The following is a 144179-nucleotide window of genomic DNA, read 5'->3' on the forward strand; positions in this document are numbered from 1 at the left end:
ATAAAAGCTACTAAAATACTTCCATAATTACAACAAATATCTGCGAGAAGAGAGCTCGGCGAGCTTCATGTCCAAATTCAGGAGGGTTGTTCATATTGCTGACTGGCCAAGGTACAAAATCAGTGCGAATCTCTGAACGGTGGGGCCTTGCTTCGGTAAGGAAGCAGTCTCTGGTCCTGAGATAAACGTGTTCACTGCTCTGACGCTGTTGTCGGTATGACACGAAGAAATGAACATCTCAAACGTGGACGCAATATACATTCATTCATCTTTAAACAAACGCTGAAGTTGAAGTGAGTGAGTGAGTTTGGTTTTACACCGCTTTTAGCAATACATTAGCAATATCACGGCGGGGAACACCAGAAATGAGCTTCACACATTTTACCCATGTGGGGAATCGAACCCGGGTCCTCGGCGTGACGAGCAAAAGCTTCAGCCTCTACGCTACCTCACCGCCCCCTATAAGGTGCAATACTCTTTACAAAAGTTGTGAGCATAAGGATTCTGGTCATGCTTTGATTCGAACCCACCATAGCAGGCTTCTGGTACGCCTAAGGGACACAACTCAACAACACAACAAAATGCGGCGCCTGATTCGTCTACCTCTTCCTCGGGTTTACGGGGCGGTCGGTTAGCCTAGTGGTTAAAGCGTTCGCTCGTCACGCCGAAGACCCGGGTTCGATTCCCGACATGGGTAAAATGTGTGAAGCCCATTTCTGGTGTCCCCCGCCGTGATGTTGCTGGAATATTTCTAAAAGCGGCGTTAAACCATACTCACTCACTCACTCCTCGGGTTTACCTTGAACTTCCCGAAAACGTTAACAAAACACAACATCGCCAATTACAGATCTGATGCTAATCGTGATATAGTGGATAGAGCGTCTGCCCTGAGAGCGGAAGGTTGTGGGTTCGATCCCCGGTCGCGTCACACCGAAATACGTTAAACGATGGCACTTGTTGCTACCCTGCCTGGCGCTCGGCATTATAGGGTTAAAACAAGGATTGGTCGGCTCGGAGTCAGTATACTGTGTCTGAGAAGGATGTCCATGTTAAATTGCGACATGCTACAACAGTTGGATAGCACTATAAAATTACAGTATTATTTTAAACCCCGTTTCACATCACTAAACCCGCTGACGTGTAATATGATCTAAGCCTGGTTGTACCCATGTTATAAATACCCATCTACAGGTATGTCACATATCACACCCATCTACTTTCGATTAATATATAGCTTATCTTTGAACGGATCTATTACTATTATATCTTACCGCCTGCTTTATATTAACCACGAACATCAGATGAAATTTCATACAGTGTATACACTGGGATCAGTATTGGAAGACGTATTCGCCTTGTGTCGCATCTTGGAGACATCCTCTTGGCGGTGCATATGTTCACTAATTCGTGGGCTTTCGGGTAGCCTAGTGGTTAAAGCGTTCGCTCGTCATGCCGAAGACCCGGGTTCGATTCCCGCCGTGATATTGCGGGAATATTGCTAAAAGCGGCGTAAAACCATACTCACTCACACTAATCCGTGGTGTTGTGTACTCCATGAACATTTTACATGCCAGAGTGATAAAGACTGGGAGTGTACTTATTTCCTATCGCTTATTTAAGTGGTATGGTGATGTCGAGTGACATAAATCACGATGAGGAAAACCATTTATCTCCTATTTTAACAGTATTAATTCACGAGGTAGGATAAGGGTCCAGTTACATAATTTAAGACTGGAACTTTTAGTAATTGTTCTGAAAGTCATAATGTTTTTATATGAATAAGAATATATAGGCCATGTTCATTTGTGATTTTTGATCACATAGGTAAGGAAAACCTATGTCAAAATGACAGATTTGAGAGCACTGTATTCGGGTTTTCTTATATTTAAACTTTGGCAACTTTGTCTTCAAGCTGATTTGAATAGAAGATAAAAAAACATACTGGGTTACAGACTTGTTTATTCTTAGATTTTCATTTAAAGTTCGAAATAGTTGCCTTTTTTAGTCAATTTATTGACATGCATGTACATGCGCATTTCACAATGTCGGAGGTCTAAAATTTGCAACTGTAAAACGGAAAAAGGCTTGTTTTTTAGAAATGTGAACATGTCTGGTACCTTTCAAACAAATATATCAAACTTGTCTGCAACTTAAAATTTGACATTTGGAGATTTATAAATCATTGTATAGTGTGACGCGGTGCTAATTAGCGTCATTTCTCTTCCAATTTTCTAAGTCGCTATTATATGTGATTGTACAGTTTGAAAGAGAATTGTATTCTCTACCTTTATATGTATTTGCTTTTAATGTCACTTTTCAACTTTTTGTGTAATTCATGATTTTGGGTCACTGAACACATATTTTGCCCATGTGTATTCGCTGTTTATTGTCCCTTCCAATTTCATTTGAATATTTATTGTTGTATATTTTATATCAGTGTATATAACTTTTTTATGGCCTATACGCTCATAGTTCATATGTGTATATACTCATAATATAATTTTAGTTATATTACAAATAAAACCGTGTTCTAGGAAACACACTCTCATTAAAAAGACAGGGTTGTTTAGCTTTAGCCAACGTAAATAGGCTTACCTCCCATTGGTTAATTAATTAATTAAGTGGCCAATTAGTGATGGTCAATTAGGGGCTCTTTCTCGGGTCACGTGCACGCTGCTGGCTGCTCAATGCTGTCTTGCTGTCTTACTGCTGGACCGACCTAGGACTCTTTGACGGGATTTGGTGAGATCTTGAACTTTCACTGTAAATGTTTGGATGACTTTGTCATACTCACATTTGCTTATCTTACCCCTTATTATACCCTTTTTGTAAGTCCGTAGACTATTCTGCTTTCTCTTACATTTTATTATAATGTTATTTGTACTTGTTCATAGAACTATCTATTTGTATCTTACAGTACTTTGGGAAGATATTTTGAGTAAAATCCTTATTTACGCTTAAAGCGTTGTAGTTCTTTTAAATCCACCTACTATCCCTTAGATGTCATTATCCCGTCCTTTTGAGTCCCAGCTAATTGGTCCAATTAAGAGCTTCTGTGAATTGGTCACTGCTCCTTGTCTCAAGGTGTGAAGTACTGTCAGACGTAGACGTTAGCATATTCATTGTCTTGTCTAGCGTCCGGTGAGATTGATTAGCACAGCCTATTTAGTTGTGCGTTTGTCAATTAGCTCCATACTCAGGTGTTTATCTATCAGGTCCTACATACCTGTTGTTGTAACCCCTACTTGAGTTAGATTGCCTATATAAATAAACTGTGAGTTTTTGATTACAAGCCACTTGTTTGTATTATTTTTTTTCTATCCTGACCATTGCTATTCACTGCCTGACATGCGGGTCTAAGTCGATCCCCATGGCAGACTAGTGAGGCGATTTTGGTCACCGTGATAATAGTTACACCACCAAGGATTCTCGAAACGGACGAGCATGCCCTGGTCTATCAGCAACACGCGTGGTGAAATCCTAATGAAATCCCCCGTATTATCGAACACTTGTATATCCCTTTTTATATATGTTTCAGTCGGAATCGTTGAGAAAGCGGGGTTTCCGCGGTATGGTGGAGGACGTACTGTAACCATGGGTTTATTCGTTGATATGTATAGGACAAAACACACCTCGGTTGAAAATGTAAAACAGCAAGCGAAGGAAAAGCCCGAGCTTATGGTTTTATATTTTCAACCAAAACCGATTGTTTTATCCAAATTATAAACCGTCTCAATCCAGGCAATACCAGAAAAAATACGAAAACATCGACATATCTTATAGTGAAACAATGCAGCGAATCGCACTATAAAAGGAATTCGCTCAAAGTGTGCGAGAGAAAAACGAAGTGCAGTATGGACTAGCTGCAGTCATGAGATGATAAATTTAACAACTGCTTATCACTACGTGCCGAGATCCGAAGATGGTTAGTTTGAATCCCAGGTTAACTCTGAACCTGAGCCGCCAGTGAAAAGATGTTTTTGTCGTTTCATTAAAAGTAAAAAGATCAGCGCTAAATCCCATTGATAAAATAACATTCCTATTTCTTATCTTTTATGAAAATATTTTTCCCTTTTTCACATTTTCATATATGAAGATTCTAAAACATCTTCTATGGCATCTTCTTCTACAAATATGAACGGAATATTAATAAGGTTAAACCAAATAATTCAATATTCTAATTAAATAGGTCAACCCGTAATGAAGCAAGAGAAACAGCCCTTTAAACGCAACAAACATATTTCTTTAGGTGCTCTAAATATTCGGTTAATAGCACGAACACTTATTTTTCAACCAACCCTGCAAAACAATATTCCAAATGTTTAATATTATATTTCACAAGGATATGCATGAGAAGTTAGAAGACAAAACAACTCCTTTGTTAAGACATATTTTCAACAGCCTCTGCGCACCGACACCTTTAGCTTATAACGTATCAATTAATTGATAGGCGAAAGCTGTGTGAAAGCAAGTGAACGTTCCTAGAAGGATACAATAATTTTCAAATTAATAATACCAGTATTTTCACCTTAATAAGAGAAGACCTGCTCTAGAGCTGGAGTATTTATGTATATTTTAGTTACGTGCACGCTACATCACGACAGCCGGGATTGCTATAAACTTCTAAACCTATGATGTACTCACAACTATAAACAAAGCAAATCGGCACAATCAAGAAAATGCCGGATACGATTCCGTTTCCATTCCTGTCCATTTCTGGTGTTCCCCTTCGTGATATTACTCGAATATTGCTGTGAAACTCCACCCATCATGATCACTCGATCATTGCATATTTCGTTTCGTTTCAAACTCTTTGTTTCGACGCGAATTCCTATTTTGGTAATTCGGTGATTCAGGGGGAACTACTCTACTTTGTTTACGTTTTGTTTACCCAGAATGTGCTCTGTATATGTTTTTACGTGGGATTAATAAAATACAACTCGTTTCCCCGTGTACACGTGGACAGGCCATGCGGGGACCTACAATGTAGGTAGGTTATAATTTGTGATAGCAAAATCGGTAGTGAACAGTTATGTTTGGAAATGTCGTCTGCCGCCGATTATGTAATGGTTGACAGCCTATGGTTGACAGTCATCACTGACAAATGGTGTGTGAGTGGAGTAAATATATCAGCGGATGATATTACAAAGCCTTACAATCACGACCTTATCTTAGAGGCTGACTATTTGATATGTTGAATAATATATTATTTAAAAATTTAATCTACCACAAATAAGATTCATAGATGGTTCACTGGTCCCCCCCCCCTACACACACACACACACACACACACACACACACACACACACACACACACACACACACCACACCCCATCCCCACCTCGCATCGTGATATGTTTGGAAGCTCTGACAGAGGAAACAAGTTCTGTTTTCCCAGCTTCCACCCACATCATAACTGTATGGCGATCCCTTTGAAATATTATCGAGGTAAGATATGGCTGGTTATATACGCATAGGTTCCTTCTGATATGTTGGCTTATAAAGAAACTTTTTGTCAGTTGGGCTTAGTAAACGCGTGGTTCATCAACTTACACATCCACATCGGGTACGATGACAAACCATCAACCACGTCATAGAGCTTGCCATCCGATTGCCATTTAAGTCGGCATTTACGACAAACATTAGACGCTGACATTTTTTCTGACCTATTACTGATTTGTTTTGGGTTTTTTTGTTTAACGCCACACTCGGCAATATGAGGTGGTATTTAAATGATCGAGTCTGCACCAGACATTCAAGTGATTGACATAATAAGCATCTATCTACGCTATTGGAATACGGTGAAATGCGTGAACCAAGCCAGTGAGCTTGACCACCCGATCCCGTTAGTCGCCTCGTACACGCATGGGTTGTTGAAGGCCTGTAAATGAAGTAATAGTAGAGGAAACAGTGTAGTAGCTATATAATGTTTCACTAATGTCCATTCCGATATTACCTAACAGAATGTAGCAATAGGCGTCGACAAATAATTATCATGTTTATTACATTCCCCAACTGTATACATGAGAGGGGCACGTAACATGGGCAACCGAATAATGTTGATACAAATCAACCACAAATCACTCCAGCCTATCAACTGAAAGGGTGTTCTGTGTGGCGGTGCATGTAAATGTATTGATTATTTCCGTCACGCAAACTTAAAACACATTTCGTGTATGGAGCATCTATCTAGCACGTGAGGTGACACTCACAGGGTTAATAAAATAGTTGCTGTTTCCTGGAACTCTTTCCATTTGTGTTTGGTCTGTTCTTCGCGTAAATACCATACATGGTAGCAGTAGATTTCCACACTTCATAAGCTTATCAATGCGACTTTAACCCACATGGACGACTTGACCTATTTTGCAGGTTTACCCTTATCAGCTGTGGCAAATTTGCCCAGCAGTAAAATAATGCATGTTTAATTTGTCATCGAGCAGACACAATGCATGTTCAGGCAGACTGTAGTACTTTGTTGCTGTGTTCTGCAATAGAATTTCGTGCCGAAATCGGAGTTCAATAACTATTCCAGAGGACAATATTTCCTTTCAACAATACCACGAGATTTAACTGAAAAGAATTGTGGAAAAATAGGATATTTGCATTAAATCCTTGTAGGAACGACAATCAAGCCGTGAAACTTCAGATAACAACAATCTGCGTGCTTCTCATTTGGAGCGTTATAGCCGCGCAGCGCGGTAAATATTTGTCACAGGTGATCTTTAGCACACTCGAGATATAGTATCGGTTGTCTCACGTTGACATACAACAGGCCAAATCAGCCACCCAACATCGGGATGCGATTAGTATCAAGTTATGGGTGAGGCCGTTGATGTTCGCATCTTATCGCTAGCTGACACCGTCCGTATTGTACACGGAGAAATATTCAATGACGAATGATTAAGGTGGGATTGTTATCTCGAAAGGACTTCCTAATTCTTGGAAAAACATTTCAGTCGGCGTGCTTGTGATTTAGATCCTCAAAGGAAGAGCGTTACCTGCCTGTTAAGGTAAGTGAACCTATTCAATATCATTCAGATTGATATATTTCAACGTTCTATATAATACTATTAGAAATAGCTGACGTTTAATCTGTGGATTTCAGGGACACACTTGAAGACCGTATTGCTCCATTTTGAGCCACACCGGCGATTATGCTAATATTCCCACAATACGAAACCCCTATATTTCATAGAGGTAGTTCAATGTTTCATATCCTGACCGTTTTGGGGTATAAGGTCATGACAACCCGAGGAACGGGTTTATTTAAAGATGAAAAGAATGTAGGATGTAGTGTCACATCGTATTCGCATGGCAGATAACTCCACCAGCCCAGCTTGGCTGAGATGTATGGACATGGTTAACAATATGTGATCTTATATCTGATTAAACCTACAAACTTAACCTCAGGTTTAATTAAATAATCATTAATAATCAATGCATACGTACATGTAGACACCTGGTGTCTCGTATATAGCAAACACAGTGTCGACGGACAAAAACACAAAAGGGAAGTGACCGCCATTTTGAATTTAACTTTTTTCCCGTGTTTCATTTCCATTTGGCATTGGCCTCAGTCTAAAATGTAGTAGAGGGATGTTTATATTACCCAATGTTGAACAAAGTTCCAACAAAAGGGTCTTATCTAAAGTAAGCTTCGTTAAGTAACTATATATTGCCTTTTCAAATCATATGTTTATCCTATATCAAAATTTAGAACTTCACATCACAAATTGCCGGATAAAACGGATGAAGGATACCCATTTGCTGTGGAAATCGCTGATGTCAACTTTGTCAATCTGTTGCTATTGAGTTCCACTATCTGTTAAGGTGTTAAGCTCTTCTTCAACAATTGCAATGAAACGGTCTCATTAATTACACATATCCTAAATTTCCGAACCAATTGGTATTTAAGAAACTGTTGACTGTTAACAGCGTTAATGAGATGTTTATCAGATATTCCTTTATTACTTAAATAATACAGTCAGTAAAACGAGTAATGCCAATGTATTTTCTTTGCATGACTTAATACTTTGCTACCATTTAGTACATATTGGAAACTGAATATTTTGTATCTCACGTACAAAGAGTAATCATCTATTATTGTCACCGCCTGGGACCTCGCCGAGCTCGATTACAAACAGGAGTATCTGTCATTAAGTATTGATGAGAAGGTAGATACTTGCATCGGGGTCTGTTACAACCCAGAGTTTCTTCCCTCAGCCAGACAGCTTAAAGGAACACAGTGTAGGGATGACCCCACAGCTGTCAACTAATCCCAGGGTGATAATGGCATACATGTAGTCACACTATCAGATTATAAGGCAATTTTAGATGATCTTGTCTATTTGATCTTAACAATTATCTTCCATAATGTGCACGTATACTATGTGTCACGTAATTCACGGAACACGGTCAAGAGTTTTCCGGATACCCATAGATCGGCGGTTCCCTTTTAGTAGATTCGTTATTTAAGCTGACTATGCTAATTATCAAAGTAAGTGTTACAACTAGTCTAAATATCAGAAACACTTCAAACAAATAGACCGAAAGGATCACAGAATTTATGTTATTACAAGATCAAATCAACGTACTTCACCAAATCAATGCTTTTTGGAAGCAGATTTAAGTAATGTAATATTAATATATGTAACAAGAGCTCTAAAATAGTAATAATTACAAACAGCTATATTATATAAATAAGCAAGTGAAACAAACTGTATTTCTTTAATCTTGCATAATTATATTGAATATGTTCATCCTGCTGTTTTCACTACTTGTTTTAATTACACTCTTGTGGGTGGTTGAATTAGAACAGAGAACCGTCAGTTTAAAATCTTCATGGTTACAAAGTCATTACCGTTTTTTGGGTTACATTAATCATTGGCCATTTTCAGTGGCTGACAATTGGGTGTCTGTCTATCGGCATGTCTGACATCTAGATGTCAGACAATCGACATGTCTGACATCTGGGCGTCTGACTATCGGCATGTGTATCATCTGGGCGTCTGACTATCGGCATGTGTATCATCTGGGCGTCTGACTATCGGCATGTGTATCATCTGGGTATCTGACTATCGGCATGTGTATCATCTGGGTGTCTGACTATCGGCATGTGTATCATCTGGGTTTTCTGACTATCGGCATGTCTGACATCTGGATGTCTGACTATCGACATGTCTGGCATCTGGGTGTCTGACTATGGCATGTCTGACATCTGGATCTCTGACTATCGACATGTCTGGCATCTGGGTGTCTGACTATCGGCATGTGTATCACCTGAGTGTCTGACTATCGACATGTATGGCATCTGGGTGTCTGACTATCGACATGTCTGGCATCTGGGTGTCTGACTATCGACATGTCTGGCATCTGGGTGTCTGACTATCGACATGTCTGGCATCTGAGTGTCTGACCATCGACATGTCTGGCATCTGGGCGTCTGACTATCGACATGTCTGGCATCTGGGTGTCTGACTATCGGCATGTGTATCATCTGGGCGTCTGACTATCGGCATGTCTGACATCTGGGTGTCTGACTATCGGGTATAACTGACGACTGGGTGACTGACATCATGATCTTTGTGCCTGACTAGGGGCATGTCTTAAATAAGTGACATTTAGCTGATATCTGAATGTCAGACTATGGTCATATCTGACACCTTTATATCTGAGCTGCTGGAAGGAACATCTCCATCACCTTCTGTTAGCGGTTATAAAACAAGTGAGGCTTAAAAAATCCGGAAGCAAAATGTGTTGTTTGTGGTGTGTGCTTCTTCGATTAATAGCATCCGATGTCAAGCCTTATGTTGCATGTCTGGAGAGAAACAATTGAGTGAGTTTGCTGGGTATGAACAGTATTTTCGCTGCATCACGGCGTGTCGGCTTAATGCTGGATGCCTCAGACGCTTACCAACGACCGCGGGGTTTGGTGCTGACAATCAACGATCAGAAGGAAATACGATTGAACAGTATTGCCAACATTTTCCAATAACATTTAGCTGTAGTGTGGGAGGGGCAGTGTGGTAGCCCAGTCGTTAAACCGTTTGTTCATCACGCAGAAGGCCCGGGTTCGATTCTCCACAAGGGTACAATGTGTGAAGCCCATTTCTGCTGTCTGCCGGCTGGAACTTTGCTAGAAGCGGCCTTAAACCATATTCTCTGACTCATCATAGTGGGTAGGGGGTGGGGTTGCATCGTAACATTATTCTGTTTGTCACTGAGGTTATCGTGAATGAAAATAGAAGAGCTGTGATTATTTCTTTATGTCGTTTCAATTCGGCCTGAGTCATTTGTACGCACACCTGTTATGAGTAACTGATAGACTGATGCCAGTGTCTCCTTGTCAGGTGAGGTCCAGAGTAAATAAAGTCACTTACAAAATATTTTTCTGGTTTGCGGTGCTATTCACGCAGAGTAAGAATATTCAATAACACCTGCTACATATATATTGCAAATACCATAAATAAACCGTTTAAGTATGTTCTGATAACATAATTAAAATTATACTTTTGAAGAGAAAGTATGAAATGTATATTTCCAGGAGTATTAGTTACCGATAACCCAATGGCAGAGTCTCCTTGTCAGTTTAGATTGAAGACAAATGAAGTCACCAACGCAATTATCTGGTTTGCGGTGCTGTCCACGCAGCGTAATAACACCTGCTACATCTTTATTGCAAATACCAAAAATAATCCATTTCAATATGTACTGAACAATATGAAATTCAAAATTACATTTTTGATGAAAAAGTATAAAATGTTTATTTCCAGGCTTCAAATCTAATAAACAATGTTTTGCGCGAAGGTCCTTCCGGATACAGTCACAGATTCCCATTCGTCATTCGTTCACAATTGTCGTTACACCCTTATCCTACTTGTACATGAAACATATTGTCGTTATAATTATAGCCATACCATCACTGTACATGAAGCATGTCATTGGTGTCAGGTAATTGCCTGTCACACAAGCTGAAGAAGTAAGATGAAACTGTCAATCTGATAACGGTATAATATTTCCCTTTAAAGTTCAAACTACTGGAAGGTAAGAGTATTTCGATATCATTTGACAAATATTTTGTAGTCCACAAATATAGATTTTTGATATAATGCTAGTAGATTTTTAAGTTGTTTAGTGAACATAAATGCTTTTATCAGAAATACGATATATTGAGTTTGAAATATATTCAAACAAATGGAAACGTTATACTCCAACATTCCTCTCAATTCAATTGGTGCAGGTAACAGTTACTGTAGAATATGATTTGCTTTGGCAACTGGACTTTCATCCTTATCTTAAAACAATCGTGCTCGTTGAAGTCATATAAACATCATCGTCTTTTTAAATGTCACTTCGTTAATCGTATGTTTTATATGTAAGTATGTGTGTATTTATTAAGAAATATAGTTGTTGTATATGCATAGACGATATAGTTGAGGACTATGTGAGTTAAGATGTGAATTGTAAGATATATTACCCGAAGTATTGATTTGGGTTCATTTCATTCTTCTGCCCATAAGAAACTACTTTTTTTCTTTGTATCTATCTGAGGAAACTTGAGTACGTCGTGTCACAGCAGTTGAAGTTGCCGGTAGTTATTTGACTCATGAATGATATCCCAAGGAATATATACAATTATCAAAGTCGATAGTGATATAAATTCTCATATCTACCCATGGATGACAAATGTAACTTAACGCATCTACTCAACACACATCTCAAAATAATAATAGGATTTGTCTTGTCTCAATCATAGATAATTTTTACCAGGACGTTTACATAGAGACAAATTATCCATGTTTAATCTTAATTGGCTATTTGAAAATCAACAGAAGTTGATAAAAGTGGGGAAAAAACCCGATGCTTGCCGAGGAGTTTTCCACTTTTATCAATTTGTGTTGATATAGTTGATATCAAAAGTTACGAGGGTGTAATTTTATTTATCATGCAACATCATTCTTCCAACTTTTTCAGTTTGTAGACAGTAATAAGAGGTGTCTTAAGTGTAAAAAAGTACTACTAACAGCTTCAGTAGCAGAACCATTAGTGATGTCATTTTATTGTGACGTGTTGGTAACCAATGACGTCACAATGGTCTGCAAAGCATTGTGATGCAATTTCATTGCAGCGATATCTACAATGTAGATATTGCTTGATCTCACCCAAGCGATATCTCCTGTGGGAGCCAGTTTGGGATGATAAATCAAATCCTCATCCTCATTATCTTGTTAACTGGTAAAGATAAGATTAAACCATATTGATGCAAAGGTAATAGTCTAGGGATTAGTTGTACACCGAACCATGCAATTTCTTAAGAAAACGTATATATATAACAACTTCTGGTCTATTGCACATAGCATGTAGATTCTTATACCGTCATCAAGCTATCGTGCAGACTGTTGTATTAATCTATAGAATATTTGGCATGTAGAAGTTTGGGTGTCGTACCAAGAGATGGTACTTGTTGTGTCCTTGCCTGGACATGGGATAAAACAAGGACTGATGGGCTCGGAATCAGTGTAAAGTGCCTGAGTGGGGTATCCATGTTAAACTGCGGCATGTTATCTCAGCTGGCAAGCAATATATAACCGACAGAAGTCTTGACTACAACAAGCAGCCGCATGCACGTCTAAATGTTTAAATGCAGTAATCTTGAACGCAAGGTTAAACACCATATGACCTCACCTCACCTCATCTCACTTTTGTCAAGCTGGAGTTTTTCATCTTGCACATGTAAGTACATGTACTCTATAATTAAGTACATAATCGTTGCAAATACGAGATCCACTAGGGAACGTGAATTCAATGGACTTAACTCTCCATTTAAAAATATTTCAGTTATATCAGCGTATAATCTTAATCTGGTAGTAAGGTTACATAAGGTAGTTCGTTGACACGTTTACCACGTTATAGATCTCACAGACCACGGATCTTACTCTGTCCGAAACTGGGATTCGAACCCTCGACCATCCGCTCATGCCATGGCTAAGGGACACAATTTGTTAGTTATCGATTTGAAGTTGAATGATACACTCCATTGGAGGATCCTAACCGACCCAGTAGCCGCTCATGATCATCGGTAAACAAAGATATAGGGTACTAAAGGAAAGATTACACATTACACATATCGTGAGCACCTATAAACTTGGCGGCAAAAGAAAGTATAGTTCCCTGATCGATAAAAAAATAACAAGAAGAGGTTTTGTTGTGAATTATAATATAATCTATGGAGGGGTGACAAATGATTGATCAAGTACATTTTGAATGAAATCGTGCAATCACAGGTAATGTAAGCTCAAGGTAAACAATGGTGGGGTAAGAAATTTTATTTTCAAAAGTTGTCTGTAATGTCATCAAAACATTGTCTGACACTAGAAGTTCATTGTCGACACAGTTGCCTTTAATAGCGTGTATGACCTCCAGTTGCCTCAATGCATGCTGTGATTCGTCGCCTCATCGATGACGGGGTCTTCTGATGACGGGGACTGGAATCCGTTGCCACTCGTCTCTCAGGACCTGCTGCAATTCTTGTCTTTTGACGGGAGGCTGATGGCGTGCTCTAATCTGTCTGTCAAGATGGTCCCAGAGATGTTCAATAGGATTCATATCGGTTGAGTGGGCAGGCCAGCGCAAAACGTCTACGTTCTACTGGTTTAGAAAGTTCCGAGTCGGTCTTGCAATATGGGGCCTGGCACTGTCGTGTTGAAACAATGTCCCCTGCTGTTGGTTTTGTAAGAACGAAAGCACAACTTGCTGCAACACTTGGTTTCTGCACTGCACAGCGTTCAGGTTTCCCTGTATAATCACCAAATCAGTCTTCTGATCTCTACAAATACCGCCCCACACCATGACGCCTCCCCCGCCGAATGGATGGACCTCTCGAATACACGCCGGAGCCAAACGTTCCCCTCTGCGTCGATACACTCGCTCTCTGCCGTCATTTCGAAACAAGTTAAATCGACTTTCATCAGTAAACAGCACTCGACGCCAATTTCGCACTTGCCAGCGTCGAACCTGCCTCCTCATCGCAGTCTCAGGCGTCGATGTTGAGCAGTCAGTACCTTTCCTCGGAAAGGACGATACGCTCGGATTCCAGCAGCACGTAGTCGTCGTACGTTGGCAAATGGGATGTCCAAACGCTGTTGCTGCCGTCGCCGTTATGATCTGTTTCGCGGGTGAATGGGCCGTATCTGGCCGTCTTCCAATGGTGTTGTCACTCGGGGTCGTCCAGTTCTAGGCCTGTCCTGTGTCCTCCCTGTCTGCCTGTACCGTTGAATCAGCCTGGCTACTGTCAATGGTGTACAACCAAACCTCCTGGCAATTTGGACCTGTGTTGCCCCCATTTCGGCCATACCGATGGCTCCCTCTCCCTCCCTCTCTGCTCCTGTGATAGTCGTGGAATTTCTTGTGTATGCTTTCATCGCGTGTGGTTATACTCTGCAGATGAACGCATTTATACTGCTAACATGCACGTGCAGTTTATGCCATAGGCGGGAAACCTGTTTCACCATTTGTTTTGTCACCGCACGAGCTCCGTCAAAGGTGACACGTTCGGGTGAGGTGTTTTTGGTATCTGTTCCTGGGCAGTCATATTCCAAATACCCACTTTCCACTAGTTATCGCTGTTTTTAGGAAAATTACAAATTACCAACCTATACTTTCTTTAGCCGCTTAGTTTAGTAAGACTTGTTTATTGGATCATTGTAACATGATCAAATAAGTGTGCAAAAGGGACATGATGTATTGGTTTTACTTATTTAGGGTTGAATGTGAGGAATATTTTAGATAAAGCGTTGTATCGTAATGCTTTGTCAAGGGTTAATGATTAAACACGCCTTAACACAGGAACCTCTATACACAGATGGTTTCAGAGTAAGAGTGTAAGAACAAAATCATGACAAGCATGCCATGGCAAATTTTTGAATATATATATTAGCAAATTGTATAATTCTACTTACATCCGAAATCTTTAAAAACATCTCTATGACTGTTTTGATCGACAAAATCCGTTTTCATGATAGTTATTTGCATCCATTAATTGGTAACGCATTTATTATTCATATTCCAATAAAAGCGTCGATAATACTTCAAACGAAAAATACGTTTTCAAATTATGTTAAGTATTGTTGAAGTAACGCATACATCAGTGTGGGCGTAATGCATAAATCACCATTGGCGTTTGGTAAACATCAGTGTCGACGTATTGTAAACATCATAGTTGACGTAATTGTAGATAACATTATTGACGACGTATTGCAGAGATAATTTTAGACATGCTTTAGACATCATTGTTGACCTATTGATGGCACAATGTTAACCATTGTTAACGCATTGCATAGATCACTGTTGACATATTGCGGAGATCGTTGTAGACGGAAAGCATAAATCATTTTTGGCATATTGCATAGATCATTGTTGACGTATTGCATAGATAATTGTAGACCTATTTTAGGCATCATTGTTGCCGTATTGTGGACATCATTGTTAACATATTTTAGACATTGTTGTTGACGTAGTGCATAGATCATTGTAGGCCTATTTTAGACATCATTGTTGCCGTCTTGTAGACATCATTGTTAACATATGTTTAGACATCGTTGTTGGCGTATCGCATAGATCATTGCATGTCAGGTTAGGACATATCTGTATCAAGATCGTGGAGCATACATGTAGCCCCGTTTTCAGATACCTCTTTCTTTTAATTCCAGCTGTTCTACGCGGCTGCACGGAGATGACGGGTCCCAAATGGACACCTGCAGTTGTCCTGTTTATTTCTCTCTGCAAGGGTGAGTCACGTGGTGTACCATTTATTATTGTAATTTATGACGTATGACAGCCATGCATACTTGAACATGTGTTGAAAAAGCAAGCATGGTCATAGTATCAATGTGGCATTTAGTCTATGGCTGAATGTGTTTTCGGTGTTCACTTAGATTCCATGTAACAACATGGATAATACTGATAATGATATTAGAATAAACTATATCATTAGTTTTCATTGTCTTGTAAAATCCCTTTCAAGTCAACAGACTGGGTTGTACAAAAAAGAGATTATAATGGATGTCAATGTTTCATCAATTGATCGATATTGAGATATAAATGTGACAAAGCTACATGAATGTTAATGGTATATGCGTTATCATTTGAAGATCGAGAATACTGGTTACAATACTTTTATACGTCAACTATCTTGTCTTTGGTTTCCCTTGGTCACGCATTTAAGGCAGTAAAAGGAGGGTATTCCGATGAACATCGTTTAGATTCGAAGTGATGATGAATTCGTCACGGTAGTTTGTGTATATCCCTTACTCTTTGCTAGTGACACATGTCCGTGTAGCTGACAGGACATGCGAACAAAAAAACATCCTTTGGATATTTTGAATATTCATTTGAATAATAAATTATCATATATATTGAGCAAGTATTATGTAAGCCGTTTCTGTTCTTCAACCTACACCTGTACGGCGTATCGATGATACACTTCTTCTGTTTTTCTTTTCAGTTGTGGTTTGTTTGCCGCCTACATTTGATCCGATAAATACAATACAGGTACCTGAGGACAGAGCAGCAGGTAAGTGCACACACAGACGTGGCCATATTGACGGAGATGTTGTCCGATGTTGGCTATGGGTTGTAGTCATAAGTGTAATAGAACAACGCCACGGCTGGAATCGGGACACACATTGCAGGCACCTTCACGTATCTGTGTGATAACTCAATAGCATACGATCTGTATAAGTATGACAACTTATGTTCAACTGATCTGCATACAGGCTTCGTAGGTTCAGCACCTGTTCATCATAAGTATGATTTCAGTAAACGATAACAAATTGTTCTGAAGTGCAAAGTTAATGTACTACTGATCTTCAGGAACAGCATCACCGAACATAAATTCACCAACACGAATCTGCCAATCTGTTTTAGGTTCTGCTATCGGAGTTCTGACCGTGAGAGATGCAACCTCTTCCCACATCTCCTTGACAGTGTCACCGACAACACAACAATACGTGTATATTGACCAGCGTATTAGCATCAATGGCTTTTACAACGCCAGTATAGTGCTACAGAGAAAGCTTGACTATGAAACAGTAAGTCTTTCCTGTATATCTCCCACAGAGTATGTTGAATTATCAGAATTCGAGAGAGTTAAACAAAGAGAGAGCGAGAGAGAGAGAGACACACACAGAGAGAGAGACACAGAGAGAGAGAGAGAGAGAGAGAGAGAGCAGCCTCTCACGTAAGATGTACGTACATGAAACATATAATATGACAAGTTTCCAAACATGCAAATGTATCAATATATTTTCTGCATGATGGACCGACTTCTTTTTTCATCACTTTTCTACAGTAGCATATTAGGATTTCTTGATCACTTTGTCATTACTTTCTCATTGCTTTGTTATTGTTTAGGTTGATCTGTATATCAGTAGTTAATGCCCAAGACAGTAATGCACTTTGAGAATACTGACTGGATATAAGCGTTTTAATAATATATACTTGTATTTGATTGTATTACAATTGTGTCTGTAAATAATTCCTCTTGTGGTAGGAAGACTTATCTCGAGCGAATGAAGGAATTTGGTGGCTGACAATATTCACTCACTCACTCACTCATTATGGGCCGATAATGGGCCGGTAAATGTTGAGTGAGTGAGTGAGTATGGTTTTACGCCGCTTTGAGCAATATTCCAGCAATATTACGGCGGGGGACACCAGAAATGGGCTTCACACATTGTACCCATGTCGGGAATCGAACCCGGGTCTTCGGCGTGACGAGCGAACGCTTTTAACCACTAGGCTACCCGACAGCCCCGGTAAATGATGATTAGTGGATGAGTATATTTATTTATAACCCGGATTTGAGCAATATTCCAGAGTCTATCACGGCTTGGTAAACGGAATACAACCTGTAAAGCAATAACATGTTTGCCAGTCTTATCTGTTAAATGCTTACAGTCTTCTATCGCTCACCACCATGTCCTATCTCGTGGGGAAACGAGAAAATATAACCAAAAAAAAATTAATGTAAAATAGTTATCACAATAAAATGGAGCAAGCGTACTGTTTAAATAAATATTCTAGATGTAAGATTGTTTACATGCAGCCGAACTTGTCTGGAACGCCATTGGCTCGATTTTGCTTTCGTGAACAGAGGTGGGTTTACCCACGTTTTAGTGACGTTGGCTGCAGAATGCAAATTTCGAATTTGATCCCTGACGCCTAGAGCGCCCCCATCGCATAACACCACCCATAGATCCGATCGCCTACTCCTCAGAAGATATGATCATATTATTAACATTTCCATTTGCCAATACCATATTGTCCAGCTGATTCCCAATACCCCTACCTTTTTGGCATCGTATAGTCGATATCTCTCAAAACGTCAAAATGTATTAACTGACGTAACCTGACGCTGAGTGCTTTGAATTGCATGTACAGCTTTAGAAATTTACTCTGAATAACAGGTGATAGACAAATGTTCCTCATGTTCTGCTTATGGAAACTATCTCTGCTGATGATATACATTCATACATTCAGGACGGCAGCTCGCTGAGACTGGTCTTTACGGCAACTAATCCATCAACTCCGGTAGGTACATTTGTCAACTTCACGACAACATGTTTCCATCCAATAATTCATCAGCTCAGATAGGTAGACTTGTCGGGTTCATGACAACTTGTTTCCATCCACTGTTCACACAACTCAGGTGGGTACATTTGTCAGCTTCATAATATGTTTCCTTTGACTAATCGATCAAGGTAGACTTTATGATTTATATACCGGTGATTGTAAGTGCCGTACTTTCAACGTGATGTTTAGCTATATTCAGCAGAACATTCAGATCTCTATTGACGAGCGTTTTAAACAACGTGTCACAATATTAACACATGTATGTTTCATGGTGTTTAGGACGGAGTCCGCCAAACTGTGACTGTCATCATCACTGACGTCAATGACAATCCTCCACAGTTCCAGGGGCTGCCCTACTCTGTCTCCGTCCCAGAGGTTGTATAACTTTCATTGTGCTTTCGTCAATTTTAAAACTCGGCATGAAGGATTTCACACAGATAACAATTAAGCAATGTGCACTCATTTTCCACAATCTACACAGTTTGGTATTTAACAAACATATTTATTTTGATGCCCAGAAATACTGATTAATGAGAGAAATGCAAGATAAAGAAGTGTGTGAGCTCAGGGGTGGCATTGCAAAGCAACTGAGTTCAAGTCCAATTATAGTTGTAAATAATACATTTGGATCTTTATTTCAGAATCACAGCATTAACTCTATCATCTTCACCGCCAATAGCAAAGACCCTGATACAGGGATAGGGGGCTTAGTTAACTACACCATGAAGGTACATGCTTCTGAAGTCATTCATGTTATGTTTAAACACTGTTAATTCAAAAATTAATGCTATGAATTAAATGACATTGCCCATAAGGTGAAACCAGGCTAACCTTAGATAAATACACACTGAAGTGCAATGAAGTCAGATCAGTGGTTAAACGTTTCTGACAATAATATGATGTACATACTTTTTCATGTAATAACAGTATCAATTCAGAAAACAATATCATCAGATAGTAGTGTATGGTATTGTTAGTGTGTGTGTGTGTGTGTGTGTGTGTGTGTGTGTATGTGTGTGTATGTGTGTGTGCGTGCGTGCGTGCGTGCGTGCGTGCGTGCGTGCGTGTGTGCGTGCGTGTGTGTGTAAATAAATACAATATTACAAGTTTTAACTTTATATATTCGTGTGATTATACTTGTATGACCAATCCACTCATTTTTTACATGTTCAGACATCAAGAGCGGATGTCAGAAGCAAGTTCCACGTGTCCAGGATTGGTAATGTGACACTGATTGGACCCCTGGACTATGAGACCCTTAGTTTCTATCAGTTCACAATTGTTGCTACAGTAAGTATTTGATAGTCCTAGGATGTTCATTCTTTTCATGTTTTTCCATACTTATTGCTAGTCTTGTATACTACCAACAATCAAAAGATAATCTACCAATGTATCCTTGTGAGTTCTTACACTTCTTGAGGGAGCACTAGCTATTTCCCGAACCAAGACGGTCGTAGTTTTTTTCTAGTTCAACCTGACACTTGTAGTGGAGCAGCAGGGGTCACCTATAGATTTAGAGGGGGTACCCGAACCAGCACATTATCCACGGTGAATGATAACAGCAGTGCCGGACATGCTCACCCATTTCGCCAACACTTGGTGGCATTGCATATTGACATCAAACTCAGCGATATTCCAGCTATATGACTGCGCCCTCTATAACCAGACATCCGAGTGGTTGATATGAACAACGTGCAACCCCGTCGGGGTACGAGGACACGCAATCAACCAAGATCTATGCAGTCGCCTCTTAGTACCAGAACATGTTTACGAACCTAACTTTACTGGGATTCTTGTGTGTAGGTTATTGTATATATGTTGTGTAAAAGTGCGGGATACCATTTTGTTTCGGCGTTTTTGTTGTGGTTGTCACAGAGACATGTCTGTATGTACAACTCGGAAAATCTTGTCGGACTACACGTCGCTTGCTCTTTTTGTATCATTAGTATGATACAGAAGCCATATATATATGTTTAACAGTATAATGTCACGGTCCTTGTAAACCTATGAACAAGTACCAAAGTTAATGGACCGTACTTACACACCCTCTGTATCCTCCTGCCAGGACGGAGCAGGTCTGACCAGCGAGGCCCAGCTGTTTGTGACTGTAACAGATGTCCAGGACACACCACCATACTTTACTGGAAGGCCTTACCTACCTTATATCTGGGAGAATCTTACGGTGGTGAGAATATTTTTATTTGACATCAATGACTGCTTTGTCAATTAAACAACTGGTCATAAATAGACGAGTACATTATTACAAAGTATCACAGACCATTATTGTAAATTATCAACAAATGTCGATTTCAGAACAGCAACGTCGTGACCATCTCGGCACAGGATGGAGATAGAGGCAACCCCAACAACATCACCTACAGGATAACAGGCGGTATTTATATTTCATATTCATCATTTTTGAGAGCAAAAGAAATGCTTGATAAGTGTATATTGTCATAATGTACGTGTCATGGTGTTCCCTTGATATATTGTAGGCACATGTCCAGGATATTTCAACATCAACCCAACAAAAGGAACAATTGACCTAATCAAGGTTGCTGACAGAGACAGTGGGACAGTCCTCCAGAACAATGGGATATGTGTTATCGATGTCCAGGTGAAATCTAAAATCCTATTTGGTGATCATAAGGCCTGCATTTCACAGATGTACCTGTCTTACTGACTGTTTTATGCCCACCCTTTAAGGGTGTCCTCTTTGAATATGTTGCGTCTACAAGTAGCTCATGCACGTTGGCTTGTGGCAAATACCACGTTCAATGACGGCATTCGAAATAAGGCCACTCAGTTACATTTATGATATTGTCTCAGACAGTCTTGGGGCAGATAGGTAGCCATGATGAGGAGGCAGTAATTTGTTACACGGAAGACTAGATTTCGATTCCATGTGTGGGTATCATGCGGAAAGATAGTTCTTGATGTCCTTGATGTGGGGCTCGCACAACACAACTTGGGGCGTAAAAACCTTCTTACTCCCTGTCTTCCGTTCTTCTGTGTTCAGGCTGTAGAGGTGACGTCTTCGGGTACATCCGGTGCTACCGCCAGCGACACGGTGACCGTGACCATCCAGGACAAGAACGATAACTCTCCCAAGTTCAATAGCTCCAACTACGAGGCTACCATCCAGGAAAACATGCCGACGGGGATACCCATCACCTTCACGACTCAAACAGTACATGTAGAGGACAAGGACCAGGTCTGAGGACACTATGATTCACAATGCCTATACGTGTTATATGTATAGTACACTCGATAGTACAGTTGACAGTATCCTCATTACCCCTTTGCACTAGTATAACGTTATGAAAACAAAGTTTCTCATCATCAGACTTAAGTTCAGGCGGTTTTTATGGTTTTGTCTCAGTAAGTAAAACCATGGCCCACTTGCACCAAGCGATCGTAGCGCTAAGATGATCGTAACTCCTATACTTTAACATAGGCTTACGATAAGCACAAATTGGTCAATTCTCCTTGGGCAAAATAGAAAACACATAAACTTGTATGAATAACAACTTCTTTATATATCCTCTATACATATCCATCTAATGTATGTAAAGTCGCCAGTGGCACCGCGGCATATTCTATGGAACGTTAAAGTTGACATGTATAGAACTAATACGTATCAGAACCGATCAGCAGACTGATAACCCTGAAAAAGAAATGTATTGATTGAGAAACATGTGTTTCCCTTTCACTGTTTATCTCCTGCAGCGATACTGGGGGAATATGATTCTATCTTCATTTCAACGAAATCCAACAGATGTGTACAATTTGTTTGGATAAACACATATATGATTGATTGCATTTTCGATCACTTATTTATTTTTTCATGTATTCGTTCGTGTGTACGAAATCTTTTGCATATATTACATCATCAGTAAACTAATTGTGTAGAGTTGTATTGACTACATTAAGGAGGGGCACTGGTGGCCCAGTCGTCTAAGGCGCCGCGATTCGCTGTGCAGAGTTGTGTCCCTTGGGCATGCCAGAAACCTATGATTTTGGGTTCGAATCCCGGTTCGCCCCGATTATGTTTCTAGGTTTGTCAGCACCATACCCGTGCTCGTGGGTTTCACCGAAGTGGTAAACGTCTGAGACCTGCATCACTTCGGGCTTTCCTCCCACATTAAGCTGACACGCCGCGATATAACTGGAATACTGTTAAAAGTGGCGTTAAACCCCACTCACTCACTCACTTATACAAGTAATAAGTTTTTGAGTTTTCACTTCTAAAGTGTAATTGTGTAATAATTAGATGGATATGTATAGAGAATATATAAAGAAGTTGTTATCCATAAAAGTTTATATGTTTTCTATTTTGCCAGAAGAGAATTGACTAACTTGTGCCTATTGTATCTGTAGAAAAAAAGTTTTTCCACGATATTTATTTCGTTTAATGTGTATTTACAGTTATGATTATGCCATAATTGGTACAGTCTGGATGTTTTGTAACACGTCTGCTTAAACAATGCTTGTCTTAATGCATAAATAGAATTGAGGAATACAGCAGCTTCCAGTCGAAATGTAGTGAAATACACACTAGTTCACTGTAAATATGTGGACAATATTGTATTTTAATTATTCCAAACATATTTCTTATTGTGCAGGCTGACAACGCCAAGCTGTCACTGTCATTGGATTCGTATTCATCGACATACTTTGAGATTGTCCCGTCTACTGTCCAAGGATCGGCAACTCTACTGATCAGAGTGAAGGATAACATCATCCTGGATTATGAACACAGACAAATTATTTCACTGACGGTAACGTAACGCACAGATATCTGCTTCTGATATTTCAAGCACCTATATGCATATAATAATGATCATATGTTGATTTTAGAAACTATATTTGCGTTCATTTCGCAACATGGACAAGGTCATTTAAAATAAAATAGAACTAAGACAGATGTAGGCCTATAAATCATCTACCTTTTCATGGTAGTTAGGGATCCTATTGTTAGAGCTACATTTAGGTAAATTTTATAATGAATTTATTTCCTTAACGGTTTCATACGTAGTTCTAGTCGTAATCGATCATAATCAAACATACATGTGGCATCATTGCTCATCAGTGAGACATCGTTAACGCGCTGCGTGCAATCGGTAAACAATACAATATATTAAACAATATATAAGTAAACAATAAAATATATGTCCCTGTCTTAAGAATAAAATCATTCGACCGGATTATCTGTATTGCACTGAATCTACATCCATGCATCATGCGGTGGCGTTGCGATACAATGTCATCATAACACTATATTATCGTTATTCTGTGCGCAGGCTGTTGCACTTTGGTATTTTTCTCTGTCAATGACCAGGTTTGGGCCAACGAGACGTCCACACCAGAGAGAAAAAGTGCATCTACCACCATTCAACTTAATATTACAAATCAGAATGACAACAGTCCCAACTTTACCAACTCAGAATATAGCGCATCAGTCCAGGAGGGTAGTGGGGTCTCCACATCTGTCATCACCGTCACGGTATGTGTAACAATGTAACCTGTAACTTCACCCAGACTGCGACACCGCAGCTGTCCAGGAGAAAATGGTAATGTCCACATCTGTCATCGACGTCATGGTATGTGTAAGAATGTAACCTGTAACTTCACCCACACTGTCTAGACCGCAGCTGTCCAGGAGAAAATGGTAATGTCCACATATGTCATCGACGTCATGGTATGTGTAAGAATGTAACATGTAACTTCACCCACACTGTCTAGACCGCAGCTGTCCAGGAGAAAATGGTAATGTCCACATATGTCATCGACGTCATGGTATGTGTAATAATGTAACATGTAACTTCACCCACACTGCCTACGCCGCCTTTATTCGGGACGGTAGTAGCGGCTCCATATCTGTCATCGCCGTCACTGTATTTGTAACAATGAGACCGTTGCCCACATTGACTCAAGGAAAGTTGCCGGAGGGATAAGTTGCCTATAATATCAATCACTGGTCAATAACTTCTTTGGCAGGCATTAAGGAGTACTAAGTAAGGACACGAATTTATGAATGAACAACTTCTTTATTGCAGTTAAGAGCGACGTTTCTTCGTAGGTTCATCACTTGCTTGATAACGGTGTTAGAATCTACACCGAAACGTCGCTATTAACTGTAATAAAGAAGTTGTTCATCCATAAATTCTTTTCCTTACTCACTGGTCAATATTCTGTTAGTTAAATGCCACCATCACTCAGCTGTAATATTCACAAGTGATGTGTGACATAACAAACACACAGACAAAAACGTACCACCTCTTTAAACCCACGACCACGGTATGATTGTTGGTCTGACAGCAAACATACCATCTGAACCCACGATTAACTTATCCTTGAACGAGAAAGGGATCACAACGGCACAGTGAGATGAGTCGCCGTTGACCCCTGCGCCACCTCTGCCCCTTATTTTGATATAGAGTACAACTTGAAATAATGTAAAACAAAAGTGGTTAGTGTGAAGGCTACCAGTAAGGGCCCACATGGTCGGTATTAAGTTAAAAGTGGATTCATAATCAACAATGTCATCCCCCAAAACAACAAAGGAAATGAACTAAATACCTATAGAACTGATGATGTAGTGCCTTGTCAATTGCGTGTGTTTCACTGATATGACACAAAGAAAATTGTTTTTAATTGATGATACATCTCCCAACGGAGGCTGACCAGGTGGTTCCATTACTGGTGGCCTTCCCCATATTTTTATTTCATAAACGAAATCTGGATTTGTAAACAAGCAAAACATTGCTTAGATAAATAAAACAGATTACCGTACTTTTATATAAGCATGTTCATGTTGAATATGACCGCCTCCGTGGTCTAGTTGTAGAGCGTCCGCCCGGAGAGCGGAAGGTCCGGGGTTCGATCCCCGACCGCGTCATACCAAAAGACGTTAAAAGATGGTACTTGTTGTTACCCTGTCTGGCGCTCGGCATTAAGGGGCTAAAACAAGGACTGGTCGGCTCGGAGTCAGTATACTGTGTCTGAGTGGGGTACTCATGTTTAAACTGCGGCATGGTATCTCAGTGAGCTAGCACTATAAACCGGCATCAGTCCGGACTAGTACAAGCAGCCACACAAACACACACACGTACATGCACGTCGCTATATAAGTGCAATAATCTTGGACGCGACGTTAAACACCATTTCACCTCACCTCATGTAAATATATAAATATAATTAATCTGTAACCGTAAGTTTGAGCCACTGGTAACAAGGCTTTAAGGAATGCAGTGTCTCTGTTTTATTATTTTATCCAAAAGGTATTCAGATTATTACAACTTACGTCTACTATTCGAAACTTTTAGTTTTACAATAATAACTTGGATAGATTTAAGAATTTCCTTGATTACGTCTCTCAGTAAGAGCAGCCGTAAAAAACCGTTTTCAAGTTATATCCATGAATGTAAAAAAATATTTTTTGCATATATTTCTGCATGTAAATAAAAATTGTAAAGCATCTTGAAAACTATGCCCACATTTTCAGTCGATTTTTTTTATGAGCGTTTAATTCGTTGTAGCCGATCATGATGCGACTGTCACCGTGGCTCGCTTAGTTTATTGCAAAGAAGGGCAATTTGTTTGTAAAGGGGACTAATTCGGAGTCTATTAATGAGTTGTCTGAACAAAGAGATCTGGTGGTGTTAGTAGAAGTCAAGGATAGTATGCCGCCTGGTTTGAAAATTCTCTTGTCAGATCAGAAAGTTGTAAAGTTGTCAAAGGTCGCTTAGGTGTCAGATAATTATTGTTCTTGTCCACAAGGATCAGGCTCTTCTCACAACAGTGCAGGTTTCCCTAGTATTGGCAATTTCAAAACAATCGTGGTCCGTAGTGGTAGCCTAGGTGATATATGTGGTCTAAGGTGTCGTCAGGTGATCAGAATTTTGGGAAAGTTTATGTTTATCGAGGTGTTCTTATGAGAAGGCATCCTGAGTCCGAGATAGACGATAGCTGTAGAACGCAGGTCGTGGTTCCATGGGCATTTAGAGATGGTATTCTCAGTTTGTCTCATGAGAGCTTGTTTGCTGGTCATCGTCGTAGGACTAAGACCTATGAGCGGGCCAGGGATGTACAGTGATGTAGAAGATGTCTGTAAGCTTTGTCATGTTTGTCAAGACAGTATCAGGAAAACCTATTCAGGGAATTCCCCCGGGCCCTTTGATTAAGTGCCTATTGTTTTCAGGGCTTCCTCCAAGGTCATTATTGACGTGGTAGGTCTGTTACCTGAGTCTACTCAGGACTCAGGGCAATCGGTACTTGTTAACGGTAATGTGCGTTAATACGAGGTTCCCGGAAGTTATCCTATTATGCAAGGTCACCGCGGTGTGTGTGTGCATATTACCGGGATCCGCTTCACGGGTGAATGTTATTCTTTCAGTTTTATCGGGAATGAATCCTACTTTCCATTTGTTAGCCCAATTTTAACCAAATTATTATGAATGCATGTCGCTGCCGCAACTGGATCATCTATTATGATAATTTTGATGTATCGTTAGCAAAAGAGTGTACATTATTCTCTATTCCTTCAACAATACCATTAATATAACTATAGTAGACACATGCCTAAGCGTTTTCTGTGAATGTTACTGTTTTTCAGGCTGTAGATGACGACCTGGAACCCTTCAAAACTGTCACTTATGCGTTACGAGGTGACGACGGAATGTAAGACATTCTTTTATACGTAAGGGACAGAGCATTTGATATTTTGAGGGGGTGGGGGTGGTCAGGGATTTTTTCGAAAAAAATAAAAATGATTTGTTTGGATAAAATAATTATGCTGCAGACTGTTGGGCGTTAGGCGTTATCTACTAGTGTGTGTGTGTGTGTGTGTGTGTGTGTGTGTGTGTGTGTGTGTGTGTGTGTGTGTGTGTGTGTGTGTGTGTGTGTGTGTGTGTGTGTGTGTGTGTGTGTGTGTGTGTGTGTGCATATGTGTGTGTGTGTGTGTGTGTGTGTGTGCATATGTGTGTGTGTGTGCATATGTGTGTGTGTGTACAATAATATATCTTTGTATTTCTCTGTTCAAGGTTCTCCATCAGTTCCTCAGGTAAGGTGGCTGTGGCCTCTGATCAGTTGGACAGAGAGACCAAGTCAATGTACTATATCTCCGTGGAGGCCACAGACCCCGGTGGGTTGAAGGACACCGCTCAGCTCACTGTCAACATCACGGACGCCAACGACAATCCACCAGTATTCAGAAGAGATTATGACGGATACTTGAAAGAAAATGACCACAGTTTTAGTAGGCCCATTACTGTCTCGGTAAGTAGCATGTAACATGCTCTATGCATCGTCGTTTACTCCGCCATGCATTTTAAGGTTTACATGTAGCTCACCTCGACAAAGTGTTTCGTTTGGAAGCCTATTTGTCCGTCCTTGTCGGCTGTTGTCTGTCAGCGTCTTTCCTCATCAAAGCTGCAAACATGTTCCCATAATTAATGGCATCGTTGTTCCACTGTTTTACTTTACATCGAAACAAAACTTCAATGTAAAATAGCAAATATATTTTTAAATAATATTAAGCCGAATAATAATGGACATAGATACATGCATTATATTGTTTTGATCACCTGTTGATCACAGTCGTGGGTGATTAGCCTTCTTCTCTTCACTGCATGGGTGTCACCATACGCAAATTCAAGTTTTAAGTATTCAAAATAATTTTCATATATATCACAAACGGCAAAGTAACCAAAACACTTCCAAAAGATCTACAGATTTGACACTTTAGTTAAGATTCAAGTCTGTTTAACAACGGCATCGTGAGCGACTTTCAAACATAATGGGATTACATGTACTCATAATATGCCAAATAAGCTATACTAACTACTGCGAGATTGGACCTATAGGGGGTTTAAAATAAATTGATAGCGGCAATGTATGTACGTTGAGAATTTGTTTAAGAATTGAAAAAAAAAAAATCTTGCCCAAATGTAATTGTATTGATTTCAAGCCAGAAAGCAGAAAGACAGCAGTTCTTATATAGGAAGAAAGTAATGGAACTCATCATTTTGTCTTGCATTCCATTTCTCTGCATTTTGATTTTGATATCATATTTTTATTGCCAGCATGATAAAAAGTGTCGAGAAGTTTGATAATATACAATATATCCAGAGGCGCCGCATTTCGCTGTGCGTCTCTGAAGCGTGCCAGGATCCCGGGATCATCTGTTCGAATCCCAGAGTCTCCCTGATTATGATCCTTGGTCTGTCAGCACCATTGTCGTGCTGATGGGTTTCACCAAACCTTAAGTGCTAAACGTCTAAGATCTGCATCACTTTGGTGTTTCTGTCACGCTATAAAACTGAAATACTGTACAAAACGGCGTTAACCCCTCTTCCCACAATAAGTTGACATGCTACACAACTGAAGTACAGTCGAAACCTGTGTTAACCCCACTCAATAACGTCCTCGTGTATCCAGTGCATACGTAGTATGGCGCCATTCTGTTATGCTATTAACAACAATAGAAATCAAATACATGGAGATGTAGAAATATGGAGTAAGTGTTGATACCACTGGAACTAAAGCAACGTTTTCACCCCACAGGCCACAGACGCTGATGTAGGGGTCAATGGTCAAGTGAGGTACAGCATCAGCCGGACCTACCCTCGTGGTCTGGTCTCCCACTTCGCTGTGGACGGCGTCAAAGGTGACCTCTCGGTGCCCACTGTTCTGGACTATGAGAACCTCAACAGTAGCCAGGTTGCAGTGATGGTGAGAGCCACGGACTCAGGGATACCACAACTCTACACAGATGTTAATGTGACCCTTACTGTGCAGGTATGAAGAGCAAGAGACTTTGAATATAATATGTGTCGGGAATTAGTGTATTTCATGACCATAGTATACGTAAATATAATCAATTTTATAAACAAAGTGAAACGGTGTGAACATGTACGTGCAATTTAGATACCTCTACGCCAATCACCATGCCTCTAAAGGTGAAATATTTTGCAGTGTAATAGTAATTATGTTATAATGGTGAATTACAGGACGAAAATGATAAGACTCCAGCATTCAAAGCACCTTCCTACAACTACAGCATTGAGGAAGGAACCAGCTTAGGTAATGTACAAGTCTCCACCTCTGAATGTTCAGAAGTTGATCTGCTCGGGCCGTGCGTATAATCAGTCTGATTGTTGTTGCTTTACATTGAAACATTGTGTTATCTACAAACAATCAAGTAACATGAATTATTAAAGTGAATAATAAACATTCCAATTAAGTATTAACTATTAGTATGTTTGATGCCATTCTCGATTACCCAGTGTATTATATCTCCAGCTTGTTGTGATAGATACTAGTACCTATTCGCCACCATATGTTCGCGTCCACATCTCTTGACACGACGCTGATAATAACGAAACATCTTGTAGGACACACACAAACACACACACACACGCACGCACACACACGAACACACACACATACAATTATTCAAACCAACGACAAAGCTTCAAATTTCAAATTCGAATTCTGCCTCTCGATTATTGTCTACCATAGTGGTCAGTACACCAATCAGTGCAATAGTAGATAACGCCTATTGGTGCACTGGCCACCAATTTAAATATAACAATGTTGAACTTATATAATCAGAAGATATTTGCTATTTTGATAACACAACTCTAGACACTAGACACAACATATCAACAATCAACGTGGGTTGTTACTCATTGTCACCAAATTAATAGTTCACTGGGTACAAACTATGAGCCTACCTTTTTTAAGAAAAACTCTATATTTTAAATATATGGCGGCCACAATTTTTCATGTTAATTTCTAACAAACTCATATTGATTGGTTATTATGATAATAGTTAATAACTACGAAACGAAACTACGGTGGCGAACAGGTCCGGGATACTTATCATAATTATAATGCGTTGAATAAACGAGGATCAGGTTGTGTGCTGAACGATACTTGGTTTATGTTATTGTTTTGTTTGCAAAATATATGTACCTGTTTCTGTGTTGTTTGTGTTTGCTTAGTTGAGTTTTTGTCTCTCTTCGCTTTTGCTTTTTACTGTGTTTTTTATTATACCAAGTAGTATGTTTATAACGGTGAATCTGTGTATATCTAGAGTCAAGCAAATGATGCTGTGTAACAACCATGCATTCCTCATCCGCCATGACGTGCTATGTTTAAAGGAAGCTCGGTAATCACAGTATCTGCAACGGATGATGACGGGACGGATCCGAATGACGTCATTTATTACACCATTGTTAGTGGAGATGATGGTAGGTTTCGTATTAACCCCAACAGTGGAGAAATATCTACAAGTGGCATCCTGGACTATGAATCGAAGACAGCTTACAAAATGGTCGTAATGGTTCAAGACAGAGGCTCCCCTGAACGTAATTCAACTGTAGCTGTTAATATCAGCATCATTAATGTCAATGATGAATCGCCTAAATTTAATGTCGGTGATAAAACTGTCAGTGTTTATGAGAACATCACCACGGATGAACATGTAGAAGACTTCAGCGCTACTGATGCCGACCCCGACAGACGACTTGAGTACACCGTTACCCTTGTCACCGGGATCAATGAGGAACAGCAAGACGTTTCATCACAAGTACAGGTAAACATATCATGGCGCCCGAACAGTATTTCAGTTTATATCACGGCGTCTCTGCTTATTTTGAGTGAGTGAGTGAGACGGGTTCAGTGCTGATTTCAGTACATCTGTTACATCACGGTGTCCCAGCTTAATTTTTGTTAGAGAAGCGGGTTTAACGGAGCTTTGGGTGGTATTTTAGTATTGCACGGAGTGTCAGCTTTATTTTAGTGGGGGAGTCGGGTTTTACACCGGTTTTATCAATATTTCGTCAATATCACGGCGGAGGACACAAGAGAGGAAAGATCAAGTGATTCTGGTCGTGGACGTTCACCACTTGAGCACGGGTATGGTGCTGATAGTCTATGGATATTGATAAGGGCAAGTCAAGGATTCGAGCTCACGATTTCTGTGCATCCTTGCGGGGCTATCACAATGATTAATTGAGGGGTGGGGATGAGGGTGGCGCAGGTGACTAGTCCTGGAATCTTCCAATACCATGCATCTCTCTGGCAGACACATCGGGTTGTAGGTTAAAACAATTATGTAAACTATCATTCACGCACATAGACGGTCGACATTTGTAAACTTAAATACTCGCATGTTGAAGATTATTAGTGATTTGACACGTGTCATATTTGGTAATGAAATACAATAGTTGATCCAGAATGTATTTGATTGCACTTGTTAACATTTTTTTAACTATTTGCAAAGCAAAAAAACTGATCGCATGTGCCAACTGTCCGGTTGCCTGGCCTAACATTTTGAACAAGATTTCACACACCGCTTATATTGCCACAATGACATTTTCACTTTTGTTTTATAGGATTGGTTCAGCGTTAACAAGTCAACAGGTGAAATCCGTGCTTCTCGCATCATTGATCGAGAAACTGCTCAACAGGTCACTCTTAGTTTACAAGTGAATGACACAAATGCAAGTGCTCGATTTCAGCCTCAAATCTATACAGGTTAGCTAAACTCTCTTTCGGGAATCATGAAGTGATCTTTGATGCTTTGATGAATCTACATGTACGTGATCATAGAATTACCCTCTACGTACTAGTATACCATAACATATTGGTTTAACCAATATGTTATGCTAAACACGCCACTGACACATGCATCGTTGGATTGGGTAACATGTTTGTACCATATACAAACTAACATTATGTTGAAGGTAGACGTTAAGGGAATTTCTGTTTGAACAATAAATGTGCTATCTCTGCACTATTGAAACATTGCAGTCCTGGCCTCGGGAAAGCCTACCTCCATGATTATCATTGTCAAGTACGTCTAAATAAAGCAAAAAATTCAGTTCATGATTTGTCAAACGGAAGTATGCAGTTTTAAGAATAGTTAAGATTGAACTATCGGCGGTTTGCTGTATTTCAATTGTGTGTGATCCCAGTCTGTTCGTTATGAAATCCTATAAGGGACATTGTCGCATTGTCTCATTTTCGCCGTTACAAAAAAAAGTAAAACATGTCAAAATTAACCAAAATACGACAAAGCGACATTCAGGCCATTTGTGGCATTGTCGCGCATTTCAACGCCCGTTTACATATTTTTGGGGCGACAATGGAACTTATTTTTTAACCTTGAAATTGTCGCGTTATCTCATTGCCACCCTTCGGTAAAATAGAAATGATTATTCATAACGCGACAATCCGACAAATGGCCAAAATGTTGCATTGTCCCATTGTCGCGCTTTGGTTAATTTTGACACTTTTTGCTTGTTTTTGTACTGTAAGGACAACGCGACGATGTCCCTTCTAGGAATCCATAGTTCGTATTGTAATGGATAAGAGGAGAATGTCATAGAGTTCTTGTACTCCATGTAAACTTGACAATACTCTTACGAATGAAAATACATATGGAGACAATGTTGTTTTGTTGTTAAGAATTACTTACCAATATTACACTGTGCACCAAATGTTGAACTGGTTCTTGTGTAACGATCTCATTGTCTTATATTTCTGTCATATACTTCTTATAAGGAACTCTCGTCATCAATATACTTGACGTCGACGACAACAACCCAAGGTTTAATCAAAACGCCTACAGTGCGTCCATAACAGAAAACATGGACCGGGGAACACCCATCACCTTCACTACACCAGATTCTTTGAACGTTTCTGACATCGACCTGGTAGGATTATAATATAATGTCCGTTACCATTGTTGTTACTTCAAAGCGGAGCGATCATTATTCAATGTTTAAATACCGGTTGATATTGAAAGTTTTTTTGTAATTATATGGTTAATGGATATTTGAATATAAAAAAAACAACGAAATCTTTGGGTGCGTTATGCACTTGAAAATTATTGAATAAATATATTTAAACTACGATAAAATAGAGAAACAAAAACGAAATACATAGATATGTTATTTCTTTTAGTTACTAGTAAATTATTTCTCTTCACAAATATACCCACCTTAAATGGCGGGTCAGTATACCATGTAAGCTAAAAGGCCTTATCTTATCCGCAGAGGGACAACAGCTACCTGTCCTTGACCTTGTCTGGCGCACATGCTGGATACTTTACCATATCCCCAGACACGGTGCAGTCGTCGGCGACTCTGTCAATCAGGGTAGACAACTCGACCATTCTGGACTATGAAATGAGACAGTCAATAACACTGACTGTAAGTGTATAAGAATCTTTTTTTATAAAAAATACTAAAGTGCACGCAAGTCACTAGAAGTTCTTCAGAAAGCCGTATGGATCACACAGATACACGCATATGTACACACACGCGCACACACACACACACACACACACACACACACACACACACACACACACACACACACACACACACACACACACACACACACACACACACACACATATACACACGGTAAACTGAAGCACCTTGACATAAATTGACATATTGTTCAAAGGTTACCAAATACTCCAGTCAGGCTGAACAAAACAGTCTCAATATATTTCCGAAGGGACCGATCATCTTGTGTGTGGTAGTGGAGATGGAGATGTTCCGAGAAAACATTATCTGTTTCTAGGAATTCTGGAAGATATGACTCCTAGCAGAGATAAGGTATCCTTGAAGCGCTGACTGACAAAGTATTCTGTGTAAAAAATACCTCTGCACACAACATCCACACCCACACCCACACCCACACCCACACCCACACCCACACCCACACTGAAGGAACATTGAATGATCATCCCCTAATGACCACCTTGTGATCATCCATACAGGTAGTTGCCAGTGAGCCACGTGGGGGTAACCACCTTAATAGAAGCTGTACTGTTACGTTATCTATACTCGACGCCAACGACAACGACCCGGAGTTCCAAAATGTTCCCTACTCAGCTGACGTCAGGGAGAACGTTGCGGACAACACACCCGTATACACCGTGAACGTGAGTGAACCGAACAATACCCATATCATTCTCGCTACCATAGTCAGTATATGATAATTATGCATCACCTTCAGTATGAGGCATTGACAGAGGTAACTGATTGATGACTGGATGAGTGATACAGTAATATATAGGTAGGTATTATGTTAAATGATGCATCCACTTTTACGTGAGCCTGTAATACAATGATAGTGATGGATACATGTGGATAACAATTTGAATTTGATGCAGCCACTATAAGGTAATAAAATAATAGATAGGCAATAGTTTGAATGATACATCCACTATATCTTAAGTCTGTAATACACCGATAGATAGGTAACAAGTTGAATTATGCATCCACAAAGAAATCAGTTTGAAATACCACATAAACCTAATCACATTCCTTCCTATCACACATGTTTGGTATCTGAACAGCCGCCGTCGTATTGCAGCATTGTGTACCGAATTTTGCGCTGAACAAGAAACAAACACATGATATATAAAGTTGTTGGATTAAATGGGGACTCACGGTTTCGTAAAATCCTCAACAACCTCTTTGTTTGTCTTAAGAAGCGACTTAAACGTCGGATGATCGAACATGCTGACTTGGTTAATTACATGTCAAGACGTCCCAGTGGGCGTGGAAGATACTCACAATATCAATCACTGGTTTGTGTGATTATCTTCATCCGATGTCGTATAGCTGTATTATGAGTGTGAGATTAGACCACGAACATTACAAATATAGACCCAAGTCGTTGATATGAAACCACTGAACGTCACGTTAAATATTTCAAGTTGAATAATATCTCCGAAGTTTAATGTCTTTGACACGTGTTACCCTTGCAGGCTACCGATGTAGACACGGGATCAGGGGGCAATGTGACCTACACCCTACAGGGAGACCAAACATAGTGAGTTGTTTTTTTTATCGACTGTTTAATGTTAGGAGATTTTTTTGTTGAGACAGAACCACGACACATTGTGTTTCAGAACTTACAGCCTGTCCGGAACATTTTTTTAACATGAGGACAAGTTTAATAACTAAAAATATATATTATTTTTGATAGTTCATTTCATAAATTCATCATTTCTGGAAATAATGTAGAGTTTGTGTTGAAGTTACTGATGATAAACACACTAAATATAATGTCGGACAGATGGGATAATGTCATGATGATTTTCGTACACAGGTGTTGTATGTCTGCCAGTATGAGTGAGTGAGTTGGGTTTAATGCCGCTTTTAACAGCATTCCTGTTATATCACGGCGTGTCAGCTTAATGTGGCAGGAGAGCCTGTAGTGATGCCGGCCTCAGACGTTTACCACTTCGGTGAAACACACGAGCAAGGGTATAGTGCTGACACTGCCAGTTTGAAACGCATACGAATATTAGTAATCATACGAAACAATTAGTATTAGTATTAACACAATAGGTTCTACAGAAGACGAAATGATGTCTATACTGAAAGCCGTGTCATGACAAAAACAATGTCAACATGACGTAAACAAGGCATTCGTGTAAAGAAGATACTATTGCCACATCATGACAGCTTCCGCTTGACCTCAATACACATTCTGCCTTTTCCATTGTTACTTTGATTGTGTATTGTGACGCAACACATATGACGTTTTCAAGCTTTCGTGTGTCTCTATACCCTTTAGTCCATTTGCATGGCGGTTTCTATCCAAAATGAACTACAACACATACTTTAATATTTTAAGAAACAACAGAACTACATTTTTTGGTAATGTCATCGTTTTTAACAGATTGCCGATATTGACAGACAAGGAAGTACTTTCCTACGAATATCAGCTTCCGCGGTAAATCGGTTTTGAATTCGGCTTGTTCAATCAGAGAATATTATTGTAATTTGAAACCTGTGAATAACCAATCTGAAGGGCGTACTTTTTGAAGTTTGGAAGTATGATCCAATTATCCCCTTTCAGTTTCAGGATAGACACCTTCAGTGGCCAGGTGCACACGAGGGGGAGGGGCCTGGACAGAGAGATAACTGACACGTACTATCTGACGGTTCAGGCTACCGACGGTGGAGGGCGACGACAAACAACGTTGCTCACAATTAACATCACCGACGCCAACGACGAAGCTCCCAGCTTCAGAAGAGACTATTACGATGGCAACCTTATCGACGGAAAAGATGCCTTTTCTAGGCCAATCATTTTGAAGGTAGGTTAATCCCATTAATAGGATCAGGAACATTAGAGCCTCTAATAGTCTGTTTTTGTTTTTACTTATGATGATGTTACGCTTATAACAATATCCTTTTCCCTTACAATTCTCATATTTTGTGGTTAAAGTTAAAATATTTTGCCAAAGCAAATTAGCTCACTACAGATTTTCCTTTTCATTAATTATGTTATGTAACCAGTGATGGCTATAATCGCATTATTTAATGGAAAATGTTCTAATACACTTTGAAGAGAGGGCATATTAGCGTTTATATAACCGCAAATACTACCACAACCTCAGAGAGGTTTGATTCCCGAAGAAGACATTTTAAACATTATATATTAATCCCGTAGGGATTCCGGGTTAACATTTGGCCTCAGTAACCTACGCTTGTCGATGCAAGACCTGTAACCTCTGCTAGACCACGAAATAAAGCTCGTGGTCAGGCTTGGGGAATTGGTTGATTTCGTGTTATCATTTCACGTTGCACATTAGATCAATCACTACTTTGTCTGGTCCAGATTAACTGGAATATTGCTGAGTGTGGCGTAAAGCATAAACGACAAACCAAACCGATTTAAAATGCATTCATATGATTATAGAATATCATAGAAATTGTGATGTGGTTGTACACCAGGCTAACGACGACGACGAACCGAATACCAATAACAGCCGAGTCCGGTACAGCATAACCAAGTCGCCAGTAGGTCTTCAAAACAACTTTAGCGTGGACCCGGATTCAGGTGCGATGACGGTGGTTGGTGTGTTTGACTATGAGAGCCTTGATGCCAGTATCAGCGATACGCTAACTTTCAACGTAACAGCGTCTGATCTAGGCTCTCCAGTTTTGTCATCAAGCGTGGTTGTCAATATCTCAATCCAGGTACAGAGTCATTACGTTGTCGTACATTATGTACGTACACTGCATACATATGGCATTCTTTATCTAATGATATAACAAACAAAGAGCAATTGCGGTTTTCAGGTATTACTTACTTTAAAAGAAACCACCACGTGTTCATTGGGGAATCCCGGTGCCGAGTTCGGCCCCTGTACGCATTCTTGTCGCGAGAGCAGGTCAGGTGGTGACAGTGTACACCTTGGCTGATTTCGCGTCTTTTTGTATAATAGGCATCACTACGCAATCAGTCAAACGCTGAGTTGCCTGGCCCAGACACGATTAGGCCGACGAATACAGCTGCAATTCTACCAGACTGACATTTAGACCCGGAAAGTTATCTTAATCAAAAATATATATCTTCAAAGTGAAAAAAAATCTAAATGGAGTGCTTAGCAATGCTTCATTTCCGGAGCTGATGTAATCTTGGCTAGCTAAAACATTCTAGACTTAAGCTGGATTCATTTTCAAATATATTCTCTTGGATTTGGGTGACAGAATACTATTGTACTGACCTTTATTGTTGTTTTAATAACATTCACTTATATGCATCTCCTATATTTTCTGCAGGATTTTAATGACTTCACGCCAACATTCCATTCAGCGATATATACGGCAAGCGTGAGAGAAGACATTTCACAAGGTAATTATTACGACATGTCAGATGATTTTTATATTTTATCGTGTCATTCGAACTTCATTAACTTGATGTCTTGTTTCAGTTGATGTATCTTTATGACACCGAAAATCTTCGAAACAGTCTTCGGCATTCCTTTTGTATCAGACTACGGAAGTGTCGACATGAATAAGCGCGTAGAAAAGTGGGATAATCAGGATTTTTAGTCAAAACGTGAAAAAGTATTAAAGTCCATTCCATTCATTTAATGAACCAACGGAAAACTCGTCTGATAATACTGTTTAATTCATTGTTAATTCATTCCTCCAGGGCACAATATAACCAGAGTTGGTGCAACAGACGGCGACAGAACGTCTCCAAACAAGGACATTTTCTACATGATTGAGAGCGGAGGATTAGGAAAATTTCGAATAGATAGCTCGTCTGGTGAGATCGTACGTGCTGGTGAGCTAGATAAGGAGAAGGAGGCTTATTACAGTCTCGTGGTGGTTGCCATGGACAGAGGAACTCCATCTCTCTCCAGTTCTACTATCGTCAACGTAACCGTCACAGATGTCAATGATGTGGCTCCGGTATTTCAGCCATCATCTATGTCAGTGGACGTTAATGAGACAACAAGCACGGATGTGAAATTTACTGCTTACGATCCCGATGATGACGCTAACCTGACCTACTCCATTGACTGGTCACGGAGCTCCGCTGTGGATGGAGAACAGAAAAGTATTACCACCGGAAAACTCAAGGTAGGATAGTAGTATTTACGTATTTGCTTGTGGTTCACTATTAGAACGCTTAAGGTAGGATACGAACTTGCGTTAAATGGTACAGTAGTTCTTAACAATAGGTACATTATTGTGTTGTTCTTTATTTTACCTTTATATCTAGACTGTGTTCAGCATTGACGAGCTCAGGGGAGATGTGCGAGTTCGAAGTAGCCTTGACCGTGAGGACATGGAGTTGGTGACGTTGGTCATTAACGTCAGGGATGCTAATGGTGACTCGTCACAGACAGCAACAGGTAGGGACTCTCTGTGTCTCTCTCTGTGTCCCTCTTTCTACTCTCTCTCTCTCTCTCTCTCTCTATCTCTCTCTATCTCTCTCTCTCTCTCTCTCTCAATGCCTTTGAGAGAAATAAATGTATGTCCCTTGAGTTACATGTTAATATACATATTTAAGGGACGCTGATCATCAATGTAATCGACGTTGATGACAATAAGCCACTGTTCAACAACGACACATACATTGCCGATATCAAGGAGAATATGGCCACTGGAATCCCTATCAGTTTCAAGATTCCTAACAACATGACCGTCTCTGACAAAGACAAGGTAACAACACCAATAAAACTATATATATCACTTTTACTGCCATCTTAACAGTTTCTAACGAAGATTATGTATCGGTAGGAAATAGATACAGTCATTACGGTGAATGCTTCGGAAAAGGTAGTGGTCGATAAAAAGATATCACTTTCACATTTGCTGTCGTGATAATACTATCTCTATTTATATAACGTGATTAGAGAAGAATTTTATCACATCAACATCTCCCATAACAATAATAATGAAGTAATAAAAGTAATGACAGCCATTCTTTTTTCCTTTTTATAGTTTCTAACGCAATTACATTATCTTGTAAATATATATTATTGTCAATGCAAGAGAATATAACCATCTACGCTATCCACCGAAAGAGATTCTATTTGGCGTTAAGAGCAAAATAGTTTTGAAAAACTTATGAATGGATCATTCAAAATCAGTGATGACACCAGGTGTTCGCGAAAAGGGTCAGCATGTCTACCGGTAACATCCGCCATTCACAGTATGTCACACAGATTGAAAAGGTCCTGGAAATTCGGCCTTTGGTCCTATGTCCTTGATGTTAGCCATAGAACTTTGTGTAAACAATTGACTTCTCCACTACATCCATGTGTTTCAGGGTGAGAATAGCTTGTTTGAGCTGAGTCTAGTTGGGTGTGACGACTTCACCCCGGTGCCCCAGGCCGTCAGGTCATCTGCTACTGTGCTCATCACTGTAAAGAATCCGGCCATCTTGGACTACGAACGGAGACATTCAGTCAATTTCACTGTAAGAACATAAGCGATTTACTGATGGTGGTGATATAATCACAACATTGTCCTTATACGTGTCTTGCATCGTGTTGATAGTGGTGGTATAAACACAAAATTGCCCTTGTACGTGCCTTGCATGTATTGACTGTGGTGGAATAATCACACAATTGCCCCTATACGTGTCGTTGGTCGTGTTGATACTGGTATTATAATCACAACATTGCCCTTATACGTGTCTTTGGTCGTGTTGATACTGGTATTATAATCACAATATTGTCCTTAAACGTGTCTCGCATAGTGTTGATAGTGGTGGAATAATCACAACATAGCCCTTGTACGTGTCTTGCATGTATTGATAGTGGTGGAATAATCACACAATTGCCGTTATACGTGTCTTGCGTCGTGTTAACACTGGTGATATAATCACAACTTTGCCTTAATGCGTGTCTTGCATGTATTGCTAGTGGTGGAATAATCACATAATTGCCGTTATACGTGTCTTGTGTCGTGTTGACACTGGTGATATAATCACAACATTGCCTTTATACGTGTCTTGCATGCATTGCTAGTGGTGGATTAATCACAACTTATACGTGTCTTGCATCGTGTTGATAGTAGTGGTATAATCACAACATTGCCCTTATACGTGTCTTGCATCGTGTTGATACTGGTGATATAATCACAACATTGCCCTCATACGTGTCTTTGGTCGTGTTGATACTGTTATTATAATCACAACATTGCCCTTGTACGTGCCTTGCATCGTGTTGATAGAGGTGGTATAATCACAACATTGCCCTCATACGTGTCTTTGGTCGTGTTGATACTGGTATCATAATCACAACATTGTCCTTATACGTGTCTCCCATAGTTTTGATAGTGGTGGAATAATAATAACAATGCCCTTGTACGTGTCTTGCATAGTGTTGATAGTGTTGGAATAATCACAACATTGCCCTTGTACGTGTCTTGCATCATGTTGATAGAGGTGGTATTATCACAACATTGTTCTTATACGTGTCTCCCATAGTGTTGATAGTGTTGGAATAATCACAACATTGCCCCTGTACGTGTCTTGCATCGTGTTGATAGAGGTGGTATTATCACAACATTGTCCTTATACGTGTCTCCAATAGTGTTAATAGTGGTGGAATAATCATAACATTGCCCTTGTACGTGTCTTGCATGTATTGATAGTGGTGGAATAATCACACAATTGCCGTTATACGTGTCTTGCGTCGTGTTAACACTGGTGATATAATCACAACTTTGCCTTAATGCGTGTCTTGCATGTATTGCTAGTGGTGGAATAATCACATAATTGCCGTTATACGTGTCTTGTGTCGTGTTGACACTGGTGATATAATCACAACATTGCCTTTATACGTGTCTTGCATGCATTGCTAGTGGTGGATTAATCACAACTTATACGTGTCTTGCATCGTGTTGATAGTAGTGGTATAATCACAACATTGCCCTTATACGTGTCTTGCATCGTGTTGATACTGGTGATATAATCACAACATTGCCCTCATACGTGTCTTTGGTCGTGTTGATACTGTTATTATAATCACAACATTGCCCTTGTACGTGCCTTGCATCGTGTTGATAGAGGTGGTATAATCACAACATTGCCCTCATACGTGTCTTTGGTCGTGTTGATACTGGTATCATAATCACAACATTGTCCTTATACGTGTCTCCCATAGTTTTGATAGTGGTGGAATAATAATAACAATGCCCTTGTACGTGTCTTGCATAGTGTTGATAGTGTTGGAATAATCACAACATTGCCCTTGTACGTGTCTTGCATCATGTTGATAGAGGTGGTATTATCACAACATTGTTCTTATACGTGTCTCCCATAGTGTTGATAGTGTTGGAATAATCACAACATTGCCCCTGTACGTGTCTTGCATCGTGTTGATAGAGGTGGTATTATCACAACATTGTCCTTATACGTGTCTCCAATAGTGTTAATAGTGGTGGAATAATCATAACATTGCCCTTATACGTGTCTTGCATCGTGTTGATACTGGCGGTATTATCACAACATTGCCCTCATACGTGTCTTGCACCGTGTTGATACTGGCGGTATAAACAACTTTGCCTTAATGCGTGTCTTGCATGTATTGATAGTGGTGGAATGATCACACAATTGCCGTTATACGTGTCTTGTGTCGTGTTGACACTGGCGATATAATCACGACATTGCCTTTATACGTGTCTTACATGCATTGCTAGTGGTGGATTAATCACAACTTATACGTGTCTTTGGTCGTGTTGATAGTAGTGGTATAATCACAACATTGCCCTTACACGTGTCTTGCATCGTGTTGATTCTAGTGGTATAATCACAACATTGCCCTTGTACGTGCCTTGCATCGTGTTGATAGAGGTGGTATAATCACAACATTGCCCTCATACGTGTCTTTGGTCGTGTAGATACTGGTATTATAATCACAACATTGTCCTTATACGTGTCTCCCATAGTTTTGATAGTGGTGGAATAATAATAACAATGCCCTTGTGCGTGTCTTGCATAGTGTTGATAGTGTTGGAATAATCACAACATTGCCCTTGTACGTGTCTTGCATCGTGTTGATAGAGGTGGTATTATCACAACATTGTCCTTATACGTGTCTTGCATAGTGTTGATAGTGTTGGAATAATCATAACATTGCCCTTATACGTGTCTTGCATCGTGTTGATACTGGCGGTATTATCACAACATTGCCCTCATACGTGTCTTGCATCGTGTTGATACTGGTGGTATAATTACACCGTTGACTCTGTACTTTTATGTGTCATAACTATGCACTCGGGGTACAATTGCGGGGAAGACCTACTGCCAGTCAACACCATAAGGCTACACTACAAGGCTGAAACAATGCCCTCGATCTCGTGATGGACAAGCACATTTACCTTGTAACATCTCACTACAACCCACTAGTGGCACATGTAACTTAGTGTACAAAGGAACTTAACTCCGAACAATTGATTAAGAAATCTAGAAACCCGCAAACGTTATCGTATGGATTAGTGAGGAGTGAGTGAGTGAGTATGGTTTTACGCCACTTTTAGCAATATTCCAGCAAAATTACGGTGATGGACAGCACAAATGGACTTCACACATTGTGCCCATGTGAAGAATCGAACTTGGGACGAGAGAACGCTTTACCCAATAGGCCACCCTTCCGCCTCTTATTGTAAGGGTCCCTTTATGGCTGAAATAATGCGACGTGAAATGTTAACTCACTTATCGTAAGGATTAATGAGGTGTCAACGTACATGAACTCATCAAATGCAGGAATGTATTATATTCGTAACAATAGGTAATTAATTGTTTCATATATGTTACTGTTACTGTGGGAATGAAAATAACACCTTTTGTTAACCTTTAGCTATTTTTGTTGTCAGATTATGGCCAAAGAGCAGCATGGGAGTGGCTTCAATACAACAGCATTTGTTCAACTTAATATTCTGGACGTCAATGACAACGATCCTAAGTTCGTAAAAACAGAATACACGGCCGAGATTAGTGAAGATAAAATCATGGGGACGAGAGTTGTTAACGTCACAGTAAGTTGGAGTGAATGAACATGGCATATGCTCAATCATTAGGTAACTGTGCGTTATTAGCTCACCTTGTAAATGTGCAGTCACCACTTGGTGATTGCATGAGCTACCCCTTGGCAGTATATATTACAGCGCAGTTAATACAAGGACGTATATAGGGCCATGATATAGTTTATACAAAACAGTTGACATGTTAACGTCAACAAGGTGTACGTACCTTGAGTACACAAATTCTGTAATCCCTGAGCACCACAGTATTTCAGTGCCATTTCTTGTTGAATCAGCATCTTGTATGACAAGAAGGATGACCACAACTTTCCATCGGTCAACTTTCCCTTTATATCGAACTACGGTCCAACAGCTCCAGTCTTTGAGTTCACAACTTTTAACGAAACATCCAGCATGCTCTTTCAACGGAGATCTCAAAGAGCATCACTAGACTTTTGCTTAAAAGTTGTTCAACCATGTTTACAATATTCAAGGCCTTAGTAAAGCTAAGGCCTTAATAAACATATGATGGAAATGTGGAGGACATTTCTAACCTTGACATATCACTGATAAAACTGACATTACAATATGTTCCCGTGGTTGCTAGGGTGAACACTTGACTTGCATATGGGCCGTGGGCCACAGGTACTTGTTTTCAACAAGCTAATGCTATAGTTGGAATTTATACAATGGAATCTGCCTTGCTTTTGCATTTGTCATTCATTCATTCATTCATTCATTCATTCATTCATATATTCATTCATTCACAAATTCATTCATGTTGATATTCATGCGTCCGCTCGTTCGTTCATACTTTCATTCGTTAATATATACATTCGTGCATATGTATAAATATAAATTCATTCATTCATGCACACATTTATTTATATATATATATATATATATATATATATATATATATATATATATATATATATATATATATATATATATATATATATATATATATATATTCAGCATCATATATTTATTTATTTCATCCGTATTCATTTACTCATTTATATATTCATTAATTCATTCCTCCATATTTTCATTCATTCATTCATTCATTCAAATATTCATTCATCCATAGATTCATTCATTTATTCATTCATTCATTCATTCATTCATTGGGGCACGAGTGACCAGTCGTCGAAGGCGCCCCAATTCGCTATCCAACTACATTATGCTCACACGCCGTGATATAACTGAAATACTGTTCAAAGCAGCGTTAAAACCCAAGTGACACATTGATATATTTATTCATTCACACATTCATCAATTCAGATATATGTTTTTATGTATTCATTCGTTCATATGTAAGTTCATTCATTCGTGTATTCATACAGTCATACATTATTTCATTCATTTATTACTTGACTGATTGATTCATTCATTCATTTATTCATTCATTAATTCATATTTTCATTCATTCATTCATTTATATATTGTTTCATTTATTTATATATTTATTAACTCATATATTTATTTATCCATACATGTATTCTCATTCTCATTCTCATTCTTATTCTTTCTCTTATTCATATTATTTGATATAGGCGACTGACGAGGACTCTGCCGAATTTGGTATGGGAGCGTATACTCTACAAGGAGGACAAAATCTGTAAGTATTGTTGCATATATCACAAAACACATAGACAACTCTGAAGTATCCGCAATACCCGCAAGTGTGTGCACCAGTTGATTTATGTTAAGATTGTCAGTATTACCATCACAGTATATGGATGCATCGGTATGAGTCTTCTATGGCGTCATCCACGTTTTACAGACTGTCATTGTAATCACACAAATTGCAAAGTGCGCTTTTCAAGAAATGTCTCGATGCTCATGATATTAATCATTGGATTGTCTTGTCCAGACTCGATTATTTACGGACCGCCGTCATATAGCTGGAATATTGCTGAGTGTGGCGTTAAACAACAACAAACAAAACAATCAAACAAGAAATGTCTATTTTCTGAACGACAAACATCATCAGTGAGTTTTGATCACAGCTTACAATAGATTATGTGGTCCAGACTCGATCATATAAAACAACAAACAAATGAACCTCCGTTCCCTGGGGAGTATACAACCCAAGCTGCATTATGCATTACACCGTACTGGTTAAACGGATACAAATATTAAGTAACGAAATCTAACATGCTTTGATGTTTTGGAAAGGAACGAAACATGATTTGCGACCTCTGCATTGAACATTGGACCATGTGTCACCACGATACACTTGTGTTTTGTACATTCTCTACTTTAGTTTCGACATAAACAATGCGACGGGCGAGGTGACTGTGGCCAATGGAACACTTGACCGGGAGCGTCAGTCTCAGTATTTCCTTACCGTGGTCGCCACCGACAAAGGCGGACGTCGTTCCACCGTGCAGTTGACGGTCAACGTCACCGATTACAACGACAACGCCCCACTGTTTATTAGGGACGGTTATGACGCTGTGCTGAAAGAAAACAATGCAGCGTTTGACAAGACTGTAAAAGTTCAGGTGCGGTTGAGTAGTTGTTCGACCAGAGTAGTATAATATCTCTCGTCATCATCATTTAAAATTCAACTTAAATCCCTCTATCTCAACAGACGAACTTCCCCTTGATCGTCCTGACTAATTTCAGTTAACTCATAACTTAAATGAAACATAGCGGGATTTGTATATTTTTGCTGAGTCAGATTAAAAAAAGTTCATTAATCCATATAGATTAATATATAGTATTCACAAGCAGCATTATTTCACAATGAAACCTTTGCTTTGTCAATTATATTTTTAATGGAATTAAAATTATTATTCGACCAGGATATTGCATTTGAATCTGTTAACAACTTTGTAAAGAATACTCTTTATTTGTCTTTTTATTTGTAATGGTATGAATTCATGTGATTTAAGATTACATAAAAGTGTTGAGAGTGTTGGCAGTTATATATATTTTTCTCTGAGAAATGTGATATCGAGAAACAAAGTTAACAAATGACCTACAATGCATATGTTTCAACATAAGTTCTCTCTTATTCAGGCTACGGACCTTGATGAAGGTTTGAACAGTCAAATACAATTCTCATTAAAGCCTTCAACGTATAGTGCTAATTTTACTATCGACCCAAATTCCGGGGACATAACTCCAACAGCTGAGTTAGACTACGAACGCTTGAACAGCTCGTTCGGTGGCCTAATCGAACTCCTTGTGATTGCCACGGATAAAGGAAACCCTGCGCTGTCATCTAATGTGACACTATCTATTCAAGTTCAGGTAAGCAAAACACCTAAAGACATAGCTCACATATGAGCGTTTTTAACTACTTCATGGGGATTCCGGTCGAAAGATGCTCCCAGCAACCTCGTTGCTTATGATATCAATCACTGGGTTGTCTGGTCAAGACTCAATTATTTACATAATTATTCACCATATAGCTGGAATAGTGCGACGTTGAACAAATAACAAACAAACAAATACTTTACAATGTTGCCTACATAGAGGCGGGCAAATGTGTACCATTGAGTAAATGAATTCTATTGACCCCGATCCTCTCTATTATTGAAAGTAGAGCGGTTTTATATGTACATGTTGCCAATCTTAAATTTTACAATTGTTTCCGGGGGCATCTTGATATCGCCAGTACATAGTAGTGAGTGAGTGAGTATGGTTTTACGCCGCTTTTAGAAATATTCCTAGCAATATCATGGCGGGGGACACCAGAAATGGGCTTAACACATTGTACCCATGTCGGGAAACGAACCCGGGTCTTAGGCGTGACGAGAGAACATATCACATGTAAATATTCCATAACACATCTGCCTTATTCTTTACGTTCCAGTCAATGCCAAGTGTAAATGCCGCTTTAAGGGCAAACTGCTCAGTGCATGAACGTAGAAACATAGTTTGATCTATACATTTTAACATATATATTAACATTTCTTGTTCCAGGATTTGAATGACAATACCCCTGCATTTGACAGCTCCTCGTACACGTACAATATCACGGAAAACTCAAACATAAGTAAGTCATTGTCGTCATTATACCCACGAGTTGTCTGTTTACATTTTAAGACTTAACACTCATCTTCATTTCCTTTGTGTGAGTGAGTGAGTGTGATTTTATTCCAGCAATATCATAGCGGGGGACACCAGAAATGGGCTTCACACATTGTATCCCATCTTCCCGAGGCAAGCGTATACACAAGCCTATATCAAAGGCTAGTTTCATACCTTTGCCACACCAAGGCCACTTTTCTTGGCTCGACCGTGGCGCCACCTCGCGTAGATCACGAGTTTAAGATGAAAAAGACGTGTCAACAAGGACAGGCAGCGGTAAATCACCTTCAGACAAAAGTGTACCAGTCGTGGATGGTTATTTTGTGAAACGTTTTCTGATTTGGCCATCGATAAGTGCGAAAGTGGGCTTTATCTTGCAAGGGTGGAAAAAAAGACTTTGGTTTAAAAGGCTAGTGGGCGGTCTTGCCTCGGGAAGATTATTGTACCCATGTGGGGACTCGAACACGGGTAGACCGAGTGATGAGAGAACGATTAACCACTGAGCCACTCAACCGCCACGTTACTTTGAAGCTGCATAAACGTATTATATCACTGTTACATGTTTTAAGAATGCAACTTTCGGAAATGTGCGATTTTTCATCATCGCCCTGTTTCCACATTATTTTTAACATTGATATTTTATCGATCCAAACTTGTCTTTCCACCAGGTTCTGAAGTGGGCCAGGTTTTAGCACAGGATGGCGACGGCAGCGCCCCGAACAATGAAATATTCTACCTGATCCAGAGCGGGAGTTCAGATAAATTTACCATCAACAGTACGACGGGCGACATTGTCACCAGCGGGAGTCTAGACAGAGAGGCAGAGGCCATATACAGCCTGACAGTGGTTGCCATAGACAGAGGTAACCCACCGCGTTCAGGAACGACGTCCGTGACAGTACACATCATCAACATCAATGATGAAACACCTGTGTTTGCACAAACATCAGTCACTCGTAGCGTTAAGGAGAACCAAAATGCCTCTCAAGTATTGTATCAAGTATCTGCTAAGGATGACGACGAGGATGCTTTACTGAACTACACCGTTGTCTGGAGCGGAAGTGAAGCATTTGACGACAAACAAACCTCGCTTGGCACGTCTTTCCTGCAGGCAAGTTGAATGCTTTCCATTTTGTGAACAGTGAAACCCTTTAGCTGTTGATAACATGTGTGTATGTATATACAAAGGGACATTACTCCGATAAAGATGGATTTTTCATATCTTTATCAGTAAAAGCCATATATCTATACAAATTATATAGATAGTTCTCTTTTGAAAATAACATGTTGCCCCGGATGCAAATATGCCTCAAATGACCTCTTTAACGGGATACCTGTTAACCAGGACGATTTTACCGGATTAAAGATGTTTCACTGTTTATGCGTGGATGAAGATCGTAAAAAAAGAACTAAAACGTCATTATTATCATACTTGATAGTCTTTATGGAAACACAATCGTGGTATATATTTAAGATAAAATAGGTATGGGGTAGGAAGCGTAAAACGATGTAACTTGGGTGGGTGGTGGTGTGCTATTGCCTTTATTTCCTCAAATGAATAATCATCTCATGTAAAAGACAGATGTGTTTATGCCGTCTTTGAACTCGTGTCTGTCTTCCTGAAGGGTCTCCTCCGCGTGGATTCGCATACTGGGAAAATCCTCCTGAAGCAAACACTGGACAGAGAGCAGGTAGAAACCGTCAGACTCACCATACACGTGGAAGACGAAAATGCACAAGACCCCTCTCCACAAACAGCCACAGGTAAACTGTTGAGTATCTTGGGTTTAACATCGCTTTGAACTATAATTAAGTTCAATGGCGACCTACACCTTAAATGCTGCCCAGGTGATGGGCGTTTCTCAGTTATAACATCCACTGGAGTTTATATGGTGCTGACAAGATCATTACAAAGAATCTGTTTTCGAACCCACAGTTAGCAGGTCCTTGCACTTAAAGGGGAGGCAATTCTAGACAGCTGCCTTTGGAGACTGAGGCATCAGTGACAACCAGTAAGGATTAATCATTAATCGAGATTTGCGGAGTTTTTCGAATGACTATCAGACACCGTTTGCTTAATGACCACCAATAGTGATCAGATCTCCATATGTATTCAGATTTAGATACTCTTGATCTTGATGTCTTCATCATCTTTCATTGTTCTACATAAGCAACCATCACATTCATCGTCCTCGATGAGAATGACAACGACCCGGAGTTCGACAACAGTACCGTACATGCAAGCATCGACGAGAACGCCCAGCCTGGGACGCCCATCAGTTTCAGTCAGTCATTGGCTCTTGGAGTCAGTGACCTGGACAAGGTGATTCACCTCCACTCCATTAGGATGCGTTCATACAACCAGCAAATGTCTAATAAATTGAAAATCTTACGGTTACATAGCTGTGGTTGAAACATCTTTTGCCGTTCAATGGCTTTTCAGATGTAGTAAAAACTATAAGCGACGCACAACGGCAGTATTTGTGTTGTCACAATGTCTGTGACAATAGAGGGAGTCGTAAAACGTAGTTATAGGCGACAACCAACATTATGATTTTGACGTCATAATGCATTTCCCACAATCACACTATAGACATATGATAGTATGTCTCCGATATATATACCGTTGATATAGAGGTCATGAACTGAGGTGACATTTGGAAATGTGTTTGTCTTTTCAGGACATAAACAGTGTCTTCAACCTGAGCTTATCTCCATACACTGACAACTTTGAGCTGGTCCCTGTGCTGGTCAGGTCATCGGCGTCAGTACTCGTTAGGGTCACGAATAACACCATACTGGACTACGAGAAAACTAGCAATATATCATTTACTGTAAGTATAGTACGATTTTCCATCCTATCACTTCGTGATTGAGTTCTTAGCAATTCTAACATGATCAGAGCTGGGATTACAAGAAGTGGCCTTTACACTGTGTACCTATGTGGGGAAACTAACCCAGGCCTTCGGCGTGACGAGCAAACGCTTTTAGCGCTGGGATACCGTATCGTCGCTATTATACCTATAACCTTGTATGTTATGCCCATTAAACAGCGGGGGCGGTCGGGTAGCCTAGTGGTTAAAGCGTTCGCTCGTCACGCCGAAGACCCGGGTTCGATTCCTGACAAGGGTACAATGTGTGAAGCCCATTTCTGGTGTCCCCCGCCGTGATATTGCTGGAATATTTCTAAAAGCGGCGTAAAGCAATACTCAGTCACTCACTCACTCATTAAACAGCGTCATACGGAAAATACTGTTTGGTAATGTAGAGTGAGATTATCACATCCGTTTTAAGCATGATCACTCCTGTATGGAATTACCTCTCAAAGAAACCGAAGGAAACGAGAATAATTTATTATTTATTGATAGGGATACGGGTGGACCACTGGTTTCAAGCACCGGAACTCGCTATGCAGATTTGAGTACCAAGTTGTACCAGAATTCGTTTTTAATGGGGGTTTCGACTAGATCATGTACCTTGATATCTCACAACCAGTGATAATTACCCGATACCATCATGATGTTTACCTGCTGCATTAAGCTTACACGTCGTCTTTAAATTGAAATACTGTAAAGGGGCGTTAAATGCAACTCACTCACACTACGTAGATCATTGCCCGGGAGACCCAGACATCGGAACACCGCAGTAGCAGTGCACATGTCACTCTTGTCATCAATGACGTCAACGACCACGATCCCAAGTTTGGCTCAACATCATACACAGCCAGCGTCGCTGAAAACAGCCGAATTGAAACCAGTGTGATCCTCATAAGTGTGAGTAGTGCTTACACCTCCTCACATAGCTCAACTACGCAGATAGTCGGCGACTGGAACCACTGACCTTTCAGACAGAATTAACTAATATGTAGAACCTGATTGTACGAAAGTGACAAACATCCACGTTTCATTTTCTGCAAAATCACATCCTTCATTTCAAATCAACACATGTACACAATTTTCAAATAGTGTGAACCATCATAGTTACTAACATATATTTCAAAGTCATGCAATTTCGGTATTGCCTCGTCAGAAGTCTTTTGAAAATATTGATTTCAAACAAAATACACTTTTTCTGAACGGCCTGTGTATGCCTTGGTGCCCTTTAAGAACGGCTACTTATGATGTGGATAATATCGCACGTGTATCAAATGGTATGAGTGTAACTGTACACCAGGTGTATAAATCAACTTCTCATTGGCAGGCGACTGATGCTGATTCAAGTAAATTTGGGATGGGGACTTATTCCTTCCAGAGAAGTGAAGAAAAGTAAGTTCTTGTGACTCTTTCACATGACAAAATAAGCTTAAAACATCACTTGATATTGGCAATTACATCTTTGGGATTACAGTGTTAAATGTGCCCCTAGTATCCTACACCTCAGGAGACGAGTTTTTTGGGGGGTCGCTGCTCCTACTTTTAACCAATGGTTTGCCATGCTCAATAATTTAATGTCATAGATGCATATGAGTAAAATGATACACCGTTCTCGATACAATTACTCAATGACTGTTGGGAATCATTTGCATCTGAGCTACACATGTACATATATATTTTATAGTATGTACTTTCCTGAGTGAAAATGTGTCAAAATGTGTAATGCACACATTAAATTATAATATTAGAGTTTACATGGGACATGGAAAAGTATTCTTCAATGGTAATGCTTTTGACAGGTTTGCAATCAACGCTACCAGTGGCGAGGTGTATGTAACAGGTGCTCTAGACCGAGAAACAAAGTCTGAATACTCAATCACTGTGCTGGCCACGGATCTCGGAGGGCGTACACAGTCGGTCGCCCTGACGGTCAACATCACTGACGTGAATGATGAAACTCCTACTTTTCAAAGAAACGATTACTCAGCAGTTCTGGTAGAGAACACCACTGCGTTTATAAGACCACTACAAGTACAGGTAAGAATTTATAACCCAACGTTTGAGAATATTATGGAACTTTTACGCACAGTAAATCCTTTCTAGTCTATCCTTGAAAATCCCACCCATATTTGTACAGGCGAATTTCTAGGTTAAACGTTGCCGTGTCACAAACGGCTTACTTTTTAGTGTAGATACTAAATATTTACTTAATTCATTTTTGTGTTTTGCGAGATCAAAATATATTGATAACGTGTACAGATAGGGACGTTTGTAAGGCACGTGCTACTTCAGGTCTTTAAGTGTGATTCGATGACTATCTTAAAGATGTCAACATATACGATCCGCTGCTTGCTGGTTCAAATCTCAAATTCATCCCAATAATGATCCTTGGTCCAGATCGATCAGTCAGCACCATACCTTGATCTTAGGTTCTATCAGTGATAAAACGTTTACCACTCCGTCATAAGTACGATCACTTGGTGCTGTTCTCCCACATTGTAACTGCAATACCTATCCAAATGGCATTATACTGACACTCTAACTGTGGATCATCATTTGCTGAGACAATATTTTAGTCATGTGTTCGTCCCCGATGCTCTGCCTAGATATAGCCTTGAAGCAAATTTATTACAGTTCTCCCCTTTATTAAAACGGAAAAATGTTTTGCGAATTGGAATGAATAAAAAATTAGATTACATCATAATTGGAACACAAAATAGTAATACCCCCCTCACGTTTGCTAAAAAACATTTGATCAAATTGTAATTTATCTTGTCCTTTGAACTCTTTTCAACCGTACTAAATCGTATGTTAAGATATATATGTAACTATCAAACTAAACATCACAAGGTAATAGGTAGCATTTCTTAAATCCCAATTCATAAAATAACGTTCACATTTTGTACGTTTATGTCCACAGCAAACCATATCCTTATTCACATAAATATGCAGCACGAAAGTGTTCCCTATTTAGATTCCAGGGTAGAAGGTCTCTAGAATCCTTTGCCTTAAGAGGTTACTGATGAGGATCAGGTGTTTTCAATGTTTCTTGGCTGATCCTGCTATGTGGGCAAGGATCAACCGGGATGATGCAGTAGTAATATAATTGCCGACGGAAGCATTAAACAGAACTCACTCACTATTGAAATAACTGACATTGTAGTCTTCTTCCTAGGCAACTGATGCTGATGAACCCAACACACAAAACAGCCGAATTGCCTACAGGATCGACTCAGCATATCCCAATCTTATCTCCAGTTTTAGTGTCAATAGTTCGTCAGGATTGATTGAACCTATCATACCCGTTGACTATGACACCTTAGGTCATAGTACAATTGTCCTGGTGGTCGTCGCTACTGATGGGGGAACGAAGCCGAAGTCATCCAACCTTACTGTCACAATCACTGTTGAAGTAGGTCACGATAACATAGCTTTACCTTAAATATATAACGTCAAGGCCAGAGTTTAATCGAGAATTCGATTGTCTGACAAAAACAGATTCCAATAGTGGTGCCAAATAATATTTACGAATTCAAAATATTCCAAATAGTAGTATTTTGCTGATATATTGGCAAGGACGTATTCATATCAATAAGCCTAATAGTATCATTCCATCTGTGTTTGATTCCAGGACATTAATGATAACAGCCCAACGTTCAAGAATTCATCTTACAGCTCATCTATATCAGAAGCTAGCGGTCTGGGTAAGATTGCAGATAGACTGTCTCAGTGGACAGTCAGTATCGAGCTATATGTATAATATTATATATATATCTATCATTCCAGTTTGGTATAATTCAGGCAAGTATTGATACATCGACAGGATGTATTCGTAACTGAAATTCGTTCCTTCCCCTCTGCTCTGCCCTTCTACCGTATATAAACTCCACTTCAACATTTACCTACCAGTCACGGATCCAATTTCCAGGGCGTCTCTGCGTATGAACACACTTGTGTTGGGGACCATGTGTTCATCGGTGACCTGATATGTGTAAACCGATGCGATCCCAAGCTAGGAACTCCTTGAACAATATCCTGGATCCTCAATTCCTGCTTATGCTGCATCACCAAACTCTCCGTTTTACTCTGAAACCGATGCTACTAACAGACAAACGGCAAAGGATGTTGTTAGAAAACGGTTTATGACAGCTCAAAACAATTTTCATTTAACACCTGAAACCTTTGACGGTTAACTTACAGATGAATTACAGAATAACTTCAGATGGTTGAAAATACCCCCAGACTAATATATGTTAAAAGGGCCATAAAGGCAGAATGATGATAGTTTCTCTTAGTAGCATCGAACAACATTCTCAACTTTTGTTTTTGCTTGGTCTATGTCACGTCTCACGTGTATGTGTTGTCATGGTCTTTGTCACTAGCTGTACTCAAATTTCATCTCTTACAGCAACGAATGATTGCATGATATACGTCTTCTGACAGAAGGAATCTGTTCTTTCATACCCCAGATACCCCAGTTGTAAAGGTTCAAGCAACTGATGCTGACGGAAGTGCTCCCAACAACCAGGTCTTCTACCTCATAGAAAGTGGAGCGTCGGACGCATTTAAGATCAATGGCTCATCAGGGGAGATAACCGTTGCTGGTAACTTGGACAGAGAGACAACCTCGAAATATACTCTTCGTGTGAAAGCCATGGACAGGGGGTCCCCGGTTCTCTCTTCCTTTGTCAGCGTAACTATCATCATCCTTGACGTCAATGACCAGAATCCAGTGTTTTCCCCGGATGTACAGTTTACCGACGTGAATGAAACTTTATTGACAGAGACCTTCTATACGTTCAGTGCCACAGACCAAGACATGGATTCTAATTTATCATACAGCATCAGCTGGTATGAGAGTAGTGGTCGAGATGATCAACAGAGGGTGGTCAATGAATCCTATTTACAGGTGTGTTCAATTAGGAGATACACATTTTGGGTTTTCAGATTACCGGGTGTTCTTAAAGTAGTCCATACCCGGAAACCGAGCGTACTAAAATAGCTTTGAGATAAACATGATGTAGTGACGTCTTACTGTTATTTACGACGTCATAAGCTCCCATTACAATTGAACATGCCAAGTAAGCAAAGTAAAGCGAAATAAATGTGTTTACTTGTTTAAGATCATGCGCAGTATATAATGTATTCGATAGTAATGTAAAATTGGTTGCCTTGTTTACCTGGGACATGGATCTTATGAACATTATCTCAGATACCCAGTGATAATTCCACGTGATTTCCTTTCAACAAAACCCATTTTACATACAATTCTGATTACGGCACACTCCCAAACGTTTTGAATCGCAATGACAAATTGCAACAGCCTTGTAACACCATAAAGACATTACATTTTTAACATTATTGTCCTGGTTGAATTCTTATCTAATTTGGTCAACAATGGTCCTTCTGTCTTGGATAACTCCATGTAAATATTCGGACTTCAAAATTACGTGGTTTCAGTGTATGTGTGAATAAATGCAACTCCTGGGCAGAATAGGTCCCAGCAAACCCATCACACCAAGTGCAGACTAAAATGAAGTCATCTTGTCTATGACCAGACTGATAATGTGTCATCATACACCCACTGGATAACCATTAATCAATCACTGTTTGGAGTGGATTCGATTTCTAGTGTATACAGGTCATCGTCATATGGTTACAACATTGCTCACCAAACTTAACCCCCCCCCCCCCCCACCCCCACCCCCCCCCACCCCCCTACATAATCTGCACTGGTCCGATTTTGGGGTGGGTGATAAACCCATTTGAGATTGGTACCAGACATATATCTGAGGTATAATGCGAGATCCGTGATTGGTTACTCCATGGTGATGACCTGAGGTCACATTATGATGGGAATTGATATTTGGAACAACCCGGGGTCTCCCAGTGACAGGTCAAAACCCTTAACCACTGGCCTACCCCATCACGATGCATTGTATCGTTACAGCTGCATGAGAGAATTGGGGTAACCAACATAGAGTCGAGTTCAATCAAAATATGTGTGAGATAGTTCTTGTACTGTTGTTAATGACTGCTCAGAACCGTCTTTCCGAGGCAAGGGAGTTAACTGACTACGAAAGTCAATTTTCGACCCCTGCCGAAATAGGCTGGAATTTCGTTATATTTTGACTGGACTTACTAGTCCAGGCATAACCTAATCAAAATCGCATAACGAAATCGACATCCGGTTGGTAAACTGCCGGGCAGATTTCGGTCGATTGCAGGATTTCCAAAACACTTGTACCGTCAACTCGGCGTGGACGGATATTTCCCAAATCTGTTCATGTCTTAAATCAAGGTGCCCTAGTAGCTTGTAGCACTTAGTAAGACCCGTTTTATTACAATATTGATCTTGATTATCGCTTGATTTAACTATGCGCCTCCATTCTTTTAAGCCAATGCAAGTAATATGACAAGAGGAATCTAATTGGTGTTGTGACATAGAAAGGACATAATTTATAATAGTCACTGGTGGCGCTTCTATCAAGCCACGAAATTCCATTCTTGACTCGGGAAGATGGTTCAAAAACCTTTTTCTACATTACAATTTTCCAGATACTATTCAACTTCTACCTTTACTGCACATGCCTATTATTTGTTTTTTTGTTTTTTAGAGTGTTGTTGGCATCAATTCGGCAAGTGGAGAAGTGAAGACTGTAGGTATCTTGGACAGAGAGAAACTGGTAGCAATCACTCTGGTCATCGTTGTAACGGACACCAATGCCAACACTACAGGACAGACTGCTACAGGTAACGACTTACAGTGGCGAATGCCTGATCATGAGATAAAGTTTACAAAAAGAGGGTAGGTGAAAATACTGAAACAAAATAGTTTACAGCCCGTCAACGCAGTTATAACTTTAGAACGTCTAGAAATCACAAATTTATAATTAGTGAAATGAAGGTTTATCTTGCTTTTTTCCCAATTTTACCTACCGGTTTTGAACTAATGAAGTGAACAATTTGATCCGTGTGTTTTGTTCAGGGACTCTGTCAATAACAGTGATGGACGTCAACGACAATTCTCCAGTGTTCTCCGTCTCAACTTACTCAGCAGAGATACAGGAAAATATGCCAGTCGGCACTCCAATAACCTTCACGACGCCAACTGACATGATTGTGTCCGATGCCGATTATGTGAGCATTACGTCAGTTTGTGTGTATGAATTATAATATACTATAATTTAATATACTCTGCCAAATAAGACAGGTAAAAGTGATTTTATATATATATATTACATGTCATACAAATAATAAACACATGACAATCGATTGCTCACTATTGGCACCCATCCTAGTCATTGACCCAGGTTCCATATGGCACATATGGAACAGTAGATTTTCGTCGTCCCATGGAAGCAATCAGACCCCGAATTGTGGCCTGGGGAATGTTAACCCACTCTGCCTGCAGGGCTTGTGCCAACTGTCGGAGTGCACTGTAACGGTAAACGCGTAAATGGTTTCTTAATCTCCGGGCTGATATCCTCCGCAGTCCTGGTATTGCCGTAGCTGTAGAGATGGTCGTGGTGGTGCCGTAGCTGTAGAGGTGGTCGTGGTGGTTCTTTCACGCAAGTGCGGTAGCCGTATGAATCTGTCCTGTGGTCCCGCCGTGATACGTGGTCCACCGGATCTGGAAAGGTCATGTGTTGTTCCGTGTGTCTGATAACGGTGCCACAGTCTTGTAATGGTGCTTGGCTATGTGGTAAATCCTGACTAACCTGAAGACGATTCTCCTGTTTGCAGTCGGCCGATGGCGTTGTAGCGCTGGGGTTTCGTAAGTCGAGGCATGTTTTCGCTGTTAACTTGCTGTAAGATTGTGATGGCATGCCAATGAGCCAAGTTTTCTATACCCCAACAAGTGATGTTGCACGTGCATGTCATGTTGGTGTGTTTCAGCGCCAGGCTCTCACGTGCTTGTGTTTGTCCCATCTTTTCACGAAATGTCTGCAGTACCTCATTCTTTCCAATCAAATCAATCCCAATCCATAGAGAAATTACCAATACAGTCATGGTATTAATCTTGTATGGATGTTTGCAAATGCGTTTAATCTTTTGTATAGTTAACATCGCACGTACCATGCCATGCCGTGAAATGCCTTGAAAATATTATTAGAGAATAATCTAAGAGCAACGAGAAATTACGAATGAATTATTCCGGGCCTTGGCACGCATAATTTAACATTAATTTTCAAGGGACAGAAAATCTAGTATTCCGAAGTGCGAGTATGTTACTTAAATTATCATATTACTTTTTTCACTCTATTGTTTGAACGACGTCACATTAATCGACATGAACTATAGATGACGTCATCATCTTCAATTATTTGCGGCTGTGCGTTCTTATGACGTCACGTTAATGGATGTCTTCGCAATGATAATAAAAGCGGCAAAAACGCTTAATAAGACTATAAGACTTTTCTACTAAAATAAGAGCCCACAAAGACGACTCAAATGAAAAACAATTGTTCGAATGTTCAGTGAGAACTACTGAAACAAATTCACCTACATCTGCGCCCTCATTGGTAATATCTACTAACCGCATCCCTTAAATTTATCTAAAATACACGTTACCTTGAAGTGGGTGATTCTTTCCTGTTTTGAGTGCGGATAACGTCGCTGCGACAAATATGTAACAGCGGGTCAGTTTGGTGTTCAAGGAAAACCCGAAATGATGCAGGTCTTAGTACGTGTCTAGTGATCTAGAAACCTAGAAACATAATCAGTTCGCATGTAGGATTCACACCTGGGATCATACATGTACGTTTCTGGCACGTCTAAGGGACTCATCTCAAAACAACGAATTGCGCGCGGCGCCTTGCACATCATTGTCAGCTTTTGACCCCACCAAACATAATATGTTACACACTATAGTTTTACAGTAAAAGAAGAATGTCCACACGATGCAATGATGCGATGTGCACATATGTTCTTTTCCAGGAGACAAATAGTGAGTTTGAACTGACAATCGCCGGGGCAATGGCTGGTGTATTTACCCCCGTCCCAAACAGAGTCAGATCCTCCTCATCCGTCATCCTCCGAGTACTCAACTCAACATGGTTGGACTACGAAGAAAACCATAACTTCGCAATTAAGGTGTGTTGTCTTAAAATAGTCGATATCGGGCATGCGTAAGCCATGACAGCCTTTAACGGCCGTTTCAATCTGAATCTTTAAAACTCGATATATTATCCTCAAGATTAAACTTAATACTTGCATCTTGATTTTCACTATTTGTGAAATGCTTCAGTAGTACACAAAGTGCTACAGTGAGGTTTCTGTGGTTGTGATTTTATTCTGCAACTTAAACATCGTCCGATCTAGCGGGTTTGTCAGTAGCGTTTATATGTATTAGATTGTTTGCAGTTATAAGAATATTAGCTAAAGAAAATAACCTTACATATATATGCAAATATGATAAGTTGAGTTGTTGATAACATGGGTTGCTCGTTTAGGATAAACGTTGCACTTCCATCTATATGACGGCGTTCTGTAAGTAATCGAGTCTGGACAAGACACATAAGTGACTGATATGATCAGGTACGATCCACACCGTTGGAATACAATGACACGCAAGCAACCAAGTCTGACCACCCAATCCATTAATCGACTGTTACGACTCTTGCTGTGGACCACTTCTAACCCGGAATACCGATGGGTTGTTAATAATAAGCCATATCAGCAGTATTTTTATGTTTCTCTGTTGTTTAACGTCGAATTCAGAAATATATCATATGTGTGGCCGCGGTATGTAAATAGTCGAGTCTGGACCAGGCAATCCAGTAATTGTCATCATGAGCAATTGGGATACGATGGCATGTATCAAGCCAAGTCAGTGAGCCTGACCACATGATCCCGTTAGTCGCCTCTTACGACAAGCATGGGTTGCTGGAGATCAATTCTAGCCCTGATCATCACAGGTTATGTGTGAGTGAGCAGGGTTTTAAACGCCGCTTTGAACAGTATTCCAGTTACATCACGGCGTTACTTCATGGTGTGGGAGGTATGGTCATGAAAACTTAGAAACATATTCGGGGTCAACCACGTGTTATAAGCAATATTATTTGATCTTGTGTATTTAGGTAGCAAGAGGATATTATTTATTGGCGTTCACCAACATCTTCAGCAGATGTGTTTTATATGTGTTTATATGTGTGTTTGTATATTTATTACATTTAACGAGGAATAATATGAGTCTTTAAGTTTACCAAAACGTGTTAAAAAATAGAAGCATATGGAGTCGCAGAAACATATGAACACGCCTGAAAGGTAAATTGGGCATACAAGCAGTGTAGAAAGACCATTAATCGTTTTTTGTTGGGTCTCCATTATCTTGATATTCCGTTTGAGACGATGTAACTTGATCCGAGTACGTATCACTACTACTAGAGCGGCAGCCCAGAGCACTTTGGTCAAACGAACAAGGTACCAATATCCGAACACAGGAACATTTACTGTGTAACCCAACATATTCATATATGGATGTCTGCCGGGGAGCCCCTGCTGCGTGTGGCCCCTGGCCCCCCAAAAGAAGGGGCCATTCAAGGGCTGGATCAAACATTGGAGGTACCACATGAAAGTAAGTGTAAATGAACTGGTACATCTCACAGAGTACAGAATGGGCCACGCCAGACAAATCTTCCTCTGCAAAAGGCCTGCCAGACACCCCCAAAGAGGGTCCCCAAATTTGGGCTGGGTTAAACATTGGAGGTACCACATGAAATCAACATAAAATGAACTATTTCACTCTACTAAGAATAAAAAACCCATTGCCAGACAAATCGTCTGCTGCAAAAGGCCCGCCAGACACCCCCAAATGTTGACCCTTAATGCACTCAGTGAACACTCTGGTAAAATTTGACTAGAGTATACATTCAAAGTACCAGATGAAAGTAAGTTTAGATGAACAGGTACATGTTACTGAGCACAACACGGCCCATACCTGACAAATTTTCCTCTGCATAAGGTCCGCCAGACCCCCCAGAGAGGGTCCCAAAATTTGGGCTGGGTAAAACATTGGAGGTACCACATGAAACCAGCATAAAATGAACAATTGCACTCTACTTATTGCACAATAACCATTGCCAGACAAATCATCTTCTGCATAAGGCCCGCCAGACACCCACAAAAAGTTGACCCTTCAGGTATACACGGCTAAAATTGGTCTGGAATATATATCGATTGTACCACATTAAGGTACGTTTGAATGAACAGGTTCATATCACAGAGTACAGAATGGGCCACACCAGACAAATCTTCCTCTGCATAAGGCTTAAACATTGGAGGTATCACATGGAACCAACATAAAATGAACTATTACACTCTACTTATTACAAAATACCCATTGCCAGACAAATCCTCTTCTGCATAAAGCCCGCTAGACACACCCTCACACCACCCCACACAGTTGACCCTCTGTAATCCCAGTGTGCATAATGAAACATTGGACATCAGCTCTGAGAGTCAACAGATGGTCAAATGTATGTTTTGTTCTTAAAGATGGAAGGATTTTATTGAGATTAAAATCACGTATTTATAAAATCAGGTCTTTGAATACTAGTATTGATATCATAGATTAGGCCTATCGTTGAAATGTAATAAAAATGGCATGAATCTGAATCTTGTGAATATATATCTGATCAGCTATGAAGTCCTCAAAGCCTGCTATAGCCTGATAGCTTGGCTATGGATTCCTACAAACCCAAACATGCTTAGGTAGTCCTCAAAGCCTGCTATAAGAATGGTAAATGACAGTCCCTGATACCATTTGGAAATCTTTTGGTGATAATTGTGTTTAAAAACCTATGATCTCCGTTTATTTAGCAAGTTTTATCATCTAAAAAGCTGAATGTAAAATTGATAAATATGGAGATATATTTGGCCTGAATTAAGATTTTTAGATGATAAAACTTGCTAAATAAATGGAGATCATAGGTTATTAAACACAATTATCACCCCGAATTTCCAGATTATCATCCTAAAACATTTCCAAGTGGCATTAGGGGCTATCATTATCCATTCAGCAACACTCAACAACAAAAGTGTATAGTGTATTTTTCAAACAAGTAAAGTTTGGTTTTCATTATTGTAGTACATGTATGGAATCAAGTCACAAAAACGCAAATGCTACAGAAAAGCATGCATTCCATGCAAATGTTGACTTTTATGCAAGCCCCATGCATTTCGTGTGCGTTAACGGGATTCCATATGCCTTGTTTAGCATCGTGCTGACAAAAAACATTCAGAAAATTCACAAAATTACGCAATTATTCAACATTATGAAATGCCACGCTTGTCCGAAAACGAGCGTCTGCGAACCATTGGTGTGCTTGAAGAAGGATTGAGTCAACGTGATGTTGCAAGACAATTTAACGTCCACAGAAACACCATTTGGTGTTTATGGCAACGTTGGCAACAGACGAATGCAGTCAGAGACCATCCTCGGAGTGGCAGGCCACGCGTAACCAATAATCGACAAGACAACTGGATTCGAAGAGCACACCTACAAAATCGATTCTATCCAGCAACAGTTACTGCAAGAAGCATCCCTGGCCTTCGACGATTATCTTCACAAACCGTACGTCTCCGCCTCAGATGTGCAGGGATTGTCTTCATTGTGTCATGGAAGAAGATCGGTTCTGGGGCGGCAGCGTTTTGGTATCGGGTCAGATTACAGCAAGACAGAGGACCCGTTTGATAGTGGTAGAGGTAAATCTCAATGGACAGCGCTACCGCGACGAGATCATCGGCCCGGTTGTTCTACCGTTTTTGAGTCGTCATGGCCCTGGCATTACCTTTCAACATGACAACGCCCGGCCTCATATTGCTCGACTTGTTCAGGATCTCTTCAACAAAAACAACGTGAATGTCATCCCCTGGCCGGCTCGCTCCCCTGATCTATCAACAATCGAGCACATGTGGGATGAGATGGATCGGGGCCTTCGACGTCAACCACGTGTTCCACAGACACTCCAGGAACTTCGAAACATGCTCCAGCAGATATGGACAGATATCCCACAGAACTTTGTGCGACGCCTGGTCTATTCCATGAGACGAAGATGTGTTGCTTGCATCGCAGCCAGAGGCGGACACACACGCTTTTGATGTGTAAATTGACATTTTGGCATGTTCATGTTTTTTTTAATGAAATCACGCATTTTCCGAAGTGAGTATGACAAATTAAAACCATCTTTTATCTGTTGCAAGCCGAAATTGTTTCAGATTTGGTAAAAACATAACTTTGCATTAAATCTTATTCAATGTCGCAGGAACTTTTGTTGTTCAGTATATAAAAATCATGGCACATAGCATCATATGCCTATCTGACTTGTAGGAATCCATAGCCAAGCTATCAGGCTGTAGCAGTCTTTGAGGACTTCATAGCTGATCAGATATATATTCACAAGATTCAGATTCATGCCATTTTTATTACATTTCAACGATAGGCCTAATCTATGATATCAATACTAGTATTCAAAGACCTGATTTTATAAATACGTGATTTTAATCTCAATAAAATCCTTCCATCTTTAAGAACAAAACATACATTTGACCATCTGTTGACTCTCAGAGCTGATGTCCAATGTTTCATTATGCACACTGGGATTACAGAGGGTCAACTGTGTGGGGTGGGGTGAGGGTGTATCTAGCGGGCTTTATGCAGAAGAGGATTTGTCTGGCAATGGGTATTTTGTAATAAGTAGAGTGTAATAGTTCATTTTATGTTGGTTCCATGTGATACCTCCAATGTTTAAGCCTTATGCAGAGGAAGATTTGTCTGGTGTGGCCCATTCTGTACTCTGTGATATGAACCTGTTCATTCAAACGTACCTTAATGTGGTACAATCGATATATATTCCAGACCAATTTTAGCCGTGTATACCTGAAGGGTCAACTTTTTGTGGGTGTCTGGCGGGCCTTATGCAGAAGATGATTTGTCTGGCAATGGTTATTGTGCAATAAGTAGAGTGCAATTGTTCATTTTATGTTGGTTTCATGTGGTACCTCCAATGTTTAACCCAGCCCAAATTTTGGGACCCTCTCTGGGGGGTCTGGCGGACCTTATGCAGAGGAAAATTTGTCAGGTATGGGCCGTGTTGTGCTCAGTAACATGTACCTGTTCATCTAAACTTACTTTCATCTGGTACTTTGAATGTATACTCTAGTCAAATTTTACCAGAGTGTTCACTGAGTGCATTAAGGGTCAACATTTGGGGGTGTCTGGCGGGCCTTTTGCAGCAGACGATTTGTCTGGCAATGGGTTTTTTATTCTTAGTAGAGTGAAATAGTTCATTTTATGTTGATTTCATGTGGTACCTCCAATGTTTAACCCAGCCCAAATTTGGGGACCCTCTTTGGGGGTGTCTGGCAGGCCTTTTGCAGAGGAAGATTTGTCTGGCGTGGCCCATTCTGTACTCTGTGAGATGTACCAGTTCATTTACACTTACTTTCATGTGGTACCTCCAATGTTTGATCCAGCCCTTGAATGGCCCCTTCTTTTGGGGGGCCAGGGGCCACACGCAGCAGGGGCTCCCCGGCAGATATCCATATATGAATATGTTGGGTTACACAGTAAATGTTCCTGTGTTCGGATATTGGTACCTTGTTCGTTTGACCAAAGTGCTCTGGGCTGCCGGTCTATACGGGTTAGAGTGACACTTCTCATGTATTCAGCCATATTTTCCTCAACATGTAGTGGATCGTTCCCACTGTTTTTTTAAGACGATATTAAATCTCTTGTTTTTCTTTTGGCAGCTGATTGCAAAAGAAACAAAGACACTTTCTCAACGAAGTTCTACAGCCACGGTCAGTGTTAAAGTTCTCGACGCCAACGACAACAGTCCAACATTTCTGAACACTTCCTACAGCGTCACTATACCAGAGGATTACAGCAGTTCAACCAGTATTGTTAATATAACCGTAAGTGTTAACATAAGCAAGACGTATAGTGAGGGTGAACAACAGATGTTTTCTGAAGCAGCAATAACAATCTTTCTTACACACCTGTAAGTGTGAAACCCATTTGAGATAGTTGAGATAGGTGTGTGTGTGTGTGTGCGTGCGTGCGTTGCGTGTGTGTGTGTGTGTGTGTGTGTGTGTGTAGCTGTTAGTTTGTAATAGTTTGGAATAGTGCTAGCCCACAGAGATACCAAGCCGCAGTTTAACATGAATACCCCGGTAAAACACGGTATACTAATTTCGATTCGACCAGTCCTCGTTTTAGCTCCTTAATGCCGAGAGACAGGCAGGGTAACAACAAGTACCATCTTTTAATGCAGTTTGCCGTGACGCGGCCGGGGATCGAACCACACGAGATATCTGGTATCAAACAAATTGTATTTTTTATATCGAATTCCTGGTCCGTGACCACCATGGTGATGACACAAGGTCATATTCTGACGTAATACTTTCCTGAGTGTTGTTCAATGATACGTTTATCGTGCTTTAGTCGAATGAACCTGCATCTGTGTCGCAACTTTATGGTTTTAAAGTGTTATTAAATGTTCTTTTATCTTATGGCGTTTGTATTATTATCATTGCCTTGACAATCCACAGATATGGCTGGAACTTTATTTTATGTAGGGTCACGCTGTATAAGTAAAAAGCAGTAACCTGATGGCGTCCCTCATGACCGTTGTGTAATGTATTAATACGCCAAAGCAATCACGAGAAAATGCATGGATTTGATGACAAAATAGTACGATGTTGTAGTGTGTAAGAAACACTGCACTCGTGTCTGTCAGATACCATGTATGTTGCAACTCGTTTCAGAACGTATCTACTTGCTTTTGCTCGTTAGACACGTTTTGAAACAACTCGTTAGAAAAATGGTTGAGTTAAATAACGTTTTAATAAACAATTATTTGAATTTAAGATGAACATATACAGCGAAAGCTCGCAAAATCGAACAAATATACACATTTTTTTATGTTTTTTGGCGTCCTCCCAATTTAACCTAATAATAACGAGGTTTGGCTGTCGCATGTCTATAAATGAGTTTGACATCGTTATGTTTAAATTAACAACAAACCTCTTGCAGGCTACGGATCCGGATTCAGATCAATACTCAATGGGAACATACACACTAAGTGGGAGCGAGAAGAAGTAAGTAAAACACATTCATAGTCTATTCTATGCTTCTATTGTCTATTGCTTTGGTGGTTTTTTTAATTATCCTGTCAATAGTTTACGTCATTAACTGTTTATAATTGATTATGTGCTTGGATTAAATGACTCCCTTAAATTTCACTCGAATGATTCTGTCCTTGGACAATAATATTAATTTGAGTTTTTCAACTTTGGCTTTTGGTTTTAAATCACGACGTATAAATGAAGTATTTAAACTGTAAATTGTATGTTTGGATAAGTAATTGTTTATGGTTGGGGTTTGTTTATGGTCAATACAATATGGAGAAAGAATAAGTGGACTGTTAGAGCCATACATTAGAACTTGTCTTGTGAGTTCGGTGTGACATGTTTTAACTCTGTGTATTTCCTGCCATGTTAGTTTAATAAAGTAGAAATACACAAAATGACCCTGATAGCAGACGTTTACCAGTTTCAAGTTTAATCCTGGATCGTCGAATCCTGGTATAGTTAAGGGACGTAACTCTGCACCGCGAATTATGGTGCCTTGACTTACTGACCCATTGGTTGATATTAAAATGCAATCACAACAACAATAATTATTATCAGGTCAACTGTATCAAAATATCAAATGTGATCTTTTTCAAACACGAATATACTGGCATATGAAGGATTAAATTCTTACGGACCCATAGAATACCATTCTTTCAATAGACATGGTTTTGAAACATTTATAGATCGCATTTGAATTTAAATGCCATTGCATTATGGTCACAAATTGAAAGACTGCGCAATATGCAGCTGTCACTGAATCAAAATATTTTAAGATTATACATCTATGGACGTATATGAATCATTGACATTGTGAATGAATGAATACGTTGTTAAATGGAATTATAGGATCCCGTGAATCTTTAAGACTTTTCATTCCCTACTTATATTTTTCTTGATGTATTTAATATATTTCTCAACCAAAATTTATATTTTGCGGCTTGGAAAATTACATCTGGATACCACACCAATGCAAAATCATGTTTGATCAATATTTTAATGAGAACAACTTCGATTTAGCAGGTTCCAAATAAACTTTCCGGGTATCAAAAACTCAATAAAATCCGCAAATATTAAAACAGATGATGTACATATTAATCTCCTTAATTCATTGTCATCTTAAATCATTGCACACCGTGAAGGATAGGGATACCCATCTTTAATAGTTTTTAGTTGCATTTTGACTAGTTGACAAATGCAATAAATGCTTCACGTCACCTTCTTTGAAGACTTAAAGCTACCGTCTTGTCCTTTACTACCGTCGAGGTCAGTGGTTGCAATGTTGCTAAGAAAGACGTAGAACTCTAATGACGAACAGCCTGCATTGCATTGACCAACTGATCGTATGCATGTAAACACTGTCTTCCAGGTTTGTGATCGACAATACCACTGGTGAAGTGACGGTTGTTGCCACTCTGGACAGAGAGTTGAAGAGCCAGTATATCATGACCGTGACGGCTGAGGACAAAGGCGGTCGGAAACAAACAGTTCCCCTCACTGTCACCTTGTCGGATGTCAACGACAACATCCCAAAATTCAGAATAAGCGAATACATCGGAAACATCAAGGAAAATCAAAATAATTTCTCTTCCGAAGTCAGAGTATCGGTGAGTACTTGTACCCACATAAAATATGGCGAAACTGGTGTTAATGAGTGACACGGGCCAAATGTATGTATGGATTTGGTTAGAATGTATATTAATAACCCTTGTGATCTATCCTTTTTCATCATCTGCTGAAATCAGATTCCTTTGTACCATTCCGACTATATCATGAGTATGTGTTTATGAATCACTGTCGGGGGCATCCGTCACAAATACATTCAGAGACATGTCAAGTATTCACTTGAAAAAAAAATGAACATATGGTACGTGACAAATTAGGGAATTGCATCAGACAGCATGGCAGTCACTGATGCGTCAAATTTGGAAAGTTCCTCCAAATGCCAACCATATAAATAATGAGAGCTTTACGGAGGCCTTGGAGTATATAACCTGGCTCAAACAACATTTAAGTAAGAGCGTTGTGAAGAAGTCCTCCCTTTTCAAGCACATGATGTGTACATTGCGCGTCGGATAAAACGCGTCCAAATGTCTTACAAATCTGAAACAACATGTATGAACAATTTTATGTTTCAAACATACTTACCATGAACATTAGGAAACGGGTGTAAACTATCTCTTGCGGGCGTATATTCACTTGATATACTTGGAAAAAAAGATTCTTTAAAGTTTTGTGATTTATAAGCCCCTCTGAAACGAAGTTCGATCGACTGAAATATGAAGAAAACATTTGTCTCCTTTGATTTTACACCGTTCCGCTCATTTCCACATGGTCATTGTGTCCAAATGCAAAATCCCTAGCTAGGGCAATTCACCTTTTACAATATCACCTGAACTTGTATATATGAAATCCATGGGATATTACAAAAAATCCGTATAGCTATTATATTCAACCCAATTGGAGAACAATAGGACGTTTGTGAATAAGCAACTTGGGCAGTTCCTGTCATCTATATTGGGATTGTCCAAAGCATGCGAGCCATCCACTTATCACTAATGTTTATCTGTGCATCTTCAACACGTCGGTGTCAATGCTAGGTTAAAACATGGACACTATTGTATTTCAGGCGACTGATGCTGACGAAAGTTCTAGTCCTAATAGCCACATAACCTTCAGCCTTGACTCGTCCAACGCACTTGCGGGTAATCTTTCGATAAACGGATCGAGTGGAGTTATCTCCCCTAGGGGACCACTGGACTATGAAAAGCTTCTACCAAGCCTCTCCGGGACCATTGTTCTTACTGTTATTGCAACTGATGGCGGCGCTCCTCGTCTGTCCTCTACTGCTACACTCCGCATAAACGTACAGGTGGGTAGCATTATTCGCTAGGTGCGACATGAACATCAGCATGGAACTAAACCTTTTCACATACTATAAACAATTCATTTTGACACATATTTCTTATCAAGTATTAATAACTATGAAGATATTTACTACATGTATATACGAAAGTGTTTGTCATGGTATTTCACCTTCAACGGGAAATGAAAATAAAAAGTTTAACGAAAGATTGCGTGTCAGAAATTGAAATAGAAGTTTTATTTTCGTTCGTGAAAAGACATTAGGAAGCTTGTGTAGTTTATCTTTAGCTCAAGCAGATACCAGGGAACTCCAGATTTACAGCTCTTAAATAAAAATAGATGTAACAACATGTTTGCAAGTGCGTTTGCCTTTATTTAAAGACATGTATAGTATATTATTCTAATTCATGTGATGATAATATTGATAATAAAAAGGATCCACATATTTTCGCACATCACAGGATGAAAATGACAACGCACCTGTGTTTAATAAAACTACGTTCAGCGGTGATGTGATGGAATCTGGAAACCCGGGTGAGAAACTATCGTTTGTTTTCGTATTTGCTTTTTGTTTTTACTACGTATTGCTATGAGCTCACATCATTCTTCACATTTAATTGAACCATAAACCCAAATGAAATACAGCAGCCAGACAAGACGTTTCAGTTATTCATATATCCTTGTACCCCGTCCGAATGGGGAAACAATTACCCGTTGGTATTCTCTAGATGTATGAATATAATAGACATGGGTGCTAACCGCCAGTCCTCGGAATCTCGTTAGTATGATAAAAGTTACTCGAAGAGTAGTATTGTCAGATCGAAGTGAACAGTTGTGAGTTTAAGGGCTGTAACACATTGACTTTGAAAAATATTATCTTTGTTCAGAGATTCATGAACCGTGTTTACATATCATATATGTACCGTCATAAGTAAGAATAATAATTTGTCTATAAATGTCCACCAGGTGAGCACATCTTGCAAGTGGAAGCCACCGACAGTGACGGCACAGCCCAGAACAGCGACGTCTTTTACATACTTTTGGGAGAAGGTTCTTACAAGTTCCAGATTGATGGATCCTCTGGGAACATCTCGACGGCAGCTCCCTTGGATCGAGAGTTCAAAGCTGAATACAACCTGACTGTCATGGCGATGGACAGAGGCACACCTCCACGCAGTAGCAGTGCCACCGTCATCATTAACGTTACAGACGTCAATGATGATGTTCCCAAGTTCCGCCAACCCACAGTGTCCGAGTCTGTACCGGAGACAAACAACGTTGGCAGTATTCTGTACACCATGTCGGCGATAGATCATGATCAAGACGCCCACTTAGTTTACACCATCTTCTGGAACGACAGCTCTGCCTCAGATGAAGATCTAAATCCTGTTAATAGGTCAAGATTACAGGTGAATTATCATGTCCAGATATTAATCTTTTTGAAAAAAACTGTATTGGATTTTTTTGTCGATCTGGTAATGATTAATCGTATGTTATGTTCCTATTGACAGGAAATACTGAAAGTTAACACTTCCACCGGCGGTATAGTTCTTATGAATGACCTTGACCGAGAGGAGATTGAACTTATCAAGCTGAAGCTTCATGTGATTGACACCAACGGTAAACAAAGGACACCCCAGACAGCAACAGGTAGATGGGCTTGTGTTTGTTAGAGGTGGGTGGTACAGTACATAATTAATCAAGAAATAAATGTGGGAGATAGAGTTGCTCTATGATGCGGTTTATGATATATCTGAGGTATCACTGCGTGTCAGTGTATTGGCGAAGGATTCGTGCAGTTATGGTGCCAATGGACTATGTTTTATGATTAGGGTGAATATGAGATTCGAAGTCATGATCAGAATTTCGTGCCATCGTTAAGAGACCACTTGTACAAAATTTGATTGTCACTTATATTTGTCTAAGGAGACACAATTCGTTGTGCTGAGATGCGTCTCTTGGGCACTCCGGAAACCTATGATTGGTTCGAATCCCGTTTCGTCCTGGTTATGTTTCTAGGTTTGTCGGCACCAAACCCATGTTAGTGGGTTTTACGTGAGTGGTACACCTAGGCTGTCTCACATCGGCCTTTCCTCCCACATTTAGCTGACACGTCATGATATAACTGGAATACAATACTGGAATACAGCTGCGCTAAAACTCACTCACTCACATAGATACATCGATCACATAACTGTATATTCAATAATTGATCGACAGCTACACTGACGTTGTCGGTGACTGACGTTGACGACAACGCCCCATCATTTAACGACCATACGTACACAGCATTTATAGAGGAGAACTCCCAACACGGCATTCCCATCACTCTCCAGTCCCCTTCAAACATCACCGTGGAGGACAAAGACAAGGTTTGGAAGTTATTAGGAAGTTAGGAAGCATATTAACAGTGTGTTACCCTCTTCACTAAAGTGATTGAACTATCAGTGTTAAAGTCAGCCTTGAATCTCTTTTCGATACCTGTGAGTCATTATGTTCTATAGTAACGTTTTGTTGTGCCCGATATTTTTATATATTTATTATTTGTATTTATCCAACGATACTTACATCGTAACATACATGCCGGACATAACCTCATTCATTACTGGTCATGTTCAAATTATTATTTTTTATTTTATGAAGGACCTTAACAGCGTCTTTTCCCTGAGTCTGATGACCTACAGTGATGTGTTTGATGTCGTGCCCAGCGTTGCAATGTCCACTGCTACTGTACTCATCAGAGTAAAAAACTCAACACAGCTGGATTATGAAACCATTAAGAGCATGACCCTTATTGTAAGTGTTACATTCCGCCTGAGGCACAGTATTAACTAAATCAGTAACCTCAATCCTCGCCTAGTTCTGTCTGAATCCAAAATTATTCATAAAAGTACATCCTCGTTGGGTTTCGGGAACAGAATATGTTTTACTTCAGAGTAATCGTAACCATGTATATATGGATCAAGTGGTTAGTTTCTGTGACTTGACTGATTGTGAAGGTGTACCATCGTATCCCGACGGCGTGGGTGGTTTCTATGCTAGCAGCCACTGTTTGCCTAGTTCAGACTTGAATGGTGTCACCGTGGCAGAACTGGGTGCTTACTGTTTGGGACCTGTCGTCTATACCTGTGCGAACTGCGCTGATCCACAGACCACTAACAAGGCGGTTGTTTTAACTTGCAACCTCAATGTTATTTACCAGCCTCTAATCAAGGGCAGATAATTCTTTTCATTTCAAAGCACTGACAAACTGTAGAGAAACACAATCGGGGCGAACCGGGATACGAAACCACGAGCATAGGTTTCTGGCGTGCCCAAGGCCCGCGACTCTGCACAGCAAATTGCCTCAGACGACTGGGTCACCCGTGCCCCTGTAGCCAATGATGTAACAATAATAGGCGCTTCCGCGGTGATATGGTCAAATGAACTTGCTATTGTTATTTGAAACCTCTGACTTACCAATCAGAATCGTGTATTATCCAAATCCAAATTAATGCTGGAAAGTTGGCTACAAAGGACTTTGGTAAAGGAGTACGCAGCTGGTTGCTTGCAGCGTTTACTCGCGATGCCGATGACACCGGTTCAACTCACATGGCTACAATATGTGGAGCCCATTTTACGTTGCTGTGTTGCACTCGTGTGTAAGTGTCTGCATGTATCTATCTATCTTGATGTTACTGGATTATTGCTAAGGATTAACAGGGCGCAGTTTACAGAATGAAACTAAATCATCGTGTCGCCCGCGAGGAATGAATCACAAACCATTTGTTCATACACACTGCTGTTTTGTTCATAGTATGACCAGGGCGAAGGGAAGTGTTTTGGTTAAAGTTTTCTCTAGTCATGCCGCAAGCCTGGGTCCGATTCACAAGATTGGGAGTCCATTTCTGATGGCCAACGATAACAAAGACGTAAATTCCCACTCACTCACACTATAACCCATATCGGCATGATGTGTTACAGCTGATGGCCAACGAAACCAAAGTTTCCAACCCAAGGAATTCAACCGTGACAATCGTCTTGAACATCACAGATGCCAACGATAACGCTCCTGTGTTTGACAACAGTCATTACGCCGGCAGTGTCTGCGAGAACGCCGATGCTGGTCATTCAATTTTGCAAGTAGCGGTAAGCGACCGTTGTTATTTTCATGCAGTGAATATATTGTCTCATATGACCTTGCGCAAGCAAAAGAAACGATCAAACAAAGTACATTTCAAACATTAAAAAGTGTTTCCAAAAACGTATTAAATTATGTTTCCCGAAGATGTATACAATCAAAGTAGCATATATATATATATATATATATATACAAAAATGAGGTAAATATTCACCCGGTGTACATGTAATATATAATAAAGTCCACGTTAGTCCATCATCTTCCACACCTGTGCGCGTGGGTTTTACCGAAGTGGTAAACGTCTGAGACCTGCATTACTTCGGGCTTTCCTCCCACATTAAGCTGACACGCCGCGATATAACTGGAATACTGTTAAAAGCAGCGTTAAACCCAACTCATTCACTATATATAACTGACACTGAAGAGCTATCATGAGACAGCGAAAGTACTATATCTGAAACTGATATAAAGAAGATGATGGACTAACGTGGACTTTATTATTTTATTTATTTATTTTATTTATAATGCTCAGTGAAGATAACTTCACCAAAGCATATCCATGCCCCCCATTGTTTATATATACACGTTTGTCTCCTTCAGGCTCATGACAACGACTCAGCGAAATTTAATGTGGACGAATACCGCTTATTGGGGACACATGCAGAGTAAGTTGTGCTTTTGGTCAGCGTGTATGATGTGATTCTGGTGCTCTCGTTCCCCTCAAAGCGTGTTAACTGTTACCATAACGTCAATAGTCACGTGTTAACTTGTGCAGGTGCATGTAATATACTTCTCAAAGTTTGCTAAGGATCACCACTTTCAAAGGGAATACGTCAAATTGTGTGCATGTGTTGAAATAGGCAAAGAGAATATTGCATGAAGGCGTGTTTAATGAACAAAAGACTGTTGTCATGTGCGAACACAATGCCAACAAAGAACATTGGACCAATTAATGAGAGTATCTGGCCAAAACTGAAACGTCAAAACATCATGAAAACAAATTGATTGTCCCAAAACACTACTAGTGCGTATGTGATCCCCGTCTCCCAAGAAGTGTGTGGATGGTTGCCAATGGAAGATTGCACCACTCTTCAGTAGGAGCATTGCCGAGTTCCTGAAGGACAGGGCCATGCGTCGTGAGAGGGCGATCTGCAGCTAGTTGCACATGGGTTCGATAGGGTGGAGGTCCGGTTTCCAGACTGATCACTCCATGCGGGCAGTTGTCTCCTGCTCTAAGAAGGCATCAACGACCCAGGCACGATGAGGTCGTGCGTCATCGTCCATGAGGATGTGCTCCGGTCCGATTGCGCCACTATACAGCCTCGCGTTTACATCTAGAATGTGATCCCTCTAGCCCACACCTGTCTGCGTGCCAAGTTGTAGGACATTGGTGCTTCCAGCTCTACTGATCCCATCCCAAAACATGACTAAGCCACTTCCATAGCGGTCATGTTCGGCTACGTTGGAATCCTATGTTTCTCGATTCATCACTAAGAAGTACTGGAGCCAAGTCCTGGTCTGTTCAAGCGACGTGATATTCAGCCTAATCCAAACCTGCCTGTCTGACTTCATGGAGACGATTACGCACTGTATGTATTGAAACGTTAACGCCACTGGCGTACCGCATTTCATTTGTGTAGTGGCAGTCATGAAGTTCTGACGACTTGCAGCAATCAGGAGCCTCCTGTCTTCCCGCTGTTTGGTGGAACGCTGTCGAGCACCTGCATGTCGCTGGATAGCTGATCCAAACGTCTGGTGTCGAGTCCATGCCCTGCTGGTCATACTTTGGCTGACACTAAAAGACGTTTGCATCTGACGTTGTGTTGACCCAATCAGTGTTCCGGGATATTTCATCTTGATTTGTTGGGGGATGTTTTTATATCATTAAAATTGGTCTCAGCAAACTTTGAGTCATACAATTTAAAAAAAGGGCCATGGCAGATTAACTATAATTAATATGAAAGAATTGGGTCGTCCTAATATAACGTCTTTTGAGTAGCATATATACATAACCAAACAAATATATTAATACGTAACAACATGTGGATATTTTCGTGGTCTGCAGCTTTGCCGTCAACAAAACCACGGGCATACTGACGGTAGCCCAAGCCAATGAGCTTGACCGAGAGACACAAGCTACTTACAGCCTTACTGTGGAGGTCGTGGACAAGGGAGGTCTGAGGTCATCAGTTGATGTTACTGTTAATGTTACTGATTTCAACGACAACCCCCCTGTATTCAATAGAGTGGAATACAGCGCAAACCTCAGGGAAGGAGAATTACATTTCGATCGACCTTTACTTATCAAGGTAATCAAGTTGTCAGTGTACACGATATCAGGAAGCAGTAGTCGAATTTGTAGGAACGTGTCTTGCTTTATCAAATTCAATATAGTTCTGAACATTTGTCGGGGAACCAGTATTTTGCATACTACCCTAATGTAGATTGAATTCTCGTTCATCTGGACAGTACAGGTCCCAGTGAAGGCTTCAGTGTTACCACATTTCCAGATTAACAAAGCGTGCGTTTTGAATAATGTCCTTTTGTATACTCTATGTATAACTAAATTTGTATAATTTTCCTGGAAGCTAAGGTCCCGGACTAACGAGGGTCTGGTTTATGTGTTTTCACTGTACATATAATTATAATGATAAGAACATTTAGTCTGAATTTAAATGAAATATTTTAAAAATCCCTTTCAAAAGTTGAGTAGCATATTTCCCATCTCTGTTTTCGAACTCTGCTGTAGGTAGTCTAATACGAAATGCAATATAAAACTACGGATGACTATTGGTGGCATATATCCGTTACAACAGCATTCCCAAAATTCCCAGATGAAATGCATTCAGTTGTATCCAGTGTTGTATACTAACAAACGTTCCAAATGAAATCGTCAGCAAAAGAAAATTTCGAATATGGAATATTGCATAAGGTGAGATGATGCGAAGTTGGGTTTAAGATCGCTTTCAGGATTATTATAGCACTTATATAACGACATGCACGTACGTATGTGTGTGAGTGCGTGTGCGCGTGTGTGTGTGTGTGTGTGTGTGTGTGTGTGAGCGTGACTGCTTGTACTAATGACGATTTTATAGTGCTAGCCCACAGGTACCATACCGCAGATTAACATAGATACCCCACTTAGACACCGTATTATCACTCCGAACTGACCAGTCTTTGTTTTATCCCCCATATGCCGAGTGCCAGGCAGGGTAACAACAAGCATCATCGTTTATCGGTTTCTGGAGGCGGTCATTTGGATATATTACAATGGTTCATTGTATATATACGCGTCCCCAACATTTATCGCCAGGGAAGCGAGGTTCAATAATTGTACGCCTCGATTCTTATGTTTTCTAATATATTTTGTTACAGACCACGGATAATGACCTCAAAGGTACCATCAACACTGCTGTGTCTTACTCCATACAGTCGCCCTCTACTTCCCTAAATGCCAACTTCTCAATCAACAGTACAGGAGTATTGACACCTAAGGGCGCGATCAACTTTGAGGCTCTTACCGACGAATCAAGGTCGGGAATCAAACTTCTGGTGGTTGCTACAGACGGCGGATCTCCACATCTGTCGTCTAATGTGACCGTCACCATACAAGTTCAGGTAGGGAGACAGATGTAGAATCTCACACGTGCATGCAGGGGCGACAGATATACACATCCAGGTAGGGGAGACTGATATACACTTACAGGTAGGTGAGACTGACATGCACGTACAGGTAGGTGAGACTGACATGCACGTACAGGTAGGTGAGACTGACATGCACGTACAGGTAGGTGAGACTGACATGCACGTACAGGTAGGTGAGACTGACATGCACGTACAGGTAGGTGAGACTGACATGCACTTACAGGTAGGTGAGACTGACATGCACGTACAGGTAGGTGAGACTGATATGCACGTACATGTAGGTGAGACTGACATGCACTTACAGGTAGGTGAGACTGACATGCACTTACAGGTAGGTGAGACTGATATGCACGTACAGATAATTGAGACTGACATGCACGTACATGTAGATGAGACTGACATGCACGTACAGATAGGTGAGACTGACATGCAGTTACATGTAGATGAGACTCACATGCACTTACAGGTAGGTGAGACTGACATGTACTTACAGGTAGGTGAGACTGATATGCACTTACATGTAGATGACATATCTGTCGTCGTGTCTGTCATCGTCCTGAATGTATAATTGTTCATCCTCTAAGCATCCACGTACCTTTGACCATAAGAAAACATTACCTACCACACCTCTCAAGGAATGCCATGTTTTTCTTCGGGTGTTTTCATGTCATGTTTAATGAATGTCCTTCTCACTTAACAGGACATAAATGACAACACACCGCAGTTTACGAACGAACCATACACGGCTTCAATTCCTGAAAACGCCACAGAAGGTATGTTGTCAATTATTTGATATTCAACCGCTTCCGTGGTCTGGGGTAGAGCGTCCGCCCGTCCATACCAAAAGATGATAAAAGATGGTACTTGTTGTTATCCTGTCTGGCGCTCGGCATTAAGGGGCTAAAACAAGGACTGGTCGGCTCGGAGTCAGTAAACTGTGTCTGAGTGGGGTATTCATGTTAAACTGCGGCATGGTATCTCAGTGAGCTAGCACTACAAATCGGCATCAGTCCGGACTAGTGCAAGCAGCCACACACACGCGTGCATGCACGTCGATATACAATGTATAAGTCCAATAATCTTGGACGCGACGTTAAACCAAATTTCACCTCACCTCACCTATTTGATATTCATGCGAGATGTTTAACATATCAAGATATCTCATTCACCAGTTATCAAATAATCTTGATCACAGATTTATGAGAATGTAACCTTAAGCTTCATAAAAAAGATACATTTGCTGAGTGTAACATTTGCCTATCCAAAGAAACCTATCCAATAAAAGGAGCAGGCGTGGTAACAAGCCTCTGTCTTGTTCCAGGTACATCTGTGGTGAATGTATCCGCGACGGATAATGACGGGGAGAACCCCAACAATCAGGTGATGTTTGTCATAGACTCTGGTGGCTCGGACAACTTCAGAGTGAACGGAAGGACAGGCGCCATCACCGTCCAAACAGGAGCTGCGCTTGACCGGGAGCGAGAACACAGCTACAGTCTCGTTGTTGTCACCATTGACCAAGGAACTCCCCCTTTATCTTCTAATGCCACTGTGTCAGTCACAATAACGGACGTAAATGACGAACCACCTTTCTTTAACTTGACCAGCAACACAGCCAGTTTTACTGAAAATCGTACAGTGAATTGTTCCTATAGGTTCAATGCCTATGATCGAGATGAGGACAATTTATTGAATTATACTATCTTGTGGGATAGAAGCCATGCGTATGACGAAAGAGGAAGCACTGTCAACATTTCACTAGTAAAGGTAATATTAATCATATTTTCAGTCTTTCAATACCACGCCGTGGGGATCAGGGAAAGAATAGTAGCCCAATACTCTATTTCATGGCTTAAAACGTTGTTAACCACTTTTTCAGACACTTCATATTAAACAGCATACAATTATAAAAGTGAGGTATGTTATTGGCTGCAATTTAACGTCATAGGCAATACTGAAGTCAAATGCATCTAAGAACATTCCTATCCCGTGGAGATTCCAACAACCTGTGCATGTTGTAAGAGGCGAGTTACTAGATTGGTCTTCATGCTCGGTGAATTCGTTGATTGCATGTTATGATATCGGAAGACGTGGGGCAAACCTCAGCAACCGGAGTCTCTGGACCAGACTCGATTACTTACAGGGCATGTTATATCCTGCTTACTTCAGTTACAAACAAACAATTACTTTATTTGGCACAAGAGTCAGTATTAATTTTGTAATGCATTATTTCCTCTCCGATATGGAAGAGTAATAGTGTCACATTCTAAAATATTACAAAATCTTCAATGTAGATGACACTTACATCGACATCCATACTCACTTCATCATGTACGCAGAGGATACTTTCCTTCAGATGTGAGACTAATACGCTTGAAGTTCCATTCTCTGAGAATTTGAAAATGTCAAAATTAATGGACTGTATCTTTCCACATCTGGAGCAAACTATGATTACCCATCGTATCCTTTGTATATAATAGTATGTAAGTTGCCAACCAGTGATCTTCCTAAAAGTGGTTTCACTGTGGCTTGTGCATTAGTTTTCCCTGCAGATAATGTGTCGATTTAAATTTACGTCAATCATGGCATTGCAGATTGATGAAGGTAGCAAAACTAACTATTCAATATTTGTAAGTCATTCTGCTTGATCATTCATTGAACACAAATCACATGTAACAGGACTGGTTCACCGTGAATGCAACGACAGGCGATTTGTGCTCGCTGCCCTCTGTGATAGACAGGGAGACCGCCGAGTCCATCACGATCATGGTCCAAGTCAGAGACCTTAATGCAGAGGAACACATCGACACACAAACTGCTACTGGTAAGTCAGAACATTAGGATATAATTTTTAAGAATGTACGCTTCAAACACGATACAACAACGCATATGCAGGAAACTTATCGAGTCCTACATTGTATAAAATGTGTTAATATAAGAAGGTAAACACACACATATAAAAGCGACAAAACCCTTTCCACCTTCATACGAAATCTCTGCCAAAAGCAGAGTCGATTGTAAGAATCCGTCTATGAGCATATGTTTGTGTCAGATTTAAATATATACATCTAGATGTTTAAATCTAAACATGTTTAGGAATATGTTTAACGTCTAAACGGAATACACATTTTGTATGTTTGGTCTAAACACCTTTAGTGCCTAAACACATGAAATGTGTTATGTTCTAAGAATCACCTAAACACAACATAGAAGCTAAATGTTATTTGCTAATGTTTAATTTCAATTGCGTCATTGTAATATGAAGAACATAAATTAAATGACCACCAAACACAAGAAACCTAATTTAAGAACTGACTTTCACTTTGTGTGAGTTCATTGGAGTATGAACCTTCACAGAGTGAGGGCCAAACTGTATGAACATCGGAGCCTGCGATTACGTTCATATAATGTTTGGCGGTCACGCTATGAATTTCTCAACTACTCAATTCTTATGATTTTTTATGTCAATATTTTTTTACCTCGAAGGATCGATGTAGGCCTAGATCTATACACAATTTTATTTCGTGCGTGCGACTTCATGTTTACACTGACAGCCATACAAAAAAACAGGTGATCCTCGAAATAAAATAGTTCCTCCATCCGAAAGGTGACGTGAAAGTATGAATGTTCATCTTACTCTACAGGAACATTTTTTGGAGTTTGTTTACAACAAACGTATTAAAAGAGTATCATCATTGAGAAGGGTCTGTTGAGAACGACCTCAGTACGTCAGTCAGAATGACAGCGCATCGTAATACATGTACATCAAGTACAAGACGTCAAAACGCGAGATTTCCCAAGTTGTTCCTTGTGGCGGTTACATGTGTTGGTGATCATGGATCAGTTGGTTGGTCGATCATTGAAAGGTATATAAAGGTGTGGCAAATAGATTCTAAGGTAAATTGATGGATTGCTGTAGACTGTCATTGCCAGTCAAGACACGGATCAAGTCGATACTACCATAGTTCGGATATGCATTTTGTCATTTTGTTCACTAGAATGGGTCAAAGCGAGGATATTCGTATACGATCATGCGGTCAACTTTTGTAACGTTTCTCAATGTATACTAAAACGCTGAGTTCAAGATTAAAGGGTTTAAATGATCAGGAACAACGCTTCCGAATATATTCGTGTAAGGGATTTCCCAGGGGTTTCCTCAGGAATGTGTAAGTAGTCCGTCAGTGTTTACGTCATTTCAAGAATACTGTCTCGTGAAAAACGTATGAACTTCAAATTGTGTCGTTCCTACACTTATAATCGCAAATTTCGTGTTCATGTGACGACCTCTCGTCCAATGGAAAAGCCGTGTATCTGTAAACTACACATTGAAAAGTTATGTGGTAATGAACGCTGTATTTGGAACCGTGGGTTTGATTTGATTTAATGTACATGTATTTTTTTATGCGGATATTGTTACCATATAAGTTAAAAAAATATATATTTTTTGTTTACTTTAGTTTCTGTTCCTGTGACCATCAAGGACATGAACGACAACTATCCCCATATAGTCCAGGGTAGCAACATCGCAGTGAACGTGTCGGAGGGGACACCTGTGGGGACAGTCATCATCACCCTCGACGCCACGGACAGAGACCAGAGACAAACAGTGACCTTCTCAACCAAATCCACCAAATTTAACATCACACAAGAGGGTTTGTAAATGAACTCATATTAAATTTCTGTCTAAGTCTAGCTTCCATTACCCAGCTTTATAACGTCGTTTTTTTTCTGTTACGATAAATAACCTGGATTCATTCGCTACTGAAAGGTTGGGTCCGAATCGACGAGCACGATGCAAAAATAGCCAGTTAATCAAATTACACTCTTCAATGAGAGATATTGTGAAATACAGAATAAGCCTCATCACACCCATATGTACAATAAATATACAATGAAAACAGATGCGTATAGGATAGAATATGAGACACCATTAAGTGACTGTTAAGATAGACTTAAACTAAAGATCATTTTCACATAAAAATACACAGGAAAAATACACAACTGATAATATGGGATAATATGTTCAGCTAAGAATGGTATAAAATCTAAGATATGAGACAACACATTAGCAATACAACTTTATGGATAACGACTTCTCATTTATTGCTATTATTCAATAAACCAAAAGCTGTTATCCACGAAGTTGTATGTTTTATTATTCACTAACCAACTTCTAGGATGCCAAAAGTAAATAAGATAATTGCCATGTCTATATATTCAACCATGACACTAAAGAATGCATGGTTTCGATGGGTCAAAATCAGGTATCTAATTTCATTCGATACCTCACAATTAACATGCCTTTTCACACGAAAACCTTGAGTGTGAAAATATTGATCTATCGATAGCTTACACATCGATGCATAAAACAATAGCTGCCGATAACCCATTGGAAATGCATGACAAAAGCTCACTATCAAACAACATAAAATCTATTTAAGAAAATATGCAATTAAAAAGAACCTAACTACTATGTCAGGGCCACGCAAACATGGGTCACCAAAATGAGCAGTCACTCAGATTCTATCGTGTCGAACCATGCCGACTTGTCTTTAGTTAAAGGAACGAGGGTATTCAGTCCTACTTTTGGGTAGTTCCGTTGGCAATGAGGTTGCGTCAATAGGTTCATTTCCACCAATAAGTCCTTACATTACTTGTGAACATAATTACATATCGGGTTTGTCCTCTGGGTTAATAGAATATGTAAATAGCACTGTCACCTTGAAGAACTATTTTAGCCGCCCTGGACAGTGAAGAGTAGCGAATATAAGCTCTAAGCCTCATATAGAAGTAATTACATAATAGTGAAATCTTTTGTTGCGAACATTACATGGTGTGCTTGAGGTAAATCCACAAAAGCCCCAACTGAGGGAAATCAGGAAAATAAGCAGGGACCTGTGACCTTTAGAAAAATTGGCAAACTTGAGGAATGTGTAATTACTTAAACATTATGAAATATTGCTTCAGTAGGATGGCAGTTGTTTCAGATTCGTCACAATGGAACATTCTATATATATTGATCTGCTGAATGAACAAAAATAATTACAGGTCGCATATCACTGGTTAGACAGCTTGACCGTGAATCCGCGTCGACAGTTAACTTCACGATCTTGGCCACCGACGACGGTTCTCCACCTCTGACATCTACATCCACCATCAACATCGTGGTTCTGGACACCAACGACAATGACCCTGAATTCAATATGTCAGTCTTCACCTTTAACGTATCTGAGGGCAGCCCGAATGGAACGGTAGTGGCTACAGTTACCGCCACAGATAAGGACGCTGGAAACAACGCTTACGTTACATATCTATTGGCGGATGACAAAGGGGGACTTTTCCGCATGGACAGCATTTCTGTGAGTACCAGCGAAATACTACTCAACTTTGGCAGGGACATATATACCACACAAGAGAGGTTAAAGAATACATTTGAGGTTTAATTTGTCTTATCATGACGGATTGATCATAGTCATATGAAAGAATCTGGTGTTCTTTAACGTTTTTTCAGTATTTTATATACTGTATGAAACTAGTTACTTCGAATGTCGAATGTCGAGCCATAACTCTCAAACTAATGAATATTTTTGCATGAAACTATACATGTGTATTGTGCCATTACCATATGCTCAACAATTGCCTTTAAATATTTGTTTATTTTTTATTTTGTTTGTGTGTTTCCATGGAAGCAAGATCAAAGTGGTAGCATTTTGTTTCCCGTGATATCCCTACGGCAAATGGATATTTCACCATGAAACTATTATCTTTCCAGTCTATAATTTGCTAAAAACAAAATTGTTTTTTTATTCGTAAACACATTTACAGTAACACCTTTAACTAATGTGTCAAATAGGAAGGGGAGAGACCTTAATAAAACACATTGCAGTTGGAACAAGCTAAACTATCCCAGTACCTCTATCAAAGGTGGTATTTCAATATATTGTAACGTTTGTACTTGTGTTATCGTTTGTTTGTTGCACTCAGCAATATTCCAGATATACTAGTGTTATCAATAAAAACATATTGAAGTTTGTACCTGACTCTGTATTTTCGTCCCGCATATGGTATGAGATATGATATGATATGATATGATATGATATGATATGATATGATATGATATGATATGATATGATATGATATGATATGATAAGTGAAGGCATTTATGAATAAATTAAAGCTACAAAACTATTTCCATAAACATATTCAGACATTTCTGCTGAAAGCAGAGCCCGTTGTTCGATTCCGACTATAGTATGAGCCTATGTCTAAGTATCAGTATCAATTAGTGATGATACCAGGTGTTTGTGAAAAGGCGAACGCATCTTGCCCCACCGGTACCATCCGTCACAAACACATGCAAAGGCAAGTCAAGTGTTCACATGGAGAGACATCGGAGTATAGTTACATGTGTCAAAATAGGGAATTGCATAGGACATATTTTTTTGTTACTGATGCGTCAAATGTCTTCGACATGTCTACCATGAAAAAATTTGAAAGCTACACTGAGGCACTGAATGTTGTAACCCTGATCAAACAACGTTTGAGCAAGAGTCGTATGACGCTCTTTGTAATTTTCGAAGAAAGAGCATGCCCCATGTCGTGATAAGGCTTGCCTATTGTTTAAAACGTCATCAAATCACTCACTCAAAATTATTTGAATTATAATGAAAACTTGTATGAAATAAGACATCATTCTCACATGGATGCCATAACCGTGTTTTTGTGGATTAAATGTGTCAGAGTAACATGATTTGAAATGAATCAGATATATTTCTTTGTGTTGTATTTTTAATGTGCTCATGCAAATGTCTTGTAATCTCTGTCCAACAGGGTGAGATCATCTTAGAAGAACTACTGGACCGCGAATACGTGAGCACATACAGCCTAACCGTTACAGCCCGAGACAACCCAATATTCGAAACACCGAGGTTAAAACGGAAAACCATCACCATTGATGTAACAGACGTTAACGACAACAGCCCCCAATTCGCCACCGACTACCAACAACGGATCACTGAGAAAACAAAGCAAGGTGGCACTATACTAACAGTGCATGCAAATGACGAGGATATTGGCGACAACGGTAAAGTGTGGTACTCTCTTCAAGACGAGACTGTCAACGCTACTGCTTTATTCGCCATTGATGCTAACACAGGAGCTATCACAGCAGCGGAAGACCTGTTAGGGCTGGCCGATAATTATAGTCTGATAGTCGTGGCCACCGACGAGGGTACTGGAAACCTCACTGGCAACGCCACCGTGACTGTTACTGTGTTAGACGAGAACCTCAACAGCCCCGTCTTTGTCAACGTTACCGATATCCCCCCAATTCCAGAGGTATGTTAAAAAAGTGTTCCATTGAAAGTCAATCTATAGCGCCCTAATTCGCTGTGCAGAGATCTACATGTAGATCCGCTCCCCGCGTTTCCTGAATCATATTAGTATCTTTGGTTTGAATCCTTGTTTCGCCCTGGATGCTTGTTGGTTTGTCAACACGATACCAGTGCTCCTGGGTTTCAACAAAGCCGTAAGCAGTAAGTAAGGATAAATGTATGGATGAACAGCTTCTTTATTACAATTAAGAGCGACGTTTCGGTGTACGTTCTAACATCGTTATCAAGGACCTATGTCGCTCTTAATTGTAATAAAGAAGTTGTTCATCCATAAATTTATCCTCACTTAGTACTCCAACTTATAAATGCCTATCCAAAAAGCCTTAAGCGTCAAAGATCTGTTGGGGTACAAGTTGCCCAGTCATCTGAGGCGCAATTCGTCCCTGTGCACACCAGAAACCTATGATCATGGGTACGAATTCCGCTTCGCCACGATTATGTTTCTAGGTTTGTAGGCACGATACCCGTTTCACCAAATTGGTTAACGTCACAGACATGAATTTCAGTTCACTTCTCTAGGAACAGAACTACAAAAGGATCCCAAAAGCGCTGATAGCGCTTCATCATGCCCTGATGGTATGGGTCATTGCTGACGCTTCAGTCACTGGCTTGCCAAGTCAGAATTATCTACCCCTCCTTAGCCAGTCTCTTTTGAAATTGAACTCGTATTATCCAACTATCTTTCCAGTGTTCCCGGATGAACTCGAATATCTTCCGGTTTTACGCTACTGATGCGGACAAAGATAAGAATAACAATGGTAAGGTGGAGTTCAATATGACCGACACGTCAGACGTCACCACACAACATTTCAATCTAGACAAGGTTACAGGATCATTAACAATTATCAAGAAACTGAACAGCGAAACGCAGAGTAAATTTACAGTAAGTATTATAACGTGAATATCCCCGTAGTCATTTAAGCTAAAAATAGGCAGCAAGGCGTGCCAAACGACGTCATGGTACGCCTCGATAATAACGTGTTATCGTGCCGACGGCGTCGATTGTTGCTCAAAATATTTATCCCTGGCATGCCTGATCAAGACTCGATTATTTCCAGGCCCCGACATAAAACTGGAATGTTGCAATCGTGGGCGTGAAACAACATTAACACAAGACGCAAATCATAGTTTCAAGGATTTACATGTCTTGATCAAATGTTTGACATGTTTCCTAGTTTCTTGTAGGTTAAGGTACAAATCTACAAAGCTATATACGGAGAGTATTCATTTTGTCTAGCGTAGTGGAATAGCATGTTGATATCATCGTTATATCATTATTATATGTCAATATGACTAAAAAATGTATTACCCTTTTTCTGTAAAAGTCAATGGACAACTGTTAATTTCAGAGATGTTATATCTATATCAGCTTAACATACGATGTAGTTGCATGTTAGTTTACAGACTCAAATCATCGGAGTGGCGACATCTTCTAAGTTGTTACACGCCAATCCATATATAATCTCACCTTCGAACCATCAGAGCTATTTTTGACATTCTGACAGCTGATTCTTCCCAAATCAGACATGTATATTTTTTATTTATGAAATTCCAGTTTCGACTTGCACTTGCGTGATATTAATTTCGATATACGTAACACTTATTTCAATGAAAGAAACATTAGTTTCGATAAACATAACTTTAATTTTGATATGCGTTAAAATTAATATCGACATACGTTACAGCAATTTCGATGTACGTAACAAAATATTTCGATATAGGTTATATCAGTTTCAATATACGATTTGTCAATGTAGATGTAAGAGTTATTTAGTAGTAGTAGTAGTAGTAGTAGTAGTAGTAGTAGTAGTAGTAGTAGTAGTAGTAGTAGTAGATGGAGTTTTAATTAAGGTGTAATCATTATTCTATGTGGTGTTTCAGTTTAAGGTTATGGCGTATGACCTGGGTCTCCCCAGTCTATCTACCATTTCCCGGCTGTACACTATTAATCTGAAGGACGTCAATGATAACCCACCGGTGTTCAATCAGTCCGACACAAGTCAGAAGCATTTCTCTGTGTCTGAGAACGTCATCAACACTTCACTTGGACCCATCCGAGCTGTAGACCCGGACAAGGATTCCCAAATCTGCTACGCTATATCAGGTTAACAATGGAAGCAAGACACACCGTGCATATATACTACCTGACAAAAGAAAGTATACAATTGAAAATTGCCAAAACAATACAAACCTTATGAAAACGCTATTAGGCTGAAAACTACACTAGGATACCGTATCAAATACATCACCATCGAATGACCATTTCTTGTTTGTTTCATCTTTAGCGACAAAATATTAACGTTATCAAAACATTACTACGCTAAACACTGCAAACTAAAGATCCGAAACACAACTATGATACCCGTTACCCGTATCAAATACATCACCATCGAATGACCATATCTTGTTTGTTTTATCTTCAGCCGAAAAATTAGAAACCTTATCAAAACGTTATCAGGCTGAAAACAGTCGCCGAAACACTGCAAACTTAATGTCCAAAATCACAACTATGATACCCGTATCAAATACAACACTACCATTACAACATAACCATTACTTTCTTTTTTTATTATTTTAGTCACTATCAAGCATGGTGGTATAGTTCCATTTGCCTGGTAGTTTATACAGTAGTACTTGTAGGATGCTACACGTGGGTGTAATTGAAATATTGTAATGGCTGTGGTGTACTAAAGTAACAATGTGGGTCTTTCACTGCAAGTTTGCAATCTATTTATAGACAACGCTCCGTTTATCTTATTCGTGATTGAGTTGTGTTTAACGCCTCCTTTATATAAGCTTAGGATGTGTGTGTGTGTGTGTGTGTGTGTGTGTGTGTGTGTGTGTGTGTGTGTGTGTGTGTGTGTGTGTGTGTGTGTGTTTGTTGGCGGCGGGGGTTGGGTGTGTAGGTCGTGAACGTTTACTTGGAGAGGCCCTCGTGGTGTTTGAAAAGGAACTAAACAAAAAAATAAAAGAATAACACAAACAACCAAACAACTGTCGACATAAACATCATTTATTTTTACAGACACGATTTATACTGTCAATCTGAAGCAGAGGATCTCTTCTGACAACAGGACATTGTACCTAGATGTCATCCAACCGTTTGACAGAGAGAATGTGACTGAGTTCACAGTGAAAGTCACAGCCACAGATTGTTCACCAGCGTACTACAACAAGCTGTGTGATAACTCGACTCTCAGCCTACCAACCTACGAAACGTCCACCCTCGTAACAATTACAGTCCTGGACAAGAATGACAACCCACCCGTCTACCGCCAGCCTGTCTTGTCAAAGGGAATACGCAATACTGTGACTTTGGGCAGAATTATTTTTAATCTTGATGTAAGTTGTAAGAGCATGTACAATAAGTGCTTTGTAGTGTCGTTATGTCGCCTGTAACTATTTCTGATACTGGCAACGCGGATTATATCATGGTAGAAGCAGTACAGCAATACAAACCTTCAGCCGAACAAGAAGTTCGGAACAGGAAGAACAAAGCTTGATGGAAGGTGCGTTGACTGTTTTATTACCTACAAGGGCAAACATATCGGGGTTCATTGAAAATCATATGTGTCCTTGGGTCATATCACGTCACAAGACAACAGTGTCTTGTTTCCGTCATCCGGACGGCATTGTTGACGTCAATAAGTTCAGTTTGTTGTTAATTCTCAAAGAAACCATTAGCCCCGCATTGTGCCGTGATGTAGGAATGACGTCACACTAGAAACGGCGACATAGCTTAAAATTGTTGACGTCATGCTGTTGCGACTTGCTGTCCTTATAGGTGAACACTAGATTTCGTCTCTGTATGTACATGAAGACATCTTCGGTTATAAATAGAACATTATATTCAGTTCATGTCATACCATGTTTACGACACTTGTGCCTAAATTTCGATATTTCCCTCGCTCTGGCTCGGAAAGTGCCGGAATTAAGACACTCGTGTCGTAGATATAGTATGACATGAACACTCATTTAATATCCTTTATTTATGTTAACGTGGAATATTGTTGCGCCAACCCCAAAAATCAAGAGTGTGAAATAAAAATCATACCAGTTTAAACCCTTTTTATGAACCCAGAGCCTGATTTTTACGCTTATGAAAAAAGTCACACTTTGTTTCCAGCTGACTTTGATAGGTTTTTGATGACACTAAGCTGTAAGCTGAAATCCTATCCACTGCTTGACTACTTTTCCAAGCAGTGTGTTTTTTGTTTCAAAGTATACGCTATTATAATAATACAACTTTAACATAACTGTCACTTTTCACCAAAATACCCAACTGTAAATGGAGAATATTATATTATGCCTCCGACCATGTGTGTTAACTTTAGAAAACAAAACAAATAATTCAGTGTCTAATGTATATGTACATTGTTATTTCCGCAACCGTCCAAAGGTTTCGATAACCAACCGTTGAAAATGAAACGCCTTAATGATAATAAATGCATGCTTTTATTCCAGACACTGGTATATGATCGTGACAGCCCTAAATTCAGTCGCCATAGCTTCTACAGGGTCAACTCCACAGAAGCAGACACCAGCCTCCTGCAAACGGGGTACAACTCTGAGAAACACCCCATCCCCATCTCTGTGACAGGAAACGGCACGGTTGCCACCAATATGTCCTTCTCGGCTGTCATGTACGGATTCTTCATCATGAAGGTGGCCGTCAGCGACAGCGCGGGGATGGATGTGGCAGACCTGAAGGTGAACATGATTTAAACATAAACTTTCAAAGGGCTTCCAAAACCTTTTAAGACATGTTGAAGACATTTCAATATGTGGAAAACATGATGTAATTACCCATTTCGACTTGTACCATATGTTAATGTATCTTTAAGGTTCACAATTTACTTGCCTTTGCATGTGTTTGTGACTGGTCCAACCAATACGCTCACCTTTTTGCGAACACTTGGTATCATCACTATTTGGAAGTTATTAATAAAAACATGATCATGATATAGTCGGAATCGTACAAGCGACTGTGCGTTTAGTTGAAATTTGATATGGATATGAAAAGTGTTTTGTCGCCTGTTGTCTTTTCTCCTCATATAAATTGTCAACAGTGTGCCTTACCCTGTATTGAGGAAGAAGATGATTTCGCAGTACGGAATGTACTGCACAGATTTATACGCTGGTAGAGGCGTCGAGATAGCTTCGTCATTTTCCACATAGGTTCATCGTGAATCTGTGCTCGAATATTACCGAGAGCAGCGTAAAACCATATTCTGTCACTTCACACACATGTACCTCACATGTATCATTTCGGATCAGGTGGTTACATGTAATTGCAATGTGTTACCTAGCTGATTGTGTGTCATCTAACTCATTGTTCGTTGCTCTTTTTATCAACCGCTGATCTACCTAGCTCAAACACCATTTCTTACAGGCGGACATGACAGAGCTGACTTATTGCTGACTTCATGTGTAAAAAAACAACACTGACTCACTCACTTCTAACTGTGGTTGTGGAACTGGTTGCCATGGTATCCGCCACCATATCTAAGTACTAGAACTCTCTTGGCTGCTGGATTCGTGTTGGTTCGAATGCCAAATTTGCCTTCATTAGCTTATCGGTACTTCTTGAACTCAGTTCAATTAACATACGCATGAGAACAGCATAAGTTGCAGTGCCAAGAAGCCAAGCTGTTATTCTTATGATCGTTCACTTATACATTATTCTGCAGATTTTCATCATTGCCGACTTCCAAGTTTTGAAAATCACATTCATGCAAAGTATCGATGACGTCTTAAAGATACAGGACAATGTTTTAAGGTGAGAGAAACAGTTTATTACTCAGAAAAAAGTGAAGTCTATTAGAAATGTAACCATCGTTACGAAGACGCAATACTTGTAATTGCCTCTTGCAGAAAGGTTCAAAGAATGAATCAAGCCTTGATACTGTTTCCATAAATGGAGGATGTAATTGTGATGTCATAACTATTCGAGATGTAACAGAATTCCTTCTTGATAGAATCGGTTACTCCTCGAAGATCGCTTTTTTATAGAATCGTGTCATCTGGATGAATAATGAATGTAATACGTCAATGAAATAGAGGTAATAGATAAAAGATACCCTAACTCTAACCCAAAACCTAAATAAAACCTTACCCTAACTCTACCTAACCTAAAGACCTAACCCTAAACCTAACCCTTAACGTAACCCTACCTAACCTAAAGACCTAACCTTAAACCTAACCCTTAACGTAACCCTACCTAACCTAAAGACCTAACCCTAAGCCAAAGCCCAAGCCTAACCCTAACCCTAACCCTAACCCTAACCTTAACCCTTACCAAAACAAAAAACTTAAATTTCAAACATTTGTCCAGCTGTCTACCTTTGCTTGATATGTGCTACATAACTAGGAAGAGGTGTTTATTAATTACTTTCATTATTTTCACCAGTGACATGAGTAACGCAACAGGGTACACATTTCTCACCAATGATGACGTTGCGTCTCACCTTGACCAGGATGGAAATGTACAGCCCTACCAGTGAGTGTTGTGTGTGAAACTGATGTCTGGTATCAAGTTTAAAGCTCTCATGGACGTTTGGTTTATCACATCAATAACATAAGGGGTTAATTTGATATTTTGATATCATGGGAAAAGTTTCTGTCTTAAAAAAAACTGATAATTTTTTCCCACAATTCAAGTATTTTCGCTATGATGATGAAGTTTAGATATCTGATGAAACAATCAACATCATGAAGATTGATGAAAGAGTTCTTTAAAAACAACTGATTATTTTCTCCCCACAATTCAAGTATTTTCGGTACTTATGATGATGAAGTTTTGATATCTGATGAAACAATCAACACCATGAAGATTGATGAAAGAGTACTAATGCTCAATGTCACACTTTCCCTCCAGCTCAGACATGTTTGTACATGCAGTGGATCCTGCTACTGGAGAAATACTGGATGCAGAAAACACAAGAAGGTAAGTAGAACCCATGAGACAGGGAAATGATAATGCAAAATAGACTGGAAGGTGTGTGGGATCCTGAGACTGGAGAAATATCGGATGCAGAGCAGAGTGGAAGGTAATTGAGTTCAGTGGATTCTGAAAATGAAGAACTACCACATTCAGAGCAAAATGGAAGGTTGGTTTTTACAGCGGGTCCCGGGGCTGGAGAAATACCGGATTTCATAATAGACTTGAAGATTCTTGAGTGCAATGCATCGTGATATTGGAGAAACATTCGGGAAGAAATGTAGATATAGGTAATTATTATGATCAGTGATGGACAGTGAGGATGCTTGATGTTGAACACTTGCAATGCTTGATGTTGGACAGTTAAAATGAATAAGAGGAATAAATGGAAGAGATTTATTATCATATTGACATACTGATGATGTCTCATAAGGTAATTGGGGGTAACCTCTACATTGACTGTTTTTGTTTACAGGATTATTGACAGAAATCAAGGCCTTGGATACAAACTCATTAACAAATACAAAGTCACACAAGTTGGGGTAAGATATATCATTGTGCAAGGAAATGTATATGCACAGCTAATGGTCAAAGCTCTATCATTGCCGTCCAGAATCCGTGTGTGTGGTATTTGATGCAACACCGCATCTCTTACATCATCTTTATATCATCTGTTCACGAAACAATATACATCGTCAGTGAACTTCTTAAAGTTTGTTCATGGTGCAGACCAATAGCATTCTGGCCCGTATGCTAAGTAAGGAACGCAGCTGCAATTATAGCATGTCCGTATTCAACGGCTCCACACAGATACATGTAACGGTTATGGCTTGCTTTTCTAACACAGGAAGCTGACGCTACCGTTGCTAAGCAAGACTACAGCGAGAGACGAATGTACATCCTCATCGCCATCATCTGTCTCCTTGGTTTCACCTTGCTCCTCCTCATCTACATCTCCTGTAACAGGATACAGAGGTCAGTGTACACAGAGATAATTATACAAGCGTGTGTGTCATAATGATTTTACGAAACGAATATCAGAATTCTCGTATTTCCCGAGCGGGAAATATGTGTAAATCTACATGTTTGTGATCAAATGCTCAGTTCTTTTTGTTTTTCTTGTTAAAATGTTTCTAACTGAAATGGCCACAAGAAAGAAATGATGGTGCCTCATTATGTTTTGTTTTTAGATATAAGTGGAAACTTAAGGCAGCGACGATTGACGTGAAAGGTAAATGTATAATTGCATATCAATTAAATGTCACAGTATTCTTTATCACAAAAAATAGATAAGAGGGGAGGCTAAAATGTTCTGAGCTTAACTATGATGTGGACGGTGTTGATGCACATCCTAATTATTTTTCAACTTAATCTTCTCCGAGGTCCACACATATCTGCCAACGATGTTGTGGTGTCTGGTGTTGAAGGCACCCTCCTTCCACAAAGCGATGTTAGCACTACGACTATCGTAAGCCTGTGTTAAAGTATGAGAGCAACTATCATCTCAGCGTAAGGGTCGCTTTATCGAACGAGACCCTAGTTGGTTAACAAATACTACACAGGAGACATTAAGTCGTAATCATTGTCCTGATGCATGCAAGGCAGTCCTTTCCTCAAGCATGAACGTCAATGTTAACCCCATGGCAGATTTGACGGTGGATCGGTTATGATCATAATGTGGTGTGGCATCATTACATGACTGAGTAAACCCCATTCCATATTGTGCAACGAGTGAGTGAGTGAGTGAGTTAAAATTTTAAGTCACATCGACAATATTTCAGCCATATCGTGACTATCGAGGGTGATATGATAAATATTGTGTAACGAAGGGTCACTGCACAGTACTATCGGGACAACATACTGACAGCCATCGTTGTCCAGTTTGCAAGGCGTGTGCGGCTGACGTTTTGTCATTCAAGGCGACAAAGCCCATGCTCATCGTGCACCAATCGTCAATGCTTACCTACAGCAGCACAACATTCATAGAATGCCATGGCCAGCCATGAGGCAAGACCTTTACTTCACTGAACACGTCGTGGACATGATAGGGATACGCACATGCGTCAGTGTCAATGGCCGTCATTTTGGCTGAACTTGAACTTGGCCGGGCACTTCAAGAGGACGGGGGGAGAGGGCAGACGAGAGAATGAATATTTGACAAATCATAGCGGTTATACGCACTACTGATCCAATAACGTTAACTTTGAAATTTCCCATTTTATCCTTGTCCATCAAGATCGTTAACGGTTATAACAGCTACTGTCATACTTCACTACCAGTTTTAATGTGTTCCCAATTCGTTCATTTTTTGTCATATAATTTTAACTTGAATATGCCTTTAATTTTGGAAATTTTAAGTTGAAAAGAGTATAGTTACAAACCGAGACCAACAGGAGTACATGCAAAACTGTTGTCCGGGGGTGGACAGTGCAACTACGTCCAAAGATCAATATAAGTAACTAGTTCACACACAGGTAGAGAAGAATATTCCTTTACGCTTCATAGGTTTGAACACCTGTGTTACATCATCCCTTTACTTCATGTTTCAGGGCCAATTCATGAAGAACGGGAAGAGAGCGGCTTTGTAAAGTAAGTGTAATACAACTAAGTACAATAAATCTAGACCTCCTCCGTGGCCTAGTGGTAGAGTGTCCGCTCGAAGGGTATTAGGTCCACGGTTCGCTCCCAGGCCGCGTCATACCAAAATACGTTTAAAGATGGCACTTGTTGTTACCCTGCCTGGCGCTCGGCAATAAGGAGCTAAAATAAGAACTGGTCGGCTCGGAGTCAGTATACTGTTATATGTTGCTAGCACAATGAAATCTGCATTAGTCCGTACATAGCCACACACACATACTTGCATGCACGTCGCTATAAAAGTGCAACAATCTTGGAAGCGACGTTAAGCGTCATTTCACCTCACATCACCTCAAACACATCACGTCGGTTGTGGTGTCTTGCTATGGTATTTCTATTCATATTCTCGTGTACTCATCGGTAAATGCATAAACTACTCAAAGGTTTGATTTTTGCGGGGTTTGTTGTCCCACACATAATTTGTCTGTATCACCTGTGCATCTGTGTGTAAATGAAGTCGCGTGATAGAATATGTAGTTCGAGAGAGTGGAGAGATTCTGGGTTAGATAGGTATCCTATGCTGTGCGATGCGCAAACATGAATCGGGTGATCAGAGTGGAAGACTTGGTAGAATGTGTTTCATCGTACATCACCGGCGGGGACGTCGTTCATTATATCAATCACAGGGTTGTCTGGTTCAGATTCGTTCACTTACAGGCCGCCATCGTGTAGCTGAATATTGCTGAGTACGGCGTTACACAACACATACAAATATGCCCTGAAGTCGTTACTGATTACACCTGCGATCTGTTGTTTTCTTCCAGTATCAATCCACTGTTCAATAAAGAAATCGCCCTACATCAGGAGATGGAAACACAAAGGTGAGTGATTGTCCCACAGGCAAAGCTACATGCAGAACAGTGAGTGGATCGGCGAGTGAGTGGTTGGTTGGGCGATGAGTGAGTGAGTGAGTGGGTGGGTTGGGAGGGCGAGTACGTTTTTATGCCACTTTTAGCAATATTCCATAGGGGAGTCAATATACTGTGTCTGAGTGGGGTATTCATTTTAACCTGCGGCATGGTATCTCAGTGGGCTAACACTATAAAATCGACATTAGTCCGGACTAATACAAGAAGACACGACCCGTGAAGATCCGGGGCAGATAGGTCTTCAGCAACCCATGCTTGCCGTAAAAGGCGACTATGCTTGTCGTAAGAGGCGACTAACGGGATTTGGTGGTCAGTCTCGCTGACTTGGTTGATGCATGCCATCGATCCCAATTGCGTGGATCGATGCTCATGATATTAGTGACTGGATTGTCTGGTCCAGACTCGATTATTTACAGACCGCCGTCATATAGCTGGAATATTGCGATGCGGCGTTAACAAGCCAACCAATCAACCAACAAGAAGACACACGCACGCACGCATGCACGCACGCACGCGTGCATGCATGTCGCTCTATTTGTGTAATAATCTTGAACGCGACGCCAAACCCCATTTCACCACTAGTGCCCGTCAGGATCCCCCTCAGGGTTCGAATCTCACATTCGCCCTGGTTATCATTCAGTGGTGTATCCAGGACTTTGGCATGTTCGGTGTCGGCGACATAGTGATGCTATAAGCCCAACACACTGACTCACTGCGTTCTATGTGTACCAGTAATGATTGTGATCAGATGCTTATGTCATGATACAACAGTAAAGATAAAACCTTCCTCTTCCCCAGCATTGCGTCAGGCGACTCGCTGGACAACAACCAGGTCCTCTACGACGGTCGGGCGAAGGAAGACGATGAACAGGAGATCACAGTCAACTTCTTCGACGAGAAACAGCAGATCCGGTACAGCAACAACGCTCTTGGGGAGGTGCTGCGGCAATACGACTTCATCGACGAGGAAATGGGGACACGGGGGCACGACTTGGGGGATTCTGCCAGCTCCAGCTCGGAACAAGGGGAATCAAACACACAGGGCAAATTAGTCGTTGGAAGAAGACAAAATTTTGGAGATCTCGATGACCTGGAATCTACAGAGATTTGAAAAGTGTCACTGATCAATGAACTGAAGTGAAAAGACCCTAGACAACAGAAACATACGTGAAGGAATACATTCTGTGTACGTAAATGACACTGAAACACTGAAACATACTTTGACGATACTTTGCAGTATGTACACGCTCCTTTTACGTTATGTCAGTGCCTTATTTTATAACTTCTTCTTTGTTGGTACTTACTTGTTTGCTGTGATGATGTTTTGTTATGACAACGTCAGGCTGTGCCTTGAAGACAGATTGTCCTTCAATTATGAATTCCCAGCATATTGTTGTCGTTGGAGTACTCACATGAACTTCTAGAGCATGTACCGAATGTACATGTGGTAATTATGATTTATTGACTTGATCTGTCTTGGAATATTATATACAGTGAAACTTCTTTAGTCTCGACCCCATTAATCCGGACGACTTCTACATACATAAGAAAGAGATGACTCCGTGACACTGATATGTTATTCCGAACATTTGTTTATCCGGACGATTTGACTGGTAACTGTACATGTACCGTGCCGATTAATGGAGTTTCACTGTATGGTCAAACATTGTAGCCACGATAATTGTTTCCATTTTGGTATGATCAGCACATAGCTGACATTGAATTGTGTCTTAGTGCTAGTTTGTTTTGTTTTTTTAATTGTTGTTATGGTTTGAAAACAGTACGAATTCTTGTTTTGTGCTTACTGTTATCTGCAGCTCTTCGTTCACATACACGAACATATTGCTGACAGTTGTTTGACATCACCAGCATATGAAATGGTGTCAATGATATATGCATATTTGTACATTTATATTGATGTAACTCCCATGTCATTGCTAGACGAATGTGCTTTAAAGGGAACTCGGTACGTTACATGCTGTTGATCAGCAAATATACAGGTACGTGAGACCACAATATATTAATTATTTTATTTTCATCGTAATTTTTAAAGAAAACGTGGGGCATGAATTATTTTAATGCATTTTACTTTTGAAACCAAACTGATAAAGGCATCTGTGTACATGAAACACGAATGCTCGGTAGGACTTATATCGTGGTGTAATTAATCAAGCAAAGAAAGATCGGAATCAATAATTTTCTTCATCTGCAGGATGAAAATGATGTGAGGCAGGCAGGATAAAAAAATATAATTAATTTATTATGGCCTCAGGATAAAAATCAAAATAAGATATTGGTGCAATATGGTAACAATTGCCAAGCAGTATTCAAATAAGGCACAGGCAGTATTATGATGTGGATATTTATGAACGTTATCATTGTTGGTATTTCAGCATGATTAAATCATGCATGTCAATTGTTGATCGATGACAAATCATATAGGATCGTTGTTTGTTATGTTATTGACGTCCATCTGAATCAGTGTGATATGATAAATATCATGAATGAGATGTTGACATAAAATGGATGCAGTCAAACTGGTCGCAGTGTGAGAAGACAAAAATAAATTATTTTCTTAATATGGTCATCGAGCAGTTGTTTTTATGTATCGCCATACAACGTCAACACCAACGTCTCGATTTTCCGACGAAACAGATTTCATTGGGCGTAAAAGGCAAAATAGCGGGGAAAATTGTATGAATGGATCACTTATAATCAGTGATGATACCAGGTGTACCGCGAAAAGGGTAAGTATGTCTTGCCCTACCGGCACTTACACCGGGAACAGTTGGTGTACGAATGGCGTTTATCAATTAATTAAGTGTTGTGATACTCTTATAAAGACACAAAGTAGAGATTGTATTTTTTGGGGTATCACTTCAACCGATATCACTCTCTCCGTCCGTATATAAAAAGTGTGTTTATTGTTGTGAAGTCCTTACTCGCGGGTTCGAATTCTATTTTCGCCCTGGTTGGGACTCGTAGTTTGTCAGCATAATACCAGTACTCATAATACCCGTAAAAATTATGTATACCTTTTCGTAAACGGAAAACGGTTGTTCGAAACCAAAGCGCGCAGTCTGGGATAGTATTGGTTGCTTTTGTGGAATTGTTTATTCACATGTATACATGTATGAGGTAATATATTTATGAACAGGCACCGCATACAATGATCTTCCTACGATGTATGATTACATAATTATTAAGAACTACAAACGTCATGTTGAACATTGAGGACATGGGGTACTTTGTGGATTGGAACTGACCTCAGACTTCAGATGGTAGCTCGACGATGTGTCATAGCTCATGATCACTCTCCAGTCTAGTTAACCTGGGACATCACAATACAGGTACCCCGTTAATCCGAATCCCGTTCATCAAGGAAGCCCTTTTTCCGTGCAATTATTATTGAGAACATATACGTATGAAACAAAAGCCTTGTCCTTCATCGCCACTAACCTCCTCCGTGGTACAGCAAACAGAACGTCTGCCCAGAAGCGGAAGGTACCTGGTTCGATCTCGTGGTCCCTTAATTTTCAAAATACGTTGAAAAGTGGTACCATGCCTGGCTCTTGGCATTGAGGGGCTGAAATAAGATCTGTTCGGTTCAGAGTTAGTATGTGTCTGAGTGGGGTATCTTTGTTAACCTGAGGCATGGTAGCTAAGTGGCTAGCGCCATAAAACCGGCATTAGTCCGGGCTAGTACAGGCAACCAAACACACGCAGGCATGCGTGCATGCCCGCAGCTATATGTGCAGTGATCTTGGACGCGACGTTAAGCCTAATTTCACCTCACCTTGTCGGGCTCTCGGTCAACATTTGCCAGCTGTATCACGACGACCCGTACGTAAGCGAGTCTTGACTAGGATAACCATTTGTTGATTTGATAGCATGAATACTGTTTCACGACGCCATGACATTTAACCAGGCAACACAGTGTGGCCACCTGACGGTCAACGACATGGGTACAGGGATTTATTCTGCCCAGATACCACGGGGAAGGCCTCCGACACACTCATATATGAACGTGAGTCCTATTTGCTGCATTTTCAACGGAGTGCTACAGTGTTAATGTCCATCTAGCCAATGATCACGGAGAACAGCGCTTTGTTCTTGTTTGTGTTTGTTTGTTGTTCACGCAAGGAAAATCAGAAACGAAATCATATGAAATGGCGTTCTGTAGTGTTCATGTCTTCATCTGTCACTGGTGCCATCTTGGTGTGATCCTTCGCTCTGGCTCACTGGAATGGGTTATATGAAAAGTGTCCATTGCTGCTGATGTTGGTGTAGAAGTTTCTCGCTTTCTCTCTCAAGGACGATATACTGCATCTCAACTGTACCTCTCTGGAGAACGGCCAAGCTCCAAACACGGCGTTAGGGATTCGCTGCAATGATTCCGGTGAGTTGAGAACAGGGGGCATGACCTGTAAGTACGGGCTGGAGGTTTTCCCTTGCGTGGTGGCGGAGTTTGGGCTCTCACTGGCGTGATGATCGCAGCACCCAAGCTCCCGGCAGCCCGATGACCGCTGCTGTTTCCTCCACTTTGCCCGGCGGTTTTGGAACCAGACCTACAACACGGTGAGCTGGTTATGTAAATAGCCATGACCTGCACTGACTGCTTGATGAATAATGTCTCGCATTATGCATTACAGGCTAGTTATTATAACTGTTACAATAATAATAATATATCCGTAAAGATCCGGGGTAGAATAGGTCTTCAGGAACCCATGCTTGCCGTAAAGGCGACTATGCGTGTAGTAAGAGACGACTAACGGGATTGGGTTGTCAGGCTCGCTGACTTGGTATATGGCATGTCATCGTATCCCAGTTGCGTGGATCGATGCTCATGATGGCAATCACTGGATTGTCTGGTCCAAGTTCGATTATTTACAGACAGCCGTCATATAGCTGGAATATTGCTGAGTACGGCGTTAACCAACCAACAAACAAACATATTAACAATCACGTCGACTCAAACGTCAGGTTTTGCAGTCAGCAGGTGTACGGATATGTGTAGCGTCCTGAAGCGTTCAAAAATTCCCACCTGTCCGTTGCGTAGACTCAAATGCAGTGGTTAATGCGTTCAGCGATAGCCCGGGTTCATCTTCATCCTGTACAGTACACTCACCTGCACTCTAGCCTGTCAGCTCCATCCTGTACAGTGTACTCACGCGCACTATAGCCTCTGTCAGCTCCATCCCGTACAGTGTACTCACGCGCACTATAGCCTCTGTCAGCTCCATCCCGTACAGTGTACTCCCCTGCACTCTGGCCTCTGTCAGCTCCATCCTGTACAATGTATTCTAGCCTCTGTCAGCTCCATCCTGTACAGTGTACTCACCTGCACTCTGGCCTCTGTCAGCTCCATCCTGTACAATGTATTCTAGCCTCTGTCAGCTCCATCCTGTACAGTACACTCACCTGCACTCTAGCCTCTGTCAGCTCCATCCTGTACAGTGTACTCACCTGCATTCTGGCCTCTGTCAGCTCCATCCTGTACAGTGTACTCACCTGCACTCTAGCCTCTATCAGCTCCATCCTGTACAGTGTACTCACCTGCATTCTGGCCTCTGTCAGCTCCATCCTGTACAGTGTACTCACCTGCACTCCAGCCTCTGTCAGCTCCATCCTGTACATTGTACTCATCCGCACTCTAGCCTCTGTCAGCTCCATCCCGTACAGTGTACTCACCTTCACTCAAGCCTCTGTCAGCTCCATCCTGTACAATGTATTCTAGCCTCTGTCAGCTCCATCCTGTACAGTGTACTCACCTGCACTCTAGCCTCTGTCAGCTCCATCCTGTACAGTGTACTCACCTGCACTCTGGCCTCTGTCAGCTCCATCCTGTACGCCAGGGCCTCCCGCATGAAGATGTCAGGGTAGTGGGTCACCCGGAACGCGCGTTCCAGTTCCTCCAACTGCCACGCACTAAAGTTCGTCCTCATCCGGGCGCGATGCTGGGTCAGGGGCGGACCAACATCTGCAACAGCAACGTTCAACGTTGATATATCTGCAAGTGAATGAATGTTGTTTTCAGACGCAGTCAGCAGTAGCGCAGCTATATCACCGCGGAAAAAAATACTTGAATCTGATGCAGGTATACCTTAGAGAAAGGACTAACGCCATCAGGGTACGTGTCAACACTTTCAGACATGTTTCACATTGTGACCATCCAATCCTCGTTTTCGTCGGCTTATTCGAGTACCCAACCCTCGGCCTTCTTGTCACTGAACCCCTACTGAAGCTGTATTTGTATGCATCTGGAAATCAATTCCGCCCTTTTTTATTGGCATGTATACTAAAGTTCCATTTTTTCATTTGGACAAATATAGGCTATACATGACATGCGATCACATTTTGATGAATGTCTTCCGATACTTAAACAGATCAATGGTGCAAGATGTTCAACCAGATGATCGCAAACACCGAATCATATCATCTGATACAAAGAAGCAAGTAAACAAACGGATAGTGACAATTGCAATGGAGCAGTTGTCGATTTCGGTTCCTTATTTCAATATAAATACGACGCTTTGTACAAAAAATACAACGAGCTTGGTCAGAAAATCATATTTTTTAAATGACCATTTTATATTGAAATATATAATAAATACAGCTTAGCATATTCCCAGTTGAATATAAAACCATACGTGCACGAGTTTCTTTCTCAACTTTTCACATTTACAAATAATTACGCCTACGAGTGAAAGCATTATGCATGTAGTCACGGACAAGGACATTGTACAGCAAGGCTTGAACTCTGTCCATGAACAATTACATCTCGTTCACATGGGCGTGTCAACGCTGAGAGTCAACCGAGTACGTAATTACCACATTTACTGCATATTAAACAATTGTCCTACTATCAACCAAATTTTGACGAATGGTCCTTGTTTGTATTTTCTAATAAAAGATGTTCTGCAAAAACACATGCAAATTGGTTAAACATTTCAATAACTTCTCAAAAATATGCTGTATATTATCTATGAAGTATTTAGTACATTATGCTCTTGTTTAAATTTGACATTATTGATTGAGTTTGATTTTACGCCGCTTTTAGCAATATTCCAGCAATATCACCAGAAATGGGCTAAATTTGACATTAACAATATTTCAATCACATCATGTCCGCGGAACGACGGGCCACCTTCACTTCACTTTATACAATATTGATGAAGGATTAATCGGACTTATTTCCAACGAGAAGGATTATTCATGTAAAAGGATGATATAGAATAAGCGGCCTTTCTTTCACTTGAACGTTCTGGACTTCTGGCAGGATCAAGGACAAAAGCATCACTAATCTAACCGTGAGCATGTGTGGGATCGTTGATAACATGTTTGCCAACTTATATCTTCTAAATATATCAACCTGGGCGAAATACCTGCCCATGTTTAAATATTACAAATGGCCTTCTGAAGAGATCATTGAGGTTGATGTATTCAGCACTGTCATAAGTCCAAAACATGTACTTAAATTCAACAATCTGTTCTTATCATTTATATGCCTCTCATTGTGATTTCTTTATGGGAATGTATCGAACGAATAGATCCATGGCAACCTATGCTGGTCGTAAGAGGAGGCTTAATGGATCGGATGGTCAAGCTCGATGACTTGATTAATATGTGTTTGTTCTTTAACGCCGCCCTCAGCAATATTCCAGCTGTATAACGGCGGTCTGTAAATAATCGAATCTGGACCAGACAACCCAGTGATTGACATCATGAGCATCGATCTACGCAATTTGGATACGAATCATACGATGACATGCATCAACCAAGTCAGCAAGCCTGACCACCCAATCCCGTTAGTCGCCTCTTACGACAAGCATGGGTTTGCTGAAGAGACTTGATCAATTGCGTGTCTTCGTACTCCTGGGTCTCTGCTAGCAATACAAATACTGGGGTCACAAATGTAAAATTCAGACCACCATAACTCTACAAATCGGTTAAATCTGCCAGGCTTGTTACGATGATTTCTAAGAATGAGTAGAATAGCCCAAATGTTTGGATGGTGTGCAAAATAGAACACCATAGAATTATTAATACATATTGCTTCAATAAAATGCAGCATTTCCTGATGACTTTGAAATAGCCTGTTTCACATACGCATAATCGACAAAGTATTCCTGAACTGAGAACCAACCTGTACATGTCATGTTGTTTATATACTCTCAGGTGCATTAGGTGTGGTTTCATTCATGTCATCTCATTAATTACTGGATCCATAGAAGTCCTACGCATACCAGTGCGTATTGTTTACATTTCCATCGTTGATGAGTACGGAAACCTCGAGCGAGAATGTTATTTTTTTTATATGAGATATGTTCAGATAAATCTGGTATTTCATCACTAAATACATCTTATTAATAATTGAATATGAGTACATTTTCCTTTAGCATTTTTTGTATGAATAATGGATTCGTCTGGCCAGGTGGTGCCCCAAAATGCTTAAAATATTTCACACATGAAAGAAGTGTGCATTGTCTAATAAACTTTATTCTAGCTTTAAATTAATGGTACGTGTAGATTGTACACAACCCAGAACAAACATGCGATGAGTGGATTGGGTCCGTTCAATACATGTATTAATGACACTGGTGAGGTGAGATGAAATTGGGTTTAACGTCGCGTCCAAGATAATTGCACGTATATAGCGACGTGCATGTACGTGTGTGTGTTTGTATGGCTGCGTGTACTAGTCCGGACTGATGCCGTTTTATAGTGCTAGCTCACTGAGATACCATGCCGCAGTTTAACATGAATGCCCCACTCAGACACAGTATACTGCCTCCGAGACGACTAGTCCTTGTTTTAGCCCCTAATGCCGAGCGCCAGACAGGGTAACAACAAGTACCATCTTTTAACGTCTTTGGTATGACGCGGCCTGGGATCAAACCCCGGACCTTCCCCTCTCCGGGCGGACGCTCTACCAGTAGACCACGGAGGCGGTCCTATTCATGACACTGACAATGAGGAACGTGAGACGCAAAGAGACGCAAAATACAAAGTTCAGTTTTACATTTGCCGATTACACAACACAAAGTGCACGAAAAGAAGATTCAGACAGTAATGTTTTGTGGCAGAAGTTTACATAGATGTTTCTTACATTTGATATATATGTGATCAACGAAGAATTATTGATTAGACCAGGAAATCGTTTGACAATGTAATCAGCGTAGGAATAAAACATCAATGCAATGCTCACATGAATAATTGAACATACACTATCCAAACTTCATAATCGCGATAATTAAAGTAAATATAAAAAGCTAAGGCAAGATAATAGTTACTTTTCATTATCCGTCAAATCAGATTCCATATGTCGTGAAAGGCAAAACAGCAGTGAAAATGATATGAATAAACAACTGAATATCAGTGATAACACCAGGAGTTGAATAAAACATATCAAATGCAAATATGCAGGAATCCGAAAACACAAAGGTAGTTGAAGGTTATAAATTTGCTTTCTTTGTATCTATTTCAATACGTTTATAGTTAGAAAAACATTTTCTTCAAAGTTCGTATTTCACTCGAAATCATGAAATCATGTTTTAAGGTTTTGACAGTTAATTCCTTAACTATCCCTAAACACCATCCCGGTGTTTACAAACAATAGCATGGTTCATTTAAATGTTATCTCACCATTTCTCCCCGGCGACTCCAGACTCTGGCTTGTGGCGTTGTCCGTTCTTCTTTCAAAAGTTTTCCCCAAAATTCGATCAATTCCAAAACTTAAAGACGCCGACTCAACAACCTTTCTAGCACTCATCCTCTGGTATGCGAACTTATGATATTCAGTTCCCTGTTAGTCTGCAGTTATACGCATATGTGGCGCCGTTACCATGTGTACGAGACGTCATGCATCTAAAACAATCCCCTACCTGGAATCACAACATTAATTCGCCATGGTTCATGAGATTAATTTCATCAATTTCATTTAGGTCAATTTTCTTATTTAATTTCACTTCCCCGTTAATGTTCATATGATTTTATACGCAAACACGAGCAGTCTCGGTCGGTCACGTGGTATCAGGAGAGAGCCTACCTTTGGTCAAGTTCCCACCAGGCCCCAATTCATCTTCATCGTCTCGCCACTAAGGAACTGGGCAATATTGACATGGGCCATGCAGTACCACGCACTAATTAAGACGTCCCGGTACTGCTGTTGACTTATGATCAGCTAATACGACAAACATCTGAATTATTAGATAAGCATGGGAAAATCGCTTCCTAATTTCACCTGTGGTTGCCGCTTTTACGAGATTCATAATACTGAAGATATGGACATCGTAAACAATCAAATAAGCAACAAATCCGGTGTATGTGTTTTTTTCAAATTAGTTCAGGGGAGATTATATTCTGGCATATTGATGTTTCGGAGCCCGCAACCACACAATCAGTTAACCCCGCATTAGGATGCAATTACAAGAGACCGGGCGCATGAAACGGTCGCATATCTCGTTATTACTCAGTCATGTTTGAAAAAAAGGAATGGAAATATTGGCATAACGCTGACTCCTGATCTTATTGGCATTTCGTCACTCGTGACTTGGAGTTGTCTTTATCTGAGGATTGGAGAGCATTAACTCGGGATTTAAGAGCATTACATCCGGATTTAGGAGCAGGTTTGTGTGACTCAAGATGTAAGAGGTTTCTGTGTGTATCTGTTTCTTAGCACTGATGCATCATCGTGGGTTCGAGTCCCAGATTCCCCCCGATTATGTTTGTCACCACCACACCATGTCTGAGCTTTCACCAAAGTGCTAAGTGTCCGAGACCTCCATCGGTTCTGTTCTTCCTCCTCATCATAACATTTGGAGTAGATGGAATATTTGCTGATCACAAAACACTCTTCACAAGTGAGTGAGTGAGTGAAATCGCTTCAACGCCATTCTGTAACAGTTGCTATGCGACTAGTACTAATTAAAAACGCTTATGTAAGTTGAATGCATATTCATTTTCCCACATGAGGACGGTTTGAGGTTAGAGTGTATGATTCTGATTGAGTTTAGACAGACAAGACAGACAAATTTATTCGGTACTTAAATGTTATCTCACCATTTCTCCCCGGCGACTCCAGAATTGGCTTGTGGCGAACCACATTCATAGGTTTCTGGCGTGCCAAGGGACGCAACTCTGCACAGCGTATCGCGGCGCCTTAGACGACTGGGACACCCGTGCCCAGAGGCTGAGGGAAAGTTGTCCAAAAAATGAAAGCATATTTCATCTAAAGGTTAAGGCTTGACGTTTTCCTCCCTGATAACATCTATGTAAACTTTTGGGGTAAGACATTTAGGCAAGAAGTAGGTATCCCCATGAGCACAAACTGAGCTCCCCTTCTTGCTGATCTGTTTCTTTATGCATATGATCGTAATTTCTGCTCTGATTGGCAACGTCAAAACAAGGCATTTCCGCCACGATGTTTAACTTAAGCTGCAGGCATATAAATGATCTCATATCATTCAAGATCCATCAAATGGCCGACTCCCTTCTACTGATTTACCCACCAGAACTAGAAATAAAGGAGACCAGTGAGACCGTCTCGTCTGTTTCATATTTAGATCTATGCATAAAGATTCAGAGTGACAGGAAATATTCATGTATGACAAGAGGGATGACTTTCCCAAATATTCCAAATCTAAATCCATTTTACGTCACATCTTTTACCTTCAATCTAATATATATAAGAGGGTTGATTGATAAGCTTAAGCGTTGCAGGGAGAGCCATGAAGGCTCCCCTATCCTGGAAGGCCTGTGATGTCAGGAACACCAGAAATGATCCAGAGAATCTACATATGGTGATGACCGACAGATGAATGACTCTGCGCCATATAGCTAGTACAGTAGGCATTTGCCAGGATAGAGTACATTGTATCATCACAGAAACCTTTGCAATGAATTTTGAGAAAATTAGGCTACACTTTTGAGACAATTACGGGATGAAGACAAAGAGACGCGGGAAACGGGAACGTGTGTTCTTCCACAAGGAACAATGCACCAGTGCTGTGGCTACAATCCACGAATGTAGCTTGGGACTCCTTTAGCACCTTCCTTAATCCCCTGACCTGGGCCCCTCAGTCCACCTGTTCCCAAACATGAAGAAAGTTCGACTTCGACTCGACCGATTAAAAACAAATCGTTTTAGGTCATTTTTTTTATATGTGAGATTCAGAACTTATCAATCACCTCTCGTAATATAATTGTGTCCCTTGCTGGTTTGGTATAATTGTGCCTCCATCCCAAATGCACCTACAACATATAGAGAGTATCACTGACACTTAACATCTCCAACCTCTCACGTTTTTTGTGGCAAATACTGTCAAGATCACATGGTATATATTTCTCTAAGTTGGTTTGACTGTATGTATTAGAGTGTGGCTGGACTGTGTGAAATGTGTGCTTTAAAGATGGCATGTAAGATTGCTTGGGTCAGGAGTGAACGTCTTTTGTTGAATGAGCTGTGTGAAAGGGTATTTAAGAAGACTGTCAACTGAAAGTCAGTGATAATTCTATGAGAATTTTGTCCTTGGTTGGACGGTTTTGGTTTTGGAGTGTGTTTTTTTCCAAACTCGTGGCTGTCCAGGATCCAGAGGGGCGCCTGCGCGGAATATGAGGGGGCAGGGACAATCATTTTATGAATCCTGACCCCAGGGCGACCCCAAGCATATGATTACATCTGAACTGGATGAGACATGGGTGAGGTTCATAAACGATGTACAATGTACAGTGCGATAACGTTGAAGGAGATATGAAGAAAATGACTTTGTACATATTGTGTACATAATAATGTGTAATGTGAGATAATTGCTTGTTGACATGCATTTATCGTTGTATTGAAGAATTGATGCATTAAGGTATAATTGATGTTGTGATGTATTAATGTTCTGATGTTGATGCAATGATGTATTAAAGTATTAGTAGGGATTTAGGAGATAGAGTATTTGTACAATATTAGTGTATTTGTTAGCAGGGTTGAGTAACCTTAAGTATTTGGAAAGTGTATGTTAGAGTGACAGTGTGTGTGAAGTATTGTGAAGAGTGTGAAGGGTGATGTGGATGTTAGTTAGTGGAAGCTAGTTGAATGGATGTAAGTACGTAAGTGATTATCAGTATTCTTCTTAACTTTATTTAATAAATTTATTCTTTGTCCATATTTGGGGTATGTTATTACTCCCTGTTGTGTCAAAAATATTGAACTTGTTTGATGTGTAGATACATTGGGAGTGAGTATTGTTTTACGCCGCTTTTAGCAATATTCCAGCAATATCACGGCGGGGGACACCAGAAATGGCTTCACACATTGTACCCATGTCGGGAATCGAACCCGGGTCTTCGGCGTGACGAGCGAACGCTTTAACCACAAGGCTACCCGACCGCCCCGTAGGCACATTGGGAGTACAACTACATTGGAAAAGTTCACGTTTCGTGGGTAAGTTAAAAACTAAGATCACTGACTCCGCAGTTCCTTCGTAAGGACTGGGTGGAAAAATGATTGAGTGAATATAATGTGTTACCTGGGTGATTGTTTGGAACTGCATCCCTTTGACATGGATCTTTGCTCATGCTCTTAACCACAGGTTTGGGTGGCCCAGGCTCACACGTTTAGACGTCGCTGTAATATAGCTGGATTATCAGAGACCGCGGATATACATGTAAAATACTGCCAATCTTTAACAACTTGGCCTTTTTGCATCAAGGTAGGAATTGTTTTATGCCCACTTGCCTGATTTCTTTCTAAAAAAATGACCGTCCGCCCGGAGGGTGGAAGGTTCGGGGTTCCATCCCCGGCTGCGTCATACCAAAAGACGTTAAAAGATGATACTTGTTACCCTGTCTGGCGCTCGGCATTAAGGGGCTAAAACATGGACTGGTCGGCTCGGAGTCGGTGTACTGTGTCTGAGTGGGGTATTCATGTTAAACTGCGGCATGGTACCTCAGTGGGCTAGCACTATAAATCGGCATCAGTCCGGTCTAGTACAAGCAGCCACACAGTGACACACACGTGCATGCACGTCGATATACAATGTATAAACGCAATATTCCTGAACGCGACGTAAAACCCAATATCACCTCACCTCATCTTTAAAAAACCATCGTACAACACAAACACTCAGGAACATCGGGAAGCATCGATCCTTATGAATCGGTAACGCGTCTTTATATAACTGGAGTTAGTTCCCCTTGATCATACCAGCACAGAGTCCGTGACCGTGTGACGAGGATCAAATTGGAGGGGGTCTTCTCACTTACCTTGCACCTACTGTTTCAAGGTTCCTGAACAGTGAAGCGAGATAATCCCTGAGAGCAAACGGTGTCACGTATATTTTGTTAACCGTAGGAAAAGGGCCGAGATTCGTAGGGTAAACAGAGAATATGTGTTGGGATAATGTATGTATTCACATGTTTGAAAGTCACACAGAAATACTGTAAATCATACATGCCGGGACTTCCCGTATTTAAGAGACGGGGCTAATTACGGAAAATAGCAGTTTCTCATTTAAAAATGTTATCCGAAATTAAGCCCAGGTGTTAATTGCGGAAGCATACGCTTTCTTACCTAAATAGGGGACGCTCTTCGCTGAAAAATATCAGAAACTGTTACGTTGCTTTAACAGAGAAAATATAATGCATGGATGTTACGTTTGAACAGGAAATAACTTCATAGAATGCAAAACTGGAACTTGCACTTACTGTTGAACGTACATTAAGATTTGACATGTATAGCGCATCGCCCATGGGCCGAAATACGGAAATATTTTTACGATTTGCGGCCCATGAGCGTAATTCCGCGCGAGTCAAAACACGGGAAGTCCCGGAATTGCGTATATCATTTCACACAATTATGTATTTATTAATTTTGTTTCACACATGCATTCAGTCATTTTATTTCACAGACATGTATATTTTCATATTTTTGGACACACAATAATGTGTTTATTCATTTCACTTTACGCAATAATGTCTTTACACATTTTATTTCACGCAATAATGTAGATATAGATATCAATTAGTGTTTTTTCTAGCGCTTGTTGATAAGCGTTAAGCCCATATATACTAAGTTCTCTACCATGTGGGATGAAGCGCATTGTTCATTTGTACATAAGCCATGCTTAATTATACGAATGCAGTCTAGACCAGAGAAACCAGTGATTGATATTGTGAGCAACGTTCCACACCGTCTTGGATGACATATGTAGACTAAGTCACAGGTTCCATTTAGTCAAGGGTAGCTCCCAATGACAGGTACGACTGTGTGGTATATACGCTGTACATTCCAACAATACTAAAGCGATTTGTGATGATGATGATCATCATCATCATCATCATCATAATCATCATCGGGTGACTGGGTCGAGAAAAATGTAATAGTTTATTTCAATTTAACATATTTAATATTCGCGGTAGTTTTTATATAATCCACTTCTTTCTGCAACATTGCGCCTGGAGTTGCTGTCGGAATTAAGAAATATTTGGATGTCAAATTGTCTTAAGAATCTCAGGAAGTTCTTGAACATGTTACAGCTTATTATGTGAATGTATCCCCACATCAGTTTATTGTTTGCCATCACCAGTTCTATAAGTCACCCCTGGGGACTACGGATCAACCGTTAGAAACCCTGTCAATGTTTACCTGTGTTTATCTATCTCTCTGTCATTATTATCGTTAACATGTGTTTACTTTTAAGTACTGATTAAGGAATTACACATCATCGTAACATATATGTATCGTATACATGTAGCACGCCGGTACTTTGATTGTATAGCACCCGTTACCCCGAGTTACTGTGTAATGGTTCACCCCTTGTTTTCAGACGTGCCATTCAGACAAATAAGTCAGGTGTGACAGTTATCACAATCTCACCGCTTATAAAGATTTGATACATGCTGACTGACATTTTAGCTCACTAAATATTTTAGCTCACTATAATTTGTCATATTTACCTCATTGTGGATACAGCATTAAACAGTGTGTTTACCGTGTAAAGTGTTTCTTAACTGCTGAAGATTGTGATATGTGGTATACTGCGCTTTGGAATGACAAGAATAATCCAAATGGCAATAAATTATGCACATACAGAATGTACAAATCATTACCTACTGCTGAGCCTTATTTATGTCATGTACGTTTCAGAGATCATCGGAGACTTTTAGCATCGTTTCGATGTGGTATTTTACCTTTACATGTTGAGACCGGCCGTTACGCCAAGACACCTACCCCACTGTTGGATAGGACTTGTAAATATTGTCACGCCAATCCTATAAATGATCATGTAAATTATGTTGAAGATGAATGTCATTTTTTAATAGAATGTCCATTTTATGATGATTTAAGATACAACTTAGCTAAAGAAACAACTTCAGTAGATAAAGCATTTCATTATATGAGTAGTTTAGAAAAAAATATTTTTTATTATGAACGAAGAATCGCTCCAATGTATTTTAGCCAAATCAATTTACAACATGGTTAAAAGCAGGCAATTTCATTTTTAAGCCAAGTATGTATGTATGACTTGTATGTATGTATGTATGTATGTATGTATGTATGTATGTATGTATGTATGTATGTATGTATGTATGTATGTATGTATGTATGTATGACGTGATGTGTGTGTGTGGTATGTTGTGTGGTGTGTTGTGTGGTGTGGTGTGTGGTGTGGTGTGGTGTGGTGTGGTGTGGTGTGGTGTGGTGTGGTGTGGTGTTGTGTTGTGTTGTGTTGTGTTGTGTTGTGTTGTGTTGTGTTGTGTTGTGTTGTGTGTTGTGTTGTGGTGTGGTGTGGTGTGGTGTGGTGTGGTGTGGTGTGGTGTGGTGGCGTGGCGTGGCGTGGTGTGGTGTGTGTGTGAGTGTGTGTGTGTGTGTGTGTGTGTGCACGCACGCACGCACGCACTCGGGGAGCGGGGGCGGCGCAAGGCGGTGGGGGGAGTCAAGGGTGAGCGCACATTTTAACTCAAGTTAGGACTTTCGAAGTCAGTTGCCCTGTATTCTGGCATACTGGTGCGCTCCTCATTGAAGCCGCCCACGGCCGTGCACCGCGCCTGCAACACGAGGTATGTATTTATGTATATATGTGTCTATGGATGTATGTATATGTGCGGTGTATGTTAAGTATGAGTACGCGCCTCCATGTGGCTGAAAAGTTGTTCACGTAGGTATGTGTACGTGTGCTACATTTTTTTATTCTGTTTCAACTGAATAGTTTTATGATTGATACGTTTTACAGTGTCTCGTAGGTCATATTTGGCCGGATGTTATATTTTACTGTTTTGTATATCTCTTATCACGAAGTGTATATAACATGTGACACTTTAATAAATAATATTCTCTCTCTCTCTCTCACTGACACTCTTGATGGGCCAGTGATTAAGACAACAGATCAATACACCCGCGTTCTACCTATTCAGTATGTACGTGTGATAACATGGCTGTATGTGTGCATGGTATGTATGGCTGTATGCACCATTACATGGATGTATGTATGTAAATCATGGGTGTGTATTTATGTATGCATGCGTGCGTGTGTAAATTATGTAAATGTATGTAAACCTAGATAACAAAAAAAAATGCCTCGGTCGTTTGAAGCCAGAAGGAAGAGGTATTCCCGGGAAAGAAACCTACTCTTGCAGTAGGTCACTAGAGCTGAAACTTCTCACGCGAAATAGGGCGAGTAGAGCAGAGTAAGCTGGGGGATTATTGGCTGTTGTGTGAAAACAACGCTTCAGAAAGATCGACGTCCTGTCCCTGTGTACCACCGTTGGTGTTTTTTTTCCAGGGAAATAAACTGAAACTGAAACTGTGAACAAACTTACAGATTGCGGATTGAACGCCAAAAGTGTCTGTCAGGTTTCTTAATGTTTCATTACTTTTGCTCGGGAATAGGTTTCTTGTACAAGCGCTATGTTAAGGCTAGGCTTCACTTTCGTTTTCCTTTATTTAGCAGGTCCCTCATGCTAAAAAACAGCCTAACTGTTTACATTACTATATCCTGCTATGCTTTACATCTAACAAAGCTATACATTACTATTATATTAGGCCTTAATCTTATCTTTATTTGAAACTTTCTCCCTCTGTTACACAAGCCATAGGTTGTAGTATTATATTTAATCTAGCCGTATTTACATAGATATATAAATGATTTATAATTTATAATCAAAATATATACCTATAAAACTAGCCATACCATACCATACCATACCATACCATACCATACCATACCATACCATACCATAACATAACATAACATAACATAATAAAATATGATATATAGAGGTTATCACGCGAGTGTGTTTGGGGATGGTAAATATCCTGCATTAGGAATAAACAGTGTATTTAGCGAGCCTTGGCGAGCTAAATACATAGTGTTTATTCCTAATACAGGATATTTACCATCCCCAAACACACAAGCGTGATAACCTCTTTATCATATAATGTCATTATTTATTCTTCAAAATCGCTTTCCCTCTCTCAATTACATTACCGAAACATTGCGAGTTTTCCTGGAATGCGCGCATTGATATTGATTACGTCACAGGGTAAGTGGTATGTCAGTCGGACAGTGACAGTAGCCAATATAGTTCGAACTGAAATCTGTTTCTTATACAGTGACGAAGCAACATATACGCAAAACAACAGTTGTTTTTAATTGCCTTTCGCGGCAATCCATCGGTCTGTCCGCTAGAGTAACTGCCCTTTGTCAAAGGGAAGCTACTCTAACCCTAGTCTATGAGACGTCACACGGCCACGGTCAGACGTTGTTGACAGTCGGTGTGTCCAGTCATAACGTTAAGAAGTGTAGTCAGATGTACACACAGCGACAAAAGGAAACAAGGTAGCAATTCAAACATATTTCGGCCAAATCCAACTATTTTAATTTGCGGAGAAGGTTTCAAGCCGCAGAGGTCTACAAGCACAGATATATGGCTACTGATCCCGCTTGGCTAGGCCTCGTGCCCTCGCAAAATTGTTTCAAAATTTATCTCTCCAAAGTTGCCCAAACTTATATAATGCCTTAGCTACGTCACAGTTAGACACTGATTTTCAGTATATTAGACTGTTGTTTGATAATGATAGCAATTATCCCTGTAGTTTATCCAGATTCCCGATGGTTAATTCTGACTCGATCGCCGAATGACGAGGGCGACGCCATGTTTGTTTATAAACACTGAAAGTAGTCCCTACTTGACCTTTGATATTTGCATCTCTATCCGCGTATGACCCCAACGGATATCGTTTTTATCCGTTGGCTTTATCCTGCCGAGAAACCAACCCATTATATGATAAAAATATAATATCTGTGACAACTTCCAATTGGTGACAAGTGGTAATGAATTTTGATATTCATATTATTATAATTTGTCAGATTGTACATAACTGTGTGTGTTAAATCATAAATATTCAAAGGGACTGTTCCCTACACCCATCAATATCTTAATGTATGAACATTAGTTTATTGTATGAATTATATAAAGATCTCACTAAGTATATGTTTTACATTTTGCGTGCATGAAAGATGGGATTGAGGTAGAAGGGAAACAGTTTCCAGTAACTTGTGGAGGAAATTGGAAATGGCTGAACCTGTAGATAGCGTCAAATCCGTGATAGATGTAACAGATCACACAGGGTAACATTCAACAGGCTCATTACCTTAACAATTGAAAGAGAAGAAATTTGACGTGAACTGCATTGGAAAATGAGAGAAGAATTTAATAGTCAATGTTTTTTATCATAAAAAACTCTCTGTTCGGTAAACAACAGTTGTTATTTTAGTACTTTCTAAAGGAATCCTAAACCTTCTCTTACTCAGTTATGATATATTATGACGAAGTGAAAACAACAGACATTAACGTGCAACAAAGCATTTTCCATGGACTTGTTAATTTGCTTACTGTTGCTATACATGTGTTCAGATCAATTAAAACTATACCATATCAACTATACTGGCCAAAAAACGAAACGCATAGCTGAAATCTGTTTTTCAAACTTGACTGTTATAAAAGATGAAGGCTTGAACTCAATATAAATGTCATTTCTAACTGTGAATATTGACCTTACACTAATTTATTGCACCCGGACACAACATTTGGTGACTTGTCGCCAAAATACAGCATCTTGAAACCAAACTGGGAGAAATTGCATGGAGAAAAAGCTGTAAGCATGCTGCACGTGCAAATACGGCTACTTAACCTTTATACCGATGGGTATAAAAAATTTGGCAGTCCTGCTGCGAATCACTCTCCGATGTTCTGTATACGTGACTCTCATGATGCCAAGACTGAATGAAGACTGTAGAAACAGAGCCATTAGACGTCTGGAAGCTGGAGAAAGTCAGACATAAGTAGCCAGGCACTGTAGCGTGAGGCAGAGTACAATTTCTCGTCTGTGGCAGCGCTATAGACTCCACAACTCTACAAGAGATCGACCGAGAAGGGGAAGACCCAGGGTCACAACTGCGGCGCAGAACCGCTTCATCCGGGTGTTGCAACCGGACAATCAATGCAGCATACACAGCTAACAATGTTCCTGGTCTTCGTAGAGTTTCAGCGCAAACCATCAGAAAGCGTCTAAGACAGCATGGGATACGGCCAATGAGACCATATACTGCGCCCGTTCTGCGGCAACATCATCGTCGTGCACGTCTGCAATGGAGCAGAAATGTTCGAACATGGACCCTAGTGCACTGGAGAAGGATATGGTTCAATGATGAGTCGCGGTTCATGCTGTATCGCCATGATGGTAGGATGCGTGTCTGCAGACGGAGAAATGAACGCAACACTCGACACTGTATTCATGAAGTCGACCGATACGGCGGTGGAAGTGTCATGATGTGGGCAGGCATATCCGTGAATGGTAGGACAGATCTGGTGCACATGCAGGGAAATTTAACTGCTGTACGCTACCGTGATTAAATTCTTCAACGTCACCCTATTCCCGCCATTGACGTCAGAAGAGAGATTTTCCAGCAAGACAACGCAAGACCGCATACTGCACGTGTTACCATGGATTATCTTGCCCACAACAATGTTACTGCGCGGCCATGGCCCTCCAAATCGCTGCTAGACAGACGTGTACGACGCCGACAGCCTCAACCACAGCTGAACATGCATTGCAGGATGAGAGGAGAGGGATTCCACAACGCCAGATTCGACGAATCATACAGTCCATGCCCAGGCGGTGCAGAGCTGTGATCGATGCTCGTGGTGGTAACATCCGGTACTGACTTTAGCACAGTACCATCACAGACACAGACGTCCCTTTAAAAGACTGTTTTGAGTGTAAGAAACATGTGCCTCATCCTGTGTAAAATTTTGTTGTTGTATCTTCATTATTTATTGTGTAATCCAATTTCATTAAACATGTTATGAAACACTGATTATTCTGTTATCCATTTCTTTTTTTGGCCAGTGTATAATTTGCGTCCGTGTGTGAATGCGTGTAATACTTGCATATTGGGTCACCAGTTCTCATGATGCTTTATGTGACCGCATGGTTGGTGTTACACAATCAGTGTCCCAACTCTCGTGTATCTACTTAATGTTTCGCCCTCGTGATCTAACGTTCTGGCATAGACATCCTCTTATACACAAAATATGCCTTCTGGACATATTATCTTTCGGTTCCATGGCCTGTACAGCCTTAAAATTGACTTTATTAATCTTCGAATGTTATGTCTAGTGCACACAAACAGGACCGTTTAGCCTATATAAGGAATGTAGCAGCCAGTGGATCTTCCAGTTAGCTGACTTTCTGTTGGTAATATCCGTTTCTTTTTTGTTGCATATCAAGGCACCAATTCATCAGACATGGAGTATTGTTATGTTCTTTTGGCAAATAAGAGGATAGTTAGTAACAAGAAATATACGGCATACAACGTATTTTTTCACTATCACAAAATAATTTGACACTGACAACGCTTCAAACCCCGTGGTAAACTGGACACAATTATTTGCACACCGATAAGATAACTCCTACCGACAGGGTGGGGTGGTGGTTCAAAGGAAAACGGACAACTCTGTCTAATTAATGCTGGACGGAGACTTTGATCTTGCCCCCAACCATGCATGTAGTAGAAGTAAACGGCGATTAGGATAACCTGGAAGTAAACGAGATTCTTTAATTTTATTGTTGCATTTCAAGGCACCAATTCATCGGTCATGGGGTATTGTTATGTTCTTTTGGCAAATGAGAGGATAGTTAGTAACAAGAAATATACGGCATACAACGTATTTTTTCACTATCACAAAATAATTTGACACTGACACCGCTTCAAACCCCGTGGTAAACTGGACACAAATATTTGCACACCGATAAGATAACTCCTACCGACAGGGTGGGGTGGTGGTTCAAAGGAAAACGGACAACTCTGTCTAATTAATGCTGGACGGCGACTTTGATCTTGCCCCCAACCATGCATGTAGTAGAAGTAAACGGCGATTAGGATAACCTGGAAGTAAACGAGATTCTTTTATTGTTGCATTTCAAGGCACCAATTCATCGGTCATGGGGTTTTGTTCTGTATGTGTAGCCCAGTGTATCCACAATTATCTAGAATGCTTCATATTGACAAAATATATACAAGCTAGATATGTGCCCACACTAACTATATACTGGTATTTGCTTAATTTGTCAGTGTGGTTTATCAACAGAAGTATAACGCTTATTCACGCGTGACGTGGCAGAAATTGAACATTATGATAGCCTCAGCAGGGACAATAGAGGTCATAGGACATGACTTTATTTGCTTTTCTGGTCACAGATCGTGGCATATGAAGATCATACATAGATATGTTTAAGTTAAATGGGCAGCAGGCTAGATTATTTGCAGCAATACAGTGCAAATATTGTGTTCAATATGAGAAAACGTTGATAGGTTTTTAACAAACTTATTTTGGTACTATTGAACAAACTGTTGACTTTGAAGACATTTTCGCTCAATGTAATAATGTATAGGTAACAAATCAAATCTCTCTCTGAAATCCACCAGCATTTTTGCTGTCAAACCTAAATCTTGCCAAGTACCACAAAGTGAGTTTATTCTTAGACATGTCAAAATCGATAGATACAATATAGCTGGAAGCTGTCTCTCGGACTGTTATGGGTATTGATGTATTTTAAAATATTACTGGGAAATGTTCAAGTTAGTTACTGTCATTTACTCCATCGTTCTAAATGTCCATCGTCCCAACAGGGCGTCCCATCACTTTGGTTATGTATCACTTCCCTGTCTCTATGTCTTAAGTTGTTAATCAGTAACTGCGGTCCAAATTAATCAACTTATTCATCTATTGTTACAAACTTGACTGATTTGTTTACACAATAAAAAATCTAATTGATCATGAACTATTTGAGGTCGCTTCGTTCTCAAACCAAAATGGCGGCTGACTTTGACAGCGGAACAAGAAATTCTTGACTGGATCAACGAGGAAATGAGCAAAGGGAGCTAACACCCCATCATCCTCAGCCTGCTCCACATCTTCAAAGTAGTCATAAATTTCGTCAGCTCATCATCGAGCCTCTTCTAATACGTTCTTCTACGTCAAGGCAACCAAGCGGTAGTTGCGCCGCCATTTTGGAAGAGTGCGCATGCGCTTCGAACTGTTGCAGCGATTAATTTGCTTTCTCTAAGCGATTAGTTGCTTACAACGCGCCCCTACACTACCAGTTGTCGGATTTTCATTTTTGTGGAAGCCTCTGTGGCTGAGGGGGTTAGACAATAACATTCCTGAAAGCCTAACAACTGCACCAGACACCAACCTGCACAATACGCAATGATCGAAGTGAAAACTTCAATTATATTCCCTTATGTACTTGAACAATCATCAAATCCACATCAGCAATGAATGACTTTTCCCGTGTTGAATGCAGAGTGTAACGTGTATTTATAGCATATTGCAGAGGTCAGCTTGTAGCATATCATATTGTGTAGAAATACAGAGGGACACTGTTGTACAACCAGGTGTTTCTCACGGCCTCGTAATGTTAATGTCACGGTTTGTTTGATACCAAGTTATTTTCAAACATGATCTGTCGTTGCTATCTATTGTTAGTAATAGTCGCATTATTAAATGTGACATTGAAATGAAGTTCACAATGCATAAACGCCCTGTTGTAAACGACCATGAAAATACATGTAGCTGCGCATGGAGTTGCACACCTCTTGATTTTAGAATACTGTACAGAACATGTTTTATGTCTTACCAACTGTACATGTCACACACACGCACAACAGTTAAAGATTGATGTGATGGGACTAAAGAAGAGAATGTGATCATACGACAACCGGAAACTCGTAATTAAATTCATATCACAATGAAGACCTTTCAAAACATTCACAAAGGACGTTTGCAAGCGGGCACTATAGTATTCATAGCCCATGTCAGCCTGTGTGTATATGGGCAGGCCCATGGGCGACATAGATCCAATTTCGAGATTTCGAAACAATATCTTTTTCATTTATTCTTCTTATAATTAGTGTGGACCACTGATGGTCTCACTTAAATCAGCAAAGTTAAAATTTGGAAACATAGTTGACCGAAACTGGCCACAGCATGGACCGTTCCTGGATAAATGGGTTTCCAGAATAAAAATAATGTGATGAACCTACATAATATATTTCATCTTTGGAATTAACAATATAATGCTTATTGTATATAGTTCAAGTTATAACTTTGTTATAATGTGGAACATTTTTGTTTTCGCTGCAGCCAGTAGCAAAATGACACAACAGCATTCCAGGAAATACACACGGAAATGTTAGGTGCATTGAGACTTACACCAAATACACCAGGGGCTGTGAATGATGCAAACGTAAGTGCCGAAACGGTTGTTAAATACCATGAGCTACTGGATCTTTTGGTGGTTTTTTGGCTTTAGATTAATGCTAAGAATTGGATTTGTATCTGCACTCAGCGACTGACCGTAAAGTGGGTTGGGGTGTTCCTTGTGTACCACTTTTTGTATGCAATGTCATGCATGATACTGTTATATATGTATGAAATACCTGCTTTAGATTTTTTCAGAATTTGTTTTATGTTTCAGAAAAGTGAATCAAGGCAAAACCAAAGAAAGAAGATTCTGACAATCAATAATTTAGAAAGTTGTAAAAGGTTTCTAAAAATATTAAAATCTCCACAGAAATGAGTCTTGAAGTTCTTTGTTGATTAAATGTTGAAGACATGGCATGGATTACCATGTTGGTCATTGGTATTGTGTTTTCTGCAGTACATGCCTGAAGGATGTACTGTCCCTGACTATTTGAATCTTGTATAACAGTTTCGTGTTAGCTGGGCTGATTGGTTACCTGTGATCTATAAAGGTTTTGACATAAGGCGCATGTTAATTAATTTCTTCAACCTAAACAAACAGACAAAAAGAACGGCGGAAGCTCATCGGATGTCGTCATTTGGAAATACCCCTGATGGTTATAGTTTAATAATATATTTTAAAAAAGCATCAGTGCAGTGAAAGCATTTTCGGATTTCGGATTGCGTGGATAATAGATTACTGTACTACTACCTTGTTGCCATCCATGTTTTCTGGTATACTCTACACTTGAGTATTTGTCGTCATTCACTTGCTGCTCAGATAATGAATGTATTATAAGTATAATTGGCATTTGGCATTTCTCGTGTCTGAGGTAATTATTCAATCTAGATCCAGGTTTGAAATGAGGTGAAATGTGTTTTATGGAATATGCACGTGGCAGCCCAGCAAGAGATGAATGATCCTGACAGTTAATTTACTTTTTTGTAAATCAACGGACAATTCCTAGCCATCAAAGGATGAATAGAAAATACGTTGATTGATTAATCACTGTTATGCAAAGTGGATATGTCAAAAGTAAGTGTTTACATGTCTAGGTTTACTAAAGCAAAGGGAATACACTCATATCATGGCGTGAAGTGCCGATGTAAAAACAACATACTTTGTTCAAAGGGTTAACCGATAATACGTTGATTGATTGCTAATTGTTATCTAACTCAATGTATTTTTTTAAGAACCGTGGATATTATGAAAATAGTTGTCACGCTGGCTTTCTCAGCTGACCTTTGAGACTTGACACCGATATGAAACACCTGAAACAAACTAAGTGATCAGTTCCCCTTCGCCGTGGTTTCTGGAAGTTCTTCGATGCGCGATTCACGTTGTTTTCACAAGTCTTTACCTTTGTAAGCGTGTATATAGCGTGTATATATTACAAACAATTTGTAAAATGTGATTCTCTCAGGCAATTTATAAAATGTCTAAATATTTCATTCATTTTGACTGAAAATGCTGTCCATTTATTTAAATGATTTAGACGATCAAAAGGGCTTTAGATTAGAATTAGAAGCCAAACAATATAGAAATGTACCTTTAATACTAACATTTTCAGTCTATTGCAACATAAAAAATGTTTGGAATTCGTTATCATAACAATACAGATTGACATATTTTTCAGTCAATTTATGAAATAACTGAATATAATAAGTGAAAATATATATATATATATATATATATATATATATATATATATATATATATATATATATATATATATATATATATATATATGTAGGTGAAAATTTTGCACATTTTGACTGTAAAAATATAAACACGATATTTTCAGAATTTGTTTTATGTTTCAGAAAAGTGAATCAAGGCAAAACCAAAGAAAGAAGATTCTGACAATCAATAATTTAGAAAGTTGTAAAAGGTTTCTAAAAATATTAAAATCTCCACAGAAATGAGTCTTGAAGTTCTTTGTTGATTAAATGTTGAAGACATGGCATGGATTACCATGTTGGTCATTGGTATTGTGTTTTCTGCAGTACATGCCTGAAGGATGTACTGTCCCTGACTATTTGAATCTTGTATAACAGTTTCGTGTTAGCTGGGCTGATTGGTTACCTGTGATCTATAAAGGTTTTGACATAAGGCGCATGTTAATTAATTTCTTCAACCTAAACAAACAGACAAAAAGAACGGCGGAAGCTCATCGGATGTCGTCATTTGGAAATACCCCTGATGGTTATAGTTTAATAATATATTTTAAAAAAGCATCAGTGCAGTGAAAGCATTTTCGGATTTCGGATTGCGTGGATAATAGATTACTGTACTACTACCTTGTTGCCATCCATGTTTTCTGGTATACTCTACACTTGAGTATTTGTCGTCATTCACTTGCTGCTCAGATAATGAATGTATTATAAGTATAATTGGCATTTGGCATTTCTCGTGTCTGAGGTAATTATTCAATCTAGATCCAGGTTTGAAATGAGGTGAAATGTGTTTTATGGAATATGCACGTGGCAGCCCAGCAAGAGATGAATGATCCTGACAGTTAATTTACTTTTTTGTAAATCAACGGACAATTCCTAGCCATCAAAGGATGAATAGAAAATACGTTGATTGATTAATCACTGTTATCATGCAAAGTGGATATGTCAAAAGTAAGTGTTTACATGTCTAGGTTTACTAAAGCAAAGGGAATACACTCATATCATGGCGTGAAGTGCCGATGTAAAAACAACATACTTTGTTCAAAGGGTTAACCGATAATACGTTGATTGATTGCTAATTGTTATCTAACTCAATGTATTTTTTTAAGAACCGTGGATATTATGAAAATAGTTGTCACGCTGGCTTTCTCAGCTGACCTTTGAGACTTGACACCGATATGAAACACCTGAAACAAACTAAGTGATCAGTTCCCCTTCGCCGTGGTTTCTGGAAGTTCTTCGATGCGCGATTCACGTTGTTTTCACAAGTCTTTACCTTTGTAAGCGTGTATATAGCGTGTATATATTACAAACAATTTGTAAAATGTGATTCTCTCAGGCAATTTATAAAATGTCTAAATATTTCATTCATTTTGACTGAAAATGCTGTCCATTTATTTAAATGATTTAGACGATCAAAAGGGCTTTAGATTAGAATTAGAAGCCAAACAATATAGAAATGTACCTTTAATACTAACATTTTCAGTCTATTGCAACATAAAAAATGTTTGGAATTCGTTATCATAACAATACAGATTGACATATTTTTCAGTCAATTTATGAAATAACTGAATATAATAAGTGAAAATATATATATATATATATATATATATATATATATATATATATATATATATATATATATATATATATATATATATGTAGGTGAAAATTTTGCACATTTTGACTGTAAAAATATAAACACGATAAAATAAGCAATGCTCACGTGAAACATTTACTTTGTGTTGCAAGTCAAAATATCATCGCATCGTTTCCAGGGAAGAGACTTATCAAAACCTCGTCACCATTACCGATGCTACCCACAGAGATACCTACATTTCCTTATTATTTCCAAAAATGTATTTCATTTTGTTGATCAATAAGCAATGCTCACGTGGAACATTTGCATGAAAATGGTCCAAAATGTACTCCAAAAATCTCTTAATAAAATACAACAATGGGCTGACAAATGGGGCTTCTCCCTTAACTCAGAAAAAACAACAGGAATAGTATTCAAACATAAAAACATGAAACCCGCCTCCTCAAAATCCCAGAAATAAGCTTAAACTTACCCATCTCAAAATCAGAAATTAAAAGTGTAAACAAGCAAAAAATCACAAAAATGGCATAACCTATATCTAAACTCAAATAGCCAAATCAAAAAAGTGCTCAGCAAACCACTAACCAAACCAAAAATTCTCCATCCATCAAAAAAAATCGACAGACAAAACACACTTCAGGTAACTGCCCACACTGCAAACAACCAGAAACCCCAGAACACGCACTCATCCACTGCACACACTACCTAACACACCGAACCGCATTACAAACCACCCCCAATCTAAACAAGGCTCTCACTCTAGAAGCAATACTAAACCCACAAAATAAACTAGAAAACTTCAAGGCCTTAGGCGTATTTTTAATAAAAACGGAACTAATAAAACGCATCTAAAAAAACAATAACCTACCAACCAAAATCACATAAACAAACAAACATCCACCATACCCAGCTCCCTTAGTTCTCCTCCCCAACCCCATCGGCATCTATTCCAAATCTCAAAATTCCCAAATTCTATATAAGCAACCCCTAAACCCCCCTCTTGGATTGCACAGACCACTTTCGCACCTTTCGGAAACACATTAAATGGCCTGGCCGGGCCCGTGTGCGAAATACGCATCAGTCGGAAATCTCCAAAGTAAGTAAGTAAGTTAGGGCCGACCTTGTGTTTATGGTCTGGTGAACACTGGTCAATGACCGCTAATTAACTCAAGATTCACATCTCACTGTTTTGTTTTTTCTCACTATTCATTTGATATATTTGTCAAATTCAACTGAAACCCGATCCGTGTTACTTGCATGGCACACGCGTGTCCAACGGGTGCTCAACTCGTGTGCGAACCAGTTGAACACGCGTGTCACATGCGTGGTACAGGGGAATGAACTTTTAGGCAGTAGTGTACCTATCTCTACCTTAATCACTTACTCGCAAATACAGATACATTTTTACTAACGATCCCAGTTCGAAAACGGAAAGGGGCGGTCGGGTAGCCTAGTGGTTAAAGCGTTAGCTCGTCACGCCGAAGACCCGGGTTCGATTCCCGACATGGGTACAATGTGTGAAGCCCATTTCTGGTGTCCCCCGTCGTGATATTGCTGGAATATTGCTAAAAGCGGCGTAAAACCATACCCACTCACTCACTCACTCACTCACGAAAACGGAAAACGGTACAGGTTTAGGAAACCAGTCTGGACCCCTAAGGCGACTAACACGATCGGGTTGTCAGCCCTCTGACTTGGTTGATGTAAGTCATCGTAAACCAAATGCGTAGATCGATGCTCATGATGTCAGTCACTGCATTATATGGTCCAATCGCGATTGTTTACAGACCGCAGTCATACGGCTGAAATATTGCTGAGTGTGGCGTTAAACAACAAACAAAAACAAGAACAAATAGTGAGTACGCAAAGGGTCACAATTATCCTGAAATTATTCTTGGAAATTGTACAGTCTGGAAAAAAGGGGTTTCATTGTACACTCGTTCTGTACTGCATCAAAGCTTCATGGCTATTTTTCTGGGCCAGATGAAATTATTGCAGCAAATCCTCCACTATGAAAAGTTAAAAGAAAGACTTTGCGTTTAATATTAGCCAGTATTGTGTTCATATTTTTTAAACATTATTATACAACACTCTCTTCTTAGAAAATAAACATAAAATTCGCATGTCAAGTTCTTGCATGTTTCTTGTTGACAAATTAGATTTGAATCCCCGTAAAACATAACAATAACGTGACCTTCCCTTATCAGTCTGGCGTCTGATACATATAGCCTAGTGGTCAATGCTGTCGCCTGTGCACTATAGAACCAGGTTCGAATCCCACATTCAATATGTGAAGCCGAGCGTGAAATGACAGAATAAGAACAGTGTAAAGCTCAACGTACTCAACTTATCAGAAAAAATAACACGGTATGTTCCATTTTTTATTTCTAACAAACAATATACATGAATATATATATACGAGAACAGTAATAAATGTATCACAATTGAAGAGGACGGACACCTGAACATGAATACACGCAAAGACCGGGAAATCACACAATCATGTTCCATGGTGACTAAAAAGTGAAACAAAAAAGAAATGGTCATTCGACGGTGTTGTATTTAATACTGGTACAGTTGAGTTCTGAGCCCCGTTCCACAAAGTGATCTTGGCGCTAAGTCGGTCGTAACTCCCATTCTTTAACACTGACCTACGACAATCGTAGCGCTAAGATCGCTTTGTGGAACGGAGCCCTGGACCTTAAGTTTGCAGTGTTTCGGGGACTGTTGTCAGCCTGGTAACGCTTTGATAGCGTTCGTATATTTTGTGTATACTTTCTTTTACTTCTCAGTTTATGACACATGACTACAGTGATGTAACACGATCAAATGTAAAACTGGGCGGAAATTCAAGAATGAATAATACAAATATTGAAAATCAATCATGAAACTTGTGTTTGTAAATACATCGATTTTCAAATTCGTTTCGGAATTTTATTTATGTAGTCAACTCCACGAAATAACTGCTTTTATCGTGTCGAGCCAACAACGTATAAATCACAGAACGTTTTCAAATAATAGTCCCATAGTAAAATCCAAACGGTAACAGTTACCTCCCTTCTGTCTCGGTGAGGAGTTGCTATGGACAACAACTTTCACTTCAAATGACGTCATAGGGACGACCAATCAGAATTGGTTCATTAAGTGTTATCGCTTTGAAATTAAAATGAATTCAAAGGTTATAGAAGTTGAAACATTTTCAAAGCAAATAATACGTTTTAAATCATGCTATATAAAGAATTCACAAGTTTCGTAGCCATGGTAACAAGTATGTATCCGATGCTCATTTTAGCCTGGTCTACACTACTTCTTCGGTGCACTGTGTGTAAACTGAATGTTGTTTTGTGTTAGTATGGCTAAAACATTCTTGCCAAATTGCCTTCACATGTAAAAAACAGATTTCTGATCCACAAAACGTTTGTAGCGTACGTCAGTCGTAAGTGTGTGTTAAACTATAGAGAAACCGTTGCGCTACTACCACTTTTAAGGATCGGTGTCCCAGGTATCTTTTCATAAAGTAATCTTTGCGCAGCAACTGTCGTATTTAACATACTTTAACATAGATTTGCAATAGTCATAACGCTAAGATCGCTTTGTGAAACGGGGACGCCACTGCCGTAACTCCTATACGTTATAAATGACGGACGACAACCTTAGCACTACGAATGCTTTGCGAAACGCGCATTGGAGTATAGATGGGTTATCTCCAACAAACTCCAAATTCTTAATTGGGAGTTTGGACCATCCCTGGTAGGGTTACTGCTGACATGACGGGATGAAATGAGACACTGAAGCGAACAAACGTATTTACAACAAAATAATTAATAAACATTTTTATAACCGCATTTCGAAAAAAGAATTAATTACAAGTGATTAAAGATAATATTTGTGAACATGTATATTGGAATTGCATCAGATCCGTCAAAAATACACACATGAGTTTCCAAGCAAACATCGGGATAATCACATAAATATTTCATTTCAGCAAGCTTTTGCCCTTGTCATTTTATATATGTGCGTACAACATAAACTCTTAACCACAGGACCAAAGCATAAACCTCAGCGGATATCATTTTAATATTTTAAATGCCATTCATCAGTAACAACAAATGTTTTGAATTTAGTGGCCATCGAGGTGTATATAAACATATTAATGACGATTATATTTAGCCACAAATATAAAAGTTATTTTTTCTTCATCTTTCAAAAAGCTCAATGCCAAGGACTGAGATATGGCAATTACCCTTCTGCTGAAATTTAAAAACCCGCCGTGATATTGCTGAAATATTGCTTAACGATACGGAAGCATAAACCCATTCTGTCGCACTCACTAAAATTTAACAAAAGTTAGTTCCATCCCTATAGTTGGAAACTGTTGAACATCGACATGATAGATGATAACATAGCTGTAGTAACTGTGCATTATTTGAAAGGTAAAAACAAGAGAATATTAATCAAATAACTGAAAAAGGACGGAAATTCCGAAAACAAAGTTATCAAATTATTTCGACCTTATGATTTTCAATTCATCTTATATCCTCAGATAAATGCTAGGTTAACGTCTGAGAAGTTAAATCAGTGACAAAGAGGTGGCAGCTAGAGATAGAAACGCCCAGGTCACGTGAGAAGAAAATACCGTCCCCGAGTTTTGGATTAAGATTGCTGTGTTGTTGTTGCAGAAGGCGGTGGTGCAGCACTTCTCCGTCATGTCGCCGTTGGCTGTCAGGAAGGGACAGTTTGTGTCAGAGCACGACATCGTATAATTGAAGGAGCTTCCGGACTTGTTCGACTGGAGCTGAAACGGTGGAGAACATGGTGGTGTAATTGAGTTGGGTATACGCCGCTTTAAAATATATTTAAGCATTATGTATCACGGCGTGTCAACGTTATATACGAGGAAGGTTCACAATGACGCAGGTCGGAGACGTTTACCACTTTGATGAAACCCATGAATACTGGGTGAAGCTGACAAACCAGAACTCACAACGATCTGCGGATCCTTGTCGGACTAAGGGATACAATTCTGCACAGCAAATTGCGGTGATTTAAACCACTGGATCTCACTTGCCAACACATTGTTCGGAGGCAATTTTTGTGTACAAAACCTATTTTTTTCCTCGAAATTAGTCCTGATTTTTTAAATCTTGGTCTTTTAATGTATTGTAAAAAATATGTTACTTCTTATAGCGCTTGTTGAAATTGAGCTTGTGCTGCCATGTGTGCATACTGGACCAAATTGGTCCCTTATAATCAATGCTTGTCGGATGAGTCGACAAAAATGGATCGTTGTTCATGCTTCCAGTTGCTGGTTTGCCTGACATATCCTGAGTTATGAACAGGGCTCTGGCAATACTGCTGACTGCGGCGTTTAAACAGCATTTGCTCATTGACTTACTGACGTGTTACCACGTCATAAGCAAAACATATTTTACTTGGAAACTACTAATAATTATAACAATGATAAAAATATTATTAATATTAATATAAGCAGTGTCCATTATACGATTCCGAATATCATAAGCACGATTCATTATAGTGATGCTACTAGATGTTCACGAAATGATGAGCGTATCCTGCCCTATTGTGGGGTCATCATAAACACGTGCAAAGGCACGTCAATTGTCCACCTACAAATTGTTTATGAAAATATATATTGTGACTATGTAGTGAACTACTGATCGCACCCAACATGATGCCACGTCTTACTACAAACAGTAAGGTTCTTACCTTGCATGCAGGTCCGCTGCAAGTCCCATTATCACTGGTAATGTTAGCGACGCATCCCTCACCAGCACAAGTGCTATGAAAGCACTCAATCTGCAGAAAAAAAGCGCAACGTTAACACAGGTATAATATCATAATACATAGCATAGCCATTACAATAATCTTATCCTTCTGTTTTTAAGATATCACAATTTGGGAACGCGTATATTGGTTTTATATATGTGCGAACTGATGAAGTGGGCGGACTTATCTCAACATATGCCGGATTTGTGTATTAAGTTTGTAAAATATTCAACAATCAGTGTTTAAATCAATCCTATTCGATTCTAATATTCGCGTGGATACAATTCGGATGTGGCAAATGACACGATGTAAAATCAGTTCATGTAGGAACCTCACCACAGTCTGAGTCGATGTCTGCGCCGCAGTTGATGTTGGTGATGTAGATGATGTTACGCCATTAGACGTTGCAGCTGCTGTCGACGAGGTCTCTCCGGCAGCGTTAGACGGCGATGTGCTAGTTGACGCGGTCAATCCGCTAGTGGTAGATGATGCGGTCACCCCGCCAGCGTTGGTTGGCGACGCAGTAGTCGCCTGTGAAGTTGATGCTGTAGTAGACGCTACTGTAGATGCAGTTGAAGTTGCATCCGAGGTGGATGAGGACGCCGTGGGAGCTGTCGATGTTGTGACAGCAGGAGTTGTCGTTGTTGCGACAGTAGGAGATGTCGATGTTGCGGCAGCAGCTGATGTCGAATCAGTTGTATTGCCCACTGCAGTGGTTTCGGTTGTAGCATTAGTGGCTTCTGTGCTACTCACAGTGCTGGAGGTGCTTCTTGCAAAGTCGAGACACAGTATTACCACGGCAACTACAAAACGAATGAATAAACAACACTTTATATTTCCCTTGTTTTAAATCGACCCTAGCCAACTACGAAAAAGAACTGTCGATTTTGAATACAATTAACCATTGAACTGAATTGAATGCAATAATGTTGTTTCCAGCCAGTGGAATCCCAGTTATAACAAGGCGGTATCTGAATAAATTAGTCTGGCTGAGCAATTCAGTGGTTAACAGCTTGAGCAGTGAGTGAAGATGTTCAACCACGATAAACAACTGATCCTCGTGAATCGACTATTAAAATAAGCGTACGTTAGGTGTATTGGAGACATCGGAAATCCTCACCAAACAAGAGCAGGCATTGCTCCTATGAAATTCGATTAACCTTTCGTTGGCGATTTCGGCTTCAATTGCCGTCGTCAATTTAATGCATAACACTAATCAGTTCTTATGTTCATGGGCAACGCAAAAAAGAAGGTAGGATGTGAGACAATGATATGTGCAACAAAGAAAAGAAGGTAGAATGTGAGACAATGATATGTGCAACACAGAAAAGAAGGTAGAATGTGAGACAATGATATGTGCAACACAGAAAAGAAGGTAGAATGTGTGACAATGATATGTGCAACACAGAAAGGAAGGTAGGATGTGAGACAATGATATGTGCAACACAGAAAGGAAGGTAGGATGTGAGACAATGATATGTGCAACACAGAAAAGAAGGTAGAATGTGAGACAATGATATGTGCAACACAGAAAGGAAGGTAGGATGTGAGACAATGATATGTGCAACACAGAAAAGAAGGTAGGATGTGAGACAATGATATGTGCAACACAGAAAGGAAGGTAGGATGTGTGACAATGATATGTGCAACACAGAAAAGAAGGTAGGATGTGTGACAATGATATGTGCAACACAGAAAAGAAGGTAGGATGTGTGACAATGATATGTGCAACACAGAAAAAAGGTAGGATGTGAGACAATGATTTGTGCAACACAGAAAGGAAGGTAGGATGTGAGACAATGATATGTGCAACACAGAAAGGAAGGTAGTATGTGAGACAATGATATGTGCAACACAGAAAAGAAGGTAGAATGTGAGACAATGATATGTGCAACACAGAAAGGAAGGTAGGATGTGAGACAATGATATGTGCAACACAGAAAAGAAGGTAGGATGTGAGACAATGATATGTGCAACACAGAAAGGAAGGTAGGATGTGTGACAATGATATGTGCAACACAGAAAAGAAGGTAGGATGTGTGACAATGATATGTGCAACACAGAAAAGAAGGTAGGATGTGTGACAATGATATGTGCAACACAGAAAAAAAGGTAGGATGTGAGACAATGATATGTGCAACACAGAAAAGAAGGTAGAATGTGAGACAATGATATGTGCAACACATAAAAGAAGGTAGGATATGAGACAATGATTTGTGCAACACAGAAAGGAAGGTAGGATGTGAGACAATGATATGTGCAACACAGAAAGGAAGGTAGGATGTGTGACAATGATATGTGCAACACAGAAAAGAAGGTAGGATGTGAGAGAATGATATGTGCAACACAGAAAAGAAGGTAGGATGTGAGAGAATGATATGTGAAACACAGAAAGGAAGGTAGGATGTTTTTACTTTTAGCCCCTAGCCATACTCACTTTTAAGAAAAAGAACTTGGTTCCCCATGATCATGCTTCAAATGTCGTTCGGTTGCTATCCTGCAATGGTGTATAAAACGTCATATTAAAAGAATTCACTGTCAATCTGCAGCGACAGAAAATAGTTAAACATCATCCAACAAAAACAGAAATAACTTCTTTGACAGGCATTTAGAAGTTGGAGTACTAAGTAAGGATAAGAATTTATGGATGAACAACTTCTTTATTACAATTAAGAGCGAGGTTTCGGTGTAGGTTCAAGCTTGCTCGATAACGGTGTTAGAACCGACACAGAAACGTCGCTCTTAATTGTAATAAAGAAGTTGTTCACCCATAAATTCTTATCCTTACTTAAAAACAGAAATGTTGGTGAAACTGACAGAAAGCTGCCACAGTTGATGACCCTACAGAGCGGCATCCAGAAAAAGACCTTCACTGTACACCACCGTTTCGCTTTAAATGTTCATGACATAAAACAGATGGTACAACGTACCATTAGCCATGTTCCTTTACGAATTTCTTTCTTGACAGTTTGATTCTAAAGTGGATCAAATCTTTTACACAAGAACATTACTTATACCCATGTTCTGAGACTACCAATATGCCTACCTATATTACTTGCGAGGCACACAGCAGATGATCAAGGTGTCTGTTATATACTGACTGTAGCCACCATGGAGACAAGAAAAACATAACCTATCTGATGAATATCTCCAAGAGACACCGAAAAGGATAGGTGTGTTGTAATACCTTAAACAATCAGTTTGGGCACGATAGGGTGGAGCTCAAGCGCCTGTTGATTTGCTGTTGATCTTTTAGATAAAGCAATTTCAATGTGTGTTATATGATCTTATCACGTGATGCTACGCGGGAGTTGGTGACAAACGTTATCCATTGGTATGAGTTCAGACATGCATATGCAATTTTTAAATGACTCATGGCAGCTCCTTCTTAGAATTGCACATTTATATTATCACATTACGACCTAACAAGGTAACTCAAGAATGTCCCCCGGATGTCATGGCAGTTCAGTAAACATTCAATATTTATGAGCTGAACGGTTGGGTATGAAAATGTCCGGGATGTATTGGATCAACCAGGCCACGTGGTACTGTTACAAGATGACATGAGAAAACAAACCGGGACTACTGCAATGAAATGAATTAAATGAGATTCCTGTGGTTAAGCGATGAAGATTCATATTCCAATATACAAGTTTGATATTCACGTTTCATCACATAACCATTTACCTGCCATTTGGTGAGATCCAATTTGTGTTTTAGTGTTAGGGTTCGGCCCCAGGTCTCTTGAACTTTTAATTATATAAGTATCTTATCATTTAAAACATTACAAAATAACTTTTTAATGAATGACAACACATGCAGTTAGCTATATGTCAACTTGATATGATGTTACGATGCAGTTTCACTGCATTGCAAGAGAGAGAGAGAGAGAGAGAGAGAGACAGAGAGAGAGACATACACAGAGAGAGAGAGCGAGAGAGAGCGAGAGGCATAAACACAAGGAGACACAAACACACAGATAATGAGAAAAGTGAATTGACAGTTGTGAAATATCAAAATGTACAAGAATTGAATTTAAGGATACGAATATAATTAATGGTGAGAACAATGGAATTAATTTTCTTTCACCCTTCATTGAATTTTTAATTGTCCTTTTTCCAAAATATACAGATTGAAATATTGCATTTTGTCTAAATTCTACCAGTACTATTCCAATGAAAGCATTGCAAGGATCATAAATGGAAATAAACATAATGAAACATAGTGAGTCGTTACCTTTCTTTTCACAAAATAAATTACTCCGAACCCACGATCAAGTTAACTGGTTCGTACAAATTGTCGTGGTCGCAAACAAGTCTGAACAAATGTTGCGTAAGACTTTTTCTATGTTGCAGTTCATTTTCGGAGAAACCACTTTTGACCCTGAGGCAGCTGTCGCCACTCCTACATTCCGCCTGTCGTCGTATAAAGGACATAATCGTATCACAACAACATAAAGATATCCCTAGACCCCTCCAATCAACCCCCACCCCACCCCAAATTCCAACCACCTACCCAAATCCCCGCCCGCCCCTACCCCCCTGCTGTACTCCGTGACTCTTCCCTCCACCAAGGGGCTGTTTGGTAGCCGCGCTGAAGACCCGATTCGCTTCCCCACTTGGGTACAATGTTTGAAGCACATATTGTAATACTGCTAAAGCGGCGTAAAACCATGCTCACTCGCTGACACAACTACACAATTAATTTTCAATAGAATTTGAAATACAAATAGTTATCCTGCCTCAGATATGTGAATGTATGAATGTGACTATTTTTTAGCCATACATCCTTATCTATACATTCACCTTTCCTGTCGTTCCCTATTGATCCGTCGTTCAGACTCTTGTTTGTTCAATACTTGACAATGGCAGGTGGTGAGTCCGCATGGTAACAAAGCGACTCAAACACACACAACCAGAGATATTACTCTGTGGTCGGACTGACACCTTCATCAGGGGTCATTGTTTCGAGGGGCGGTCGGGTAGCCTAGTAGTTAAAGCGTTAGCTCGTCACGCCGAAGACCCGGGCTCGATTCCCGACATGGGTACAATGTGTGAAGCCCATTTCTGGTGTCCCCCGCCGTGATATTGCCGGAATATTGCTAAAAGCGGCGTAAAAAAACATATTCACTCACTCACTCACTCATTGTTTCGACATGACTGATCCCGCCGCTAAACAGTTGCTTTCAAAATGCATAGCTGACCTTCTAAAGTTGCCAAACTACATCTATTATATACCCGCATACACGTAAAATCAGAAAGAAATGTACGATTGTGAAGAGATTTAAGTGTCTTCCATGAAACTGCAGGTGTATTTCAAGATCACAGGAAATTGTAACAGTTGTATTATTGAACATAACAGTAAACATATTTTATAAATGTCATTTTGTCCTTTAGTTTGTGCACATTTTGAATAAAGACTTATAAGATGTAAACGTCGTCAACTCGATGACTTGGATACCGCTGAAACATTAGTTGAACACCAATAACTGTTGTGTCATTCACTTCCTCGTGATAAGCAGATGAAAGTCGTAGCGTACGGGCTAGTTCGTCAAGAAACATGTGTCTGTACATAGCTCGCTTGTGCCACTCACTCCACCACCTGAGGCGCTAGACATGTGCATCAAAATGATGTCCGATGCGATACCCGTGTTTTACTTGTACCTCATGTTCCCTTGTTTGTTCAGATCAAACACTGACTTGCCTTTGCATGTGTCTGTGACGGTTGCCACCGGTGACGCAGCATAAGCACACCTTTTCGCGAACACCCGGTATCATCACTATATGATAGTGATTCATAAACACATGCTCATGATGAAGTCAAAATCGTACAGTGTACAATGAATATTTCTTGAGATAATGGACAAGGTCTTGTCGCTATTATTCATATAGATACCATCAAGTTTGTCTTGGCATGTCAAGTCTGTTGAGCGAAAACGGTACGTGCGAATGATACTTACAGGAAGATCGTTTTTCAATATAAGTGTATGAAAGAATTCCACAATGTTTGTACAAAGCCTTAGACTATTCTGAATACAGAAACAGACAACGCTGTTTGCTACCGGACAGAAATAGGCCACTTTGTTAATGCCTAGTCATGTTACGGTAAGGGATGGTCTCTCACAAGCGGGTAATCTTTTCGATGGACCTTGTAGGTCTTGCACATACACACAACGATGCTATGAAGACGGCATGCCCCACAGTGCAATAAAGGGCATGTACACAGTTAGGAATTATGGACAGATTACATTTCACTAGCCTGTCAATGGTTCTGTTGTGTAGACAAACAAGATCAGGAAACATGAATAAAGCATTATTTTCATTTTAAGAGACTAAAGGGCGTCAACGTTTGTCGAGAAAGATCAAATTGCATGAGAACATACCATTGAACCTTACTGCAAAGGAGTCACTTGTTTTTTCGGAGAAAGTTGTTTGTCCGAAAACGCGAAAGTTTGAACAAAAGCAGGAAAATGAATATTTATTTTTTGGAGTAAAAGGAACATACGTGTACTATATTATTACATAAAGTGAGACCGCCTCCGTGGTCTAGTGGTAGAGCGTCCGCCCGGAGAGCGGAAGGTCCGGCGTTCGATCCCCGACCGCGTCATACCAAAAGACGTTAAAAGATGGTACTTCTTGTTACCCTGTCTGTCGCTCGGCATTAAGGGGCTAAAACAATGACTGGTCGGCTCGGAGTCAGTATACTGTGTCTGAGTGGGGTATTCATGTTAAACTGCGACATGGTATCTCAGTGAACTAGCACTATAAATCGGCATCAATCCGAACTAGTACAAGCAGCCACACACACGTACATGCACGTCGCTATATAAGTGCAATAATCTTGGACGCGACGTTTAACCCCATTTCACCTCACCTCACCTTACATAAAGTGAAGAACTAATTTTAAGTCCTCATTTAAAAAAGCGATCTCAGTACAACGACTGTCTGATAACTCCAGGTCGTAAATACCTCCGTGGTCTAGTGGTAGAGCGTCTGCCCGGAGTGCGGAAGGCTTGTGGTTCAATCCCCGGCCGCGTCATACCAAACGTTGTTAAGAGATGGTACTTGTTGTTACTCTGCTTGGCTCTTGTCAGTGAGGAGATAAAACAAGGACTGGTGGGCTCAGAGTCTTTGGCTGGGGTATCCATGTTAAACTGCGGCATGGTATCTTAGTAGGCTAGCACTACAACACCGGCCTAAGTGCGGACCAGTACAAGCAGCAGCACACCCTTATAATCTTAAACGTGACGTAATACGCCATTTCACCTCACCCAGTGATTTACGATATCTAAGATTGCGATGCAGAACGAAGCCCATAATGTGGTCTTAGCACTAGTATGATCGTAAGCCTATGTTAAAGTATGGGAGTTACGATCACCTTAGCGCTAAGATCGCTTTGTGAAACGGGGCCTGGGGATTAAATACACTCTTCAAAAAAAGAAAGGCACAGGTAGTATGTAGTTCATGGAACCTGACTACACAAAAAATCCGGTATATGAATTGGATATATGTTATTGAAAAAAAATGCTGGTGGCCAGACATTCCACAAACGGTGCGTCAAAACGCAGCTATTGTCGATTTACAATGTCTAAACGGCATTGTTTTCACACTTGTTAAAAAATGTCATGGAGGAAAACAGTAAAGCAAAAATGCACGTGCAAGTTATGGCATTCGTAACTCGTGGTAGTGGCTATAAAAAGGCAAGCATAAGCCAATAATTTGTCATTCAATTGTCAACATTTTCCAATGCCCATCCGAACATCGCCATCGGACGTATCCAAAGAGACGAGTGTCGTTTTGCGATGAATCACGATTTCTTCTTCACCTGCGAGATGGAAGACAACGTGTTTATCGTCGTCGAAATGAGCGTTTTGCCCAACATTGTGTACGTGAATTCGACAATTTCGATGGCGGTAGTGTCATGGTGTCGGGGGTGGGGGTGGAGATGGGGGTGGGGGCATATCCTGCACCACGATATCGGACTTGGTTGTGGTTCAGAGAAATTCGACAGCAAATCGCTACATGAATCAAATTCTTCATCCTCACCTGCTTTTGATCATTGGCCGACAGAGGGAGCTGTTTCAACAGGGCAACGCTCCACCTAACACAGCTCGTGTCACGGTAGACTACCTTTATAATGCCAACATCAACGACTTGTCCTGGACGTCGGGATCTCCAAATCTCAACCCCATCGAACACCTCTGGGATGAACGTGATCAACGTGTACGTCAAAGTCAGAACACGTCGCAGACAGTCCCACAACTGGCCAACGCGTTACAAGCAGAATGAAGCAGAATTCCGCAGGACAGAATTCGTACACTTAGTCAGTCAGTGCCAAGGAGATGCAGAGCAGTGATTGCTGCCCGGGGCGATCACACGAAATACTGAGTTCAGCGCAACCCTGTGTCCTTATGTGACATGACAATGAACAGTTTTCAAAGCCTTTGTACAACGACAACACGTGACTATCGAGCTCCAACATGTCATATTTGTATCTCTGATCATTTGGAATCTGACTGCGCAGGAACAGGTACCAAAAAACACCTCACCCGAACGCGCCACCATTGACGGCGCTCGTGTTGTGACAAAAAATGGTGAAACAGGTTTCCAGCCTATGGCATAAACTGCACGTGCATGTTAGCTGTATAAATACGTTCGTCTGCAGGGTATAACCACATGTGATGAAAGCGCACAAAAGAAATGCCACGACTGACAAGGGAGCAGAGAGAGAGAGAGCCATCGGTATGGCCGAAATGGGGGCAACACAGGTCCAAATTGCCAGAAGGTTTCGTTGTACATCATTGACAGTAGCCATGCTGATTCAACACACGACAGGCCGAGAACCGGACGACCCCGTTGTCCAGGACAACACCACTGGAAGACGGTCAGATACGGCTCATTCACCTGCGAAACAGATTCGTAACGGCGACGATGACGGCAGCAACATCGACGCCTGAGACTGCTATGGCGAGGCAGGTTTTGCCCATCAGCCTCCCGTCAACAGACAAGAACTGCAGCAGACCCTGAGAGACGAGTGGCAACGGATTCCAGTCCACGTCATCAGAAGACTGACGTCATCGATGAGGCGGCGTATCACAACATGCATTGAGGCAGCTGGAGGTCATACACGCTATTGAAGGCAATGAACTTGTAGTGTGTCTGACAATTTTTGGTTCCATTTCAGACAACTTTTGAAAATGAAATTTCTTACCCCACCATTGTTTGCCTTAAGCTTACATTACCTGTGATTGCACAGTTTCATTCAAACTGTGGTTGATCAGTTATTTGTTACCCCTCCATAGATAATATTATAATTCACAACAAAACCTCTTCTTGTTATTTTTTTTATCGATCATGGAACTCGACCTGTACTTTCTTTTGCCGCCCAGTTTACATAATAGTGTTCGGGTATTCCACAGTTCGGCTAATCTGCCAGGTGCTGTTTGGTGCTGACAAATTACAAGAAACTTTGGTATGAATCCACTATCAGGATATTTTCGATCCAAAACATCCTAACATTGTTGAGTATGGGGTGCATTGTATGTCATACAACACAAGTTGATGGTTTGATCAGAAAACGTTATTTATCCAACGTGCCGGCAAACCATTTCAAGCAAAGCATGCATATCTGCTTTCAAATATGACAACATGATTGCGAAATACACCAATTTCCGAGAATTGATCTACAGCGTGCCCACTATGTATAGGGGAAACAGGTAAATACACAGAAAGCAAAATACCTTCCACCCCTATGGGCGAGTCCATCCATTTCCAAGAAATGGTCGAAACACGCCTGGATAATATTTAGTGCTATCGAAAATACACTTCGATTTTAGAACAGAATGGTTTATCTAATACGTGTAATAAATATTTAATATAAATGATTAGCCGTAATGAGACCTATGAACATAACAGGTGTCTGATAGTGTGTAGCTTCTTCTAAGTGCTACCAGACACGTTACCAGAAAAACCAAGTCGCGTAGAACCTGATCATTATCCTTGAAACAATACTAGTATTTCATCACAGGTACCTCAACGGGTCCAAATCGACCTGATGATAAAGTCTGTTGCCACCTGCCACCAAAGTGATACACTTTGCTTCGTGACTCACCATGAGAAAGTAGACTTTGGACCGATATTAACACATAATTAAACCACGATAGCCGACGACTAACCATTAGGGACGTCGTGGACGTTAGAGCATCATTGCTCACATTTACCTTCCATGTTAAGGTCGTTGTTGTCTTTCTGAAATATATGTGTAAACAACCTATTCTTTTCATGCATAATCATGTACGGAGTGACCATGATATAAAATATGGTTCAAGCAATAATACGAGTTGAAAATTATACCAGTACTAAACAAATCATGAACAAAGATTCGGATAAAGTATTCGGTATTTTTGAAACCATTACGAATTTAATATTAATTTGATAAGTATTCATATTGACTCGTGACAGGAAACCACAGCATGGGAAATACAATCAAAAACTCAAAATAATACTAGTAATTTATTCTTGAAATAAATAGGACAATGGTTATTTTTTTTCCACTTAATTGTTCAATAAAGCGGTAAAGATCTTTTCCATTTGTTTTCCTTAAAGCAGTGTTCGACTACATTTTGAGCATGTGTGAGCATCAAATATTGACGATACCTGTGATGATACCAGGAAGGCTATTTGTGATCTTGTGTAGCATTTTCTGGCGAGTGTCTCCTTAGGCCATATTGATGAAACATGTTAATGTATTAAGTTAATAAATTAATTGATTACAAATGAAAAGTTGACTATACCTACCGCACTGGACAGATGGCTGTGTATTTCCTATGAGAACGCTCCTCTGCTGAATCAACGGCTATCACGCCGACAGTAAAATATGTTACAGCATTATCGGCTGTGGAGACTGGTGGAGTATTGTGTTTGGTATAGATTGTTGCTAGGTTCTGGATAGGAGTTTGAGTGATTCGTGCAGGCGATAATTCATCTCAGGTGGTGCTGTGACGATATCGGGCCCTGGCCCGGAACATGTATTGCCATTAGAGGTGAGGCTGTCACCAGTCTCCCCACCCCTCATCCCTCCACCCCCGCCCATTATTCATTTCCCCGTTACTCAAACAACCCATACAACAGTTATTCACCACCCTTCCTACTCTTCCTAACCTTGAACACACCTTTCCACCCTTATACCACACCCGTCAGCAGATTATCCACCGCCAGTTGTTACATCCCACCCCTATCTCCCTTACAGCCCTCATCCCAAATCCAACCTTAGCCACACCTCCAAACATATTTCCAATGTCCTTGACCCCAATATACAACCTTCAGTCACCCCCACCCCCTATTTCTTCATCCCCCCTCCCCACGAATTAACCGATTCTCCCACCCCACCCCACACCACTCCGCCTGCCGCGCCCGTCATGACTCATATCTTTCTAAATCTCCCACGTGATGAAGGTCAGGCTTTTGACAGGATGTGTTAACCCACCAACACCCTGGGATTTCCACATTTTACCCAATGCTCAGCGGGTTCCCTGATAATTATACCCAGAGCGTTTTATCAGTCTGTAAATACGTTACTGTTTAAAAAGCTCTTCAGTTGTCCGGGGCCATCAAGGATGACAGCCCACATCCTACTCTGACGTGTACATGTACCATACTGTTTGTAAACCTCTTCAACTGTTTTGGAATAGAAAGGATGACAGCCTACATCCCATTTTATCATTTTGCCATATATTCCTGTGTTGTTGGTTTTCAGGTGAAAAATTGAGCTGTCTTTGCATGTGTTTGTGCCAACGGTGGATAGGATAGGATTCCGCGATTTTTTCCTCACTATTTCATAGTGATTCATAACCCATGTTCATGATAGAGTCGGAATCGTACAATATAATTATGGAACGGGTTCTGTCGCGATCATTTTGTATCAATATCGCATTGCCATTTTCGTAAAGTTTAGACAAAGCTGATTCTGTACTAATTGATTGAACTATTGATTGAATGAGTGTGGTTTAATGTCGCTTTCAACAGCATTTAGGCTTTAAGTGAGTGAATATGGTCTTACAGCGCTGTTTATCCAGCAATATGACGGCAGGGAATACATTACAAATGTCCTGCACCCATTGCACCCATGTGGTGAACCCGGGACCGGCTCGACAAGCCATCGCTTTAACCTCTAACCACAGCCCATTAGCTTTTAGTAGAAGGGATAAAAAAGAAGTATTTGTGTACATGCAATGTGAAAATAATATGTTTTCTTGAAAAACCTTAAGGGTGTAAACATTAGATGCTATTGGGTACCGTCGAATCGAATCGAACTCTAAGCCCCATTTAACTGATAACATCTTAAAACTTGAAGGTGAATTTAAACATGGTTAACACAGATGGCACTAAGATCGATATGATGAAGATGCAGATACACAAACACATTTCAGACATTTCCGAGCAATTACATTTATTGATCCTGAACTTATATTCAGGCTGTTTTATCGAACATTTACATGCCTGAATTATATCAACTGTCTACTTTTCAAATGATCAGGTAATATAGGTTACTGACATTTCATATTGTCATAGTGACCGATTTACGACTACCATTGTCTGAAGTACATTTGACTCCAAAGGCAAATTACCCTGTAGCCATGTCTCCATAACTTTATTGTCAATACGTTTTAGGCGCTAATCCCCGTTGTTAATCCTCACCAACATTTCATTGTACGAGGGGTGTTCATTAAAGATTTCCCCTAAACCACTTAGGGTTATCATATTTGGTTGGAATTTCACATATGTAATGATACTTGTATCTATGGGTTATGTCTGAATTTGCAGCACCGAACTATTAATCTTACCACTTTTAAGGCGTTATGATCGAGTAGTGTGTGACAATGGAGCCAGTAGAATACCGAGCAGTGATTAGGTTTTTATATTTGAAAGGTCGCACACCAAAAGAAACTTTCGATGAAATGAAAGCAACTTATGGGGAAGATGCCCTATCATATGACGTTGTTAAACACTGGCATCGCCAGTTCAAGTGTGGTCGGACATCTGTGGAAACAGTTGCCATTCCTGGTCGCCCCCATTCAGCCATTGATGAGGACACTATCCATCAAGTGAAGACCGCCATTTCGGCAGACCGACGTATAACTGTTCGCCAGTTAGCACAAGATGTCAAGATCAGTGTAGGGTCTGTGGAAAAAATCATTTGAACATGCATAGGGTGTCAGCACGATTGATTCCCAGGTTGCTCACACCTTTCCAAAAGCAGGAACGAGTCAATTGCTCAAAGGATCTTTTGGACATGTGCCAAAAAAACCAGGCAAACTTTTTTGACAGACTTATCACAAAGGATGAAACATGGGTCCATCACTATGATCCTGAGACTAAATTTCAGTCGATGCAATGGAGGCATGTGGAGTCACCACCTCCAAAGAAGGCACGTGTCCAACCCTCTGCAGGCAAGGTCATGCTCACGGTGTTTTGGGACCAGCACGGAGTAGTGATGATGGATTTCTTGGCAAAGGGTACCACAATTACAGGAGCTTATTATGCTTCACTGCTGCGGAAATTGCGGGACGCTATCAAGCTTAAGAGGCGTGGCATGCTGACCAAGGGTGTCCGTCTCCTGCATGACAATGCTCCAGTACACAACTCTCATCTTGCCGAGACAGAAGCGCGGTCCAGTGGCTATGAAATCCTTCCACATCCTCCTTGACCTTGCACCATCTGACTTCCACCTCTTTCCAACCATGAAGTCATTTTTGAAGGGAACACGTTTCACAGATGATGAAACACTGATTTCTGAAGTCAAGTCCTGGTTTGAGACGCAAAATGAGGACTTTTACAAGCGAGG

At 40.1% G+C, this 144179-nt stretch overlaps 3 protein-coding genes across 11 annotated transcripts in view; 1 reads left to right on the top strand and 2 right to left on the bottom strand.

Moving 5' to 3' along the window:
* The first annotated feature begins 6934 nt into the window (after nucleotides 1-6934).
* LOC139467569 (cadherin-23-like) lies at nucleotides 6935-99062 on the top strand. Its single transcript, XM_071249105.1, has 81 exons — nucleotides 6935-7010; nucleotides 15708-15785; nucleotides 16502-16570; nucleotides 16924-17087; nucleotides 18538-18588; nucleotides 18910-19005; nucleotides 19272-19358; nucleotides 19804-19920; nucleotides 20696-20815; nucleotides 20944-21022; nucleotides 21126-21247; nucleotides 21650-21844; nucleotides 23256-23411; nucleotides 23972-24136; nucleotides 27248-27312; nucleotides 27675-27909; nucleotides 29197-29430; nucleotides 29643-29715; nucleotides 30798-31231; nucleotides 32034-32175; nucleotides 33205-33356; nucleotides 33699-33854; nucleotides 34433-34597; nucleotides 35429-35493; nucleotides 36529-36769; nucleotides 37410-37655; nucleotides 38241-38313; nucleotides 38617-39050; nucleotides 39193-39325; nucleotides 39484-39635; nucleotides 40246-40395; nucleotides 43800-43961; nucleotides 45506-45570; nucleotides 46219-46459; nucleotides 46980-47213; nucleotides 47889-47961; nucleotides 48665-49107; nucleotides 49622-49760; nucleotides 50168-50319; nucleotides 50678-50830; nucleotides 51605-51769; nucleotides 52197-52261; nucleotides 52669-52906; nucleotides 54045-54281; nucleotides 54501-54573; nucleotides 55339-55778; nucleotides 57487-57622; nucleotides 57858-58009; nucleotides 59810-59965; nucleotides 65624-65788; nucleotides 66909-66973; nucleotides 68376-68613; nucleotides 69636-69878; nucleotides 70333-70405; nucleotides 70838-71280; nucleotides 71383-71521; nucleotides 72092-72243; nucleotides 72515-72667; nucleotides 73835-73999; nucleotides 74592-74656; nucleotides 76057-76300; nucleotides 77367-77609; nucleotides 78337-78409; nucleotides 78958-79403; nucleotides 80316-80460; nucleotides 82094-82288; nucleotides 83685-83995; nucleotides 85467-85973; nucleotides 86718-86912; nucleotides 87911-88133; nucleotides 89055-89371; nucleotides 90494-90739; nucleotides 91720-91808; nucleotides 92439-92528; nucleotides 92907-92975; nucleotides 93445-93511; nucleotides 93817-93944; nucleotides 94160-94200; nucleotides 95519-95558; nucleotides 96371-96427; nucleotides 97274-99062. Exons 2-81 carry the CDS (start codon nucleotides 15731-15733, stop codon nucleotides 97584-97586), a joined length of 13890 nt encoding a protein of 4629 aa, XP_071105206.1. The 5' UTR covers nucleotides 6935-7010; nucleotides 15708-15730; the 3' UTR covers nucleotides 97587-99062.
* Nucleotides 99063-102183: 3121 nt separating this feature from the next.
* LOC139467570 (intestine-specific homeobox-like) lies at nucleotides 102184-106247 on the bottom strand. Its single transcript, XM_071249106.1, has 2 exons — nucleotides 106121-106247; nucleotides 102184-102455 (listed from the first exon to the last, which is right to left on the bottom strand). The coding sequence occupies exons 1-2, from the start codon at nucleotides 106245-106247 to the stop codon at nucleotides 102184-102186; spliced, it is 399 nt and encodes a 132-aa protein (XP_071105207.1).
* Nucleotides 106248-126927: 20680 nt separating this feature from the next.
* LOC139467974 (uncharacterized) overlaps nucleotides 126928-144179 on the bottom strand; it is a 116301-nt gene continuing 99049 nt past the window's right edge. For 2 of the 9 annotated variants that reach the window (XM_071249596.1, XM_071249594.1), the window contains exons 2-5: nucleotides 132775-132834; nucleotides 130674-131140; nucleotides 130278-130367; nucleotides 126928-129345 (exon numbers count right to left, since the gene is read on the bottom strand). In XM_071249596.1, the coding sequence (XP_071105697.1) occupies nucleotides 129121-129345; nucleotides 130278-130367; nucleotides 130674-131140; nucleotides 132775-132808 (816 nt within the window). In that variant the 5' untranslated portion in view covers nucleotides 132809-132834 and the 3' untranslated portion in view covers nucleotides 126928-129120. The other 7 variants (XM_071249593.1, XM_071249597.1, XM_071249598.1 and 4 more) reach the window with 7 other exon arrangements.

This window comes from Haliotis cracherodii, unplaced genomic scaffold (assembly GCF_022045235.1).
Source record: "Haliotis cracherodii isolate W230 unplaced genomic scaffold, xgHalCrac1.p SCAF_2, whole genome shotgun sequence".
Classification (NCBI taxonomy): domain Eukaryota; kingdom Metazoa; phylum Mollusca; class Gastropoda; order Lepetellida; family Haliotidae; genus Haliotis; species Haliotis cracherodii.

What these genes read in the sequence shown, in the direction of transcription:
- LOC139467569 (XM_071249105.1), top strand. Translation starts at nt 15,731, where the DNA reads ATGACGGGTCCCAAATGGACACCTGCAGTTGTCCTGTTTATTTCTCTC. An exon ending in CAACTAATCCATCAACTCCG is followed by an intron (nt 18,589 to 18,909) that starts GTAGGTACATTT and finishes CATGGTGTTTAG; the next exon opens with GACGGAGTCCGCCAAACTGT. An exon ending in GACAAATTATTTCACTGACG is followed by an intron (nt 23,412 to 23,971) that starts GTAACGTAACGC and finishes GTCAATGACCAG; the next exon opens with GTTTGGGCCAACGAGACGTC.
- LOC139467570 (XM_071249106.1), bottom strand. Translation starts at nt 106,247, where the DNA reads ATGAGTGCTAGAAAGGTTGTTGAGTCGGCGTCTTTAAGTTTTGGAATT. An exon ending in GGAGTCGCCGGGGAGAAATG is followed by an intron (nt 102,456 to 106,120) that starts GTGAGATAACAT and finishes TTGCTGTTGCAG; the next exon opens with ATGTTGGTCCGCCCCTGACC.